At 27.5% G+C, this 144,179-nt stretch overlaps 5 protein-coding genes and 1 non-coding gene across 11 annotated transcripts in view; 4 read left to right on the top strand and 2 right to left on the bottom strand.

The window, feature by feature from the left end:
- LOC132924796 (uncharacterized) overlaps window positions 1–3,315 on the top strand; it is a 6,193-nt gene extending 2,878 nt beyond the window's left edge. The window contains exons 2-3 of the mRNA XM_060989241.1: window positions 1,868–2,062; window positions 2,964–3,315. Of these exons, the coding sequence (XP_060845224.1) occupies window positions 1,868–2,062; window positions 2,964–3,247 (479 nt within the window). The 3' untranslated portion in view covers window positions 3,248–3,315. The remainder of the gene's footprint in view (window positions 1–1,867; window positions 2,063–2,963) is intronic.
- Window positions 3,316–10,736: 7,421 nt separating this feature from the next.
- On the top strand, window positions 10,737–10,808 carry Trnag-ucc (transfer RNA glycine (anticodon UCC)). Its single transcript has one exon. It is a non-coding gene; the product is annotated as a tRNA-Gly (tRNA).
- Window positions 10,809–23,992: 13,184 nt separating this feature from the next.
- Window positions 23,993–111,656, bottom strand: LOC132926534 (two pore potassium channel protein sup-9-like). 2 transcript variants are annotated; one of them, XM_060990892.1, is made up of 7 exons: window positions 111,440–111,656; window positions 108,864–109,016; window positions 106,322–106,477; window positions 105,953–106,094; window positions 102,880–103,081; window positions 55,214–55,332; window positions 23,993–25,990 (listed from the first exon to the last, which is right to left on the bottom strand). In XM_060990892.1, exons 2-7 carry the CDS (start codon window positions 108,988–108,990, stop codon window positions 25,672–25,674), a joined length of 1,065 nt encoding a protein of 354 aa, XP_060846875.1. In that variant the 5' UTR covers window positions 108,991–109,016; window positions 111,440–111,656; the 3' UTR covers window positions 23,993–25,671. The 2 variants fall into 2 exon arrangements, with proteins under 2 accessions (XP_060846875.1, XP_060846876.1); XM_060990893.1 differs by having other exon boundaries at window positions 111,454–111,656.
- On the top strand, window positions 71,293–101,008 carry LOC132926535 (uncharacterized). Of its 2 annotated transcripts, XM_060990894.1 has the most exons (6): window positions 71,293–71,593; window positions 71,690–71,839; window positions 71,953–72,038; window positions 73,086–73,171; window positions 93,589–93,744; window positions 100,358–101,008. In XM_060990894.1, the coding sequence occupies exons 3-6, from the start codon at window positions 71,978–71,980 to the stop codon at window positions 100,436–100,438; spliced, it is 384 nt and encodes a 127-aa protein (XP_060846877.1). In that variant the 5' UTR covers window positions 71,293–71,593; window positions 71,690–71,839; window positions 71,953–71,977; the 3' UTR covers window positions 100,439–101,008. The 2 variants fall into 2 exon arrangements, with proteins under 2 accessions (XP_060846877.1, XP_060846878.1); XM_060990895.1 differs by having other exon boundaries at window positions 71,293–71,839.
- Window positions 111,657–117,855: 6,199 nt separating the features above from the next.
- LOC132924675 (uncharacterized) lies at window positions 117,856–121,067 on the bottom strand. Of its 3 annotated transcripts, none has more exons than XM_060989106.1 (4): window positions 120,848–121,067; window positions 120,529–120,792; window positions 119,535–119,649; window positions 117,856–118,900 (listed from the first exon to the last, which is right to left on the bottom strand). In XM_060989106.1, the coding sequence occupies exons 2-4, from the start codon at window positions 120,746–120,748 to the stop codon at window positions 118,297–118,299; spliced, it is 939 nt and encodes a 312-aa protein (XP_060845089.1). In that variant the 5' UTR covers window positions 120,749–120,792; window positions 120,848–121,067; the 3' UTR covers window positions 117,856–118,296. The 3 variants fall into 3 exon arrangements, with proteins under 3 accessions (XP_060845089.1, XP_060845090.1, XP_060845088.1); XM_060989107.1 differs by having other exon boundaries at window positions 120,529–120,760; XM_060989105.1 differs by having other exon boundaries at window positions 120,529–120,779; window positions 120,848–121,064.
- A 14,506-nt stretch (window positions 121,068–135,573) lies between these two features.
- The window catches only part of LOC132927004 (uncharacterized), a 9,823-nt gene continuing 1,217 nt past the window's right edge, over window positions 135,574–144,179 (top strand). The window contains exons 1-7 of one of the 2 annotated variants that reach the window (XM_060991447.1): window positions 135,574–136,185; window positions 139,703–139,829; window positions 140,606–140,777; window positions 141,310–141,510; window positions 142,225–142,481; window positions 142,773–142,979; window positions 143,336–143,528. In XM_060991447.1, coding sequence (XP_060847430.1) covers window positions 135,853–136,185; window positions 139,703–139,829; window positions 140,606–140,777; window positions 141,310–141,510; window positions 142,225–142,481; window positions 142,773–142,979; window positions 143,336–143,528 — 1,490 coding nt within the window. In that variant the 5' untranslated portion in view covers window positions 135,574–135,852. The remainder of the gene's footprint in view (window positions 136,186–139,702; window positions 139,830–140,605; window positions 140,778–141,309; window positions 141,511–142,224; window positions 142,482–142,772; window positions 142,980–143,335; window positions 143,529–144,179) is intronic. The other variant, XM_060991446.1, reaches the window with a different exon arrangement.

Below are 144,179 nucleotides of genomic sequence, written 5' to 3'. Positions count from 1 at the left end.
CTTGCATTGATTGGAGCTTTGGAGCACTTTATCAATTTTAGCAAATTCTTGACGAGAATAAAATATATTCTTTCATTTTATGAATTTTTCAATTTTGTATATTAAATATAAAAAAAAACATTTAAAATATAAAATATATGCTCCGACCGATGAAAAGTAGATTTTTTTACCAATTCAAATACCTTTACATTTTTAAAATTGAACCACTAGAAGTACCTTAAATTGTTGTTAGTCGCTAAGGTCCTTTTGATAAAAAATTAATAGGGTTTACAGCTAGGGGTCTTAAATTTAATTATCTCATTCTAACATTTAGCGTAAAGCGTATATGGATAATATTTTTGGTTTTCTGATTTAGTTTATAGATGATATCTTTGACATATCAACTTATACGCATTTAATCATCTATTACCTTTATATATATAAAGCTTCAATAGTGTGAACCAAAAACAACGAAAAAGTTTTCTGCCGTTAAATTACATCAACTATTCACTAATATACTAATGTATAATAATAACTAATAATTGGTAAAAAGGGCTAAAACCATTTTTATATGTGTAATTGCCGATTATCTAAAAATAATTCGATTTTTCATTAGCTTCAAACGTGCTCAGTTATGTACTCCTATACCTAGTGCTCGAATTAGAAAAACAATTGAGGACGGACGCTGGTTTTAGTTCAGAAAACACCGCTCCATAGCAGATAAATTGTAAAGTAACCCGTTGTGGACTTCGTTCCCCACACCCCTAACACATATAGTAAGGTACTATATAAAGCTAGTATTTTTCCTCGCTATTAATTAAATGAAATGGAACGCTAAAATCTATGAAAAAATGAAAGCGGACTCCGTCCGCCTGCACCCTCTCCCCATTTCGAGCACTACGGCTAGGCCTACACGAGTATAAACTATAATTGCAAAAACGGTTATTATTATCCCATATAAACATTTATACATAATAATAATAATAAAAAAAAAAATCAAAATTCGTAAAAGATGCGATGAACTATAGATCACGCAGTGCATGCTTCGGTTGGTTGTGAAATCGATAAATTGTTTTTAAATTATCTGCAGTACTGACAGAATTTGTAAATTGATATAGATCCTCTTAGACACTATACAAACACGCATGCGCAAGCATTAGTATCTACATGCACATACAGCATCCGCATCCCCACCCTTACAGTCGATGGACTGTTATAAGAGTGGTGCTGTTCGAACGGTTACCGTCGGTCACTTGTTATGTTCCAGCACCACTCATACTAGCCGTTAGCCATTACTGCAAACATTCCATACTGCGTCAAAAAAGTTAAACGATGTTCACCGCTAAACCGTATAGCATAGGCATAGGGATGACGATATTCATCATTATACTGCTGATCGCTGGTGGCCAAGGAAAAGGTATCGTATATTCGTATTATAATTATTATGATTTATATTTGATTTTAAGATTAAATGAATATTATATATCTATAATATACACAATACTAATAATAACATCGAAATCAATAGGTATATCGTTTCTTTGCTTGCTTTTTTTTTGTTGAGGACATGGGTATTAATTCTATGTTTTGAAGAACACTTTTCGATAGTTTGTCCTTCTATCATTCGCTGACGGTGGTTGACGATTTTTACATAATTTGTACGATAATTGTTTAAACTTTTTATAAATATTAATAACTATACAGTTGTTTTCTGATGTCGGTGTTAATTTTTATCTAAAATATGTGCATTATTTTTCTACTTCAAACAGATGGTTGGTGACAATAAAATTTAAAATTTCTTATACGAGCTTTTATATCATCATTTAAATTTAACCTTAAGAAGCATAGTAGAACTGTATTATTAATTTAGAATTTTTTTTTTCTGAAGATCACAGATGTCGTCGACCAGTTACAAAAAATTGCGATGCTTCAGAGTCGTTTATCGATGGCTGGAAATATACCGGATGGTACTACCACACGGAGATTAGAGCGTGCCGACCTTTGTTTACGCCGAATGGATGGCACACTTGCTCCGAAAACTATGATCTACCAATGGGCAGGGAAATGTGCGAAGACTTATGCGGTAAGTTGCACAACGTTAGAGTTTGAAGGGGTTGTTGGGTTGTTTGTTGGGGTAACCAAGAACCAAAAATCAAAATATTGATAATCTACATATTTATTTACCTTCTTTATTCTGCGATTGTATCAGCGCATAATATATATTATATCAACATTTGAACTTCAAATACATATGAAAAATTACTTTGTCTACGGTAAACATTTTTTTAAATGAAATTTTAAGAATTTATAAAATAAATATTAATTTTTTTATGAAGTTTTAAGCACAAAATAGTCTTAATATTTTCAAGATTTTACAATTTTCATCAAAATTAATAATTTTGAAAAAAAATAAATACGGCGATTATTAAATTTGATATTTGTTTATTAGCATTATACAAATCTTATATGTAACATTGAATTTTTAAACAAATTTATTCATCAAATTACTTATTATATTTTATATAAACTTGTTAAAGATAATAAAAATGTCTATAGGTATTGGTTTAATTTACACCAAAAAACCAAAATCGAGTTTATCAAAAACAGAATTTACGTAAAAATTCCAGTTTTTCGTTAGTATTTTTTTTTCTGTTATTCCTCTTTAATTTTGGATTTTTAATTTTTTGCATCCTGAAGTATCTACAAAATATATCTAATTTCCTAAACCAAATCCACCCTCAAAATTTAAAATCGAATACTTTTTCGAACGCAGAAACATAAAAAAGCGTATGTAAATTCAATACATTCGTCACCTCACTCAGAATCTAAAATTTTAGGGTGAACCCTGGAAAAGTAAAAACGCATTGCTATAGGCGCATTCATTATATTTTCATCGCCTGGCCACGAATTAATTAAAATTAACTACAAGATTTTATACACTAACAATATTAATGTATACGGTATTTATTTTAATTTTTACATAGCTGAACCGTGCATGAGGAGTAACGGTGCGCCGGGCATTTGCATGCACAAAGATATATGCACAATTACTTATAGTCAAAAACCCCCCACATACAGGCCATGCAACAATGAGAAATTAAATTGCTGTATCAAAAAACGTGACAGTGGGATGAAATTCTTATTCGAAATTACGTATGGTAAAAACGAGGTTGTCTATAAGACAATCCTCAAAGATATCCGTGAGTCAGGGTATCGACAAGAAGGATATGGTTACATTTACTCTCTACCGTATCAAGTAAATGATTAAGGTAAACGCTAAAAGTGATACCTTATAGTACTATACATATAAGTAATATGCATTTTTTTAACTTACAATATTCCATTTAAAATTCCATATTATACATTTTAACATACTTGTAATTGATCATTAATATTGTGATTGACTTATTCTCTGAATGTATTTTTTTTGTATAAATTGTTTCTTATATCATAGTAAATTTAATAAAAATATATAATGATATTGTTAGTTATTATTTCATTGCATGAAGAGTCATTAATTTTTTACCTTCTTAGCACAATAATATAATCATTTAAAAATATATTTTGTATAATTAAGACAATCGGTAAGTACCTATATGAGTTCAAGGACATACCTAGATACCTAGACCTGTATTCGAATCAAAAATAAATAATGTTATGAAAATTATTATAAAATTTTAGGTACACATAATATATATTGGTATACTTAGTGGCGTAACTGGGAAAAAATCTAGCGAGGCAATATAATATATTTATTATTATCAAAACCGTCACCCTCCCTCCCGGCTAAAATATATACCTTTATCCCTAAAAAAATTGTCAAAGAGGGGGGGCAAGTGCCCCCTTTTGCCCTCTACAGTTACGCCACTGGGTATACTATAAACATATAATACATTATACTTAAATGTGTACTGTTTAACATAGACTCTAGGATATTATTATGTGAATTTTAATTTCTCATAATTATTTTTATTTTAAATCTTAATATTTTGTGAAACACTACCTAACTAAGGGTTTTTTTTTATTATTTTTATTATAAGTCAATGGCTGAAGGTCTTGAGTTAATTTTTTTATAAAATTATAGAAATTATTTTAATACTAGATGATTATTGTCCAAGCATATATTATTATTGTAGCGAGTTTAGAATCAACATTTAGAATAATCCTGCTTTTGCTATATTATATATTATAATATATTACTTATCTAAATTAATTTTTAATGATTATGTAGTTTGAAACTTAATATTTTTTTAATCTTATCTCTGAAAAACACGCAGGTAAACTTATAGTGGTTTGAAATTATACAATTATGTGTCAATTGTGTTACCAAAAAATTTAAAATATCCTTCATCAATATGTTATAAATTAATGTTAGTTGCGATTACAGATTTAAAATATTAAAGTATTATAATATATATCATTAATAAAATAAATTTATGGATGTCAATTTAATAATTAAATAATGAGCATAGAAGAAGCTAACAAATTTGGATTCAATTTATATCTGTGTTTTTAAAGTTGAAAAAGGTAGAACTTAACGTTTAATAAAGTGCTTCACATTTTAATTGTGAGTTTTATTTGATTTGTGTGTGCGTACCAATGGCGTATTTGAGTGGTTGGGGGTGGGGGTGTAAAGGGGAACATTCGCCCACCCCTATCGCTAGTATTTTTTTCTATATAATACATTAATTAATAATTTATTAAAAAAATTTTCCGTTTGATAAAGATCGTAAATCGTAAAGATATCATACTAAACATAATAAAAATGTTATGCTTATTTTGGTAATCAACTGTAAATTATTTTTAGTTTGTAAATAGAAGAAAAATTAATTTCACCCCCCCCCCCCCTCCCATGGTCGCAACTCAAAATACGCCCTTGATGCGCACCTACATTGTAGTATCTGCGTATACAACACCAACTATATACTTGATACTTTGAATTTAAATATATGACTAAAAACACAATTATATTTATTTATATTTAGTAGGTACCAAACTTTTTAATGGACCATCCAGGGTCTTTAGAAATTGTGACTATTGTAAGATTTTTCTGTTACATAGGCTTTAAACATTAACATAATTTGAGGGGGGCTTGAGGGGCTATACCCCTCCCCAAACAATCGTAGCCCCTAGAAATGGTTTTTATATATCCCCTTCCACCTTTATATATCTCAGAGAGCATACACACAGTACATACATGCAAATTATAATAGTTCAGCCAAATTTAAAACTCAAATTACGCCTATCGCTTTAAAGATATCTACTTCATTAGACCTTTCAATTTTAAGTTCGTCACCTGAAATAAATCATATTAAATTATGTTATTTACATTAATTATCATAATATGACAAATAAATTAGTTTTTACTTTTCTACAATATTTTCTACCTATATTTGTAAAAACATTTATATTACAGAACTTGACTTAATATTATTAAGTATACAGATAATGAGTATATTATACTTAAAATAAAATACCTATAAGTAATAAGTAGTAGATAATTGAGATTATAGAATAAACATATTTCTATTTTTTCCTTTTTAAGTCAGCAAGCGGCGCTTACCTCACTTGGCCACACGTCACTGAATAGCGTATGTCTGTGACCACCCAAACCGATACAATTTATTAAATGTTATTCAAATAATTACATGGATTAAAACAATGAAAATAACAAATGGATAGGTTTGATTCCGGTTTGAAAAACAATTTACTACACATTACTAGTATCGTGATTATGCGTTGGGTGGGGTGGGAAGGGAGTGACATTTTATTTTATAATTTTCGGATTAGTAGAAAATATTTATTTATACATAGGTATTTGTATAGTACATACACGAGTCCATTGGCAAAGTGATCCACTAACTACCGCAATAAAATCGTACCTATATAATATGTATAATAAATAATTCATAAAATGAACTTTATAAATGTATGTATATTATATATTATTCATGTATATGTGTATTGTGTATAATGATATTATTAAGTGCCAACAACAACTAAACAATGATACAATATCAATATCGATTTAGATATTGAAATAAATTGTAATTTTTGTTATATAATTTTGTTATACTTATCCAAAAGACTTATTTATTTCATTATACCTATGTAATGTATATAAATATGGTCAAATGGACCATAATAATGTGTAGGTACTCGCCGCTGCGCACGTTCGGCATACAAAAATACATACAGTTTATAACATTCAATCCGGATTCCGGATGCGTGCTCGATACACTCGCTGTTTGTAAAGAATATTTTCCACCAACATTGTGTGTGATATACTAATACATAATACATTAATGTACTGTATAATATTTGTCGATTGTGTTGTATGCAGACGACGATTTCTCTTTTGAATTTTCGATTTTAAACAGAAAATGACCGCCTGAGTAAGGTACTTGAACGGCCACACGCGTGTTTCGGTGATTTTATCCTGCCTCTTTTGCTCACAATAATAGCTAGATTACTGTGACCGATGAAAACGTTTGGGCACCTACGGTTTTTCAATAACACCACGACTGTATTACGACTAGTCTATATATTGTATGTACATTTATTAATTCAATATGCTGTCGGTCGTAACACAACTGTGCCTGTTCTGGCCGGGACACAAAAGTAAGTAAGTACATACATTTTATTTGTATAACATGGCATCCGGGTGCGTGCTGGGTGGTAGGTACTAGTAAGTAGTTGGTATTTTGTACACTGTTTGCAAAGAATAGGGGTGGCTAACACTGAGTGTATAATATATTATTGTACTATATAAAATATAATACATGTGCTTTTCTCGAAGATCTGCAGAAAGGAAAAAAATGTATACATATATACGTACATTCTCGCCTTTATAATATACACACCGACTGGCCTGTGTTTGTATGTGTATTTATGTATAGGTATTCATATATATAGCACTCAACAGGAAGCGGACAGGGTGTCGCCGAGCAAAATCTTGTGAGTCCTAATAATGTGTGGGTGGTGTGTGTATGTGTGTGATCGGTCGGTCACGACACTGGCTATATTATTGTCGCGTATTGTGTCTCAACAAATGTTATTTTCACGGGGAAACAATTATTACCAGCCGATATTTTATAGAACATTTTGATCTGCTCAATAATTTCTACATAAAAAAAAAAACCCGTAGATCTAATCTTCACCCTACCTCTCTTTCCTCAGAAATTATGTATTTTCAATATTTTTTAATTGTTACATCTTACATATAAAAAAAACTTTTTGATCCAGTAAAACATTGTTTATCGATATTTAAAAAATATTTATAAGAATAAAACAAATCAAACATTTTTAATTTCTCTAAATAAGTAGCTCAAAAACAGTAAAATATGTTAACAATTATATAATCATGAATAAAAAATAATAAAATAAGGATCTGATGAAAATGTCAAGTAGGTTATTCGTTATTGATTAACAAGCATAGGTACTTATCGGTAGATGATAGACCGTTATTTTACGCATAATGAATATCCTATTTCGCCAGTAAAAATTACGTATAAAACGCCGTTAAACGATATAAATAGGGTCATCTTTATATACATAAAATCTTCAAATCCCTACTTCATTTTTGATGTACAATGAAATAATTAAAAATTTTAGTTCTTAAAATATCGATTTTCGTTCAAATGTCTATTAAAAAAAATCGTTTATATTTTATTGATTTTTGTAATGATATTCACATTATTACGCTACACAGCTTCATAATTCAATATTATCAACATAATACTATTAAATATGACATTCTCAATATTTAATAAATATATGAATAGTATTATTAACTAAATTCGTTGATGATTTTTATTAATTGTTGAGAAATGTTATATCGTAACTTACATCTGAAAATTGTATTTTTATTTTATTTAATACTTTCAAAATGATAAGTTCTCGTCTTGATTTCATTATCATTTAATTGTAAACGTTTACCAGGTAAAAAATTATGTTAATCTGTATTTGCACATCATGGAAAATAGGATAACCATCAACAATAGTTGAATAAGATACGCAGACTCAGGTGTACTAAAAAGTAATTTAACCAATATTTTGGATCCCAATTAATCGTAATAAGTAATAACATATAGCCATATAGGCTTTTCGCTTTTATAATTATAATAATAAACGAAGAGGTAAAGAACATCGATACCCTTAGCCCCGTCATTTATATTTAAAGATATACTTAACTACAGCACATCTTATAATTATTAAAAGATAAAGTTTCATAAATAAACAAAATACAATGCTTATTTTTGATTCATTTATTTTTTTTCGATTCGAATATTATGTTTGATAAAACTATTGTATTACATTTTCAAGATAAATTTTATAAAAATTAAACTGACTATCTGACTAAATTACACTATATTACGAGGCATATCCAGAAAGTAAGAGTACTCAATTTTCGTATTCTATGGACAATGAATGGTTGATTTTATAGTAGAATAAAATAAAAATTACCATTAAATTCACACTTGGCGTCGGACGTTCGAGTGAATATTGAAAAAATGGACTAGAATGCACAAAAAAAAAAAAATTTGATTATATTGTGACCAAACTACGATTTCTCTTTGGATCTTAAACAGAATAATGTGTGCTCAGCAAGGTATACCCGTATCCGAATGGCCACACGTGCGTTTCGATTAATATTCCTTGGCTTTTATGCTCACAATAATAAATGACTGTGAACTGTGACCGATGAAAACATTTGGGTACCGACTAACTACGTTCTTTTCGCACGCATTTTACCTTTTTCATAATATACGATTATGTTCGTCTTAACCGGACGTATAGAACATACATTTTGGGTAAGATATATACACGAATTCGTGTAAAAATTATTGCAACGTTGCCAGATTAAGGCCTAAGGAGTGTAACACGATTGCGCCTGACCTATCATTTTTACATGCGAAAAACATAACACGATTGTGCTCGAGCCAATAATAATATAAACATATTTTATCATATTTTTTTGATAAAAAGGTCATGTATAATTAAGTATGTATATATAGTCGAACTTGGTTAACTTGAAATTTGAACTATTAACTTCGACTTCAAGTTAACCAAGTCCGACTGTATTTTAAATAGTGTATTGGAAAATTGTTAGAAAGCATATTATAGACTCAAATGCAATCGTGTTGCGTTTTTCACGTGTAAAAAGGTAAGGCGGTGCAATCATGTTTCACCGAGATTAAGAATAATTTAAGTTTTGACACGTAAATGTTTAATTTAGTTACAACTAATTATAGTATTAGTAAAAATATCATTAAAAAAATACTGCAGTAATTTAATTTAGATCGGGCTAAGAGTTATCATTAACAACTAACGCCCTAAAATGTTAATTAATGTATATAATTTATAGTCAATATAAAAAAAAAATTACAATATGTTAGGTTTATAAAGCTGGCTAAGTCGCTATAAGTTCACTTAAATAATTAATTAATTCGTTAGGTGTTTTTAGTATTCTTATAATTGTTGTATAAACTGAGGTATGAAATTACGATGAAGGATGAGATAATACGACATTAATTATTATCATCGTATTGTTCGTATTATTAAATTTGAATACAATGCATAATCGTGTAATTCGACGTCAGGTGATATAACAATTCACCGTAGGTGGATTGTCCAGCACAGGTGTCGACTTGCATCGGTTAAGGACTGATAGCTAGACGCCCAATTACCATTTTTAATAATTATTTGTTTTTTTATTCATTCAAAAAAGAACCGATAGCATGCGACATAATATATAATAGAAATTCCACATCGTTAAATATAATATAATATTATCATTAATAAATAACGTGTTGCAAAAATGCAACAACGAGAATTTAAGGCTTAAAATAAATAAATTTTTTTCCTCAATTTTTTTCTTCAAAAAAAATAATGATTATTAAAAGAATGTAAGCAAAAAAAAAAGAACGAGAAAATGTATAAGTTTAGATGAACACGACGGTTTCTAACACAGAACGACAACAGGCTTCCTTGTTTCAACACGGGTTGCAGGACTGTTGACACTTATATGGACATTCTATTCAAACGATGAAACGGATTACCGCAAATGACGAAACATAAATATTGGATATGAGGACGAAGTATTATAAGATGTATATATTATATATGTATATATACTACTATTACAATATTTATGTAAAAAAAAAGGGGGCGGGAGATACATACAAATAATTAATTATAAAGAGAAAGAGTGTTCATAAATTATAAAAAAAAAACAAGGTTAGAAATTAAGTGATTGAAATTTTACAATAATATCAACATAAAAAACAAAACAAAATTTGGACATCCAATCTATTAAGCGTTAAAAACCACACTGTTTGAAAAAAAAATTTAAAAATATTCAATTCTAAGTATTTTTTTTTTTTTAATGTGCCTAACGAAAAAATGAAGCTTTTGAAGTTATTCATAAATAACTTCAAAACGAAATTTGAGCGACTTTTTTTTAAAGTACTACTCAAAAAAGAATACAAAACCACACATTTTGAGAAAAAAAAATTCCAAATAATCCCTTGGGAGCCGAACTTGAATTATGCCATTTTTTTTATAAATCCAATGGCACTCCACGTTTTATGTAATATCATTGATTATAAATACTAGTATTTACAATCAATGGTAATACGTATAAACATTTTATATTTTTAATAATTTTGTGGTCTATCGAACACTAGTATAATATAATGTTTACAACATAAAAATTGTACACTTCTAATCACATAGAATAGTACCTGTTTAAACATGCGATGGTGGTGTAATGGTCAGCATAGTTGCCTTCCAAGCAGTTGATCCGGGTTCGATTCCCGGCCATCGCAGCTAATTTTTTGTTATTTTTTTTTATCCATATTAATTTAATACTTGTTGCATTTAATTTTTTTTTTTTTTGTTTACTTTATTTAGGTATTAATCTCTTAATTATGAGTTACTGTTGGTAAATAATTTTTAATGAGATATTTTAAACAAGTGTAATTTTGAAAATTAATAGTGATTTTATTACGTATTAAATCGATGGTAAATAATATTAATAATATACTAAAGCAAAATATATAAAATTGTAAAAAAAACTTATAAACAAGATAATTAAATTTCATTACTTGGAATTATTTTTAGTCTTTAAAAATATTTATAAAATATATTTTAATTTTAAAAATCATACAAATTAAATTACGTTATAAATAAAAAGATAATTAATAATAAATTATGATGATTTATATTTTATAATAATAATAATACAAGAATATTTGAAATTATGTCTAAAAAACCTCATTTTTAGTTAGGTATTACTTACTTTTTGTATTCTTGGTTTCAAAGAATCTGTTACACTTAATTATTTTGGTACAGACGTATATAGTCATTATTTAACTGCAATGTTACTTGCAGTATGTGTTTTAAAAAAATTATATTAATTAATTAGTGACTATTACAATACACAAATGTTACAAATTATAGTAGCAGGTCGACGAAGTAAATACCCTGTTATGGGTATTGGGTGGTCATATGATGGGTAATAATAATCGTAATAGTAATTTTTTGAGAATTAGCAAGTATTTTATTTGTATTATATTATAGATATTATAATTAAACCCGCCAGGGTCGCGTTTATCATTTGCCTATTGAAATTATAATAAGATAGCTAAATATTTAAAAATATTAAGTATTATTATAGTTATTTCAATTACATAATAGATTTTAAAGTAGGTATGTTAAAATATTATTAAAATAATATCTTTGGGTTAAAGTAATAAACGGGCCCGTTTTTTGGGGGGCACGGTTAGGCACATGCCCGAGGCGGTACGTCTCAGGGGCGGCAAAATATTTTAGCGAAATTAATTTTAAAAATGTAATGGAAAAAATACATTAAAAAAAAAAAAGGTAGGTAAGTGACTATTGCTCTGCTGTATAATAGAAATGGAGAGTAGGTCACTATAATGGATAATTAGTAGGGTGTATTATATTATTACCTATATACATATTTAAATTGTAATATATCGTTATTTTACACGATTTCGTAAAAAAAAAAATACATTTCATACACTCATAAAATTTTTTCTATATTGAAGATAGAATTTTTTTTTTACTGTTATTTTAAAGTTATGGAGAACCTTGTATTGGGGTTTTTAACCTTATGTATAAATCACAAAAATGTTATGAATTTTCAACTTACTAAAAAAACTACTTACTTAAAACTACTCTGAAGCACGGTTTGGTATTAAAGTATTATCTTAAATCACTAGATCCGTTTCTCGGTTACCTTTGCTCAATATTAGACTACCTAACTATTTTTTTCATTATTATTAAATATAAAGACTAAATTTATTTTATTTATTATTATTTATAAAGTTTTGCATTACACCTTTTTAATAATTTATTTCAACAGTACCTACAATTAATTTAACATTTAATACCTATACATATGCCTATATACTATTATATTTAGTCCGTGACTTCTGAGCTTCTCTATTATTACCTAAATGTCACACCTCCGCAATAAGAGGTTTTAAATACTTAAAATGATTTTATACTGGTTATTTATATAAATTTGAGAAAACATAAAATTTTAAATAACATATTATTATAATACTTACTATTTAATACAAAAACGGATGTTGTTGGAGATCGTGAGGAAAAACGGTGAAAAATAGCACCCGAAAAGACTTACACGGATATGAAGTCTTCACTATATAAGATATAACTGCAATATAACTGAGTACCTATTGACAACAGACAAACGACAGCTTTAGACTTAATTAAAGAAACTTACTATAGTTATTAAAAGTGATATACAGATATTATATTATATATAAATATTAAATATACATAGTACAGTAGTACTTGCATAAAATACTAAAATAAAGTATGAAAGGTATTGAATACAATATTGAATATAATGTTTATAAGAATTTAAAATACTAACTATTGTCACGTAGCGATCGTCCGCAATCGTGTTTCACTCGTTTCAAAACGGACCACCGAAGAAATTAGTTGATGACCCTTATTTTCAAGTACCTGCTAGTATAGTTACATGCAAGGGGCGTAACACGTTTCAACCTAAAGTGTATCTTTCCCTTTTCCATCAATATCCGTTTCCACCAAATGAGATCGGCCTAACTTAACAACGTTTTTACCAAAACAATTTGTATACTACGCTTATTCTAAAACCTTTAATACAGTAATAAGTTTATTTAGCATACTAATGCCGGGTTAAAAAAATGATATATTATAACTGGTTGTAACGTGAGATGTAGATTAAGCAATAATTATAATAAATAAAGGTATTCTAGCGTGACGCGCCGCGCGCCTAAAGTTACTCCGTTGACGCCGTTATCATGCGCGAAGCCCTACGCGCGACGATAACCGCTGCTAGCAACTGCCGATAAATTATGGACAAAGAAAGCTACTCTCGTTCCTTAGCTCTGGCTAGATGGTCATCAAATACCATCCTCTTTTTTAGACTATAATTGTCTACACCATCGTTATGGAGTAGAGTGCCTAGGATCGTTTCCCCGGCGGATATGCCGAGGAAGGGGCAACAACGACGAGTGACGTGGTGTTTTTTTGGTATTTTTAGTTATATATATATTGTTATATCCGGCCGGTATGTGAGTACTTTTATATTCCTTATATCTTATAAAAAAAAAAATAACATTATATATAATAAATTATGGTTGTAATGTATACCCTCGACGTCTACGAACGCCGGGGCCCCCTCATGAGGTTGTTTTAGATATATAAAATTATATTATACTAACAGTATAGGTCATTAATATTTTATTCCGATAATTTTTTTAATTCCGAGTTTTATGCCGTTTAACTTTCTCGGCACAAAATTAAACTTTATATATCTCCACAAAACGACTTAAATTTTTTCCTCCTATTGTTTCTCATCTTTGTATATAAATCCACAATACTCCGGCTCAATAGGGCCTCGGTTTGTGGTTGGCGACCTTCTTAAATTATAAAGTGTCTGTCATTGGGGCTCCACGAATAGTGAAGTGTCACATGGTACTTTGGCTATTATGTATATTGTATAAAGTATTCATGTATACATATAATGTATATAATATGTAATATATATAATAAAATTATATAAAATATTTTTTTTAAATGTAGAATATACTTTTCGTGAGTTTTTCGGATTGATGTAAAATGTATATATACACATACCTATAATCAATGTACCTACCTATTTTGTATATTGTACGTTTATCGTATTTGATTGTATGTTAAACCATTGCCGTACTTATTACCTTTTATGTTGATTAATCGAGATAATATAATATAACGAGACAATATTTTACGAACAAGTGAAAAAGTTGCACAGTGTAAATTGTGCAATACAACTGTGTGTGTTAAAATAAAATGTGTTATAACTTTTAATATAGGCGTAGTATACAATTGTGTTGGTGGAAACGGATATTGGTGGAAAAGGGAGAGGTCTGCTTTTGGTGGAAACAGGTATCGCCCAGTTTAGAGTACTAATTAGTAAACGAGCAGGTAGGTAGTAGGTACCTACCGTAGTACCTGTTCCAAATTTAAGTCTAAACAATACTATCGAGTACATAGTACCTAGGTACATATTATTATTATCATGCAGACCAATAGACCATAATATCATCAATCATGATATTTTTATTTAATCAGAAAGTTTAAATATAATCAAACCTGTCTAATAGATTCCTTTTCGTAAATATAGTAGTCAGTATACATCTCTAAGATGACGTATTACAACATTATTGATCAACTGATTCAACATTCACTTTCGTTTTTCACCTGTGCGCCAAGTTTATACGCGATCTGGTGGAGGCGCCCGGCAACATATTTTTATCGTATACAGTGGCCCATACAGTAGGTGGCGCGTGGCTTATCGTATCTCCGAAAACCGCTTTCGGTAACGGCTCGGAATGATTTGGAGTTGTCGTTCAAAGTACCAAACTATGATTATTGCTGGTCGGCAAGTATTGAAATCCAAAAAAAAATATCTACATTATTTTTATTATTTTCGGCACAAAATAGTTGGTTTTCAAAAATAACATATTATTTGCGAATTATGTTACGTTTAGTGCAACAACCACTTGCGACAAAATCGATACGCCGTTTAAACGGTTACCAACACCACAATAATTGATGCAATACTAAGCTGAATATATATATATATATATATCCGCCTTGTGCAATACAATAATGACATATCAATTATCATTTATATAATTGTGTTATATTCGTATGACTAAAACGCTCAATTAATATTCACAAACTACGTACAGATAATTTAAATCATAACACGTCAATTGAGCTGCCTGCACAATACCCCTTTGTTTTACCACAATACCACATCCAATTTATTCAATGTCATCTAAAAATTCGAAAGAACATACCGTATTGCTGTGTTTTGGATAATTGTTTTAGTTTTAGTAAATATTTTTTTCTGTTCTTTGACCAACAATACTTAAATAATTATTTGAGATTTAAATAATAAAATACCTACTAAGGTCGTACCCGTTGTCCGCTATAAGGGCGACGCGAAAAATGGTGAATTACCATAGATTTATTTTTTAGATTTTTTTAGTAACCCTCTTATATCTGGTCTAGCAACTCACACGATTCCTGGAAACCCACCACGGTGGCTAAAAAGAAACTGGTGTAAAGATCTACTCAATGATTAATGATTATTATTAATGTTAATGATTAATAATAATAAAAAAAAAAAAAATTATATATAAGATCTATATATAAACAAATAAAATGAAGTGCGATCGCTGGATGGTTTCTTCCCTCACCCTATACATGTGAAATTATTTGTAGCATATATTCTTATTATGCCTACGGCATAGATTGTATATTTCGAATTAAAAAATAAAAAAAAGAAAAGATTTTTTTAGTCCCGCCTACCGATTGTCGGTTATTCGTTGTCAAAACAATAACTATTATTGTTTATTTTTTTTATTATTATAATATTATATATAAATATATATTATATAATAGTTTGAGTTCATGTTTAACATTGTCGGATTGTCTACCTGGAAGGTTTAGTTGCTTTTAAGTCGATTTTCCCCGATAATAAATGACAACTTAATTTAAGCGTTAACACGTCATTTGACTTTAAATTTTTCTCCTAAAATACAACATATGACTCTCACGTCAGAAGGTATGACAATTCGCTGTAGGCGGATTGCCCGGCCAGGTATCGATTTGCACCGGTTGAGGACTGATAGCTATACACTCAATTACCAATTTTCGTATTTATTTATTTATTTTTCAATCAAAAAAAACACCAGGCATGGGTTAGTTCAAACTTGATGATATACCGAACGATAACTTATACTAGACTCACAAACATGGCAATCAACTTTATCATATTTTTCAGTGATCGATTTCTAATAACCATTCTCTATCGAATTTCCTGTGAAACGATTATCATTTTATATTTTATTCTGTATTAATAAACATGATTTGATTATCAGTTTTTGAGAGATCTATTGATATCAGCGATATCTATCAACTGGCCGGCACATTCGACAATCGTAAGATTCACAACTAACAGTAGATGGAATAGCGTATTCTTATCCATAAACAGATCCGGAATTAGAAATAATATATTTCTCAGCAGCGTATAAACACTATTAACCTATATCGATTAGTACCTATACGTCTTCTTACTTCTAATTAACTAACTTGTTTTTTTTTCGTTGGTGTTTTTAGCTAAGATAAATGATCTTGCCTAGGCGTTACTAACTAATTGTATGATAATTCAATTTAAAATTATATTTATAGATTTTGAATAATGAATGCGTAGGTATTTTTGCTTAAGTTAAAAATTCACTTCCTTTCAATCAAGGTAATCAAGGCCTAACCAGATACGTCATTGACGTATTGTGATTTAAATTTTTATATGATAAGATAATAAAAAATATATTCCTTTTGTAAACTTTTTTTCTATAAACATCCATGAAATATTATTTCAATTATCTAACACGATGAGGCTATTGTACTGCGAAGTGCACAGTGTGCCGGATCTATAGTATTTGTCACTTGAGGCATAGAGGCATAAGCGCCTATTCAGTCTTCACCACGAGATAAAACCAACTTTATCATTTCGTGTGAGAGTATGGGTTACATAAATTAACATTGCCAGAGGGGAAACATTCACTCATTCATTAGATTTTGCATTAAGTACAGATTTGATTGGTTAAACATAAAATAGACATTCAAAAGATGTTTATTACATGACGAAGAAACTCATTAACAAATGGATATTATCATAATATTGTCATTTAATCACGACAAACTAATTGTGTAAATGTTATTAATCTTTTTAAAATATTCATAGATTAAATAAATTAATCCATACAATTAGTATATAACTATACTTACACATATTGTCTTAATATTTCATATATAAAAAACTAACAATATATAATTATAGTATGTTGGTATATTATTTTTTATTTTAAACAAATAACGTATTATTTATAAATGAGATTGATAACCATACCATACACGTATTTTAATTAATTTTAACTAAAAAAAAAAAAATATAATAAAAAGTTTTATTATGTCGGCATATTTTATAATTTGTACCGAATTCTATAAATGTAAATAATGTAATAAAATACAATCACAGATAATATTATTAAGTTTAAACTATTTTATTATGTTAACTTATTTTTCTATCTTATTATTAATTATTCCGGGATAAATGATTATGCTCTTAGGTACACAGTGCCTAGTATATTATTTTTAAAACATATACAGCGTAGTCTCTCTTGTTTAACAAGAAGTTTTTTGTTATAGGTAGATGAGCGAGACAAAAAACTGAGAAAACTTGCCCCCCTAATTTTTTTTAAATAAAAAAAAAATATGAATCTAATGTGAACGGGAATATAAAGGTTAAATTTATTATTTATAGCAGCAGAGAAAATGTTTAAGGTGAAAAAAAAATAAAATTCAGTTAAAAGGCATTTTTAGGTTTTAACTAAAATGTATTTTTAAATTTCAGAGAAAAAGTAATGAAGCGATAATTTTTAAATTAATATTAATCCACTATTATTAGATATATTATTAGATAAAGGATGAAGGTTTTACAGATCCACCTAACATACGTTACGTAATCGTGATACAAAAACAAAATGAATTACAAAAACTTAGAATAAAGTATAATGGTTTATTTAAAAGACGGATTTTGCAGTCAATGTTTGCAAAAAAGTAACAATTCAATTTATCATTATTGTCGAAGTAGATCAAATGTAGAATTTTTGTGCTAGAAATGATTACATTTTTTTAATAATTATTTTATTAGGAAGTCAAGGATTTTTGTCCTGCTCTCGTGTACCTATGGCAAAACTCATTATCAATCAAGATGGTGTGCATAATAATAATAATAATAATAATAATAAGAGTGTTGTTAATGAAGGTTACGACCAGGTAACGACACACATACTGTATTTGAGAAAATATGACAATATGCTCCAAATTGTTGCCGATCCTATCAACGCAACATTATAGTAGGTACATAATACAATTTAATAAAAGCTTCTTCAAGAATATTACCTATACATAATTAATAGATACCTACTAAGACTATATTACATTTATGGCGGTAGGTACTGAACACTGGTTTGTTATAACTCCGCCGCGGCGAGTGAAAACTTTATAGCTCCGCCACTAAGGTTTGTTATGTCACCGCCATTCATAATAATTAAAATAAACACACGGATTTAAACATAATAAAGTTAATCATAGATATAATTTTGTGAACCCTAACTCGGGTGCCCATACACAAAATGGTGAGAGAATGTGAGGTTCAGCTAAATGGGGCAACAAAAAACCTAGAGGAACAGATTGACATTTTTTAGACTTGTACATGGCGGAATAATTTATATATTATATGGATAGCGGAGCAATTTATGTGGCGATCAAAAATTCAAAACTAAACAATAGTGATCCGTTTAAAACGATTTTAAAATATGTAGCAGAGTTTTGGGAATCACGGAAAGCATAAACATTTTTAAATTTATTATTAGTGTTATTAGATTCATAAATATCATTAAATAAACTTATTACTTATTATTTCGTATTTTGTATTTATACGATGGCGGGGAGATAACAATCTGGTACTCAATTTATTTATTACTACATAATATAATATTATTTATTCATTATATTGCTCTGAAAATATTTAAGTTTAAATTTTCATAATACTTTGATTAAAATTTCAACATCAAAAAACGCTCTGAAGAGTGATGTATCCCTGTCACCCTCTTGATCAGGCCACTGGCACAGCTGTGTTTAAAAGTAATATGGGTAAGGTCGAGTTTCATTCGGGACAGGAAAAGGTTGTTCGAATTTCACCGGGGTTAAAAGAAGGTTATATCTACATTGTACTTGGAGTAAAAGCAGGTAATGTTCCAATTACATTTGTTCCGATCACATCGAATTTTAAGGTTTAAGTAGAGTGCGGTTCAACCAATGCGCAGTAATACAACGACTGTAATAATTACAAATTAAAATGATAAGTGTCGTTGTCAGCAATGTGATATATAACCGATAATACCCATTGTAAATACCCGGTGAAATACACTAATACCTAGTAATAATTAATAATAATAGATTATAAAATCAGAAGCGCATGCGATCGCTGTTTGTGAGAATTGAGAAACTGAACGGTGACGTATTAATAATGATGGTTCATAACGATATTATTACGGTATTGCGTTTCATTTCACGATTCATGGTCAATTATTACGTTCAGTAACGATATTAAAAATAATAAAACCGGAGTAGTAGCTATGCTGTATAGTAGATACTGAGTGTGACTCGTAAATTACTAAGCTACCGCTGCAGTGGTTACGATGACACCTACCTACTAACAACAAGTCTTTGAAGTCTTTCAGTCTATATTTTTACGGATATTTATATTATTATGAGTAATTTATTTTCTTGATAGTTAAGCAACATTAAGTTGTACTGAATAGGCCAAAAAAAATTACAGTTATGGTATAATAGGTATTATTATATCTAATAGAAGTAATTCATGTAACATTACTAGCTATTAGTTATTTTAATTACTTAAAGGTCAATAACCAGAAACCTAATGCATAACTGAGTAAATAGTTTAAATGCTTAAAATGAATTACAATAATATGTATAGGATGTGGCAGAAAAGTTCCAAAAAAGTATCTTTATTTAATAAAATAATTTAAATCATTTTATTTGCGTTTAGAAACTCAATTTTTCAAATTTTAAACTTGAAATGCTTATAACTAAAAAAAATATGTGTTTTTTATTTGTCTTAATATGATTTACCTGTTTCTGAGAGAAAAATATATGCAACATTGCATGTATAAAATGTTCAAACTTTTTAAAATATAAATTAACACCTACGAGTACATCCTAGTATCCTACATTGAAAAAAAACCTTAAAAAAATTCTTAATTTAAAATGATTATAAATTAGCACAAATTATAGTGAATATTAATATTTTTAAATAATATCAAGTATACAAAATATGAATATAATATTTATATTAATATTTGTTATAAGAATTGTTTGACGAGAATTAAAACAAAACATAAAATAAATCTTGTTAAAAATTAGCTTTTTCAAAATCAACGGTTTTTCATGTTTTTTTGTTTTTATCAATTGTTTTAAAAATTACTAGATATTCTTCACTTTTGGTCGTCAAAGATCAACTAAATCCAATTTTCAACACAAAAAGCTCTAAGTTGAGTGCGGGAGTATTATTATTTTTTTATTACTCCAAAAAACAATGAAATAAAAGAAACAAGGATCATTATAAATCCTAACATACATTCTCGCTACACATAGAATATTAAAAATAAATAAATTCATTACGGATAACAATTATCAAGTTTCCCAGCGCATCATTCCTAATCTGGGTTCGGTTATTTTTTGATCCGTGAATATCATCGACCCGTACTTTTTAATTAGATAATTATTTACAAATAATAAGTACTACACCATATTATTATGATTCATGACTAAAAAGGCCCTTTCCGGGTTCCCCTCGTGCGTCACTTCACAATTATACGTTTCTATTCACAATTATCCAAAACGTGGAGGGATGTCGACAATGTTATAATAATACTCATGTCGTATTTAAACACACGCGCGAGCACACACACGTGTACACGTGCCAGTAAAAACCGTATACAGCGTGATCCACGTCAATCGTAAGCTATTGAAACATACATCACGAAAACGCGTGTGTTGCACCCGTTCAGTGACGTTCATAACACATTTACGCTCGTTCTCTTATTCCCATCTAAAATTGGAATTGTGTTTATAAATATGTCCTATATAACCCCTATTAATCCGTGTATTCAGTAGCATACTAACGGAAGAAGGGGAGGGTTAAAATTCGAAATTTTTCATCAGAGTTGTTTATTTAAAAATTAAACCCCTTCCCATACAAGGTTGAAGTACGCCACTGCATGTATTAATAAAGGACATTTAATTTAAAATTATTGTTTGGTTTTTCATATGAAAATAAGAATTCTGGTGTTTTTTTTTATCAACACAAAAAAAGTTATTGTTAAAGCACTACAACAAAATAATATGGTAATTTCGAAAACTTTTTGCCAATACCTGGGGCATCTGTTATGTCCCTGTCCATTACTCGCTCGATTTTATAACTCTATTACGGTCCTCGATCCGTATTTACGGATTTATGTGATGTATCACGAATGTACACCGTACACGGCCTACATTTATTATTTGCACCGTAGGAGGTATATTAGTATATTGCATTTGTATTTTCGTTGTTTTATTATTTTCGCATTCATACTGATGCCTCCGAATGGGAGGTCGTTGTCCGTTTGATTATTCATAAAAGAAAATCGTCAGAATAATAATTTAATGTTGTTTTTCGAATTAGTTTGTTTTCCTTATACTTAAACGCTTTCGTTGGGCGAGCGGATTTCGTCGTGGCGAGAACAAACAAAGGGTTTCAATAATTATAGGCTTTTGAGTCGAAAAGCGTTCGTGAGAAGTGATAATATTTAACGATCATAACTAATGTGTAAGCGTCAAGTAAGGTATAAATAAGGATAAACGGGTAATAATGAATGCAGGGTACGAACAATATGTCAATATGAGTATATTATAAAGTCCAACGATATATATATATATTCACTGTTTGTACACAATAATAATGGTTGCACGATGATTTCGCGCAATTTCTATAAGAGTGCAACAATATTACAAACACGTGCGGACTTTATAAAAAAAGCGAGATTAAAACAGTAAAAATAAAAACAGATATATATACAAAAAACCAATATAGCAAAATTTATTTTTACCTGTTCTTCTTTGAATAACCTATCATTTTAATTTAAATAAATGTTTAATTTTCACATTATTATTATAATGCATAATGTAATTGATAGATTTTTTTATCGGCGGGAGGTTGCATTTATAAATATTTTCCCTTAAGTCACTAATGTTATAATTATGCATTTTTATACCTACGTCATCGCGGCTGTAACGAAATTATGATGTAATATAATCGATGACCAAAATCAGGATTATTGTAGGTAATATGTGTGCAAATACTTGTGCATTTAAATTTTACATTCATGCGCGTATAACGTATAGTAATGTACAGCTGAAGAATACTCGAGCATGAAATATTTAGCGTATTTTCACCATTCTATAGGTACTTGTATACACATTATACATCAAACAAATCATGCGCGCCGCACTTAGAAATTAAATCGACTTTTGTTTTCCACAAAGGAACCCACGCCAAAGTCACGCGTCTATAAAACATTTCGCATTCACTTCGATTTATACGAATAAAATAACATTTAGTGTTCGCGACTTGTTCGTGGCGTAGGAGAAAAACCAATAATACGTGTATATAATATAAACAAACTTATAGTTTATAAGGTATAACACGATTTTCGCGAACTTTCACCATCTTGCGCAGTTGATGTACCATGGTTGTGATTTGGTGACATTATAAATTACCACGTTAATATTGTTTCTATAAAAAAAAAAAAAATATATCTCAGAACAGAACATTTACCTCAAAATAACAACATACGCATATTAGTTCAGCTTTTATCGTATAGGTACTGTGGAAACCAAGAACGGATGCCAAACATAATAAATGTATTTAATTAATGTATTTTCAGAAACGTTTTGATCAATTTAACGAAGACTATACTATGCTGTATAGGTACACTATACAGTGGTTCACTAATAGAGGCAAGTAGGTACAAAACAATTTATCAGTTTAATAACCTCAGATTGAAATTACGTAATCGAGAGGTTAAAGGTAATAGGTAGGTACTTATATTAACAATAGGTATATTATTTTTTAACACGGGTAATGTTCGTCTTAAAAGGCACATTAACTGTTTTTTGTTACTGGTTATTCTTTAATAATTAATATTTCAAAAAACGTCAATGCCGTTGTCCCGTGAATTATGTTCTCTATCAATTATCAGCGTTTTTATCTTTTAATGATGTTTATTTTTCGTGAAAGTACATATTTTTTACCACTGAAAACGGTCGGTATAACGCTCACCTAACAAGTGATGATGAGATTGAAAATTAGATCTTTTGTATTATATTGTACACGTCGTATATAAAAAACATTATAGTGAATGAACTATGCTGAGTATAAAATTGTAGTGCTTATCTACATATAACTATGATTTAATATTTTATAATCAGGCGAAAGTGGAATATAGTAATACATAGAATTTAGTGAACCGGTGGTGTGTAGTCGTAAAGATAATATTTCATTATCAGTACCTATATACGAGTAAAATAGACGTATGCCGCCGTTAACCAGAACATGAGCCGTTAATAGCTGCAGTTTTATATAATATGTTTACATCGATTTTATCATATCAAGTTATATGTGTATGATTCTTGATATTATACTGTATAGTAGGAAAAGGTTAAAATTTGAAAAAGAGGACCTAATACAGATAATACAGGTTGAAAAAAATATAATAAAAACAATTTGCTATAATAATTAATAATCATATTTTATTAACAACAGAAACATAAAAAAAAAAAAAAATACAAAATCTGCACATAATAATATAATTATATGTTATTTGTTGCGATTTACAATTTATAAACAATAAATAATGAGTTTTCGTTTAACTCATTTATAGTTTATACGTTTTTATGTTCTATTGTTTAATACATTTTCATGAAATGACTATAGGCGGTTAACATTTTAAAACAAAAATGGGAAAAGGTAATACGACTATGTCCAATTGTAAGCCCGGGGATTTAAAACTGTTACAGTTAATACGGTTGTAATTGAAAATAAAAACAATGTTCGTGATTAAAATGGGTTTGCGTATGTCAAGTTATCCGTCGTCGCGATCACACAAATAATAATATTATAACACTCTGCTTTAAAGTCATATACCTAAACGAGATCGAATAATAAAGTTTTCAAATGTATGCAACTATACAACCATATAGGTCCACTACAACAGTGATGGAAACTACAAATATGATATTGAGATGTTTCAACCGTTTGTAATATGAACGTAAATTGTTTTTAAATAATTTTAAGTGTGTGTTATCGGTAAATGACCGTCGTCAGCGCCAATCGCTTGCTGATTACTGTGACATAAATTTCCGTAAACGAAAGTTTTATTACGTCAATTAGTTCAAGGAGGACGTTTATAATAATATGCTAAACTAACGGCGATTATCGTTCGATAGCAGTTTAAGACGAGTTATACACAATTAAAATTAATTAAAATTCTGGTATTCTAGAGATAATGAAAATGTTTGCTTTAAAATAGTGCATAACAAAAAAGTTCAATCGTAAAAATTAATAATTGACATATCCTACATTTTATGATTAAGATAACACGATTAGGCAGGCGAAAAGTAAACGAGGAGCCGTATAACTAAAAATGTAGTCTTAACTGCAGCGATAACTGTGTATCGTACGTATATATTATATATTCGATATAGCGAATCTCGAATGTAAATATTTTCTCTCCAACTTCAGAAATAATAAAAAAAAGGAATTGATTTAAAAAACGTATTTTGATGTGAGACAAGAGCAAAGCGTACTGCTTGAGTTTCCATAGACACGATGTCAACCATAAGACGACGCGTATACTATGGTTATTAATAGAAAACTATGTATATGTTAGGTAAAAACATACAGGGCGATTCAAAAGTCTTCACCTATATAGGTACCATTATTATTGTAAACATATAAGACAGTCGAGTTAATTTTCGTTTAATGTTTTTTTTTTTCGTACCTTCGTTGCCGATAAACGCGCGAGTGTCTTGCAGTGAGCGTTTGTAATGAATAACTATCGTCGGTTAGCCCGCCGAAATGGACTTGTATGAAAAACGATACCGTATTTTGAATACCTACCGCATCGTCGTCGTCGTGGATTTGAAAAAAAAAATATATTAATTTTCGAAATCCGCGGAAGACTTTTGAACGACCCTGTACAATAAAATATGTGTCTACGCTTACATTTCGGACCGAACGTCGTGCCGCAGTGACGAAAAGGCTTTGGGCCTTACGACGTTTCGTGGCGGGTAGTGAGAGGTGGGGGGGGTGAATATATAATTATAATAATAATAATAATAATAATACGTCCTTCTCTATAATATAATATACAATCGTAGGTACACTACGCCGCCGCCGTCGCCGACTTTTTATATGGACACCCTCTTCAAGGACAGCAGTGGCTGATCGGTCGGCGGGCTGCTGTAGACCACGGCGGCGGCGGCCGCGGCGTTGGCGGCCGCCCGTTCCGCCGGCCGTATGTCCCGGTTGTAGTCGTACTGCACCGGTCCCACGCACGTGCACGAGCACACGGACACTTGGTCCACGTCGTCGCCCGCGTCCCGGCCGACCGTGTGCCCGGCCAACAGTTTGCCGTTGACGGACGTCACCGCTTCGCCGTCGACGGTGATGACGTGCTGCGACACGCCCTGGAGCTCGTTGTCCTCGCGCCTCACTTCCTCTGCGTTCCTGTAAAAATAAAAATACCCGGACACGTTTATTATACGCACATGGTAATAATGACGAAGACGGTTTACAATGATCACTGCAGTCGTTGTCTCCGTGTATAGCGTATATTACTATAGGTATATAATAATGTATTATAGTATTCTAACACGAGTTTGACGACGGAAATACGTATAACAATAAAATATCATGACAATATCGCTCTATTGTGTTTTAAAAAAAAGTTTTCTATATTTCATTTTTAGATATTTTAAATTACAGCTGATATTCAATTCTAAAATACGAGGGGAGGGTCCTTTGTGTTACGGAGCCGAAGATCACACGTGTCCCCCCTACCTCCGCCGGTAGACAAGTGAAACGACTATAGGGGTTAAAGCCCTCTATGGCATATATATTTTAATAATAATAATATAAAAATAATATAATATAAGAGTATACAATTTAATTCGATTTTTATATATAACATTTTTGCCACCACAACAATACACAAACTTCGAACGGGAAAAATAGTAATTGAATAAACAACTTTATTCAAGCAACAAGATTATTTATGTGAGATGATCCCTAGGAAAATGATTGATATATGATTGATAAGACGTCACGTGACAAGTTCGAGTCGTGTATTATATTTGCCAAAAAGTATTTTGTATTTTAAGGGGGTAGAATTATGATAAAATTGGTTGGCGAAATTGTCTGGCTGATGATCCAAAACAGGATAAATTTAAATACAAATCAAAAGTTTAAACAAATTAAATGTATTAAATACATTGTATTGTAAATAAAGAGTGAAGCATTAATTCATTAAGATATTTTATTTATTTTTTATACAAAACATTGTTTTATATTTTATTAGAATTTTATATTGAAACACAATTAATGAACGTCCAATGGGGTTCTTAACAATCCTGACGTCTTAGCAGTAAAATTATGCTTTTGGACGATTGCGATTTTATGCGTTCACTACGTTAACTATCGGTTATATATTATTGACTATTATAGTGAAAAAAAACTATAGCGCGTGTAGTATAATATTTATATACACTGGATTGAATATTAAAATATGTTTATCAGCCGGTTGTTCTTCAACATTCCACAGAGACTCGATAGCTATTACTCTTAAGTTTTTCAAACCTTACATCTGGCAGTATCGCGTATCTTGTTGAATTAGTATTGATATACTTAGTATAAAATGTGTGCTATGATAGCTTAAAAATTAAAAATAGCTGATTTATTTTTCAAAGTTTTTGTTTCATTGTCTAATATATTTTTTCCTATTCTGTATTTTGTATCAACCCGGCCAAATTGATTTATTTTTAAATTATCTCGTCCAATCGTACTACACTATATTATTATAACCTTATATAGTTTTATAACCTTTCAAGTTAATGTTGATCTTTATTTTTTCATAATTCAATTATTTTTTCCTTTAAACGTAAAAGAATAAATATATAAAACTGTATAATACCGGATTAAAAAAAATCATTGTTTGGATATAATGGTAATTTGTAGATTATGGATTTAATATTAAATTAATACTGAATTTTGTGAGTTAACTGCGATCTCAGTTCTACATATTTATTAATGCATCAAACTATGGTTGATCGCATAATATGTAGAGCGAGTACATTTTATGTTTACATTTTTTAACCGTACGAATATTTCCACAAATAATATGAGTCATGAATCATATTTTATTACAATGTTTATTTTATTTAACAAAATGTATGTACTTAAAGAGGCTGTCGATCATCACTCTGGAACCGCCTCGATAGAAATAATAATTTTATTAATTTAAATTTTAATAAACATATACAAACAAGATAACTGGTAACCGTGCTTACACCCGCAATACCAATAGAACCAATATCCCACAGATAAAAATAACTATCGAATGTAAATTTAATTTAAAAACTTGCAAAGTGGTATCATTATTTTTTATTTTAATTAAAAAAAATATTTTTTTTGTACTTTTATTTTGAATTAATTGTGTTTTGTTTTAATTATTAAATACACCTTGTCAAATAGTGTTCTACAGACCAATATCACTGACTCAAATATTTTGTTATGGTTGGGTTGCGCACAGGGAGGTGCAAAAGAATTGATTTTTATCAAGTCGCGGAACGTTATTTCGCTTTACAGAGTATTACAAGACAAGTAATAAAGCCAATAAAGGTAGATATATAATGTACACCGTTCACGGTCGTATGCGCGAATTAACCACATTCTCTCGTCACACACATGTGTATAATATGACTATATAATATAGGTATTAATAAACTAATAGATATAGTATAAGAGATAAACTATCTGGTTTTCATTTTTTTCTCATTGACTTTCATAGCATAATGTGTTCAGTTGTAATCGTTGACGGGAAATATATCACTTATAAAGTTATAACTTTAGGATGCTATCATATTGTTATTATAGTTTTATAAGCATCAGAGAACCCGAGTTGCACCTAAAAACTGTTATAATTTATTATTATTAATCACCATTATACTGCCGGTTATAGAACGTCTGAATAGAAAGATAAATATAAAAATAAATTTTTTTCTTTGTCACGCCTGCATAGAAGTTTAATTTTTGATGCGGGTGGAAGTATTTGAAAATTACGTTTTTTTCCATGTGTACAGTAAATAATGCTTTTGAAAACTACTGTTCAAATAATATTAATACACATGAACGTATCGACTACCGATACGTTTTATCTAACATATCAAATCGGGTAGATGGGAGGTGATATAATTCCGTACTAATCAATGGAACAGTTTGGCGAATCTAGATAGGTACCACGAGAACGAAAAAAAAAAACTGTTCGCTATGGATCATATAGTGATGCCGACAGAGAGGCGTGACAAAACAATGATAAGTAGTTATACCACGTGTAGTTTGGGCGCGCGGGTAGGCAATTTCAGTAGATCGCGAATGCAGAAACACCACCCATATCTTTGGCCTATTTATTTTTATTATACGATATCATAAAAATAACGTAGGAATGCGAATGCTAATTAATAATTATATAATATGCTACACATTATACGATGGCAAAACCACGTACGACGAGGTAAACTGTCTGTTAAAACACATTGCGTATCACTATTATAAACCGTTGGCGACAACAATTTACAGGTGTCATTTTCAGAGCGATTTTCCCTCCCTGGCAACTAAATTTCGACCGAAACAAAACTATTGTATATATAATAATATATTATAATTTCGAGTTCACACACGCGAGGGCATATACAATGCCCGTCCGTCAAATAAGCAACGACGTTTGTTTTGTATCGTTTTTCGAAGTAGTATTATAGACATGATCATATATATAATGTATATGAACATATTACAAAGGGATATGGGGATTTTAATTATTCTGGGCGATATCTCAATCGAATCGATTGTAATCGGTGCATGAGAATTATAACGAAATGACAAAGACCGATCTACGATCTACAACGGTACACACATTATGTTATTGCTGTAATGGGAATTCGCCGAGCTGGTGGGCCCTAAAATTGTCAACAATAATAATTATTGTCAATTTGGGAAGGAAATCAAACCGACCGCGAATAATACGTATTATACATATACACAAACAGATATCCTGTGTAATGTGTTTAAAGAATATGCCGAGCGTCGCGTCGTGATCGTCGTAGTCGAGGTTGTCCCAATATAATTGTGATTATTATTTGCTCCATTGCGCAATGGCACATTGATTGACGACGAACCAAAGTATTTGTGACGTCGATTCGATTATAGATTGGTCTCGGTCTGCTCGATAATATATATTATACAAAATTGTTGTGCAGTTATCTGGACACGTGTAGACACGCGTTTAATATAATACAATGAAACGTGCGCAGGGGAGTCCGTAGCACCATTTCTAAGAGGACGCGAAAACTAAAGGTTTAAATTTTAAACCCAGTCTATCCATGAGTGATTGTACATTTACCGATTAAACCTTTTTATTGTATGTAAATACAGGTACGATTTGTTAACTTATAAAAACATGTAAATTCTATATTGATTAAAGTTTTTATCTAAACTGCAATATATATGTAAGCTCTTTCGATATTATTTTATTTTTTATTTTTATGTTAAAATATAATTTGATTATAATTCTGCGTGTTTTTTTAACGTGTTTGAGTTGGGTCCCAAAGTTTGGTTAGGTTTGTAGACTAATCACAGGTAGTACCTATACTATAGTTGAGTCCTTAAATTTTTAGGAACTAAATTAGTTTGGTACTCGAATATTTTAAAATTTGTATGTAACAAGAAATTTTACATAGATGGCACATACAATAAATTCATATTCACATTCCTTATTCAAGGCTATATTTAATTATACTTTGCGTTCAATATTATAAACTATTTTACCAATTTAATCTGGTGATAAGTGGTAAACGTAGTTTTAATATTATTTTAGAAAATTACTTCGGATATACTATATATTATATATATATATATTATGTATTCAATATTCATATATTTGTATGAATAATAGTGTATGATAATTTGTGTTTGATTTTTTTTACAATATAGGTTGAATTTACCTTAATACCGGTGGAGTTTATATATTTATTTACACAGGTCAAAGAAATGTACAATGGAATTTACATGTTATAAATCCTATCCTAAAATTAGCAATACCTGTAAATCTGTGGAACCCACATTCAACTTTAATTTGTTTGTTGTAAAATATAAAGGTATTTATTTTTATAATTATGTTTTAAGAGCACGTCGTACCCAAATGTGTTGTCTCCATATTACTAATGCATAACTTTGCATATTTTACGTGTAAAATAATCATTTATACTATTATAAATATTATTTTGTTCTAAAATAAAATAAAACACGTTAAGTGACTTAATATATATGTTAGTATCTATATTCACTTATTATTATAGATGATATGTACACGCATATACTACAAGGAATTTAATGATTAATGATTATTTAAATAAAATACATATAATTACAACATTTTATATTACATATTCGAAGAAATGTTTATCAAATAATTATCGAAATTTATTTATTATTTTTTGGTGAAGAGGATAAGTTTACTGTTCAAGCATAAAGGGATAAGATTACCCAAGCCTCCAAACCACATTATTTAAACCTATGGGCCATCACAGAGATTATAGTGACTTTGTTTATATTCGTTTCAAACGAATCAAAATTTTTTTCCCAAATAGTTATAATGTATGTGTAACATTATATTGTGATATTATATATACGCAGTACGTAGGTACAGGACATTTATCCTATCAACATAATATCCGAGATATCTTTCTCTCGCCGGTTGTTGATCCATAAATTTGTTTTTGATTCAACATAATTTCATCATTCAACCTAAATATATTAAGTTTATCAATTTTATATTGATTACTCAGAATAATACTTTGTACAGGTACATAATACACACTATTATAACTGGTCAGATATTTAGCCGCAGCTATGTGCGCGTGTATTAATAATGGCACGTGTAAAGCATTGGCGCACGTGTAAACCACTATAACAACAAACGTTACTATGTCGGTCAATGACCCGTCCACATACACATATATGACCGGGGAAAGAGGAGGGGCCGCTTACTTTACACAAAACGCACGATGATATAACTTCCTAGTAGATTTATACAGAGTGATGTGAAATTATACAACAACCCATACGCATAGTTATAACCTGTTCGGTTCATCTTGGCATTCGGAAACCGTTAGGATAAAAAAAAAGAGTAGTTTGAAAACTATATTCTACTAAAAATAAATATCATAGCCCCACGAACTAAAATAGAGAGTAGGATTATGATTTTTTTTTTAGTAAAATTTAGTTTTCGAAACAGTTGATGAGAGCTAAGATTAACTCGAGAGGTTTCATTTTTTTTTAACATAATGAACGCGCGTTTGCAAAAGGTGTAATTATTGTTATAGGAATAAGAATTATTATGATAATGTTTATATCCCAATTTAGCGGTGAATTTGAGGTCATGATAGAATGGAAAAAAAAACTTACATATATATCGAGAGGCAATCATTATTGTCTTGGTTAAAATATTATATTTTCCTTTACTTTGACCTTATACCTATAATTTCTATAACTGAACAACGTTACAATTACTGAATAATAAAATAAAATAAAATAATATAAACAGTCGACTACTGGTACACTATTTACAATCATAATATAATAATATACCTGATAATTAGATGAACATTTACTATCTGTATAATTAGGTATATAGATAACTTGCAGTCAGTTTAGAGATAAACACTCTTGAAAATCTGAACTCTTAAAAAATTCAAACATTAAGCACATATAAAAGTGTACATTTCTTTTATAACTGTAGTAATGTTATCACAGTTTTTTTTTTGTTTTTATGTATCATATATTTTAAATTAAAGTTTATTGTTCTATAAATTATGAAATGTATAAGAAAAAAATATAAAAGTTAAATAAATTAAAATGTACAACTATACAAAATAATAAGGCTACAGATTCATACGTTTCATTAAATTAGTTAATCACTAAGCAGTTGGCAAAAAATAAAATAAAATGCAATAATACTTATTAGTTTATTACCTATATAATGAAATATTATTCTTATTCTATCTAAATTTAATTTAATTTATTACTGTATACATATTTAACGTGATATGCTATAAATATGTAATAAATAGGAATGTATATTATGTTTATTTATTTTTTGATTTTTTGATACTACACTAATATTATAAGTTATACTTATAATTATTTATAAAAATCAATAACGCTATCAAAATATAATCAAATTAGTAGATACTGAACATAGATACGTATATTACAAGGGGAAAAAAAGTGTTATTAATTATTATTGCTTATTTGTCTATATTTTTTTTATATCGACTTCGGAGATTCACTATTAAAAGGACGCCACATCCGCATGTGTTGTATCCGTCTTACAAACGTATAACATAGCAAATTTTCGTTCAGTAAAACCATTCGTGTATGTTTAACTTAAATATTAGAGTGAAATGATCTACAATCAATTTTAAAATATGTTAAAATTATGTAAAATATTAATATTTAAAAATTCTTAAAATTAACTAAAAATTAGTTCTATTAAGTCGATACCGTTTGAAGAATAAGGTTTAAGAATTACACTTTCAAGGTTCTACACACTACTTTACGTACCCATGTGTAAATTTAGATACTAACTAGTTGCATGGTTGCATCCCAAATAAAACAATTTAGCGCAGGTAGGTTACATTTAATTTTTATTTTACAGCTTATTTTTGTCCCAGGATTTTAAGTTATACGCACGTACATCCTGTCACACTGATATAAGGATTTTATGTCATTGTTATCTAAAGCATAGTCAATTAATAAATGCAAATCAAGATAAATAATTGTATTATAAACTATCTTAATATATTCGTGACGTTAATAAAATTAATTGTTTGAAATAATAATAAGATAATAAGATTTTTTTATGAAAAACTGCGTAGGTGCCCAATATTAAATTAAAAAAAAAGTTTTCATAAAATATGTCAACTAAAAATTACAATTATAAAATAATAAAATAACGTAATTTATTTCATATATTTTTTGGTAGGTAATTTAAAAAAAAATGTATTTATTTTTCGTTTACTGTAGTTACTAAGTTTAGATGTCTAAGCCAAAAGAAATTTATAATACATAATTTGAAAGATATAGGTAATATATGCATTTATAACAATAAATGTTCATTATTTATAATTATTTTTTTAGTAGAACAGTTTGTACAAAAAAATGATAAATAAAATATAACTTGTATATATATATAAGCTAGTCAATTTTTTAATTATGTTACTTTTTGGGATGCAACTTATTCACTGAATGGAATATGGGACGAAGTAATATTTTCTGCCCGTAATTCTGTACCAAAAAGAGCAGGTAAAAAATAATAATAAGTATGTCCAAACGTATGGTGTACCTAATTATTGCAAATTGAATAAGATTAATAAATGAAGTATCATATTAAATATACATAATTTGATATTCGAAAATGTAGATAAGTAACATTTTTTGATAAAAATGAGTAATTTTGTATTTTATGAATGATATTAATCCTGTGTTATTTATATAGCCGTAACTTAGTCGCATAGTTTATAGGATTTTTGACACAAAACTGCTGTAGTATACTTGTATACTAAATGTAATTAATAATTATTTTCATTATTAACCACATGTTCTATAATTAAATAATAAATCTATTTGATTCACAATACCGATGATCATCGGTGCGTTGTATTACAACTGTAATACAATACTAAATGCAATTATTTGTGATACATTTAATCATATGACGTACATCTTACATTTATAATGGATTAAACTTTAAAATCAATACTAAGTACAACTGTACAAGTTTTATTTTTAACGTGTTCACAACATGTTTTCTGCAAACGGTAAAACTTGGGGGAATTGACAATATCTTTTACTACGAGTAAATTGAATTCTGAACTTGAGAACAATTTGCATGTACTAACCATTCTACAGACGAAATTTTGAAACACAATTAACTGACGACCTTTTGTAACCCGCTTATTGCATGTAGAACTTAGAATATGTCCCTATAAACAATAATAATTATCTACATTGTACAGAAAATAAAATAATGGATTTACTTTCTTGAAAAAAAATAAATAATCAACTAGAAATATATTGTTTTCTCCGAAATTCATAGCAATGTATTATTTTTTGGACACTCATCATTCCAAGTACGTAATGTTATATAACAAATACTTCAAATATGGAACTTTTATCTTGTATTTTACTATTTTTAGAGCATATTTTAGCATTTTCAGGAAATTTTATTAATTTTTAGTGCACACTATTGTATCAAATTAACATTGTATAAGCTTTCAATATAAATTAAAAATACAAATTTTTATATCAAGAATTATTGTTTTTATATTATTAATTGCTTTAGTAGTTTTTAGATGTTTTTCATCCATACTAAACGTCAATAGTTCTATACAGAGCCGTTCTTAGGTGAAGGGTAGTAGGGCCCAGGCGCTCAGTCTAACGCTATTTGTTTAGATTTGGGGCTTCACGTTCCTAATTTATTCTTAGATAGATAAAAAATGTTTTTTTTTGTAGTCATAGATATTGATGAATATAATAGAGGTCATAATTATTTTTGCCTGGGTCTCGCAAATCTATTAAAGACAAAGATCGTGCTACATATGTATGTAATAATGTATATTTATCATTCTTCAGCAATTATATTGGGTGCTATATTATTACTGTTATTATTTTTACCGGTGTCTTACTGGAACTTAAATAAATAACAACTTACTAATATTGGTCAATTGGAATAGAACTAATTTCTTGTAAATGTCTAAAGGTGGGTTTCCACTGGACCGTCCGCGTGTACGTGCACGTTTATTTTACACGCACGTACGTATATGTACGGTTGTACATACACGCCCTTCTTGAAAAATACTCCGGTAAGCATGCGGTTAATGTTAATATTTTTAAAATTTTGCTACCATCACACCCAAATTAGAACGTTTGGACGGAAATAGTTGAACTAGATCCAACTCCGTGGTATCGTGGTTACACGTGTGGTAAGAACGTATAAGCTCTTTGGTATAGCAAAAGCTTACCATGTATACCAACCAATAACAGAAAAGTATTTTTATGCACGAACACGTATATTATATGTAGTGGAAACCCGCTTTAAGCTTGGTATTTCATTTTTGTGTTATTGTTAGTTTAGTCAAGATAGAGAAATGTTTAAAAGTGATGAAAGCTAAACCGTCATATAATAGCGTACTTATAAAAAAAATGTTTGTTATTTTTTATGCATTATTGTGTTGAAAATGGTATTTTTAGTTATTTTATAAATCTTTTTTGGATAGTTTGTCCTGTTTGTAGGCCATTTAAATCCAGACCTTAGTAATAATAATAATATTTTATTGTACTCGTCTCTTGCGCGTGGCCATACCTCATGTTGTGTATTCCCGTAGAGAAATTGTTGGCCATTCGGCGGTAGTTTTAATAATCTTTTATTATTTTTTCTATATCTTAATTTTCTCTTTCTTTTGAGCAGTTTATTTTCAAAGCCTGTATTATTCATTGTACGCGGATTACCGTTTTGCATATCTAAGCCTCGTGCAAACTTATGCTGCTATACGATGTAATATCCAACTGCCCAAAAACAATAGTACTATCAATTATTATCATTAAATCTTATAATATTATTTTACATAATATTATGTATTAGTCTGGCTCGCGTGCTAATCAGATTTAACCTACGCGTAAAAGGTCGTGTGAAAAATATTCGACCATGTTCATTTTCAGTTATCCGGTGGACAAAACATATTATTAATTATATTATTATTATTAAACAGCTGGAGTCGAATTGAGGACAATAAATATATCTCGAATATATGCAACAACAATGGGGTGGTTATATAGAGGTTTTGCGGCTATTTCTATACATTGTTACGTGTATACGTAGTAACTATATAAAAAAACATTTGAAAGCACTCATCGCGCTCAAAATCAACCCCAAGTTTGAATGTACAAATAAAGACATGTCCACAAATTATTATCATAACATTCATAACTATATCGTGTTTATTATGCACATTAAGTGTATTCCGGGGTGAATAATTTGTGCTTAAACTTAAATCGGTATCCACTCTATCTCGGAACTTTCGACATATTTCAATGCGACTGTTTGATCGAAGTGGCCATTTTATGATTTTGTATAATAAATAAAAATAATCTAAATATTTAAAAAATGTCATTGTGTATAAAAAAAAAATAATTAATGTAATGGCAAAATGTTTCAAGTTAATTAATATTTTTTGAATCGCAATTAAATAACAAAAATTGTTAGAGAAAAAATATTTTTCGTTTAAATATACAACTTTGCAATTATTTCATTGTATAGTATAATCAACATGATATTTTTATGCAAATGTAGTATTGTTATAATTTAAAAATTGTTTATTATAATAACAATTTAAGAAATAAAAATGTAAACAAATAAATGTTAAAGTGAAAAGCAATAACTATAATGTTTTCATTTTTTGTTGTTAATGGTCATGTAAGAATTCATTTAAATTTAATTTCCAATGGGAATAATATTTTTTTGCCATAATATTAATTAAAATTTCATTAAAAAATGTACAAAGCTTTATGCACTCATAACATTAAAAAAGTCCTTAATAAAAATGTATTTAAAAACGATATAGGATATAAAAACACAACATGTACAGTTAACCGCAATCAGTTGGTAATACAAATTAACTATAGATGATTGTTTAAAATTGTATCGAGTACACGCGCGGGAAATTAATATTTTTATATAAAAATAATATTTTTAATTATGTAAAACTAATGCGCTTTAAAACGATTTTAATATGAAATATCATGTCCTGATTCTTATAATTTTTCAAACGACTATATAATATGACAGACACAATTTGTCATACCTATGTTTATTGCAAATAATATGTGTATTCTTGATATAATATATTATTTATAGGTACCTAACAAAAATAATGGAAATCTATTTAAATTTTTTTGAATATTCATTGACCTGGACATTTTACTTATAACTATTGATTCTAATTACATCTACACGGCGCCATCAGATATAATTTGTGAAATCATGTGACAACGTCATTTGCACGAAAAATGCTCTAAAAAACAGTTGACTGATTGATCGCTACGAAAAAAAATAATGTATATAAACGATAAAATCAAAATTATATTACAAAATTTATAATAATATTAAAACATGCTTATTTTAAAATCCTGTCCCGTGCACAATTGCGTAGGTAGATGCATCGAAAATTCGCGAGGGAGTGTTTGAAAAGAAAAATTGTATTTTTTTTTATATTTTAAGAGAGAGAGAGAGAGAAACTTAATTTAATCGAAGGTACGTGATTTCTTATTGGCGAATAAATAATTGTGTTTATTCGTTGTCAAGTTTTGGAAACCGTACCGTTTTGAAGGTTTAAATTAATAATAATGTTTGTCATAGGAACTCAATTTCGATAAAATGTCACTTATAGTGCCTCATTTTAATTGAGCGCCTATAATGGAAATGTCGAATATGCAAATATGACGTATACCGGTATACCGGTATATACCTACAAACAATTTCGCTGCCATCGTCCTGATATAGTGCTCGATTGACGGTGTGACACTTAAACCGACGTTACACACACGCGCGAGCGCGCTACACGAGTTTAGTGCATAATGATCGGTTTATTCGTATGATGTACACACACGCACACAACCACAGATAACATATAATATAATAATATGATATCAAACAATATGCTTGTCGCTATAATATATATATAATGGATTCATTATAAATTATCATCTGCACGGCCGTTAACAGGTTTTCCGTACATAATACGTGTGTTATAAACGAATAATATGATAATATCGCACACGCAGATAATTCGTTGCCTATTATAATAATAATATTGTTGTGTAAAGGTTACCGATCTATATATATCACCACAATTTATTGTAATAATGCGCTTCTACACAATTAGACGCGCGTGAGACTATATTAGACGAGAGTGTAATAATCGTAACGTTAAACACGGGTTGTCGGTACCTAATGTACCATACATAGGTACTCGTTTGGGCGGTAGACGAACCAGTTATACGATGTCGTTATAAACACACACCTACTGCCTATATTTTTTCATAAACAAAGGGTCTTTCATAAACGAAATACAAACTCACACTCACTTGTACTTTCGGAAGTCCTTTTTCTCTCGTATCAACTGCGTTTTGCGCACGCTTGATATTCTCTTTTTATTCTGTCCGAATAGATAGGTATAGCCGGTATAGGTATCGGCGACTACGGATTTGTTCTTTTTATACGAAGTCCTCTTTGCCCATGAATAATACATTATACACATTATACTTACAATAGCACAAGTTGTAATCGCAAAAAGAGGCGATTTTACGCCACGCGACGCGAACCGTTTTGGTGATATATCGCAGTGTTATAAAAAAAAAAATATATATACGAATATATATAGTAGGCATAGTGTGGGGTTCTGATCTTTATGCGATTAAATCAACACTCCCCGCGAACCAATCGAATGTCCAACGCTTTAGTGCACTTCGACAGTCAGATTATGGTACTGTTTATCAGATTACACAAAAATGATTGAGTGGGTTGCGGTATTATTCAAGTGAAAATCGATCGATCGGTCTGCTAAAATCAAAAACTCGATCTTCAGCGATTTGGTGGCATATAATTAATATTCAAACGTGTTATAAGATTATTAGATATAAATATATAATGGATCAAGGTATTCAAACTTTTTCATCCTACTTATCCTCCACATTTTGGTAGCTCTCAAATTATTAAGGAAAAAAAGATAATGATTTTATTTTTGATTATTTATAATAATATATTTAGGGAACTTCTGACGCATAAAAATTATCGTTGTTTGTTTCCCTTGAAACGCGGAAAGTTGTGACAAAACTAAATAACAAAAACAATGCTCCCCCTCCCACCAAAAAACAACAAAAATAGCGATACCTTCAAATCCAGCTTTATTTTTGAATTACCCTATATTTAAGTAAAATTAATATATTTTTTTTTCAAAATGGAAATGTTTTAAATAGAGAAAAAAAAGAAAGTTAATTTAAGTACTTATTTGCCTAAAAAGCTTAATATCTAAGATAAGGGCAATAGAAATTTAAAAAAAAAAGAGATCACTACTTAATAATTAAAAATAACTACTTATATAAAAAATATGAATATTAAATATTAAAGATAACAATCTAACGACTAGTATTTACATACCTTTAGGTACCTATTATATATTTATATTGTTTTTTGGAATTTGTTTACGTAATCGTTGACAATCTATCTATAATTGATAATAAAAATTTATACAATTTGTCGGAAACAAAATAAAATAAATAAATAATAAAAATCAACATTCACAAAAATATCCACTTCTGTAGATCAATCATGATTTAAACCGGGATATTAAACTATTAAAAATGTATCAACTCAACATATTTAGAAATTTACCAATAATGATAGGTAGATTTTGGTATTGTACTTGTATTGTATTGTGTGTATTGTATTAATAATGTAAATTATATTTTGGTCAAACTAGATACGTATTTTTATGAAATAAATAAAAAAAAAACCATATGAATGCATTTAATTCACAGTGTTGTTTATAATATATAATAGGGTTTCTACTACCGTTTTCGATTGTAAATAACAATAATAAAAATACCGAACACTTTATTAGTACACTACCAATTCGTGACCCAATCGGGCTTCGTTAGATAAGTCAATTCTCAAAAGTCGTTAGATATTTAATCAAATAATAACAATATAATATATACACACATTATTCATTGTTAATACAGTTACTTAAACATTTTTTTTTTTTACATTATATATTTCTTTATACTCGTATTATAGTTTATTCACCACTCACGTGACACATGCTACAGTGGATATTATAATAAATAAATAGTATCAAACAAATTTAATGGTGTCGTGTAGTTCTCAACTATTTTACTTTCTACAGTGAACGTTGCGTACAATGATCTCAATGTTATGTTCAGATTTTTGTGCTGACAATTTTCTAAATTATTTTATATTAGCTTTCAACTTTATTTGATTATATTTGATTTAGCAACATTATTGAAATATTACAATTTATATCTTTTGAAAGTTATATTAGTTATTACATTTATTCTAGTACCTACCTATAACTTATAGTTCTGTGCTGCGTTTTTATTTATTTTTCTTACGAAAAAATCGACAAGAATATAATTACTTTGTGAGTTATTCAGAATATTTAGTTGCACTGTAAGTGGCACAAACCATAATTTTATAATTATTACTTTAAAAAAAATGTTAATCTATATTTTTTAGTTTAAAAAAACGGCTTCACTTGTATTGCATCAAGAGTTATAGTTATTTAACGATCATTTTGGATAACCCTTAAGGAAGAAATAATAGTTGTTAATACTAATAAAAATAATAATAGTAAAAATGTTGTAACGATACGATATATACTTAAACTATTGTGTTGTTGGATAGATATAATGATAATATACTCGTTTTGGGCAAACCGGTTGTACAAAAGATTCACTAATCTTGGTCGGGGACTGGGGAGTCTAGTGAAAAAACAGTTTTGGCGGATGCAGCTGGCTGCAGATGTTATTATAATACGAACTCATACACACCAACCGCAGCTGGCTGAAACTGTTAAAATACACGGACCCACACACGCGCGCCGCGCACGCACGCACGCATTAGAAATAATAATTTTAAACACCAGAGGGAAAACGGCGTGACAACCGATCTCCTCTATGACAGCGTTTGACGTGGCGGGAGAAATCAATAAAATCAGTCTGAACGACGATGACTATGACAAGCAGCCTATGCGTGTGCGCGTCACAATATAGACTGACACTAAAAATACAGTGGAAAAAAAAGTTTGTTCGTTTATATAAGTCCTATAGCGGCTATAGCCTATAGGCCTGTATAGTTAGGCATCTAAGATTGTATTCGTGAGAGAGTGTTCGTTATAACAATGTACTGTTATCCAAATCGTACATGTCTGGTCGTGTGTGATCGAGAAACTGCGGCGTTACCAATCAATGCTTAAATGGTAACAGTGAAAACAAAAAAATTTTACTGATTCAAAAAGTAGTTAGAAGAGTAATAATAGTGGTCATACCTTGACCTTACAAAAAAATAGACCATCCCGTATGAAAGAATTTTTCCTAATTACTAATTTCATTAGAAAAAAACGCGTTTATCATTTATAATTTGAAATACATCCTATAGACAAAATTTAAATATAAAAATATTTTTATTTAATTTTGTGAATATTCAAGATTTTATATAAACTAATAAAACAGGTTAAAAAAAGAAAATGAAATTCCAATATTATGACCTAGTTTATGGGAATTCAAAAAATGTTATGTACCACTATCGCGATTAATAATATTCTTCTGTCCATTATTCATTAGCATTTTTAGGTTAACAGGAATGTAGAAGGTGCAGTGAGAGTAGTGTGACACAAAAAATGACGTAAAAACTCCAAGAGCTTTTACTCTTCTATAATAATTCCAGCTCGTCAGAATTTCAAAACCAGATCTTAAATGAAAATAAATTTTACATCAATAAAAGTATAATATATAGTAACCACGGCTAGCTGAATGCAGATGGATCTGAACATTGTATTTTTAAAATTCTAAAACAGTCACATCGCAAACAAATACGGTATTGGTTCTTTTTTTTCTATTTAATATACTTTGTAAAACCATATGCATATGGCGTGTGTTTAAGTGTTTTACTATCTGACCCCCGAAAAGCCATGTTGACGGGACCTTTTGCTGTTCGTTAAACAATACTTACATTGTTTATGCATATATAGAATTTTGTGTATGCATTACCCCTCCCCCTCAGATTTTAGTTACCTTTGTGTTTTTTGATTTTTTCCCGTTCCACAATTTTCAACTGCCAAAAATACATTAATCCTCGACCAGGATGAGGACGATACCGAAACAACAGACCCCCAAGGGACAGGTGGTTTCCCACGTTCGTTTAATATTGCAGCCGAATGTAAGGGTAGTGGTGGGACGAGTTTTTCGAGCCGTTCAGATAAGTGCATAACGCACCTACATTGTTAATCTACAAAAGAGATTTATAGTGATAAATGTTGGCATAATCACCGTCGTCATATACTCACATACACACAATGTATTGTATTTTATAAATACGAATCAGTTTCTAAACGTCCACATATTGAATTCGGTAGATTGGGGTACTAACTGTGTATTGGTTATTTCACTAAACGAATGTCGATGAACATTTTTTTTTGTGAATGTTATAATAAATAAATTAAAAATATAGTAAAAGTACAGTTATTATAAGACGATATAGAAATGTAACATAATATTATAACATAGAATTAAATAACAAGAACTAATTAGATTAGTTTAGAATTAGAAGTACCCCCCTCCTCCTCCCGATCACACATTTTTTTGGCATAATTCCTATAGATACAAAAAAAAGATAATTTTCTGAGCCTTTCGTCAACTTAATCCTCCAACAATGTTTCATCCTTACAATATTCTTATTATCATTAGTATTGGTTTTGTCACAAATTTAAAATTATTTTCGGGACTGTTCAGAAAAAAAGTATTTTCTTAATGAATAACACATATTTTAAGTATTCAAAATACGTATTTTAATGGTTTTTTCATAATTATTATATTCCGATAAAAAAAAAAAAAACAATAAAACCGAATATTTGTATTTGAATACTTTATAAATTATATGGAATATGGCAGTAAGTATGAATAGGACGTCGTACAACATATTATAATACTCGTATTTGAATATATACACGCGATGACGGTCGTAGTATGAGAGTCGATTCCGACAATACAAAAAACCGGCCTGCATTTGAAATACTTATGTATAATAATATATCGTGTATAGTCATATAGACTCGACGACACACGTGTTCGGAACAAAAACCCACAGTCTAAACTCTCAAGGACACCGTATATAGACGTACAATAATATACCGATGAATATAAAATTCATGTTTCGTGGGAGATATAGGATCTACGACCTGTGCACTGTGACGTGCACACCGGATGCGCGTCATAGTTTTTCGGCCGCTGTATAATATAATAACATTTACCAATCTGTATGTAGTATATTATTAACAATCGATTGTTCTGACTTCTGACCTCATATTGTTGATATGCATAAGGTTATTTACACGCGCAGTCACATTAAACGTCATTATATAATATATGTAATATGTATGAGTATCTAACATCATAATATTATAGGAAACCACCTATTTTCGTTCAATCGGTCTTTTCTCGTGGCCACAGCAACACAACCAGGAAGTAAAACTTGAGGGGGGAGGCTAAAATCCACGATTTAATGTAAATTAAGCACTATATTTATACGAAACGAAAAAAAAAACATTTTTTTTCCAGTCCATTAATAATCGGATTTTTTAGTAGGTAGATACAAAGATATTTATAGTTTTTCAACGTGAATAGCAACATCAACTATTATATTTGATTACCCTATAGTTACCTATTGATAAAATGTAATAATATACTTAATCATTCCTTTAATCCATTTTTTAGCGTCTTACAAAATTTTCATAGTTTCCATTGAATTGTACATTTTTGTTTTGTCTTCAAAATACAACATAAAATATAACAATGGTAATTAAAACGCGGATTGGTATGTAAATAGAAAATTTTAGTAATAACGATTTTTTCATTATTTTTATTGAAAATGTATATTTTTTACCACATTAAATAAAATAAAGAATTAAACGTTTTCGTTTTGATATAATATAATTATAATTGCACATTTACAGGCATATTATAGGAAATGTATTGAATATGTTTTAGATCATTAGAGTCTCTTATCGTAATGAATAATATAAGACGAGTAACGATTTTTTATATCACTATATTGGTTTGTACCACAATGTCCGCAACTTAATAAGTAATATTCTGGTGTTTATTATTCTGAATTTTCCTTTTTATATAATTATAAAAACTAAAAATAATTGTGAAATAAAACATTTTTATGTTTAATATTACATGTTTTTAATGACCTAGAAAATAACATAAATATTTACATATTTTAACTTTTTAATTGCATACAAAATACAAATACATGCACCAATGAATAATGATAATTGTGGAAATAATTTTGTATTTTCCAACACCTAATCAGTAACCACTAGTTTTATTAAAATGTATTTCCAAATTTACTCAATATATAGTTAACATTAACACCAGATATACGTATACTAGAATACCTCGTATAGAATCCTTTATAGAAAAATTTTGTATTTAGACATGATTCTTCAAATCTACGAAATATACCCACAAAATATAATAACAGTAGGTGTATAATATGTTATGTTTAGTATTTTGTCATTCGGGAATATAAAATAAATCATTCTGAGAAATATTTTAAAAGGAATATAATTTATTCCATTAATATTATGTCTGATATGAAAGACAGATCCTTATAGACAACTGAAAAATATTTTATAAGTCTATAAAATGCTATAGAAACTGCGCGTTATCGCTAGGCCACTGACCCGTAATCTATCTTATCTCACGGTATTAAAATTAAAATAATAAAATATCATATATTTTTTTTAATTAAAGTAGACTCAAAAAAGTATAGTTTAAATATTATGCATTTAAATGAGACATAATCTCAGACATATATTTTAATATGGTTTCAAATAGATTTTATAAATTTTCATAATTTACGTTATCGTACATTCTGCTATTTTATGACACTTATATTATAGTTTCATCGACATTTTATGACCATTTTCAAATCAATCGTTCATGAACTAATTAGAATCACATTATTTCAATTACCATATACACTATACATTATGTATTATTTTTACTTTTATCATTATAATATAATAAAGCAAAGTATCAATAAAATTATTATATATACCTTTATTCGTAGCTGATTATTATTCATTTAATCATTTATAAAGACCAAATTGTTATTTATCATAAATTTTATACATTTGTACGAAATTGTAAAATTATATGATTACACATTTGACGGCCTACTATTGCATTCCGAATACTAAATTATTTTATTTTAATAAGTAATAAAATATACACGCTAGGCACAAAAAACCAATGTAATATTAATCAATAACAAAAAATATATTTATTTATTAATTATATATTTTAATATATAATAGAATTTTTACAGAAGTACAATGAACAATTTAAATAATCTAAATAATACAATAATCATATCAGTTTTGATTTTTAATAATACGCTAACTTAAAAAAATAACAGTCTTGTGGCAGTTATAAGATATAGAAGATAAAAAAAAAATACTTGGGAAAATAGTAATTATATAATATAATAGCTATTATCCGTTCCCACGTACTACGTATACATACATCAGAAACACATACGTGAAGTTGGAGTCTAAAGGTTCTTATGCAAATATACGTATAGACCCTTTCCCTAATCATCATGCTATACTGGCAAATCGTAAGTAATTCAATCATTAGAACGTCGTGACGAATGGCTTCACAAAAAAGTTTTTACATGTCATCTTTGTACTTTGTAGTCACGTACAATGTTGCGAAAACTTTTATTCCGTAGGTCTTTAAAAAGTTCCCTGCACTATACACAACATCAATTGCATCTGAGTAGTTGGCTAGTAGTTACATAATATATATAATTATATTAGGTTTTATTGTATTACTGTTAGTTGGCACATCAACAACGTCAACAAATACAAAATTGGATAATTTGATTTATATATCGACGTTTACAATTTGTTATTTAATAACAACAATAACATATGTCTTTATTTATATTGTAACTTTGTATATACAATGTTACGTTGTTTGTACACATGCTTGTTCAGTATATACTTAGGGTAATATTAAAAATGATTTACCTCGACCGCGGTCATACATTTTTTCGTCACTTGTCGATAATGTGTATAATACAGTTAACAAGAAAGTTTTTTGTAGTCGATATATTTATAAAACGTTTGAGCAATATTTTTCGTCCAATGACTTATGGGAAGGGAGAGTCTTCAAATAATAGTGGTACAATTATTATTTATGTTCTGGATAAATATTGTTGTTCAAACGTTTTCAAAATAGATGAAAAAACTTCGACAATTTAAAAAAAGTTTTCTTCTATTACTGTCATCCGCGTCAGTATATTATCACTATAAATATTATTATTTATTAGTTTCATTTTTAAGTATCTATATAAACACGCGCAATCAACGTCGAGGTTAGTATAATAACAAGTACGTCGTCTACGCCCTACGGGCATAGTGTGAGGGGCCACAAGGGTACTTATTAATCTCAATCATTCACGAAGAACAAAATCTAATTTTATGCTTTGTCTTATCCAAGTGTCATTTTGATTTTTCACTACACCCTACTTAATAGTAAATCATTTGACTATCGCAAATTTGGCGCCACTATTTCGTTTCAAAGATATTCATTGGGTATATTATCTTAAGGTTTTCTGGTACCTAAATAAAACTTAATTAAAGTGACAAAAAAAACGTCACTTTAATGTTTTAAAACAACTTAAATCAAACTGCGCCCACAATGTAATATATTACTTATATTATGCTATCGGCTGAAAATAAAATATATAATAGATGTGCAAACGTGGAATAGAAAATCAATTGTTCGCATAAGGTACGTCAGTACTGTTTTATTGGCGATTATGGTGGATTAGACCCATGTTGATTCCGACATTTGAGATTATGTAAATCTTACAAATGCAATGTAATATACGAGTAGGTAGGTATGTACCAAAACAATACGACCAATATAAAAAATATAGTCTGGACGATTTTTTTTGAGTGAGTAACAATGTAAAATTGTCCATGTAACATAGTAATGATAATTATTGATTATAAATATAAAGTTCTGTTGACTGTTTACGACATAAGTTTTTAAAATTTACAAAATATTATTTAAAATAAACGTAAAACACCTTAATTTTAGTTTACTGTACTTATGTTATACTATTTAAAAACAAATTAAACAACCATCCCAATTCTCATTCACTACCTTTAATTTAGGGAGGGGCTTTAAGGGGAGAAGATAAGCACTTAAAATTTGATTAAGTCTCCGCCTACAAATAAAAGGGGTTAGACAATAACCGTGTTTAACCTGTATCGAGTATTCTAAAATAATATTTTAGTTTTTAATATTAGGTAATATAATCAGTATCCATCAGAATGTAACTTCACATTAAATTAATTATTTTATTCAACCTTGTGTTATAGTCATATAGACACGATTAAGTTTTTGCATCCATATTTTAATAAGATAATCAGAAAAATATATTTAAAAAAAGCATAACTATTGCTGTGGAGGGTACACATATATATATGTGTGTACTGTGTATAGCGTAAGGCACTCACTTTAGACACTCATTATTGCAAAAAATAATAATGTTTTTGAAAATATTTCTTTTATATTATGTAATTTCAAGCTGTCTTATACTCTTTTGAAAGACAACATACATTTTATTAGATATTCCTAAGCAGAATATTACTTTTGATTATTTCGATCTATAAAAATCAAATTGTTGACTAGTTTACTTGTTTTAAGATTTAAAGATTGGATAAATGGAATAATGGATCGACATTTTACGGGTTTCCATAAATTTTTTCCTGTTCACTGTTTGCACACTTCAGAACTTTAAATACTTAGAACTTTATAATTGGTTATAACTCATAAACTATATCAAAATTCGATTTTTAATAAATAAGGAATGCTGATGTCAAAGAAGATTTGTACTAACATAATATATTTGTTTTTTTTTTTTGACAACTTAGAATTTTCTAAAAAATTATATTTTCAAAAACATTAACAGTTTTTGATATAATGTGTATCAAAAGTTAAATGGATCACCTGATATTATATTTATATGCATATGCTGTATCGTTAATAGATCAATAAGATGGCTCTAAGTAAAAGTCGGTTATCATCTATATGTGTTTATATAGAACTACAATGATGTGCTTCCCACACACGATGTACTACTACATACGTCGTAATAACAAATAATACCTACAACACCTATTACACTATTATTATATTATTAAATATTTCTTGTTTAGTTGTCTGCTGAACGGTCCCGATAAAATGTCTCGTGTTATATATAATATAATATTATGTATATACGAAAATGCACTCTACCGCGATGTTTATAAGCTAGCAACTAGTTGATAGTAATCGATAATAATATATTCAAGACGACGTTTAGTGTTAAAACAATCTTCTCACATCAAAGGGATTTAGTTTTTTTTTTATCTTGAGATCTACAGCTTTTATCATTTACATCAATGGAAATATTATATTGGTTATGACTAAACGAAGCGGAGAGATGGCCATTAAGAAACACATTGTATTTATTATATTATATTTGTATTAATCTGTCTTGGATACGATAACACAAATCACAATTTATCACACCGCTAACCCCTGGAATAAATTAAAAGTATAGTGGTTGATAAGTGAATAACAAATACTACAAAAAGATATTATTTTAAAAGTTTTATATCTCCAATAGGTATGTTAAAACAAAGCTGATGTTTGACATTAAAAAACAAATTTATTATTTATAATAATTATTCATCAGATTTTTAAATACACAAATACACAATTCAACATTAGTGCATACAATAATAAATTTCTTTGATCAGTTCAATACATCCTAAAACTAGTATAACTATATACTTTGCTAGGTGCTAATATTGTTACTTTTTTTTATGTTGATTGTTTGCTAACACATGCTATATTATAATGTGTTAGTAAATTTTAATATTCGTATTTATTGATATTGTCTCATCTTACAATCAATTAAAATTTATGTAAAAATGTAAACCTATTATCAATTTTTATACTACAGTATTTAGTAAATTAACGCTGTTGCGCGGCCGGAGAATATTGTAATCGATAACCACGTACGATTCGGATAGATATTATGTTTCAACGCAAGGCTACAGCGGTGATGGTGGAAAAACTGGTAAGTACCTATTATTATAGGAATATAGAAAATTAGAAGACCGTTTGTCATCATGACGAATTTACTTGTAAAGTGTCATAGAGTAGAACGAAATCAATAATCAAAGATAAAATGTATAAAGTATTATAATTTAATAAAAGAAAATGTAAAATATTATATTATTATCACATCAACATAAAAGTAAAAATTATCGTCATAAAGTCTACATAAACAGTAACTATGACACACGAGTGCCTATATCAGGGGGATATTATGAGGGGCGCTGAGGGGGCTTCAGTCCCCCCCCCCCCGAAATCCAGGAAATATTTATGAGGTCTGCTTATTATGTCTTATCATATGTAAATTGTATAAATTCAATATAATTAAAAATACCCCAGTCCCTCCCAAAAAAAATTCTAAATACGCCCCTGGCCTGTATAGAGTTTATGAACACTGTAGAGTGCAGGCGCACTCCGGTCGCTCCGCGGGTGACGGTTTTGATGCCCTCATTTATTATTAATTATTTGTTATTTAGTATGATACAATAAATTTTACATTGGTAGGTATATATTATATTATTATATAGAAGTAATGTAAAATAAAATAGTATTATAAAATACTGGTAAGTAATATAAATTATAACTTAATTTTAACTGTCTAGTGTCTATATATCGTTATCTTCTTGATAGACATAATTATTTTGTTCGTTATACAAACTAATTAGTTTCCAGATGTATCTACTAAAACACAAATTTAATATTTTAGATAATTTTAGACTTTTAACGAGAAACCTATTAATTTTTAGTCAACAGTTGACGACTGGCGCCGTCACGTCGTTTGGAAATAAGTTTGAATCTAAAAATTAAAATCTAATCACGTATAAGAACAAAAAACCGAAGATAATTTATCAATAGTAGATTTCTTTTAAAATTATTATAAAAATTATACATTTAGTTTGATTTAAAATTAAAGCTGTCTTTCGTTAACAAATATTTTTTATATTTTATTTATCGTTTACACATACATTTTGAAATAATTACCTAATCACATTCGCGTACATTTTAAAAATTAGCCAAAGTACAAATACTAGCTTTAAAAAATCATTCTGAAAAATGAATGTACCTATCTTTTTGGATCAGTTACAGAAAAATTATTGCTTTTAGTATTAAGTTATTCATATTTCTTAAATATAACATTTTTGCAATCAAATAATATTAATATGTGCAATATTCAAGAACACAGTAAAACTTAAACCCGCAATTATTTTATTAAAAATTATTAATTTACAAAAAAGGCTATGCTTATTAGGTATAACTTCCGACGTGAATTTATCGTTTAGATAAAGATGGTAATTATACTACAGTTGCCTGATTACAGGTTAATCACTAACGCATACCAAAGACTTTGAACTTTTAGAACTACCTATATTTTTATTGATAACTGTTACAAGTGGAAAAACATTTATTAATAAAATCCAGTGAAGTTCAAAACCTGTGGCTACCCATAGTAACTCGAAAAGACTGTCGGCTATATTGTTTACGAAACACGTGATGATCGGGTAATAACAAAAATATTTTCCCGGACGTTGTATTGTATTTTTCATATTGCATCCACCATTACGTATGTAAAATGTTATTCAGTGTTCCAGCTATGAATCTTAATATATATAAGGTATATTTTGATTATTATTGAATTTATGTAAAAATCCTCCGCTCTTTTATGTACTATGTAAACTTTTTTATTTACACAATTTTTTTGAGTTAATTAGTCAATTTTAATAAAAAAGAAGCATTGTATTTGGCTTAAAAATTATTTTTTCATCATATTGAAAAGCATTTTGAATAAAAGTATCGGACATAAAGCATAAAAATACAATTTCATTTCTGCAGCAAAATTCTACGGTTGTGTAGAAAAAGATTCTAGAATTCATTAATGATTATTACGTATATTAAAAAATATTTCATAAACTATAATACATATTCGTGCGTCTACACATCTGGACTAGTAGAGCACCTGCATGGCTATATATTATCATTATAGTACAAAGGTGGTAGTGTATACAGCGTACACAGACAATAATTTATTATTATTATGATTAATATAATTTCTTGAAATTAATAATAATTTAGTTTTGAGTTTGTATATAATATATAAACTATAGAGATAAAAAATCCACTGAAAATATATTTTGAGTGTATGAACTTATGAAGAGTAGAGACTTTCGCCAAAGAGGTTTTTAGAAGTCGAATAAATCGATTTTAACTGAATAGGATTTTTCTTTTTCTTATATTTTATGAACGGCTGTCGTCGATTTATTGCTATATGGAACTCAAGTCTTACTATATTATGTTAGTGCGATGTACCATCCATAACACACTGAACACACGATAATGGACAGATGGTTTGACTTTAAATGTATTATATACCGTGTCGCACAATTAATCGGTTCTCAGAATTTTTATGGCCTATTGAATTTGATTTCATCTGGTGCCATGTCGTTAATACAGTGCACGCTATATTTTTTTATTATTGCAGTCGATCTAAATTGCATTCCAAGAAAATAATCATAACTCGAAACTTCTGAATTGCCTGTAATGTCTTAGAAGGGTTTGTCCGAATATTGTTTGCTACGTATAATTTTAATAATCGTCGACATATTTTTTTTTTTTATAAAAATAAAACAATTCAGAGCGTAGACTGTCAGTCGGTAATGTTCTCCTATAGTGATTTATTTTATTTTAGTAGAACGGTAAAGGATTGAACTAATTAATCTTTCAAAAAATTAAACATTATATTGCATACAAGTATACAACTATAATTTATTGTATAACTATATAATATTGGGTATACTCGTTCAATATATGCTATCTACCGTAATCTTATAATAGTTTAATATGATATCTAATAATTAATATTCAAATTTCGGGGGGGGGGGGGCGGACCCCTTGGACTAATTATTATTATGAGTTCGTCAACTATGAGTTATTTATATCGACACATAATTCAAAATGAAGAGATGTTATTAACTCGAACATCAATCCCTATATTATGTACTAGAACTGTGCGATTAGGTTCGTGGTATTAATAGCTTAAAAAGAATCAATGAACCGATTAATGTTTTTTGAATTACCGCGTACGAAATAACTAAAATCGTTATATATGGTTCTTATAAATAATAACTGATTAGATAAAAAAATTAATATTAATTTAATAATAAATACTTTTACGAGGAGTCTCGTATTAAGTTTTAATATTTTATGAATTCGTGTTTAAACGAATTTCTTAAAAACGCAAACACGTGTAAGAAGGACATTTTATGACGGTTTTTAACTATCGCGGGAAGGACTTGCGACGAATCTCTCGTATACGTGAACGCGTTCAATGCGCGAGCGATCGAACCTGAATCGAACGCGGTCCATTATCGTTAACCAGCTGCGGCGGCGTGCACGGCGGACGGGCGCACGACCATAATATTATAATAATATCCAATAACGACAAAAACCCATGCCGGTTCGCGGTGTAACGAACGCGCCAAGGTCGACCCGCGGCCCACTTCACAGGCGGCCGCGAACCTCGGCGTGTGCGGCCACCGACGAGGAGGACGGACAAAAAGATTTCGAGACCCCGCGGGCGGCGGGGAGGGGCGGTGAGACCTTAATAAATATAGCAAACGCACGACACGCACGTCGCATCGGACGTATATATACTACGCGTAATATAATAAAATAATATAAAATATATTTGTCGTCGCGATTAGGGGCGGCGGGCGGCACGTGTTATAATAATGCGCGCGCGTTACGCGTGTGTGTGTGTGTGTGTGGCGGACGTCGCCGGTTCTTAAAATTTCGTCCCGCGCCAGTCGGGCGCCGCGTACCCGGCACCTAACGCGATTGGGCGACGGCCGAGACCCGAAAACGACACAAAAGAAATTCCCGAAGGAGCGACATGTTTTAAAAATACACACATATATATATATATATATGTATTAGTACGTCGTATCGCGTTACCTGCACGACACACGCCGATAACGATAAAATGATATGCGACGTGCGCATTTACAATCACAATAATACATCATAATATGCCGCGTAACGCCCGCCGTACACGTCACGGAGTAGCGTATATATTATATTATACGGTATAGGTACCGACACTACGCCATCGTGTGTCGAAATTATCGTGAAAATGTGTGTGGACACTGTCGATTGGACGCATTACGCGGCGTTTTCGTTTTTTTTTTAAAAAAAAATTAGATAGGTACTTTGTTGTTTTCCGTTACAGTCGAATCTATAGGCAATAATACGCGTGTATATTATGTGCTGTATGCTGCGCGCAGTGCCTGATTTGGGACTTTTGAGGCCACAGACAAAATAATAGATGGGCCTATTATTGTAGATTTTAAATTAAATTAAAGGATCAATTAAAAGAATTAAATCTATAGTACGTGGGCCCTGGACAAATACCCGTAATGACGTGCTTACGTGGCCCCGTGTATGCGACGTCGCACGTCATTCGCCGCCCGTGACAAATCGCGGCGTATCGTTATTGCTTTTCCGTCGCGATATTTTTCACTGGATTTGAAAATGCTTATAAGTCATGAGATACATTTTTTGTGCGTATATACCTTGCTATATGTTATAGAGATAACCTCTCGGGTATATCCCAATTGTTTTGTATTTTTTTATCCATGCCGCGGTTACCTACCACCTATACATAATATTATAATATAATATATATATAGGTATCAGCTTTCTCAGCTATATCGTGGTTTTTCATGACTATGTTTTTCATCTATGATTATTTTCGATTTCAACCGTCTGACTGTACATGAGTCCCTAGGCGCTGTCAAAAAAAAAAATTCGTCATGACGATATATATTTTTTAACCTTTAAAAAAAATGAATGTTGTGTAAGACGTACACGTATATTTACTAAGCACTGAGAAAATACGAAAAACTTTGATTCCAGCTATTCAACATTAAAAATGTCTGTTTTCTTCTAAACGGTTCCAATATAAATTAATTATAACTCTTATTATTAACTCTATTTAAATTAAAAAATGTCCATAATTCTATCGAAGTATAGTTTCTGGTTTCTAAGATAATTATATAAGAATTATTTGGCTCCATTAAGTATTTTCGTAAAGATCCAGTTCCGGTCCTTTATATTTATATATATTTTTTCAGAGAAAATGTCTCTGTAACATTATCTATTCATTTAATAGTGTATAATGAAATAAAATAAACTAATAACAACTGTAATTTTCCCTTGTAAAATTTTAAAAAAAGCGTTGCCGGAGGCAAATACCCTGGAAATTCGTTGTACTAAAAATAATTTAAATAAATATATATTTCTTTTTAAAAATGTAAATCATAAAAAAATAATATTTCACTAATGTCTCTGGTAAAATTGTTTTTAAACACTAACAGTTACCAAATATATCCGTCTTAAGACAGATGAACCAAAAAATAATATAATAATAATGCATTTATTTTGTTTGGCTTGTCCTACATTATTTAAAATTTTATATGTACAAATAAAACCAACAATCAGGCTGAACGCTGAAATGTAAGTAATAATCAATAGAGGCAGGAAATAGTTCTCATTCTAGTAGGTACTTAAATAGGTACTCACATGGTCATGAAACGCAGTACCAACAAGTTGATGCTGGCGGCAACAACGGCGAGTCCAAACAAAATGAACACCAAGCTAAGCGCCACGTACCCGGGCATTGTCATCAAAGCCTGATCGTTCTGAAACAAACATTTTTTGTACGTGTAATCATTATAATATATTAGTATATTATACAATGTAGTATCAATAGTGTCGCATTATATACTCGTATATGAGTACTCGCAGAATAACATCAAAAATAATATCATAATACACAGTTACGCACTCGTATATAGTTATACGTGTAACTACGTATACGTCATCAATTTGAAGTATCAAATCAAATTACTTGTAAAAAATAAGTAATTGAATTTAAAATTGTTATTTGCATAACATCACCTGCGAGTAGATTTATTATTTTTATATCATGATGCGTTACGTTGTGGATTATAATATTGTGCATTCGATCGAGAATCGTGTGTTATGCATTATGCACGTATAGGACTCGCGGGACCCTCGATTCAATCCCCCATAGAATATTGTCTGGAGCATAAAAATAGATAATAATATCATCGATCACCAGTACTATACGCTATTCTACCACGGGAGGAACCCCTTTAACATTTTTTTTCTATTAAAAATGTTCAGCTGTAGATATCCTGTAATATTTATTTTTAATATTTAACAATGCGTTTTTCGTGATGCGGAAAACGCTTATTGCAGCATAAATGATGCTATGCCTACTAATGATACAATTTATAAAACTATCTGCTTCCAATTATAATGTAATAGTTTTCTTATCAAGTTTTATCTTTATTTAAGCGGAAATCTGGTTGAAAGTGTTCGTCCGGATCGACACATTAATTATTTATTTGTTAACAATTATTGATTTTTAAATAACCTTAACGACCAGAGAATAGATAAAACACGTTTAAAAAAAAAAAAAAAAAAAAAGTAGAACAGTAATACATATTCCGATAAAAAAATTCCAAATTCCACTTGTAATCAAACAGTTTCTATTTTTTTTAGGCTTAGCCATTTTATGATTAACAAAAACCCGTTATTCAGATTCTACAATTTAATTTATACTACACAGTATAATAATATAGCAAATATAGACGATTAGGCCGTACCCGATTTTATATATTTTAGTGATCAACATTTATTTTATTTCAACGTTGCCGTTTTTAATGGGAATATTTTGTTTCGTATACGCTATAAGTTACGAAATCGATCTAATGTCGTAATACCTATACCTACGATGATTATTGTTTAGGTCAGCGGTTCCCAACCTTTTTTAGTTGTGCGAACCACCAATTTTATAAAAAAAATCTTTGAGGCTCACTATAATGACTAATATCACACCTATGTATTACATATGTATAATATTATTAGTTATATAATAAAAATAAATACTAAATAAAATACTTTAAATATATACGTCAGTAATGTTAATATTATATGGTCCAGGGCCCAGTTCTACGCTTCTCGCGAGCCACAAGTGGGCTACGGCCCACGGGTTAAGAACCGCTGATTTAGGTATTACGCAATTTTAGTCAATTTGTTAATGTACAATTTCACGGCGTATAATATTTTTCGTTAAATATTTAACGATTTCGTTTCAGTGCTTAGCAATCACGTGTAAATAAATCGATAAAATATTATTATTTCGGCGAGATGATGAATTAATAGTGTAAAAATATATTGCAATTCAATATTACCTATACCACGATCCTCTGAGGGAAACGACGTTATTTCACAGTGCGTGTTATATAATTACAAATAAATTAATTAAATATGTCGTAGGTAATAAAGAAGAATTTTGTGTTACACAATCAATGTGTCTTCGCTCACATGTCACGACACGTATCCGGACGAAAAAATATATTATTGATGCGTCCCAGCCGAATCCGCTGACGGATGGGTGGCACCTAACCAACGCGTAGCTGCGGTACGACTGAAATATAGCCCACGCCCGAAAACCACACGATGACAATGCTGATAATCATATAATAATATGATACATCATCATTCGGTATCCTGCAAATATAGACACGTGCGTCTGTACTACTATTTCGTTCCGCATTATTATTCGGTTATGTTATTATAGACCCCGAAACTACGACCCCAATGGTACAGATAACCATGAATATTATATTATGTATATGATGTATATTATGTATATCATGAAAGTACATTATGTACATGGTATATTATTATCCTATACCGTGTGGACTTTGAAGTATTCATCACGACGACGGGTTTAAGTGATCGGTCACTGGCATTGGATTTCGCTCCGATACACAATAAACAGTAAACGAATATATGTCATCATCATCATCATCTTCGTATTATTACATATCTACCGAGGTATATAATAATATACAGGACGACATGGCATTATAATAATAATACGACGCATCGATAATATTGTATATCGTACACAGACAATGGTCTTCAATTGTCCCGTACAAGATCCAATGACAGAGTAGGGGTGCTGCCCCTTTAAAATCGGTGGGTGGGTTCGTGTTAGTCAGATACTGTAGATCAGTGAGTTTGAGATAATAAACTAATAACTGATGAACATTTATTACAGTTAACTTAGCATTTTTATTATGTTTGTGTTTTGTGCTATTTTTGTAGTCCGGACGAGAACGATTGAGTGCAACGGGTTATGAAAAACAGAAAATTAAAACTAACATTATTGCAATTATTACTCTACTAGCTATGATGAAGTAGACCCATTTACTTGTATATAATATAATTTAATAATAATTTCAGTTGAAAAGACTAAAAAGATAAAACGACTAAATAAAGTATTGATTCGGTCATGAGGTGGTGATGGTAATAAACTAATAAATATAGCCGATAAAGAAAATTTCTTTTCTTGAGAATGATCTTTTATATGTCACTGTGTGAGTGTGAAAGCTTACCGATATCAGTTTAGGTTATTTAACGATATTTATATTATATTATGCGTGTCTCATCTGACCGGTAACCGGTAGGTGGTTCTCATTATATTTCCAAATTGCAAAACGAATGACATTATACTGGCCATCGTCGCGTTAATTTTTATGAAATAAACGGGTAAAAGTATAAAACAATATTGTATGGTACCTACCATACAAATATAACGCAATAATTTATTATTATGCGCATAAATCACATGTTTCGTTTTTGTATAGGATTCAAAGCCAGATTACTATTAGCACACTGCCTAAAGCTTATGAATTATTTAAAACGGTACAGTTATCATTGTATCAAACATGTGGCCCGCATGCTTGACCGGCGAACGCTTTCAGTGTAATTCAAAGTTTTTCTCGAAACTAGAAAAAATATTAAAAATCAAAAGATTAATGAAATTAAAATGTTGAAACGTCAATATTTTCAGCAAAATGAACTCTACAAAATTGTCATCTTCAATTTTTTTGAAAATAATTAAACAAAAAAATATAATTTTTAACTTTTTTACCAAAACATTGAAATAAATTAAAACATGGCATATTTGTAGTTCTTGTCCCTATGAATCTTTTTAAACGGCCAGAATTATGATATCTCCATTATTTCAGGATATATTGCAATGAAAAAATCTTCACGGAACACTGTATTTTCCTAGGAGCAACAAATTGTTTTAATCCGATAGATAATTCTTGCTTGCATATCGTCCGTATTGCTGATAATATTTTTTAGTATAATTGGGAAAATTTAAACTCGCTACTCACTGCCCCGGGCAAAATCATTTTATCAACTTAATACATTACATTATTTTTTTTTTTATATAAACAGAGCTTAATATTTTAAAGTTTTATTTCTTCTTTTCAAACGACAGCTCAATTTTTTTATTTAATATTCCGCAGCCAAATGTAATAAAATATCTGCTGACTGAGCCAATTCATAAATATATAATATTATTGAACCAATAGTTCGACAAATAAGTTTACCTTATAAAAATGAACTCAAAGCTTAAGAGAGAGAGTGAAAAAAATAGTTTTCTGGTATACGAGATGTGGCAAATAATATTTAATGTATGATAACATATGAAGTAGGTGTACATAGAGACTTCTAAGAGAAATAAAAAAGAATTTTTTTCGAAATACCAAAGCTTTTGATTTGTCAAAGTTCTGCAAATAATATTAAAGCATGAAATATTAATATATGAACCAAATAACGTTTAAATCAAAAGTGAACATTATAAACGAATGATTTTCGAAGAACTTATTTTGCCGATGAAAATGTATGGGGACCATTTCAAATTTAACTTAGTCAACAATAAGACTATAAATTATTAATGACTATCTGCTACACGCACCCATATAATATACTTCTGAAATTTTATTATAGTCTGTGAGTTTATATAGGTATTCTATAAATAGTTTATATTAACTTATAAAATAAAATTACATAAAAAAGTATTATTTTCTAATATTTTCAATCGTTTCTACATTAATAAAGTTTCTGTAAGCATCAATATTTAACGATTACAGTCAAAGTCAAATATCTTATTCAATATACCTATATACCTATTATCTTATATTATATTACTATTAGGTATATCATTTGAATGTTAGTCATTGTGATACACTTCTATACTCGCATCAATGGAGTGGATTTAAAATAAAATAAAATACATTGGTTGGGCTTAAAAAGATTTTAAAACGCTTATTCAAAACTTCAACCCTTTCAATATAGGTACACTACGATCTGAGTGTTTATAATTCAATGGTTATATATTTATAATAATATGTATATTATTATAAATGTATTCATTTTATTTAAAATATATAATATGAGCAGAGTAAAATAATGGCTAAAGTATTAGCTATATAGTCGTAGACCGTAGTAAATTAAACTGTGTGTATATTATTTTCGTTTATTATCATATACTTAAATACAATTATTAGGTTACGACTTATTAGCTGTTTTGTATTGGAAACAAATTAAACTGAAGTTTTTGGTTTATTAAAAAAAAATAAAAAAAAGTACTAACAATCTTTTTTAAAAAAATGCAAATATATTTTTAAAATACATATTGATAAAAGATATTATTATTTTAATAAATGGTATATCAGTGTTAGGGATAAAGTTATTTATCCTCCGGTTAATCAAATTAACAATCATACTCAGGGGTGTTCCCATAGGGTATACTACATATACGCCGTATACTCTCAAGATTTTTTTTCAATATTATGGGTAACTGCGTATACCCATAAATCCATAATACATGCGTATTTGATGATATAGTATACTCTCAAAAAAATTCATGGGAACACCACTGATCATACTCTGTAATTGTTGTATTATACTGTGTATCTAGTATCTACATTTATATTTTGAAACGTAAAAACATATGTTTAGAAACTTAATACCAGAGATCTTGAATATATGAAAAAAAAACTGTGGAATAAATGAATAACATATTATAGAACTTAACTATGACACACTCACATAATATTATGTTGTTATCATCTTTTATATCTACATCGCGCTACAATTTACGTTCAAAAGAATCAATTTTGTATTATTAACATTAATATTACAATGACATAATAGATATTAACTTAAAGATAAAAACATTATTCGTGTTTGTTCATTGGTTTTCATTTTTAAGCGACTTATGATTATTTTAAATTGTATTGTTTTAGATACTTATAGCAGATTGATCAAAAACTAAAAACTTGTAAGAAAACACATTGTAAAAACACTACTAAATACAAACGTACTATAGGTATATATTGGATGTTCGTAAGACGGATATAACTGTGTGGATGAGATGTCCGCTTAATGCTTAATTAAAAGATTTTGGGATGGTGTATAATAATTTTAAAGTTAAATTTATGGACCCTACGCAAATTGTATTCAAGACTTGTAAAATTGAGAGATTTGTCGATTATCAAAACATTTTGTTTAAAAAAAGACATAATTTTATCGATTCCGTGTACTATCTATTTACTGTCAAAAGTATAGGTATACCAATCCTCCACACTACTAACTAATTTTTCGAAAAACATTTCACCCATTTTAAAATATAAACAAATTGATAGAACCATGTTTTAGACAACATTAATAGTTTACTGAATTATTATTAAAATAATTAATTTACCATACACGAAGCAAGTATAATATTATAATAAATTAATTGAAAATGTTTAATTTATTACTTTATAAATTTATATGATATTATACAACGAATTTGGTATACAGTTAGTATAAACTATAAACAGTAACCAGCAGCAGAGCCCATATAAAATCAGCGGAATAAGTAAATACCTGTAAAATTGACCTGTTAAAATGTTTAAAATAAGATCTAATTAAAACAGAACAGTATGTAACCATAAAGTGTTACGATAAAAAAAAACCATAATCATTTATCAGAAAAATATTATTTTTTAATTAAATATTATGTAATGTTATCTTATTATAAGTATAAGTATATTATATTCTTTAAAATATTTAAAATTGTATAATTATAAATTATAACCAAAAAAATCTATCGATAGGTTTAATTATATAATCACATATCATATTTTCTTTTGCAAACCACTGAAAATAATTCAGTAATGGGATCTAAATAAGGGCCTTTTAAATAATTGATATTTTAATAATACGTTTCCTTTTTACTTTATGATGGTATCACATTCTTTTAGTTTTTTTTGAAAGGTGTGGTATTTTTGAAAAATATTTAAACTGTAAATGCGTATACATCCTAGGTGGTAACATATCCTCCGAAACATATGGCCATAATGTCATTGTCGAACAAAAAATATATCAGAAACAGTCAGGCACAATAGGGACATCTGCTATAATAGAACTGTGGGTATATATATGCTGTTTTACAAAGTTGTACATGTGCTCGAGATGGCCACAATAGCATCTGTGGAAGGCTGAAAAATAGAAAAAAGCCAATTCTTAGTCGAGGATACAACCCAACGACCAGGAGGGTCACTGAGTTAATCTGCAGCTGTATTTATATAATATAGTTATATGTCCTAAACAGATGTTTGCGACATGCATATTATTACGAAAACAACGGTTAGGTAGACCCTAAAATTGAATTTATAATAACTGCACTAAAGGTATACAATTTTCCGGAAATATTTAAATGTACGAATCTACTGTGAACCGCAACTACCAACATCGTCCACGCGTTAATTATCATCTATACATTAAATGACGTATTTCAGGAGGAGGGGCAGAGGTATGTGGGCTCTGAGAGGCATTTTTTAAATGTTGTTTTTTTTTGTCTAATTTATATTATGGCAGCATGGAGTTAGTGCCGTAAAACTCTGTTCTGTGATATGCTTTAAGTCTCTATGAACACAATTTTTTAATTACAATAAAACACTAAATCGTTATTTTATGTGTATCTGAATATCAATGCTGAATGCTTGTACAAATTTGAAAAGTCTATATAAAGATTATGCATATATATATATATTAAGATTTGAAAACTGCTATATATAAGAATAATTTACTTAGATTTTAATGATAAATTTTCAATCTCATTTAAAATCTTTTACAATTTTAACCACAAATTAGTTTTAAAATTATCTTTATTTGTCTAATGTTTTTAATATTTAAACTTCAAACGTGTACAAATAATGAAGAATGTTATTTAAAAATTTCAATATTCTCAATAAATATAAAAATGTTGATCAAAATTCATATGAATAAAAAACTAAAATATTTTTAAAATCCCGTTGTACATTTTTTAAGTTTAATTCATAATAAAATGCTCTGTTTCTACAATTAAAAAAAAATAAAATACATTGATTGATTAATGATAAATTATTTGTATTCGTTCAAATGCCAAACCATTAACGTTTTAATTAAATTTAAAACAATAAGAAAGTTTATTAAACATTTTTAAGCATAGGTATAAAATAAAAACAATTATTTATTTTTAACGGCAATAAAATAATTTCAGTATTTTTATGATTTTTATTAATTTCACTAAAATGAGGAATATATATTTTCAAAAAATTATTTTTCATTATTATTATATTACAGAAAAAACAAAATATCAAGAAAATATATCGTTAACTTGTCTTACTCTCAAACAAAAGTTTTACTAAATAAAATTTGAAGAATTCCAACAAAATTTACAGTTTCTAATGTAAACAAAAGTATACTTAAAATATATGTCTAATAACCGCTAAAATAAATTTGTCGAAAAATTCAACTCTTCAGTTATTCAGTTTTGAATAAAATAAAAAAAAAAGAAGAAATTGATTTTGCGTAAAAATTTCTATTTTTCCGATAACTTTGAAAATTGAAAATGACTAGAAAATAGAAGTTGTTTAATAATTTTTACCTTTAACCTTCAGAGTATTAATTATATCACATTTGGTATCGTTTTGTAAAAACAATAATTAATAATGTTACATTTTACAGTCGTATCATAACAAAAAATATTACATCATTTTGAATTTCTATTGTCGATCAATTGACTTAGTAATTTAGCTACTATCTAAGTAGTAATTGATAATTATTAATTGGAATTCATACTAATATATAATATTATTACATTACAATAGTTCCAAGAAAAATGCCAATTAAAAATGTAAATCAATTCTTTGAATATTTTATAATGCGATTATTTTATGGATGTTCATAATAATTATCAAACATATAGTTATAGTTATAATGTATTATACCAAACTGTATTTCATTATGACGTAAGTTCTATAAAAATAGATATTATTCTTTTTTTTTTTTAAACGTTTTCTACAAAATATTTCTGTTAATTTATTATCTGTAACAAGCTTTTCAGTTACTTTTATTAAAATAATCAAAAATAAACTACGTTAATGTGAATTTAAATATTTTAAATATCGAAGAATATTCTTTTATTTATGCAAACAATTTATTATTAGTAAAAAATGGAATGAATAACCAATATAATAAGGCAGAAATATAAAAAAAATTAATTATGTTTAAATTAAATTAATAGAACATAATGAATGAAGGTTTTAATTTAATAAAATGTATGCATAAATATTTCAGAATTATTATAGAGAATAAGAATATCTATATTATTAATATGTCAGCATTAAACGACTGGACTTGAAATAACTATCAAAATAAACTATAATACTAAACATAAAGTATTTATAAGTAAAATTATGAAGTCTAAAATATAACATAACATAATATAATATATCACATTATCTGTAAAGAACGATCATGTTTGAAGAAGATATTATGAAAAAATTGAACAATTATGAAATTAAACATTAAGCATAATAAATTAACAAAGCCTAATGATGGAAAGAGAGCACACGGAAATCGGGTGACCTATGGATTAATAATTTTATAAATAATTATACATAATATAATTAATGAACATAATATATCAACAAACAAACACAAATGTGAAATTTAACACAGAACGAACATGCATTTATTAGTACAGTAAAACCTGTGTAATATGGAAACGGTTGGGACCGGATATTTTTTCCATTTTAGACGGGTTTCCATTTAATACAGGTTGTAAAAAAAAAAATCCCGATAGATCTTTATTACATGTATATTATATATATTAATTATTATTGCATTTTACCTACTTTTTATTCTACATTATATACTATACACTATTATATTTATATACTCCAAAATTCATCTAATGTTTTTTGTTTTATTATTTGACTTGCCATTTTCTTTTCTACTAAATTTTTTAAGTTGAGAATTGATTCAAGAAGCTCATTTTCATTATTTTGATCCAATGCGAACATTTCTAATCGTTTTATTTCATAGAGGGCGTTTTTGTATGTTTTAACGAAATAATCTATATAACTGATATAGATTATATTCATTGACTAATAATTTTAAAATACATGACATATTATTTCCATGATATACAGGTGCATAACAAAAAAATCGTTTCCATTTCCACGTTAAACAGGTTCCATCTTATTCAGGGAACGATATATTTAAAAATACATTAGGTTCGCCGGGACCGTAGTATTTTTCCATAAAAGTCAGGTTTCCACGTTATTCAGGTTCCATATTACACAGGTTTTACTGTATTATAAAGAGTTAGGATGTTGTTGAATATTGCATTTTTTTTCTTTGATTCTATACAACGCTATCTTAGCTAAAAATTCATTTTTTTTGTTTTTTAACGTCATTTATCCACATATTTATGTCATTTTTCATATTTTGGGTCATTTTTTTTAGTTTTTGTACAATGTGGGGCATTTTTTTCAAATTTTAGATTTTTATGAAAATTTGTATAATATTCAAAAAAAAATTTAATATTATTGTTGTGGGGTTTTGTTGTGATTAAATGTATCGCACACTGACAAGATTTACTGTTTGAGTGTAATACATTGATAAAACAAGTGCTCTTTCAAACAGTCACACCGATCATATTTGCTTATCGAATATTATTATTATATATTTACAAATTGTATGGAAAAAATGTATATTATTGTTTATTAATATTATTATTCATATTTGAAATAACCTAAACTTATTATTACATCCATATCTCTAATAAAAATTATTATTTATAAATAAATTGTTTTCAATTATTTAATTCGATTTTGTAGATCATTTTTTAAAGTTTTTAGGGCATTTTTGCATTTTTTTTTTAGATCATCAACATTCGAACTTTATTTATTACTTAACAAATAATTCTAATAAACCAATGATAACAAAAAAAATAAATAAATATTTTTTAAACCAAACATTGTAATATATAACACTAACTAATGACTATATTATGAACGAAAATAGTGACGAATGGACATAACAACAATAATATAATATTAGGCTTCAACGAGGAAACGAAAACCCAGGGTTGGTTTAACACCTTCGGAATACCGAAACAGTCAATTCGACATTGCGGAAAATAGGGTGTATTTTTTTTGTCCTCCGTGACACAAATAAATGATTTTAACTTTTTTTCAAATATTTGGATATTTGTCTAATAAGTATTTTATTATTATTTGTTATTATGAATTTGTCCGGGTCAAGAGAACATCATGTACAGGAATTGATATAATATTATTATCTTATACAATATTAATAATATATTAATTTATATATTTTATTATCGTGTTAAATAATAAATGGTTTAAAATATTTTTCATACAGTGTAATATTATGTGTTTTTATGTCACTGTAAGATAAAGAAAAATATAGTTTTACCATAAACAAACAGCACTTAGAGTCTTGGAGGTTTATCTGACCAAACGTGTTTATGTAATCCGATTTATCTTTATATGTCCACGACAATCATATAAGTAGAAATGCAGTTCCAAGAAAAATGTAAGTGAAAAATGGACAGGGGTTGGCCGGAGAGCAAACAATCCCGTCCGATCACATACCTACAAGTGTAGGCAGGTGCAGACTAATGTTATAGTGTGGTGTAGGCTGTTGTGCAAAGAGCTGATTCGATATATCAGATTGTGGAGGGCCGTAGAACGTTTATTTACCACTTATTATTATTAGTTTATCATTTTAAAATATTTGTTTAGGTGCCTAGAATATAGGCACTTATTAATGTATTATACCGGTCGATATAAAATTGGAGAATTTAGTATACTTATTTATTGAATAGTTGGCGTAGTCTTCATTAAAATTAACAATCTTAGGAATCATCCACGTGATTTCAAAAATGTAGTTATTTATTAATATTATTTTATTACGTTGATTTTATGACGTTTAGATCCAATACATATAGGATTACGTTTTAGATAGAGCCGCGAAATACGATCTAGAAACCCAGAGTATTAGAAAACGAGACAGAAAAAATTACGCCTTATTGATTTTATTACTAATTAACCAAAAGTCAGCATGACATTTAAATTTAATGGATAAAAAATTAATCTTCTTCTAGAATTGCGGTAAATATATTGAAAGAGCATACATTTAATAAAAAATATTATACTCTATTTCAGATATAATAAGTCTACAAGACGTGTGTGTACAGCCGTAGACTCATTTTATCGTTAACAAATTAGTAGGATATTATCACGTATTATGGTTGTCAATTTTCAAAATTTTGCGTACTTATTTGTTTGCTCTGCTCGGCCGTTAAATGTGTCATCCAAGATTTTTATTTTGTAATTTAACGGTCTTTGCGAACAGGTAGGTCATTATTAATTTATTCATGCGGCGTTCTGGAGTTTTACCAAAATTTTTATGATCATCAATAGTTATTTAATTAACACGAGTACATGATAATTTCATTGACAAAACCGGTTGCTTGAACATTATATAAACAAGGCATACCATTTCACAATTGATTTCAACTATATATTATACCAGCGGTTTCCAACCTTTTTAGTTGTGCGGACCACCAATTTTGTAAAAAAAATCTTTAAGGCCCATTATAATGATTAATAACTAATATCATACCTATATTATACGTTGTATATAATAAAAATATATATATATTTAGTGTTATTAGGTAAAAATATAATAATATTATTTTAAATATAGGTATACCGTATACGTTAGTAATGTTAATATTATATGGCCCACGACCTATGAGTTGGGAACTGCTGTATTATATGATTTAGTGTTAAATTTGGAACTGATAAAGGCGGTCGTTAATATCGTTATTTCAACGACGTTTCTATTAGTATAGCAGTCGCATCATAAACCGCGTGCTTGACAATGCCATTTGAAATTATGTGAAATTATAAATTTATGCAAGTCATTAGTATTAAAATTAGTTTTAGGGACTAGGATTATATATAACTACCGTAAATAAGAACCATTTTGTACACCGATGTTGCACGGCTGTCCGTCTTTTCTATATCACTTACTATTATGATTTTGGGGGGGGGGGAGAGGTCAAATTATACCTGGAACTAAGGGCGCTATTTAAATATGGAGGTATACAATAAATGTACATTTTAAAAATATAAAACTAAACATTGCACGGCCATTCAGCCGTTCCACATTGTATGCCGTACGGTGGCCCAGTACGTCCACAGTGCCACTTTAGTATGGTAGCAAGACGAGGGTAGAAATGTTTCAGTCATAATAATTTGTGTTCTTGCAGCATAACTAATTATTATCAGAATAATTGAGTTTAATTTGGGATTTAAGTATATTTGTGCCGTTGAAATAATTTACCAGTAAAGTTCACATAAAACAATAAAAGAAAATCATTCTCATTATTAATAACAATTTTATTCCATCGCAAATATATTACATGATATGGGCTAGGCCGAACTCGAAGAAATGATAATGAAAGTGGGTGTATTAACTAAACCAACAGGTCTTAAATCTTTTGGGACAAAAGTCCATTTAGTTTCTAGGGGGCTCGTATCACTCGCTATGAAAATAGATTTTATATTATTGTCATAATATAAATTTCGCTTTATTGATAAATAGATATAAACATAAAACCAAATAAATATAAGCCATAACTGTAAGTAAAATATAGTTGTCAGAAACTGATTTTAAAATATTTTTTCCCGAAAATCAACAATAATTATGCATAAACGAGCACCTACATACCTATTGTACTAATCTGAAACTGTCAAAGTTATAAATATATGGTAAATCTTAAGTAGGTACTAAGAAAGGTATATTGTGGACTACATAAAAAGGGACCGAGATTTGAAGATTTCTGAATAAAATATTTTTATATTGTAATCTACAACAACAATATATCTTTGTCATGGTTATAAAGGAATAAGATATTTCATGGCCCAATTCTAAACTGTTGTTATTATTAAACACCATTTGTGACTGAAAATATGCACCGTCGTGTATGAAATATGTTTTTATATATTTTTATGCCTGCAACTGCTCAATAAGTAATAACATTTAATAATTATGAACCATATTTTTTATCGTTTCGAAAACGCTTTTATTAATATTTTGTGCACGATGGATTTATCAAATAGAAATATATTATATACGGTGTAGCGGTGAGTGGGTGAGTTACGGGTGATGGGGTCGGTACTTAGTTGTGTATACAGTGAGGTGGAGGACTGGAGGCATTGGCCTGCAATAAAAATATATGACCTTATCAACACAAACAACCGAGTTTAGGGTGAGATTCTATAATAATAATAATAATAATAAATAAATAAATTGTTATAAAATAATATATAGAAGGAAAAAACTAACTCTTGAGATTTATAAAGTGAAATAAACTGATTTTCGTGAACTGAATATATATTAATTCATTATTGGTGGGTATGACGTGTATGGTGTATGACGTATATAATCTCAGTATCAAATATAACTTTACAAACTAAAAAGGTGTCAGTGATAACTGGGAATATATGTATAATAATAGTATATGTATTCGCGAGTGTGTGTATTATAACTTGGGTGTGACAATAAAGAACAAAAAACCGTTTTGGGAATATCAAAATACGAAAAATATATTATCATGTTTAGTAAGCGACTGATTAATGCATAATGCAGCTGAAAGCCTGAAATATGCATAATGCATCTATTATGGATTAAAGATAACTGTGATATGCCCTTTTAATGAAAAATTAAAATATTGATTCATATCTAAATTACGTATTGATATTTTATTCATTCCTTACAGTTGGATTATTTTAAGAAAATTATAAATTGTGATATGTAAGTTTATACAGATACTCGTATTTTATATGCACACTTATTATTTTTTTTTTTAAATGATTTAGTTTTTGACATAACTATAAAAGTAATTAATACTGGATAAAATATTAAAATTTACAAAATTATTATTATTGTTATTTTAATAACCAAGCATGTACTCGATTATTTTTATCTATACTCGATTTATTATCCTAAAAATATCAACCAAAAGTTATAGGCAACATAAAATAAATTTTATAAATTCAAGTTAAGTTACAAGTTGCGTTTGAATAATTCAAATATTATAACTTCATTCTGGTAATAATATGGAATCTACACTGCAGAGAATCGTGTACTGATCGTCATCAACTATATTAATGTTAGTACTATGCAATGAATTAAACTTCTTTTTTTCACATTCACAATAAATAAAAACTAAAAAAATGTGAAATCATTAAATTTCTGCTCTACTAAAGTTTACTTGAAATTTAAAATGTATAATTATTAATTTTTATTTTACGTTATACATGAAAACATATTCATTATTTGTATCATTAATGTTTCTCCTCCAAAGATATTGACCTAAAAATACAATACGCTAACTTTCACAACTCGATGAAATTTTTCACCAAGATGAGTGAATCGCAGTAGGGATTTAGCGAGGGACGCTATAGCACTGGATGGTCCATGTTAATTTTTATTTTTGTTCAGTAAAAAATCATATCCGTTTTAATTTTTGTGTCTGATAGATGTTTGAATTAATAATAATTATATAGGTGTATAAGAATAATATGATTTCTTTTAAAATTATTCTAAACATGCCCCCCGAGACATACATTGGAACATTTATGATAGAATTAAGTCTTCAAGAAGTCCAAGGGCTAAAACTCCACCGTGAGTTTCCATCGATTAAAAAGCAAAATACAGTTTTACAGTTCTTCTGAACACTATAACACATTTGTGTATACTTACATAACTTGAGCTATCTACTATTATCTGTTACTTAATAAACAATATAACTGTTATTGAACTTAAAGAAAAACGCTCAATTCTAAAATGTTGCCTAAAATTAAAATATAACTACATAAATAATATACACCGATATATCGCCTACAGTTCTACAAATATGCTCTCTATAATATAATATTATATGAAATACATTTTAATTTTAATTAAAAACAAAAACGAGCACTAAAATATTGTCCACGTTAATCAATGCGAACAATATCTTTCAAGTAATTGTATTTAGGTTTCTATAAGCATTTTAAATGATTTGTTTAGTAATAATAAGTTTATAAAATTGTTAGTGAACAAGAAACTCGAAGTGATATTTTAGGTTGACGATAATATGATGGTTCCCTTACATCTTAAGAGCCCGGTTACGAGCCCCTCCCCTTTAATTCGGCCCATAAGCAATAACGGTGCAACAACTTTAGTGGCGTCGGCGTCCACCGTCTCGTTTTACCCACATCTCTAAAGTTCGTCGTCCGACCCCCAGCCGCGGGGCGCACGCACACTCGCACGCATGTACACGCGCCGGCGCACGCACCTTCTCCGGGAGCGCGACCGTACGCGACTTGATATTGGGATGTTATTATTATTCTCGCTTATCGGTTTCGTCCGTCGTTATCGCTGCTGGTCCGCTATTTCGAAACTGTCCTTTCCGCGGAAACATCACGTAACACGCGACACACACGATTGTTATTATTTTATTATAATTTCGGATGTTATATAATATTCGTGTATTATTATTATTTATTATATATCGTCAGTAGGTACTGACAATAAGGTACTGAAATAGGTATTGTAACAGCCAATTTTTTTGGAGTTATGATTCCGGACATCCGTACTCTCTCAATGGTTCGTATAGTCATTCGCTTTCGAATTTTATTTAAGTCATATCCCGCAATCATATTCTTCCGTAACTGTACAATTCGTGTTTTGGCATTTCTTTAGCATAGTCATTAACCGTCTACGATACCCGTGAAACCGAACGACGACAATGATAGACACCTGTTAGGAAGTGGTTTTGTAGTATACATCTAACCACCTACATAATATCAAATCGATCTCCGTGGTAAACATCCCGCCGAGATCACTCCTTTCGTAAGTATGACCATGTACATTACCTAATATTCATTGTTGATAATTGCGTGATTATTATTATTTTTTTTTATCACTTATATTCGCGAATAATCTTTTTATATTTTCGTTTTCAGCTCCAAGAGCGGCCGAAATATCGAAATGAAGTTGTCCGCAATCATATTGTTTCTACTCGTACTCGATCACATTCAACATCGTTCGGGTAAGTAAATTGTTTTGGTAATGATACAAACGAGTAGTCAACTATCGAGGTTAGGTTAAAAGGGGGGGGGGGGCGATCGAGATAAAAAAAAAATTCCAGAGGTTAGTGTAAGCGACAATTTTATATTCGAGATATCAAAAACTTTGAGACATCAAAGTTTGAGTTATCAAAAGTCGATGGTATAATATGGATTCAATCCAAGTGACAAATTAGAATAAAATAAAGTAATATTAAGTAATATTAGTATTTCCTTGAAAAATTTTGTTCCCTGGCCTGAGTACAGTTCTACCCTAAATTGAAACTACAGATTTCTTACAATAGATTAAAATACAAATTTATAAAAAAAAATGCAATGTATTATTCATTTATAATAAAAATCGGAAACAAATATTTTGCCTGATTCTAAAAATAAAGTCCTCAACAAAATTTTATAGTAATATTTTATATTTTTAATGATTTATTGGAGTATTGTGTAGATACCTGTCATATGAGGTAAAAACAGACTATATTGTGGAGTTTCATAATACTGCACTTTGCAATACGCCAATAGGACATTTCTCATGTTAATCACTGACAACTGTTCGTCATCACTAATTTACTGCTATTAATACAGAATACTATAGTTGTTTTTTTCAAATTACAACTATTAACATTGGTGGTTTCAATAATTAACTCAATATAAAACAGTAAATATATTGTTTTGTATTATTTTTCGTGTTCGCGTGTTTCTTTTACACATACCTATGCTTAAAATGAAATAAAAACTTCCCGTTTTAAAGTTTGTTGGCACAAGAGGACTTTGTGGTAAAAAAGAGACAATCACATTTTAAACAGAATCCTAATGTGCACAGAAGTAGTAGAACTAAGCAATTTTGGTGATTCTATTATTATATATTTATATATTTCTTAACTAAACCCTTACAAGCATCTCGGGTATTGCGACGGTAGTTTTTTAGTGGAATTATCCTTTTAACAACCTCACTATATTAGCTATAGTTCAAGTTATATTCATTGTGTACATTTTAACGTGTTAAATTTTTGTTGTAGTTAAAATACCCTGTCAAAAAAACTGGAATATTCAAGATATCAAAAAGTTCAAAAATAATAATTCACTCACATTTATAGACGATTATGTAAGTCTATAAAAATTATGATATAATTGCTTAATTATTATACGCTATATTATATATATTTATAAATTATTATAGTTATAAGTATTTATAAGTTGTTATCTACACATCAAGTTTTATCATCGTATTGGTAAAAATCACTTGTATGAACTAGGTATCCAAAATCAATAAATTACACGGATAAAACTATATGAGTTTGAAATATGGAAATATGAATTCAAATGTCAAATCGTTTCTGCTTAAATTATTAAGAATTTTCTTGGTAATTAAAATAATTTAATGTTTAAACTATTATCGTTAAACGTCGATGCGATGCACGATTTCACGGATCAATGAAATAAATCTGAAATAAGACGATTTTTTTATTTTATTATTTAACGAAATCTAAATCCTAGCTACCTATTTTAACTTTACTAAAATTCATCATAATACTAATTAATAATTATATTAGATGATTTCGAGTTTATTTTCCCGTAAGTTTTTTTTTAATTTTATTAATAATATTTATTTTTAACTGGCACTATAAAACGTGTCTTCATTTGATTACCGCAACAGGCAATTGTTCAGTTAACACTTTCTTGTATAACCCATCATTGAAAATTACATTCTATCTCCCTTCCTCCTTCATTATTTTCTTTTTTATAGTCGGATATATCTTCCAAAATAATTGTAATCTCATATTTTAGCGTCTTTAATATTTTACTGACTGGATACATAATATTAATGCGCGTAATGATTTACAGTTGTAAATAATATAATATTATATGGTGATATTTTATTTAATGTATGCGTTTAATAAATTAGTACCTAATTATAGGTACCAACCAACGCATGTTATTGTAGTTCAAATTTCAAACCATTATAATACCAAGTATAGAATTTTATTTATTAAAAACAAAATCGTTAATAGTACTTGATTCGAGTAATTGTTTGAATTTTGTGGAAAGATTAAATCACGCGTGTATTTTGTATATAAATTATTGTTTTGTGGAAGATTATCAAGTTTTTCTGAAATCTCAGTTGGATCGAATTATTTAGAGCTGCAGGCCGAAAATCATCTTCTATGTCAGGACAAAAGTTTAGGAATATTATATTATGTAATATACATGTAATAGGTCTTCTGTTCGTGAGAAAACTACCACAAGTATAGCCCTGTCAGTTTCATTATACTTATAATTAGCAAATTCACGAAGACAGGTACCTTCCAAATTTCGGAAACAAGAAACAATATAACTATTTAACATGTTGACGGACTGAATCAATGCATATTAATATTTGACGAGGCATAAAATATAAAAAAAATTATATGTATAAATGTTTAAGTATTCTAAATACCTATATTTATAATATGAAATTTCTATCATATTTATTTTTTAATTCTCAATATTTAGATGATAAGTTTTTGTACGTTTGTCGTGATACAGAATTAAATATAATTTCAATATGACAAATTTTAAAGGTACCTGTCGCATCTGGAGGTGGCCTAGGATGATATAATCCATTTTGTAGAAACCTAAACAAGGTTATCATTAAAAGTTTACCTGTGTAAACTATATAATATAGAGTACGTATATATACGGGTATAAATATATTATGTATAGATGCGTTTACACGTGGTGAATTTAGTTTTTTTTCTTTCATTAACATTTATTCAATAGAATACGAAATGTTAGATACTTTTATGAATTATTTTTTTTTGAATAATCGGTTTACTGAACTGTATTTTATTTTATAACTTTTTTTGGTGCGTATTTTTTTTTTATAAATACAATAGTATAAAACTGATTTTTTATGTGATTAAAGAAATTAATACTTTGTTAAAATAACAAAGTGTATTTTTATTTTATACTAAACTCATTTTTTATTTATACACAAATAACTCGAGTAAAAACTTTTAACATTTTTTTGTCAGTTACTCCACATAATTCTTTCACGCACCCTACCTTCAGACTGTAGTATATAAGCAAAAGAGTCCCACTACCCCTTCTGTCATCTGGTTTTATGTTAAATATTTTGCCCTTTGTCAACATTTGCAATTTAATAAATATAATTTTAAGAAAACGATGTTAGCAAAATTTCGCACAATAATACATTATTATTAAATTACCAAGTGATGTCGTGTTTGATAAAAATCAGGGAATTTCAGGCATTTAATAATATAATTTTTGGTTGATAAGTTACATTATCTAAGAATAAAATTCCGAGACTACTTTGAACTTTAATCGCATTATTTTAATAGAAAAGCTGTTTTAAAAAGTATAAAATAATCCTTTCTAATTTAAACTTAATCAATGGTTTTTTTTCTTAATTACTGTCAAATCAATCGAACGACTAACAGTATTATTAAAATAACTTATTTATGTGATTTTCAGAGATAGTAAAATTTATCCATTGAACTATTCACGTTTAAAAAATAAAAAATAAACATATACTTTCAATAATTCTTTTCAAGACTATTTTATTCTATACAGAATTTTTATTTGGAATTATGCACAATCATAACATTCAAGTTTCATATTACTGTTATTAATATGAGCATGTTTATGTTTTAACTTTTTTAAGGTTTACCTATGCTTTTTTCCACTTGCCATAGATGTTATAATATTTGCTGTGCTGAATTCTCAACAAATGTTATTCCACATAACACAGTCAGTTTTTAAAACATTACTAGACAATAATAGCGATCGTTAAACACTTTAAAATCGTTTCACATCAAATGAAAAAATGTCATGACTTATTTTTCGTAATTGACAAGGGTACACGAATATTTTTAGATCCCAAAAAAATAACGCCAGAATAGATTACAAATTATCATTGATGTCATCGTTATAGTACATGCCCGTGAGTTATTGTTGTTTATTTCGTAAAATAGTGATTACTACCTATTATATATTATATTATAATTGTATATTTTTAGTGGAATATAAATAGTTCAATTTAAAATAAATACAAATAAAAATATAAAAAAAAAAATCATCATCATCATTATCATCTCAAAACGAGACTATAAATCGAGTTAAGTTGATTTTAAATTTAAAATTTAGTAAATATTTAAATTATTTTAAACAAAAATAGTTTTATCACCGTCGTATTAATACTACCAATAAATCTAATTTAATTATTTTTTTTATTCCAATACCAAATAAGTAAATAAGCAGTTATTAAAAAAGGAAGATGAATAGCATAAAACTGCGGTTTAATTTTGTAGTTAAATAAATGAAAATCATAGTTTTTCACCTGCATAATATTATGTGGACAGTTCTAAGTCTGGGAAAACTGAAAATACTTTGACCCGTGAACTCGGGAACCAATTTGGATACACCCTTTGTAACAATTTGGAGACCAATTCAGACGTTTCGGAACCAATTCGGATACACCGACACAAACACACAGTATAAAATCAATTCATTCATCCGCTCTGATTTGAATATAAAATTATAAGACTAAACAAAAATGTATGAAGAAAATAATCAATGAAAAAAATAAAAATCATGAATCATGACATATAAAAACAGCAATGTTATATGATAAACTAGAAAATTTAATTACTAGTTTTATATGGTTATAGTTATTCAATGTCATGCATAAATACATAACAACAACAATAAAAATAATATAATACATATATAATATAAGGTGCATATAAATTTCCATCATGTTCAAAGTCAGTTGTAGATAGTTTTCGCTGCATATATATATATATATATATCAAGTAATTATTGTATTTAGGGTGAGTTGGAAGAGCCAATAACAACTCGAATGTTTTGGTAAATTATAATAAAATCCATTCTTTAAATATTTTCCACTATTTTTTTTAAATATTCAGGCCAGAGATACATTAATATAATAATAACCTTGTCTTATAAATATTTTTATTAATAAAAAATAAAAAATAAATGTTTAAAACTAATTTAAACAGTCTTTATGAAATTTTGCAATAAACCAAGGTAGAACGTTTCTGGTAAATGCCTTTCAATGAAGTTTAATAAACACAATAACTTTCATTAAAGTTCATTTTCGAAAATTTCAACCTAAATGCATAAAGTATTTGTTTTAATGTAAACCCATTTCATCTATAGAGAATGTCTGTCGCTATTTTTTTTTTATTACCGCTCTCGCAACTGGTATTGAAATCAACTATTTTTATTTATCAATAAGTTATAGTTATCATTCAATTTATAATTTGTATATTATGTTTAAATTGTGTGTTATTTTAATCTGAAAAAAATTAAATAGATTATATGCTTTATTTTAATTGAATACTTCGATAAAAAAAACAAACAATTTTTATTGTTTTACTTGTTAATACAATCATACCACATTTGTTTTAAACAAAAATCACATTAATTCAGATTTTCTCAGTAATTGTTATAAATTAGTTTACCAGTTATTTTTTTTTACTAAATAATTTAAATACAAATTAATATTATAATATTATTATTACGATCTTATCGAATGGGATAAGATAAAATACAAAAAGGATATCTTCCATTTATGTTTGTTGAGCTAAATCAATGAAAGTTACCATACTGTAAAATTGTATTTTGAACTGAGTTGTTTGTTAGTTTTTATTAATTAATACATGAGTCAATAAAACTTTTTATTTGGTTCAAATAATTAAAAAAAGTTTTCGATCTTGTGTGTGATAAAATGATATAAATAAACGAATACATATTTCTGATACTTCAACATTAAATTAATAGTTTTAATAAAATACATACAAGTTCTTCAATGTTATAGTGTTATAGTATAACAATACTATCAATTTTATAAATGGTTATATAAATGTATAGGTACAACATGATGAATAATTTTGAGAATTTATAACTAATGTTATGATTAAGTGATGTAAATTTATCAAATAGAGACAATTTTCATAAATAAGACGAAATATATTTTCAAAATTCTAGTATCTAAATCCTCTAATTATACTCAATTAAATAATGTACATCGTAGTTTAAAATATTTACGACAAGAATCTTCGACTCACGAACCATATACGTGACCTAATAATTAACATAATTAAAGCTCTAACCATACAATTATTAAACCGTATACAAGTATATAAATGTAATTCATTGTTGTTAAAAAGATATATATATATATGTGTGTGTGTGTGTGTGTATAAAGTACAGTAAATATACTGTCGAGATCACAAAAAAATGTATTAAACTTACCTATTTAATTAATTGTGTTAAAATACTTATTAATATCAATGTAATTTTAGGTTCTGGGCGCGATGAATTTATTGATTTTACAATTGGTGTGTTATTTTTATTTTGTGTTTCAAAATACTTTTTTTAGTAAAAAAAATGCCTAGATCATAAACTATGATAAGTAGAGTGGTTTATTGTAGAAAATTGGATATGCTTAGTACTTTTGGGATCTAAAACTTAAAAATTCTCAGTACTTTTTAAAATAATTGGAATTAACTAAAAAAAATAAGAATATTAGTTAAAATTGTAATATTGTTATTATTATTATTATTATTATTATTATTATAATTTTTAGGTAACCTTGGTTACTAAAAATTTAGACCATCTTTGCTAAGAATTTTTTTTTATTGATTACAATACTTCATACTTGGATTACCATTTAACACATTCATTACAGTTCCTGCTTAATAACGAGATACACGCTTCAACTTAAATTGAAAGTGCTTACCTATCCCTATTTATTTTTATAACACTAATAGATAGGACCATTCCTAATAATATTGCTCTTTATGAATACTTTATATATATTGAAAATGTTCTTATAAATTTTTAAATAATTTCACTACTACCTAATTATTACATGAAATATGTACATTTTTAGATAGCTAGAAATTGTCAACGTTGCTGTAGACATTTTTAATTAATGTACCACTTAATTTGGTTGTTCGTTTTCTAATCAATAAAAACTTGTATGAAATTTCGAGAGTACTAAATTATAACTCTGACAACTATTTGGTAAAAATACACATTTCTAAAATCAACGTCTCCTTAATTATCGCACAGAATCTTAAAGAAACAATGTAAGATAAACAACTCAAATTCTATTTTAAAAGCACAAGAAAAATCTATTATTTCAGTGAAGATTTTCTACACAAACATTGTTTTTCTGTAGGAAATCGGATACGTAAAACATTAACTAAAATCAACAATTTTAACATTATAGTAAAAGATTTGTATGTATAGTGAACATCCGGGAAATAAGTAAAACAAATTATACTTAATAATAATGTCTCGAATTTAAAGCTATAATATTTCATACACTTGTCAATTCCTGTAAATAAGTTTTGATATGGTAATGAATTAACTAAAAAATCTGTTCAAAGAAAGACATTCAATAATTATATTATGTTTTAAAAATGAAGACAAGTGTGTCAATTGGATGTGATGAATTTTAATTAATTGATATATTACTACATACGAAAAACGATTACGAGTTGGAACCATTTATAATTATCTTTATGTACATTTCATTATTTTGTTTTTAACATACCTATTAAATTAATTAATTATAATACCTATATTTTTAATTTATAATTATTATTATATTTATTCTATATTATGTTATTGTCAATTGTCATTAACTTTTGAGTTTTGAGTCATGTAATATTACTTTACCGTAAAAACGTATGAATAGGTTTATGATATAAATAGGTAATATACTAAAATTAATCTACGTATTTTGAAAAGGTCGTTGCACATTATAAAATTCAAGATATAATAAAAGATTTAAACGAATAATGTTATTGAATTATACAAAAATAATTATTAATTGTTTAGAGTTTATAAGTTTATACAATTATAAATAATTGTTATCACAATTTCGTTAAAATCCTAATTTCAAATGTACCTATATACAAAACAGTTATACTTATATATTTATAACATTTTTTACAGATATCAGGAAACTTATAATATTCAATTTTTTTAATTTTTTGGTTTAATGAATAATTTTTATTGATAAAAATAAAAAATAAAACCGAAAATTTCTTGTGCCTTAAAATAACTCAAAAAGAAAAAAATATATTTTTAAAAATTTACTAGGTATGTACAGAATATGATAATTTAAACAATTGGTGAATACGTATTGTATGGTGGATATTTTAATATTATAAAACCAAATTTCTGATCAATAATCGCATTAGATGTTTTTATGCTCAGAACAGAGTAATTATTTTATGAACCTTTATTAGTTTGGTGTCTGTGTACTGTGTAGGTGTATTTTTTAATCCTATAATTTTTTAGTACTTAGTTTATATAGAACAAATGTGTAATGGAAAAATGTCAATCAATTTCAAATTCTGCTATGAATAGAATCAATTTAAATAATTTAGTTTTAATTTATAGACTTATAGTAACTATACAAAAAAAATACAAATTTAAGTATAACATATAATAATATATAGAGATATACATATAGTGTACTATATATGTATACTGTTGTATATTTATTTATATTTTTAGAGTATTGTATTTTGTTGGGTTTTTAGGTTATTTATATTATGTATACAATTGTTAATAAGTAAATAAATGAAAGTAATACATTTTATTATTGACATTTTAGATTCTGGGCGATGTGATTTTTTCTACCTGTCATCACTTTTTTGGGCAGTAAAAATGCTTCGATTTTTTAATTTGGTGGTAGTTTCTGATAGGAAATTGGATATAGTAAGTCTTTCGAAAGGTTGAAAATAATAAAAAACAAAAAGTTTTACGAATTTCCATTTAGTGTAATTCAATTACAAATAATCATATAAATATATGCAATTTTCATATAATGTTAATGTTAGCATTTATTATATGTTATTAATGTATTTTCTAAATTATTGTGTAGATATGTAAATATATTTTTGGTGTTTAATACATGGTTATTTTAAAAGTATTTTTTTTATAAATATTTATAAACACCTACTTATTAAAAATGATCTGATTTTCAACTTTATAAAAAGCTTCTACTTTAGATGAAAATTTTTTTTAAAAGTCAGTGCATATCAATATATTCATATAAAAAAGTCATATATGTACGGGAATTATTTTATAGTTAAAAATGTATCAAATTTTTTAAATATAACACCTAAGGTTAGATTGAACATTTAATTCAAATATTAATATGAGATACATCAGTTGTCATAGTTGTCTTTACTAAAAAAATATATATATATAATGTATGGCCACATATATTTTTTAAATATTAAATTAGGATAATGAAATTGGATATTCAAACGTTTAATAACGATTTAAGATGCATTGAGGATTATTGTAATATTATTATAAATTTACACTATTTAAACTTATAAAATCTCTCAATAGGTTTTATAAAAGAAACTTAGTTATTTTTAATTTCTGTCGTTTCATTTGCTAGCTATTTATCTATTTAAGTGATTTGTTTCAACGCTCAACATAATCGTTAAAATGGTCTGTGTTGAGAAATATTATAATTTTACAATAAATGTTTAATAGCTTACAACTTTTTAGGACCAAATAGATTTAAATTTTTCACACTGCATGTTAATTGTAAATATTTCAATAGAAATAAAAATGTATTACTATTGCATGTGCTCGTGTTTTGTTCACAAAACTAAATTATATCAAGTAAGATCATACATTTTGCATTAGCAACTCAAAATGAAAATCACTAAATAAAACAATTATTTAAGATTATTTTGTCAAATCATGATTTTAGAATTATAAAAATATATTAGGTATTTTAAATTTAAATTTCATGTACAAAACAAATTCTATTATGTGTAAATTTTCTGAAATAAATTATGTGTGTGTGTGTAAAATATTGAAGTTGATAATTAATCGAAATGTTAAGTTAATTAAATTGTTATTTTTCTTATTACAAGATAACAAGATAACTGAAGTGCAATATAACTACAACAGATATATTGATATTTGTTACTATATAACAATTAATTTATTCAACGTAAATATCATTCTTTGGGTTCTACCATTGAATGTATAGATTTCCTTCTCATATCATTCTGTATAAAGAAATTCTATATCTGTCATCATATTTTCTTATTATACACGTAGCATAAATTGTAATTTTTTTTAATAAAAAATATCGAAATGATGTTTATTTTTTCAACTGAAAAATTGCTTAATGATTTATGATGACCCATCATTGATGGGTATAGGTCAACAGGAACAATAAAATAAATTTTATAGTTACAAAAACTACATTTTTTTAAAACATTTTGTTCCAAAAATAAGCAATAATATATAACTACATACCTACATAAATAAAAGAAACCACGATACCTATATATTTTTTTTAATTTTAAAAATAAAAGTGAAAATGTGCACTTGAATCATTCACATATTTTTATAAAGCAATCCAAAAGCTTTCATCCGTGTAAGCCCTATAATAAACTTGTATGATTTCAAAAATAAAATAACTTTAGGTTGCCATCAATTTTTAAATTACTACCAAATGACCAAATCACAGATTTAACAAGCTTGGAATTTCTCAAACGATGACGTAAAGCATGCATGAATAACACATCAGAGAACTTTTAACAATTTCTTTACTGTATATCATTACGAATTGTGCTATAATATGGTGTCTAAGTAATATGTGGACATGAAAGTTAAGAATTTAACACAAAATATTTAATAAATAAATGTATAGAATTTATAATAAGTCTCATAGTTATTATTACTTGAGATTAATTTAAAAACGTTATACAATATGTTTTATTAGATTTTGTACTATAATTTTGTAATTTTTCCATTTATACCTCATTGATCAAATCGGTCGATTATTTTTTTTTAAGTTTTTTTTATAAAATAAACACGTTTACTTTTAAAATTGAATGAAATTATTCGTTAAAAGTTACACGGATAAAATAATTGAAATAAATTCAAATTTGTACCCATCATACCCGGTGAACTCAAACAATAAATTTTAATCGAACTTATAGAAATACTAATTCATTATAACAACCTTTGTTAATTTGGTAAAACGTTGAAAGAAATATTATTTTATTGTTTATTGTAAAATGTTAGAGGTACACGGTGCCCTATATGTGTACATAGAAATGACTTATATGACTTTACGATTAGTTAATGCTTCAATTATAATATCGATAGTTGTATATTGTTGTACCACTCGGGATTAGACTAAACTAATAGTCTTAAAAAAAACGTAGTAATTACAATGTACTACGTCTCTAATTATATATTATAGGTACCTACTTCATTATTTTGATTACCATGTAAGTAACTAATCATACCTCAGAATACAACAGTTGATCCTTGCAATTGTTTAGCAAATAATTATAATATGGTAGTAATATTATATGGATTTCTATACCATTTTTATTATCTTGATAGTTGATGTTAATCAAAATCACTACAAATATTGACAATTGTATTAATTGCCTTAATAAACTACGGCATATATTGTGTTCATAATAATTTACAACAGTTTATACAATGTATTTTACGTTATTGTGAAATATAATCATGTGATTTGTAAATTGTAATTTGAATTAAATTATTATTGAAAAATTACTCAGTGTATACGAGTCCTAGTCCGCAAATACTAAATATCTATATGTATGAAAGACTTGAAAAATAACTTGTCTGCACTGCGAGGTCATAACACATATTACTCTTAGACTTACGCATTAAAAAGCTCTCAGAAAATTGATTTTCACAATCTTTCACGTGACCGCCTGTATAATTTTAAAAACAACAATACCTATTATACAAGTAATACCTACTTCAGTAACCTGAGCATCTCGATCACATTGAATGTATAGGGGAGGCACTAAGAGGACGTCACACATCCATATATGTATTATTTATAATAATGTATTATTAGGGTACGGTCGCAGTTGAGAAACCAAATTTACAAACAATATAAAAGACAATAATTTTTGTGTCTGAGCATTTATATTTATTTGCTTGTCATTATTATAAAATAAAGTATTTAAGTAAAAAATATAACATTTTAGATTCTGGACAGAGCGATGATTGTATTAATTTTAGAATGATAAGAATGTTATTTTTTGAATATATTTGAACACACTTTTTTTAGTACAAACATTGCTTGGATTTTCAATTTGGAATATAGTTTCTGTTTTCTGGTAGCAGTTTGGATATAGTTGATACTTTGAATTTGAAGGATCAAAAATAAGAAAAACCGTTAATATTTACGCAAATGCAGTTTTTTACAAAATTGATTTTGTTTTTGACGTAACTAACATATGAGTTATCATAGTACTTAAAGTTTTCATTAGATGGTTAAATGTTTTATTTTAACATTTTTAATACAGAATAACATTTTTAAAACATTTTAATGCTTTTTGAGCTATTTTACTATTTATAAACATTTGAGAATATCTATTGATTTTTTTTTCATAAATGTTGATAAAAATATTAATATTAAAGGTTCTTCATAAGTTTATAATATAAACAGTAAACCAGAATTAAAAATAAATGCATAGCTATAATATTTTTTTATAATTATTTAAAGTTAAAATGTTTACGTAATTTTCAAAATTGTGAAAAATTGCAAATTATTTTATAGTTAAAAATTCATAACATTTTTACTATTCGTAGATAAGATTTGAAAATTGAATATAATGTTCCTGAAAAATTTGTATTACTCAAAATTAAAAATTAACTTGAGTCTAGTCTTACAGTAAAATAAATTACGTAAATAAAATTATAAATATGGCATTACATATATACTTAGTAATATAGACTTAAAAATGTCTTCACTCGGAATCATTTTTCGTATGTAATGATTTATCGTTGAATTAAAATTTAATATTTATATGACAGTCTCTTAATCAATGACGAATTATACTCGACACCTATTGTATAGCAAAGCGGTTACTTACTTTCTTTCTTTTTTCATTTTAATGATATCACAAAAACACTATGACACCGTAAAATAAATCGCCTTTCTTACCAAGTATAAATTTGGTTTCAACTACGATTGTAGGTTAAGCGGTTCATTTTTTTTTTTATAGAATCTCGTTATTATAAAGCAAACCCAAAATAGTAAATGTTGTGGTACGTGGTTGTACCGCAATATATTAATAGGTACCCAGGAAATTTGTGATTTTTTTTTTTAATTTTTATAGATTTCGTCTTCCGTGTACGTTTCTTGAATGTGAGATATAGGATAATTTTTTAATTAGTGGATTACTATAAGAATTTGAATTAGTACTTATTAAAATCATAGAGTAATATAATTTTAATTTTTACTATAAATTAATTATATAAATTAACTTATTAATTATGAGTGGGAATTTTAGGTCTTCAAAGATTTTTGTATTCGTGAAATACTAAGAAGAGGATGTTATTTGTTTCACGCGGATAGATTGAAACACCTAAAGCGTTTTAGTATTATAAGGATTTGCAGAATACCATAATTGAATACCGTATGTCCATACTGGTCTTATTATTAATTTATATATATTGGGTTTATTGGATAAAGAAATTTTGTATTTCAAGAGAGGTTTTAGAAGGTAGAGTCTAGAGGACTATTTTATGCTTAAATTATACCATAATATTTTATTTAATTTGCTGTTGAAATTTTGGATCGTATGATTGTTTACCGTTATGAGTGATGAATCAAGAATTATTAATGTAAAAGTTACTTAATTTAAGATTTAAAATTGTAATTATTATTTTTTTTTAAATGTCAGTACAACTCCCTTTATAAGAACCCTTAAAAAGCGCATGTGTAGTGTACTCTTAATACAAACGCTTTCAAATTTATTACTGTATTATAGTTAAAGTTATAATATAGTAATAGATGTGTGTGGCGTTAAGTAACCAAAAAAAAAAAAAAAAACAACTCATAAATCACCTGTTCTATAATTTAATTTTAGTTATAATATGCCTTGTTAACATGCGTTAAATACTGAGCACTAGATAGATACACAGATGATATACTTGTAAGTTATAATTCATAATAATTGCCAAGCTTAGATAATTCGTCTAACCTCGGTGTAGGATGATTGGTGTTTCATTCATTAAATAGATTTGAAATCCGCAATAAATCATCAATAGTTAAGGGACAATAGATCCCTTTGCTGGATAATAATATGTGTATAGGACAAATTAATCATTACAGTTTCATCGTACAAATTATAAATAACTAAACGTTTTGAACATTAATAGGTTTGACGATATAATAATAAATATACGATAGTGTCCGCACGTATTAAAATGTCAAGTCTTAATACCTACTTTTCTCAAACTACGAATTAAATAAAAAATTCTAAAAAGTAAAAAGTAATATCGTAATTGGGTATACATAGAGTATAGATTAATAGAATCCAATATTATTTAAACATACAGTTATTAAAACAAACTTTAGTAAATTGTTGGAATATAGGTATTTGGTTTGTAATAATAATGGTTAGTCTGATATTATATTACCATGGCTCGAAGAATCTAAAATTATGGTAAGTGCCATTTTTCAGAAAATTGTTTTATAAGTCCAGTAGAGTAAATTTAGATAGTTTTTACGATTCTGCCAAATATTTATTTATATTTATTTTTATGTATCCAAAATTAATGTAACTAATTTTCAATACATTTTTTATTTTATGAGCTGGTTATATAAATATATTATATTAAATTGAAATTACAAGTTTTGTAAAAATTAATTAAAATAATCCTTTTGAAAATAAACGTTATCATTATATGCACAGTCACACACGTACCTATAACATGTCCTGATTCATTATTTTTTCCAAAAACGAAAAGGTTAATAAATAGATTTGTTGTGTTTGAGGAATATATACTTTTTGTATGATTTAATAATAAGTAATAAATAACAATACATATTATAGTATGCCAGGGGATTTTATTTCTGAAAAAACTTTTTCTCTTCCAGATTAATTCATTAAAATTTAAAATACAATATTATATTATATTTTATAATTAATTAATCAAAATGGAATAACATTATTATTGTCACATTATATATACTGTTGGAAAACTTTGTGTTATAAAAAAGTTTTATTAACTGTAATATTTAATAATTATGATGTTGTTATTAAGTTTATTATGTTTTTATGTTAATAAAAATATATTGTTATTAATAATTTAATATTCCTAATAAATTATAATATTAAAAATAATATTGTAATAGGAAATTAACATTAATTAAAATTAAAATAATTTATGTTTACAAGTTAAATAAAATTCCATTAATCGTGTCTATTTTTATAAATATTACAGATAAAAAAAATGTTAATAAGTAAAAATTTACGACCAAAGTTAAAGTATTGAATTAACTAATTTGAATAAATTATAATTGAAAAAATATTACACAAGTTATATTGTGTTATTGCTACAAGTTATAGGCTTATAGCTTTTTAAAAGCTGTCCTAATAAATTTTGTATTTGTGACATTGGTCATTTTTAATTTTTGTTTCTTAGCCATTGTATATTATTACTTATTAGTATGGTTTTTCAAAGTTAAGAAATTACCAAATTCAATAATAAATCATTATAGATATAGGCATGGAAAACATTACTGAACCGAAACGGATATCAGTTTCTATTTCCAACGAAGTATTATAATATTTTTATACTATACCATTACCGGAATTGCCTATAATATATACCTTTATATTATATTAGCGGAAATAATGTTAAGTAATTAAGATATCGTAAACACTTACTAAGAAATATAATTAGGGTCTAAGAACTAGATATTTAAAAAAATAATGATAATCCGTAATAATTTACATCATTGACGCAGTGTTTTAAATGCATAATGTATTGACTAAGTATTGTCGGTATTTCTTGATCGCGTGTATAACAAAAATAATGTGTGAGCCAATTATTTAAATTATTATTTTATTTTATACGCAGGCCCATGCTTAAATTCTAAAAATTATTATTGTTGTTTGGATTTATCTTTGCCAGTACTTTTTTGACTGCAACTGCACAAATTTAAATAGCCAGTAGCCAGTAGGTCACTATAATTGTGAATGGATGTGTTAAATTTGAATGCAATGACAGCAGGTTGTATACGAAAAAACGATTCTGAATGGAAATTATTTATCAGTATTGAATATATAATATTATTACCTATATTTAAATTGTAATATAATTTTTTTTTTTGATACAAGTAATTTATTTTTCACAACTACTGGTGAAAGTTTCAAGTTTCTTCGACTTATACTTTTTGAATAACTACAAAATATATTTTAAATCGTTTTAGGATATATCGTTATTTTACGTGATTTCGTAAAAATTTAAATTTCATACGCTTATAAAATATATTGTCTATACTGACGCTGAAGTTTATTTTACAGTTATTTGATGGAAAACTTATGAAGAACCTTGTATTGGGTTTTTTAACCTTAGGTATAAATCACAAAAATTTTGTAAATTTTCAACTACAAAATTTCTTGCAAACTTTTGCGGCTTTGACATATTTCGTAAACATTTGAACTTTAAATGCTTATAGACGAAAATTGTGATTAACGATTTTAGACTTTTTTTTACTACGATAAGTACAACTTATAATAAACATTGTATAATTTTAAAGATTTTTTGGAATGCCTATTTTTTTTTATCAGCATTTCAAAAAAAACTTAGAAAAATTAAAAATTTCAATTGTCTATAAATAGCTTTAAAAAAGTCAATTGAAAATTTAATCGTAAATAAATAAGGCTAATATAAATATTTGATAAAAATTTCAAGTATTTATTACAATGGTTTGTTTTTGAGCTACAGCAAAATAAAAAATCGATTTTGTCGAATACTGGTTATGCATAAAAATTTCCGTTTTTCTGTTACTTTTTAGGGTTTTTCATGACGCTTTTGAAAACCACGGGAAAATGTTTGCTTTTAAGCCCCCTCCCTCAAAGTACCAACTAGATTCACTTTCCTTTTCAAAACAGGGCTGAAGTTAAAAATCAAAGCATTATTACTATTCCAAAACGTGATGTCAAACACAAAAAAAACCTCATTGTAAAATCAATTCATTCATTACTCCATTAAGAATCTAAAATAAAAATATATTATTATATTATTTTTTTTTTCAAATATAAAAATATTTCAGTACATATTTTTATTTAAATTAATAAATAAATATGCACTATAATTAACAATACTGATTTCATACAGTAACATTCATTTTATTATATTTATTTTCAAGAACGTTTACATTCATGATAATGACTAGGAAATACGATATTTTATCATTGTCTGAGAAAGTTAGACATTATTTAAAATAACTAGGATAAATTGTAATTAACTTAGTAAAATATTGATTAATAATTCACTAAAATAACTTATTAATATCAACATTTTTACCTAACATATAAATATTCTATGTATTAGCCAGATCTCGGTAAACTTAATTTAGAGAATTATTAGTACCTATGTTTTTAGTCATATCTGGTTCGGACCATCATTATTCATTACAAACTTAAATGTTTTTAATAAATTCATTTTAGAAGCCATTTAAAACATTTAAAAGTAATTCCAAATTAGGTTAAATAATAAAATATTATTAAAAACACTACGATCAATATTTTTAAATACAAAAGAAAAACTAAAGTCGTTAGAAGAAAAAGTATTTGTTTAAATGTCGATCTAATTTTTACAAATTGATAACTATTCAAACGCTTATCAAAAAAATATAGCATAAGCATTTTTGATAATATTTTTTAACAGTTGTAAGAATAACTTACAAGTAATATATTATCGCTCTAAATATTCAAGCTTTTTTTTGTGGGGGGGGGGGGGAATGTTATCAATTTTAAATCAAAAACTTAAGAGTAAAAAATTTAAAATTTTTATAAATTCAATAATTTTTATAAGTAATATTTTTACAATAAATTTCATTATATCTAAAAAAAAAAAAAATAATTAGTTACTAAAAATTTCAATATTTTTACGGTTCTTTTTTTATGTATTTATTACTAAAATAATAATAATAATGAAATTAATTTTCTCAAAACCAAACATTGCGTAAATATTACTGGGTTTTTTGTTAGTTTTTCCTAAAAAAAATAATAATAAAATGTTCTACTTTCTATTTTTCAAAGTACCAACAACATAAAATTTAAAATTAAATACTAAAAACCACTCTCAAAGTTGATAATTGAAGATTATTTTCTATTCCTAAAAATGCCAAGAGTAAAAAAAAAATCCGAATATATTATTTATTGCTCCATTAAAAAATGTATGTATCACATACATATAATCTATTTAGGTAATCATAGAAAAAGTTTGTATAAATGTACGTAGAAAATAAAGTATTAAATTCATAAATCTGTATCATGTTTCAAAATGTTTTATGTATTACAATCAAACATAGCTAAAAAACCCAATTATATTAACCAAATTTGAAGAATAGGAATACCCAATCAGGTTTTAACATTATAAAGCGGTAGACTCAGTAGAATGAGAGTATTTTTTACTTTTTACAAAGCTAACAAAAGTAATATATGTCACATGGGTACAACTGATTCGGGTGGGCCACTATAACTGATTCAATGAATAATTTAAAAGCTACTATATTATAGTAGGTACTTTCAAAGTACATGTTTTTTATTTGTTTTTCCAAAGGTCTTTTAATACTGAGAGTTGGTTCATATAAATAAATATATTATTTATCTTGTTTTTAACTTGTCATTCGTCAATTGATTTAAAATGGGAAATTATAAAATTGGCATTTATTTATTTCGGAAGTTGTTTAATTAAAAAAACGTGAATTGCTCTGTACCAACTTAAATATTACCAAGAACAAACCATTTATAAAATATTATGTATCACGATTTAATATTTTTTGACAAAGAATGATATACCTTATCATACCTATGATAGAAATTGTCATTTATTTATACGAGTACTTGAAAAACCAGGCAAGTTGGTATTACTCTAAACTACTGTCTCTACTGTGTATTACGTGTCAAGTGGATTTGTCAAATTTAAATTCAATGATATATTATTATGTATGAAAAACGATTGTGTCAGCCTATATTACTAAGTATATATTATAATACGTTTTTTGATAGTTATTAAATCATTTATTTCACTATTATTATTACGGTAAGCTGATTAATTTTTTTCTAAAAACAATGAATTTATTATATTATAAGTATTTAATTATTATAAATTATAATAATGTATATATATATATATATATTCATACTATACCACCTTATGTAAAGCAGTGTGAATATAGTATAATAATGTCTTTACAGTTATAATTATTTATGTAATAGTTTTTAACTCCCCAAGAATAATATTTTTGAATTATAGCAAAATAATTAACATCGTTAAAATATGTTATTTTGTCCTAATTTAAACTTCAAATACCTATAAAAAACAATTGAATATACTAGATTTTTTAGTTCCATTTAAATAAGTTTTGAGAAACATTGTATTCAATGTTAAAACCTTTGCTATAATAATTAAAGGTTTAATACATTTTTTACTACAAAATGCTAGTAGTTTATAAATGTTCGTTATTTTGTGATATTACTTTTAAAATAATGTATTTAACTATTAATATTACGGTAGGTTGATTTAATCTTTGCTAAAAATATTGAATTTATTATATTAATAGAATGTTTTGTTTATTTTTCAATTTTCTATCAGAAATAACCCTTGAAGTTGAAAATTGAAGCATTTTTTCATGTACTTATCACGTATATAGAAAAAGTAAACATAAACACACATCGTTGTAAAATCAATACATTCATCGCTCCACTCAGAGTCTAAAATATACTATTTTATAGGGATTCTATAAACAGTGAATAATTATTATTTCAAAAAGTATTAACTAAGTTTTAAGTTTATTCAAAATTTTCACTTTGAACATTTAAAATATATGCAATTTAAACATTTTATATTTCATCTCACTATACTAACTTTTGAATTTTGATTTTTAATTGTAACTATTGTTTTTTATTCTATGATTTACAATAAATTTCTAAATTTATTTTTTTTTCATTATCAACATTTTAGAAAGTAGTATAAGAAACATAAATTTCAAATATTTATATAATAGTATCTATTTAAATCTTAATTTAATTGAAAATATAGTTCATCATAAGCAAATTTATGTGCATTTTCAAATGAATTTTAATTTTAATTTTATATTTGCTAAACATTATTTATTTTCTACTTTCAAATTTTATACAAGTTGTTAAGTGATATATTATTTGGCATTAAAATATGGGTCTCGTAAAAACTAAGCTTAATAATTTACTTTCTAATCACGGAATTTTAATCAATTTTCCTAAAATGAAATGAGTTTTTATAATTTCTTCTAAATAAAATGAAAATGTTAGTACTTACACGAAATAAAATTTTGAATTCGTTAATGGTATAAAATATGATATTTATGAGAATAATTAACAACATCAAACATTGCAATTCTAAGAAAATAATACATAATAATATTTAGTATAACATCAAAAAACACAAACATGTAAGTGCTTTTCAGTTTCCTTTATGAATTTAAAATATTAAGTCATAATTTTATAACGACAGTGGGCTAGATATATTTTATGATCAACAATTCAGAAGCCTTTTATTAACTCTCCGTGAATACTGACGAGCGATGATATATGAGGGATATCTCTATTGCCTTTTTTGTTATTGTATTATAAAGCGTAATGGTAAAATTATATCATGTGCTTGTTGATTCAGTAATTAATGATCATGTAGTTTTAATATGACATATTTATTAGGTAATTTTTTTTTATGTAATGAACTTAACATAAAAACAAAATGTATTCTTCAGTATTTTAGAATCTGGATTTTAACATTTATATATTATAAAAACGACTTATGAGAATGAAATGCATTCTACACAATGTTGATTTACAAATTATTTATTTCTATAAAACCGATAGTTTTTAGTCGTAAAAATCATTTGCTACATAAATGTATTATCGTAAACACGTTTTATTATGTAAATATATGAGTTACATATGATGATAACAATAAGTATCTAGTTTTACTATATCATTGACATTAATTATTATATCCCCATAACGCAAAAAAACTCAATAAAATAATAATGTTATGTTATCAAAAATTTCTTATGTAGGTTTAACATAAAAATAATGCATTTTCAATGTTAGGTGCAAATACAATTTTAGAACCAAAATTTCAAGTCGAAAAGGGAAATTAAAATTTACTAAGCATTTTAGAGTGTAGGTAAATAATAATCAATTTATATTGAAACCTTTAATCGCGTTTCGTTCACTATTTTCAACATATTTTAATCAATGAGTCACTCATTATGAGTGTAATATAGTATATTATATTATTATTATAAGGCGGTGTATTCTTACAGAAAATGTTTAATATGATGCTAAAAAACGTGCATTATTTATTTTAAAAACAATTCAACTTATTTAATTACTACTTTAATACAGCTTATTATATTTATTATTATACTGTATATTTTAGGGTGCCTGCGGAATACAGCGTCTCGTTATGATCCAATCACAGATTTTTTCAGAAGAAAATTTTTCAATCATGCTTGAATGGATGAACGAAAAACTAAAACGTTATGCTATGAGAAGTTGCAGCTGGGAACAATCTGATCACGAAATCTACAATGATGTAGGTACCAACTATATAGTATGAAACAAACATTACCCCCATAACTACGCTGATTAATCGGTTAACGAAGTAATTTTTGTTCTGCTGCAGATTAACTGCGTAAAAATGGATAAATGGTTTTATAGATACACAAAGCCGGCATTAAAATTATGATATTAAATCAAAAGAATTTTATTGTAATATGTAATTCGTATGTTTGTAAATAATTAAACTAAATGTGTAGGACGTCAAATTTTGATTTGCATTCGAAACACTAGAAAAATAAATAGGTATAATGTTCAGAAATCAATAAAATACATTAATAATAAAAACGCAATTAACTAAAATATCAATAAAATATATTATAATTACATAATTCACCAACTTAATAAAAAATTTGTGTTTTTTTTTATAACTTTAATCCTCCAATTATCGTGTCTTACTTAAACATATACAAGCGACTAAGAGAGTAGGCATTAATTAGTAAGTTGAGTTCAGTGTTAACTGGTTAATTAGTTTACGCGAAAAATACGTTAATTACCAATTAGTAAATATAAAGTTTATTAACTCCTCCGTATCAAATGAAACGCTAATAGAATTTAGTTTTACCGAGATACATGTTTTTAAGTCTATTATAGGTATACTGCATTGTCTATACTCTACTTAATTGTATGCATTGTGAAGACTTAAACAGGCATTAAACGAATATATTAGATTTAGTTCAATCATTTTTTAAATCTTTTTTTATTGTACATATTATATTCAATAATTTTGGAGAAATTTCCACAAATAATAAATAAAATAAAAACACGGACAGTTAATAATATTTTCATTCTGCGTATGGAACGACTGTCTAGAATGTCTATATACATAACTTATTTATTTATTTTTAACAAATAAGTCATTGAATAGTAAAATTATAATAACTTAGAAAAGATTAATGATTGATATAATATAATATAATATTGCCCTATCCAAAAAAACAATAATTCCTAGCTTGGCTGGTCTATTTTATACACCGTTTGAAGGATTTCCGTACGTTAAAATTTTTTATAAGCCAATAAAGTTCCGATACAACACCAATATTAAATGGAAATTAGAATTGTTTGAATTGTTCGTACTGTGTACAAAATAGACTCCAAGTCCCCAACATAGATCAGAAAGTTTTCCAATCTCCTTCACACCACAAAACTCGAATAAAAACAAATATTATAATTATATTGTTGTGCCTAGTGGTTACACAGAGTTTCCATATAATATTATGTCGTTGTATACATGCATTTTTTTTGTTTATGATTAAAAATCAATAAAATGTGATTTCAAGTATATTTAAAAAATACCTACATGTTTCTTTATCTTATGCATATCACAGATGTACCAACAACAAATCCATATTACTATTTTTTTTTTTTTTTTAGTATATCATATATAACTATATTTTCAATGAATTTTGGTAGTACTTACTTTATGAAAATGTTGTGATGAAAACATCAATTATTCGCTACTTTATCTATGACACACTAAAGTTTAGTAATTTAATAATATATAGTTCTAATCGAAATAATTGAAATAAATTTCACTTACTATGAGGATTATTTTTTTTTTCATTTAATACAATAACAGATATTTTTAAATTAATGTTGCAAACATTTTGAAAAAATTTCAAAAATCTCATCAAGCGCAAAAAAATATATTTTAATCATTCTTAGGATAGAATCCTACATAAATAAATTATTTATTCTAATATAATTTTATTTAAAACTATTGATAATTTACTTAAGTTATAAGACGGATGTTAATAATTAAAAAGTGTATCAAAATATATAATTAAGAGTACCGTTAATATTTTCTGAAAAAATTAAAGTACTAGAATCCACAACAAAATAATTAATAAAAATCAATAAAAAAAAATAATAATTATTATTATCATTTATCAACAAGTAAAAAAAAAGTGGGTATCGCTCTGCTGTATAGTTGAGATGGAGAGTAGGTCACTGTTCACTATAATGGATGTGTTAAATTTTAATGCAATGACGGGTATCGTTGTATACGAAAAACGATTCTAAACGGAGATGATTTGTCAGTCAATGATAATTAGTTGGATATATTATATTATTACCTATATTTAAATTTTTAATTTTTCACAGTTACTTGAAGGATAACTTATGGATAACCTAGTATCTGATTTTTAAACCTTAAGTATAAATCACAAAAATTTTATGAATTTTCAACTTCAAAATTCTTTGCAAATTTTCGTGATTTTGATATATTTCGTAAACATTTGAACTTTAAATGCTTATAAACAAAAATTGTGACTAACGATTTTTGATTTTTTTTTACTACGATAAGTACAACTTATAATAAAACTTGTATTAAATTTTAAAGATTTTTTGGATAGCAAAATTTTTTTTATCGGCATTTTAAGAAAAAAAAATTTAAAAAAATTAAAAATTTCAATTGTCTATAAGTAGCTTAAAAAAATTCTAAATATTTTGAAAATTTAATCGTAAATAGATAACGTTTATATAAACATTTGGTGAAAATTTCAAGTATTTACAATGATTCGTTTTTGAGTTACAGCAAAATCAAAAAATCGATTTGGTCAAAAAGTGATTATGCGTAAAAATTCCCGTTTTTTCTGTAATTTTTTCAGGGTATTTCCCGACGCTTTTGAAAACTATTGGAAATTAAAAAAAAAAAAACACATCATTGTTAAATCAATACATTCATCACTCCGTTCAGAATCTAATAGTGGTACAATTGTGGAAAAATATTTCTAATTACTTATAAAAAATACATTTTATAATTTTTATCGATCCGCAATAATTATAAACCAATAAATTAAACTATAACATACGATATAATATCTAAGATGTATCTAACAATAATTGAAAATATTTTAACATACAAGATACCAACTGTAAATAAAATATTTACAACTATTAAAAATTGTTGACAATTATCTCACTTCCTCAAATTATTGAAAAAGATTTTCTAGCTAAAATTCTATAATTTTTCATAATTTGTCTCTAAAAACTTCAAAAAAAAATTCAAAATTACCTCTATAAAGATTAAAGTAACATTTATCTAATATGAAATTCTTAACTACATAGGTTAGGTAAAATGTTACATTTTTAAATATCTTTTTCTATTCAAAAATTGTTTTTTATAAAATTAAAAAATGAATTTACATAGGTATATCTAAATATATTAGACGATATATATTATTATTCATTCAGTTCAAATTATAATGTATTAATAAAACAATTTATAAACATTGGGTGTTTTCAGTTTTTACCTGTTATAAAATGTAATATAATTTTCAAAGTAATTTAAATTTTTTATCTCTATCGTGTTCTTAAAGATATTACACCATATTATTATCTTATTATATGCTTTATACAAAATAGTTATCGTCTTTTAATATATTTTGAATTTATTAGCAACAACTTGAAATTATAATGTGAAATATATTATATTAATAGGTTTTGAGTGTGTCTTATTATCAAGTAGGTCACTAATAAATATTATTTCAAATTTGAGTTTATTGCATAAGAAACATAATACCGATCGTTGACGGTAAGTAGGACTTTATTTTAAGAATATTTAATAATTTATTTATATTAATCTTAAAACAATATACCTAGTATATTTATGTTAAAAACAATGCATATTATATTAAATAATTATTATTTATTTTAGCATAACTCAAAAAAAAAAAATTCAAAATGTCTTAAATGTCTATGAATAACACAGAATAATTTTAAAATTATATAATTTATAAAAGATTCTAATATAAATATTTGATTAAAAAATTTAAAAAAAGTCTAAAAAAAACTAAGTTTGCGTATATTATATTCTTATATTTCCATAATTTATGTTTATTTTTCCGTATTATTTAATAAAATACTTTTTAGCTTTGATCTCCAAAGTACAAATTAAATTTGAATTTCTACCAAAACCACCCTTAATATTGTAAAAAGTACCAAAGTGTCTTCGGATGTAAAAATACCATACATCATCTTAAAAATAATATATATATATCGTTATAATATATATGTCAATGTCATCATCTTTGCTCAAAATGTAATATGTATAAAAATTTTTTATGTTTTTAAATTTTAATAACAGACAATAGTCAAATTTATTTACTCGTGACACTGGAGTTAATAATATTATGATTTATTTTTAGAATCTTATTTCAAACAAAACTATTAAAAGTTCGACTATCTTTTGTGCAAAAACCCCGATTTATTAGGCCGTCACGGTTTATATAATAAACATGCCACGTGTTCTTTCACTGGACACAATATAGTATAATTATTTTGAAAATTTTCCGTATTTATCCAATTTTTAAATTAATGAAGTTGAACGTAAAAATTTTAAGTTTTCCGTTTTCAATAAAATATATTCAAAGTTCTTTTCGCTTGATAAAAATTATAATTTATATAAAAAAAAATTATAAGAAACAAATTATAATACTATAGAAGTTAGTTGAACTTTTTTAATTTTGTAATTCATTATGTGTTAATGTTTAGATTGACAATTATGCAATTAATATTTAATCAGGTATTTAGTTAAAATTTCGTATATAGTACCAAAGTACAGTAAGTTAACCATTAAAAAAATATAAATTACATAAACAAGTGGTTAAACTAAAGAAAGAAGCCACTCGGATTTGATTATTTTTTTTAGTACCTATATTTATTTTTAAATTTGTGATATTATTAATATTATGAATCTAGAATATTACGAAATTGTTTACATTTAAGATATTTCTAGAATTAACAAGAAATATAAGGACTATGAGATTTTGATGAGTGGATTAGTTTTTTCGTAATTTGAAATCAAACGGGGTTAGATTGGTGAATTTTGGATAACCATTTAGTGCGTAATAATTTTTTATTAGGGCGATGTGATTTAGAAGATTAAGTGAATCTGTATGAGCATTAATGATTCCCTGTAATAACGTATGTAATTATTTTCTATACACAATGAAATTTTCAAATTATTTAGATTAACCTGTTCATACCATTTTTTGGTAACTTGGTAAGTGAATCATTAATAGTAAACTGCTCATTACTTATCAAAATACTCATAGATATTATTATAATTATAATACGTAAATTATTTTTCATATCTTATACATTTGGTCTTATAAAATTATAACCGTTTATTATTAATCACTTATCAAACCGCAGGGCCTCCAATCAGTCCAAACTTATTTTATTCAAGGGCCACAAAATATATCAAAAGCTTTTAGCTGGCTAAAAGCATATAAATATATAATTTTTAATTTTATACTTAAAAATATTCTTATAATATACTTAAATATACTTATTAGTTTTAATTTTAATAATAGCTTAAAATTTAATAAGAAAACGACTTCCTCAAATTACATGGACTATAAATATAATTATAAATACATTATTTTATTAATTAAAATAAGCAAAATATTACATAATATTATGCTTTTAAAAACCGTATATATGCAATAAAAAATCGTAAAATACAGAAATGTGCAGTATATGTAAAAAAATTAGAAAATATCCAAAAATATGCAAAATCAAACTTTATATTTCGGATTTATTGACTACAAACAAAACTTGTAGCTTACCTATAGCTATTTTTTGGACTGTTCAGAAGAAACATGCAAATGTATATAAATCCGGTCCCTACTCATAAATTTTATTGATGACAAGTAGGATATCGATGTTTTTCTGCTAATATTTTATCGAATTGAGGTTATATATGTTATTCTTTAACGTTTTTGGAGGGCTGGTTAGAATTTGTTCGTGGGCTGCATCCGGACCAAAGACCGTAGTTTAGAGACCCTTGATGACCAAGCCATCGAGCTTATACAATTAATTTGTTTGAATGTTTATTTTCATGATTAAATGTATATTATTTGTTTATTACTGTGTAATGTAATAATTATTGTGCAATTTAATATTCTAATTTTATGTATAGGTTAATAAAATAAATTTCAAATATTTTCACGATTAATTTTTTAGATCGTTTTCAACTAATTAATTGAGATAGATTTAACAACGATCCAAAATGAATTGTTTCAAAACTATGCGTTTTTAAATTCGAAAAAAATTTTATTCGGGTATCAGAAATAATTTTTCCAAATTTTTAGATTTTAATTTCTTAAGAAACCCTCTTTTTTACTGTAGACAAATTATACATCATGTTAACTAATAATTATTAACCGCTTTATTGGTTGATAAAATTGGATACATTGTACGAGTATTATTTGGTTGTAATTTAGAATATTGTCATGTTAATATTTTATGATTTTAAATCAAAAACAATTTCGAAAACCTGGTTTGTATTTTTATGAGACTGGGATATACATTAAATCTTAAAATTGTATAAATTGTATCACGGTATAACAATATTCTTTGTTTATAATTTATTTAAGACGTACCTAAACAATGGAAATTATAACTTTACAGAATATTACTTATACAAAATTAATTTTTATTCCTAAAATGTTTATTTAGTCCAAAGTATTCCAAACTATTTATTTTACCATTAATCATTTTATATATTATATTTTGTATACAAATATTAAAAATGCAATAAACCTATAAGAAAATATAAATAATTAATGTATATTTTTCTAAAGCATTTCAAGACAAACTCTGAGGTGGATGAAACGATACTAATGTCAAATTTAAAAATTACTATAACAATCTTACAACAATAACAAGAGCGAATTCCCAGCACCAAGTCTTATGCATCATCCTGTCATAATTATTGAAAAATTGTTTTTATGTTTAATCTATTTAATTTATTTTTTAAGTAACGGTATGATTTATAATTTATATACAATATATATTTAAACTAAGTTTAATGTAGTTTAATTTAAGTTAGTGAATATTTTAAAAAGTTTTTTTTTCATAATTTATTCATTGTAAGCAATGCCGGATTTAAGTCTCTGTAATTTTTATTCATAATTGATTAATTTATTTTACACAGTTAGAAAATCTAGAACGCCAACCTGAGGCACCTAAAACAACCTCAGCCACGAGTGTCTGTTTACTGCACCCCTGCAACCCACTAAATCCGGCACTGATTGTAAGTGCATTAAAACAATATAATACTAAAACATAATTTATTATTAATTGTTGAAATTAATCGATTTGTCATAATTAATGTAATGATATAATATATATTTCAAATATTTACCGTGTCCTAATAAAGATAATATTAAACACAATATTATATAGTTTTAGTATCTGTGGAACTATAAATAATCTATACCAATTATTTTCATTTTAAATTGTATAAGCCTTATAATATTATGTTCTTAATCGTTAATAATAAATAAATTCCTTATTCATCATTATAAGTTTTGTTATTTATTTTGTGTTTTTCTAATAACACAATGGTCGTAGTACGATAATTCACAAATAGATATGTAGGTATAAGTGGCATTTCCATAAGATCAAATATTATGATTATATATAATATAATAATTATATATATATATTGGCTTATTAAGATCAAAATTATATTTAATATTACAAAATTTGTATTAGATACAATATATTACAATTATATTAATTTCAGTTGGTACGAAAAAAAATAGCATAAAATATTGTGAATTCTGAAATAATATTATTAAAATGTTAACATTGTACACTTAACTTAAAAATTAATTTAAGTCTCCGTTGATCGGCTCAGAATTAGTTTTCTATACTTAAAATTAAAAATTCAAACATTTTAAATGAATAATTATTTTAAAATGTTACTTAATAACAACTTTTAACAATACATTTTTATCACACAACAATTTAAATTGTACCAACCTGAAACTCAATCAATGAAAACTGTAGTATGTAGTTAATATGTCCAATAAACTGCGTAGGTATATGTTAATTTATTAAACAATAAAATATGATAAAAACAATTTTTTTACAGCATATTTAATACGCCTGTTATATATTAACTTTTCAATTAAAATATATATCCATATAAATTCTTCTTAATATAAAAATTACAAATATTACAAATCAAAACAATTGTGTTAATACATACGTACATATAGCGATAATACAACATTTAATAGCTATAAGTTATAACCATTGAATTTAATTCTAATTGTAATCCCCGAAAATAATAACGGTGAATTTTTATTATTCTATTATATTTTCCAAATTGTGTTAAATCAAGATTCAATTAACAAACTTGATAACATATATTAGGTGCGTGTAATATATTTATGGAGAACACATTATTATTATACATTACCTAATATAAACTATAATAGTGTATGTAAATAAATAAAATGTTAGTGATTGTTAATTTTTATTGACAAATATTGTTCTTGTACACTACATCCAGGGAAGATAAAATTGGTACTGGTCCAATATAATATATACTAAGTAAAATACAAACTGTTTGCCGCATGTTTATTTGGTCACTGTGATGTACAAAAATCATATAAAGGTTAAAGACATTGTTCCCATTCGACAACCGAGGATAATTGACTCACGATTTATTATTATTATTATTTAATTTAAAATATTTAATAACAACGCTTCGAATTATAAATTCAATTCGATAAAGATTATACTTTTAAAAAAAATATTTATAAAACGTAATAAATTCAAATATTTTAATGCAAACTAATCATTAACCAGCTATTTATATGGTTGGTGACGATCTATTTCAAAATATAAATTTTTATATTATTATTATTAAATATTAAAAAAAAAAACTACAACTCAGAACATGTTATTCGAACAAGTATCGGAAATATTACTGTCTAAATTAAAGTTGCAGTTTCACAATAAATATATAATGTCTCGTAAAAAAAAAATTGGTTTACTTATAAAACTATTAACAATATATGAAAAGACCAATTGACCAAAAAGAGTTTATTATCAATGTGTTGTTATTCATTTTTCTGACATTGTTCAAAAGAAAATTATATTGTTTATTACTAAATATATATTATATTCTTCAATGAAACATTTATTAATTATTATGCCACATCGACATTATACTTTAACATTTTTTCAGGAGTATAATAATATATAGGTGTTAGGATATTACAGTTTGAAAGCAGATAAATGTCAGATGATAAGAGGCGTATAGGACCAGTATCGAAAATGTATTACGTGAAAAACATTTAATAAGTACCTGTAATGCGACGTAATCTCCGAAACCGATGGTGGTGAGTGTAACGAAACAATAATAAAAACTATCAAAATAGCTCCATCCTTCATATTTTGAAAAAACAGCCGCACCAGTAGTGATGATAACCGACGACAGCAGTCCGGTAGCGAACATTAAATTCATTTCCGTGGCTTCTTCCTTTTTACATTTTAAATACTGTTTGGCCCTGCAGATGAATAATTAAAATGTCTTTATGTATTTTCTGATAACACTGTTGGATATTGAATTATTGATGTGAAAACATAATAACAGAATTTCTGTTCACTGTTGCTTCTTTAACGAAGCTGAAATTACCAAAACTTTTGAAGCACGGTAAAGTAAAGTTTTAACCACCGAGTAAAATTCTCAAACATAAAAAATTATTATGCAAATTGACAGTTTCCCCAAAACTCTGACTCATCATAAACTATACTTGACTAAAAATGCAGTCTTGTAAAACGTACTAAAAGGGGCGTAGGCCCCCCCCCCCGACATTTTTAGGAAGAATTAGTTTCTATGAGACATACATTTTTGGTTATCCAAATGGTTAATTTAAAAGTGACCTCTCCCCACCACTAAATACCAAAAAAAAAAAATCAGGTCTAAGTACTCCACTTTCTACTAGTGTAATTAATTATTTGAAAAAAATTAAGATACATAATATGTATGCATTTTTAATATTAACAATTAACATCCAAGTATTATTTTTACTTTCATTCATATTTAAAAAAATAAAAAATATATATAATGCATATACCCATTATTCTGACAATATTCAAAATAAAATAAATCAAACTTGGGACAATAACACATAGCTGAGCATATTTTAAATATTAAATTTTTATCAACAAATTAACGAAACTTTTTTTAATATTTTTATTAATCACACAAAAGTCACAGTAAAACTGCCAAAAACTTTACTGTTAAATTTAAAAATTATATTAATATTTTATTTACTGGTTTTTGTTTACTAGATCAGAATTTGAAAGAAAAACTGTGGAAATCCAGGCTTTCTAAAACGTAATTATTTTTGACACTTCTTTGAAATTGAAAGGACACTTGAAACTTTATTAAAATAAATATTTTTAATTTAAACAATTTAAATGGTCTTATAATTATTTTAATATTTTAATGTTGTTTCATATTTTTAACATATTAACGATATACAAAATGTTGACCAAAAAATAAAAATATATTTGTAGGTCACATACTATACCATTACCTAATTAACCACTTGTACAATCTAAACATTAATGAAAGAATCTAATTTTAATAACATTCAGTTTAAACAATATGGTATGCTGTTTTCATAATTATATATTTTTATGGTAGTTTAATTATTCTTTATATATTTACTATGTATTGTAAGAATGATATCTTTAATATTATTTTTTTTTATTAGTCTAAATAAATTGAAAATTGCATTTATAATGATAATTCAAGTAATAGTGAAATTTTCAAGTTTCAACAATTAATATATTTGAATAAAATAAAATAACAAGAAATATTTGATGGTAAATCTAAAACATTAATAGATATATTTTTGAATATCCGATGTCAAAATTTGAACTTCAATTGCTTATAAAATATATACATGTAGTTTTACACTTAATTTATTTTTTTAATTTTAGTAGGAATAACTTATTAAAAGTCTTATCTTATATTAAATTTAGAAACTATAGGTCTTAACAAAAATACATTTTTAACAATAAAATGATTTTTTCGATTTTTATAAATTTTAAGCGCTTGTAAAAAAAAAATGTAGCTATATATTTTCAATATTTATAGTTTGTGGTATGAAAAACTTATAAAAAACTTAGTATTTCATTTTCAAATATTTTTTTCAAACAAACATTTTAAACCAATATATGCATAGCTCTGCTCAGTATCTAAAAAATATGAATATAATGTTCTCTTATAAATTATTTCTGTAACCTGTGCAACTATTATGGTTATACTACTTACACTTAGTTTTATTTCACAAATTAAAATAGTAATCATTTTTATTTTAATTCATTGTACATAAATGAAATTTTACATTTTTGGCCAATCGAATTTCAAAATGCACACTAAAAAGTAGAAATTATTTGAAATTTTCAAATATTTTTGTATTTTTTTAAAATTAATATATATAGTAAAACAAATTTTCTAGTAATAAAGCTTGAAAATTAAGTATATTTTTTAAACGTTTTGTTTAGAATAAATTTATAAAAAAAGTTTATTGAAGGTCATATACATTTTTTATGTTGGATTATAATTCAAATTATAACGACATTGGTTATTCAAACAGAAAACTCGTATAATAACGGTTTTTATTATTTTGCACTAACTAAAAAATAGAAACATTCCAATTTCACTTAAATTATCACTTTCAATACACAACTTTTAAATTGTCAATAAGTGTCGAAAATTTTAAACAATATCTCGTGAATTTTACATTAACTAATTTAAAAATAATAAAAATACTAAATAAGCACAGTTTTTTTAATAAGTGTTTGGTATTCACATTTTGGAAAAATTTGTAAAAATCACAAAAATTTCTAAATTATTTTATATTTAATATTGAATTTAATTTTTATGCCAAGGACTTGAAATTTGGAAATCTGGATTCTTATTTCATATAAATAAAATAAAATAAATTCATAATTTCTATTTAACAAGTGCGCTTTGTTTTTGGCAAAAATTGGTTTTAACCTCCTTTATTACAAATACTAATAGAAAAATGAATTATTATAATATCAATCTAAATGTATTGAAAAATATCTTTAAAATTATAGGATGATACATCATACTCTATAAATGAAATGCCATACATAAATGTAAAAATAAAATCGTATTACCTTGAAATAATTATTATTATCGTTAATTATACGTTATATGTTATTTGAACATGTGGATGTAATTTACTAATTTATCAGTTTAGTTTATAATTTAATTTTTACTGAAATATTTAATTTTTTAAACTTCTGAACTCTTTAATCATTTGGCATAAAAATTATAATTTAAGTATATTATATAGATATTGAAGTTAAAAAAAAAAATTAAAACGATTTTTCACCTCCTAATAACTACGGACGCAAATTTATTTAAACGTTCACCAATACTCTGGAACATAATAAGTCCTAATGGTATGCCCACCATAGCGTATGCCATACAAAATGCTTTTCCACCAATTGTCACTGGTGTCGAATGCCCATAACCTGTAAACAAAAAATAACACATTTAGAATCCACTATTTTTTATGGAATTTTTTTTTTTTTTTTTTTTTTTTTTTTTTTTTTTTTTTTTTTTTTTTTATTTAGAATTCACTATTTTTTTATGGAATTTTTTGTTTAATCATGTAATGAATCACAAACTCACAAATTGTACTACAAGAAAACATAACTATTATTTGTTTTTACAACATTTTAATCATAAAGCCGTATACCAATCATAGCCAAAACGACTGTGGAGAAATAGAATGCGCCCGCAAATTTCCACTGTGGTCCAGCTTTGTGAGGCTTATTTTCGATGATAGCAACCTCCATCATCCTGTAATCATCTTCGCTTATGCTGTATTTTCTTACCAAAGCTTGCTTTAGTTCTACAACCATCGTAAAAAAAATATATAAATAATATATTATGTAATATGTATAGTATACATATTATACAATATACAAAATGTTTATTAATTAAAACTGTCAACAAACGTAGACATAGGATATTATATTATTATAAATTGTATGTTACCATTTTATTATTGTACCTATTTATTTATATATTTTGAAGATTGACTTTGAATAATCTCTGTTTGATTAAAAGCATAATCAAAAATAAAAACTCTAGCCAATTAAATTACAAAAACATAAATATTAATAAGCAGTCCACGAGTAAATAAATAATTCGACATTAATTTATAGCAATAAGTAATATACCTGGCTGTTAGTAATATTCGAATTTGGAATACAGCTGTTTTAAAAAAGAAAAGGAAGTGAACCTAGCTATAATAAATAATAATATTATTCAAATATATTCGAATTATGATTAAGATTACTGAATATACGTATGACATACCTACGTTCATTTGAGAACCGATTATAATACCACACGTGTATTTACAAACTTAAACAGGTTTATTATATTACCACCTTTTAAACTTGGTCTACAAATATATTATTGCAAAAAAAGTTATTACGTACCTATTAAATATTTAATGAGAAAATAAATATCTTAAATTTAATTTAAAATTTGAAGAAAAGTTATAATATAATATGATCATTGTTTATTAATATTATTAATATTAAAGAAGATAAAAAAATTTTTCGTATTTATTTGCATACTTACATGGTATTCACATAATTACAGAGTGCCTACTCAATTTCCTATATATCTTATTGTCTGTACTTAAAAGTTCAAAAGATATTATTCTACAGAAGTCATTATTGTACTAAGTAAATAATAAATAATAATTTACAAGGACATAGTGGTAAGAAGTTTCAAGTTCCTGTGATTAATATGTTTTAAATTGCAACAAAACGATTAATGTCATCAGTTTGACCCATCCATGTTCTTTTTATTTAGTTTAGTTTATGTTTTAATTATTACCTGTTGGCGTAGTAAAAATAATGCAATCTTTAACTTTGATGGTATTTGGTACTTTGGGGATCAAAAGTATACTTATTAAAATCAAAATAATCGTGAAAACAAGAAAAACCAGGGAACATGCTTTTCTAATCTGCATGCTGTATGTAGTGAATGTCGATTGCAACCATCACAGACTTGAAACATTTAACTATTTCGTAAATTATTATTTTTTAATTTTTATACACAATGCAATTTTCAAAATAATATGATTCATATTAAGCTATTCACAGTATTTTACGGTATGTGACATGTGCATATATTATGGTACTTATAAGTTATAGTAACAATAAAATATGATATATTGATGTATAATATTATACTTAGGGCCGGATCTAGCATATTTATTACCCGGTGCAAAATATACAATTAGCGTCAAAATTAAACTGTTCATATATCCACTTATTATTTGGTAATTTAACGTCCTCCGACCAAAGACTTCCGGGAAAAGTGCGAGTGCTCCGCTTCACCCCCCCCCCCCTAGATCTGGCTCTGATTATACGGTATGATAAATGATAATTAATAATATAATACTATATGCGATATTATTGGCTTAATGTAGATCTATATTGCACATATCATACTACGTATAGAAAAATAAATTACTAAATAATAATAATGCATACATGATTTATAAAATATTGTTAATAATAAAAGCTGTCAAACTGTATCAGCTTAAAACGGTTTTTGTATGTAATTATGTGTCATTGAATTCAAATTTAATTTAATTTTAAATTTGTAACTCAATGATGTAAATACTCTTAACTTCTACTATATACATATGTACTGTACTACTGTATATATATCTATATCTATATATATATATATATATGTGTATATACCCATAACATATACAGCAGAGTTACTTTTCGGGTTTTTTATGTTCGACTTTTTTATTTGAACTTAATATTAAACTCTGCAGGTATGTTTTAAATAACTTCATAAAACCAAATGGAAAAATCTGTTCAATCGACGAGACCACTTCTTTCTATTTAGAAATATATAATTATAATGCATTATAAGTTTATAACACAACGCTTTCACACAACATTTTAATTAGCTTATTAAAGATATAGGCTAAAAGACACTACCCCAAAATCCAACCAAATAACTCCAACAAAAATAGTATGATATGTTAATTTAATATAAGTCACTAGGATTTTCTAATGTGAGACTTTTTTTAATGTTATCATCTTCATTGTCACTTCCTATTATAATTACTTACCTACTGTAGAAAATATTGTATTTATTGTAATTTTCCATAATATAAATATATTAAAAGAAAAAACTCAATATTATGTTTTAGCGTTCAATAAATGTATACACGTACATAAACAACTAATTTTTACCTAAAAGGTGATTCCATCTTTTTCTCTCAGTTTCCGATTCCAATGCATCGAACACAGCAGCTCCCACTAGCAAATATGTAAACGTGCAAACTACTAGAGACAGTGTGCGCACATTCTGTCGCTTCATATTTCTTGTTTATTCGATACGTGTTACTGAAATAAACAAAATCTAATTAAACTGCGATATATTAATATGTGCTATTGTATGTTTTGTAATATGACCATGTACATTAACATTTTAGTTTAATAAAATATGTTGAGGTCGAATGAATATTCGTGTTTGTTATAAGTATTGTCTTTTTATTTTAATTAAACATTTAATAAAAAAAAATGTTAATTATAATAATTAAAAAAATTACGTATGTGGATGAAACAAAATATTGCAAAAACGCTATGTGCTGTATTATTGAAATTATTCACAACATGGAATATGGATTATATTCGTCAAGCTATTTGCGTGGTGTTTGTTTTACTAAATTTCAACACATCGCTTACTAATGCACATAATTACTAAAATAATGACATAAATTTATATTATTATACTGGCGTTTGTCTACAATGAATTCTTCATATACTATCGTGGTTATCTGTTTTTATATAAAAATATTTTAAAGTGTTATACAATAATAATATAATATGAAAGAAAACGTTTGTCCGAGGAATAGACGTTCTGTGTTGTAAAACATTATATTGCTTTTTACTGTTAAACGTTATAAAAATTCGTTTACATAAATGGTCCACGTTATCACGTGTATTAGAATAATATTTAATCTGAAGTAAGTTAAGGCTGTAGACGATTGCGGCTACAACGATAGCGATATTTAAGACAAAAATGATTATTTTACGATTAGGCGTGCGGTTTATGTACGCGTCCGAATATGCCTCTACAGTCTACATATTATTATTATTATTATCATAATATAATCCGTTATCGCAACTATTGTATACATATAAAAAAAATAAATGATGTGTTTTGCCGTAACTCCGCGTAAGATATTGTGAGATCGCGGTATTTCGAATATTCTATATTATACGAACCGATAGATTTCACAACGCATGGTATTATATTTACATATTATAATACAGATTATTGTACTAGAGCAAGAATGAATACATATAAGCTGATCATCATTATTTAAACCATTCGTACCGTGCCACCATGCATATTATACTACGTATTCGTTTAACATCGTCGATTCTAAATAATTCCAAAATTGCGTTACCTACGAGAAGTATAATGAACTTTTTGACTTTTTTGTCTGGGTGACGCTACACGAAATTATTTATGCGCATTATCGATATACATTTACGATTATCCCGATAACAATCGATCAAACGTGAAACAGAAGAAAGGAAAATATAAAAGCACTCTTATACGTACGTATAACTCTATAGACAATAAATAAGTGTAACCAATTATTGAAGTGCAAGAAAATATTTGACAACCGTATATATAAAAAATAGTCGTTTATAGAAATTAATGGAACAAAACATAAAGTTTGGTTTATAAAATAAATATGTTTACAATTTGACAGCAACAAAAATTATTATACACACTGTTATTCACGAAGTAGAGGTGCGACTCCTTAAGTTCAAAATGCAAATGAGCTCCCCCCCCCCCCCTTTCACCCAATAAATAATAATAACAATAATCGAAAACAGTTTTGTACTTTCAATGCGATGATCAATCTATGTCAGATATAAGATATTATTGTAACTAAAAATTTATGTGTAAAATAGACAGGTACCGAGTGTGTTTCGAACATTTTAAACTTTAATATAACTATATAAGTACATAACAACTAATCGAAAACTGATAGTTAGGTACTTTATAAATTGGCAATCTCAGATTTTCCGAAACACGGAAACAATAACTTTAATATTGTTTACCCTAAGTGATATAATGTAACGATATCTATTATAATACCTTTAGTAAAAAAAATCGTAACACGTCATAGATATAGTGCGTATATAGGTAGGGAAAACATTAACGAGTAAATGTGTTATATTTTCGACCGTAGTCACTAAATCGGACACGAAAAACAATAATATAACATTATTCCGACAATTAGATTAAATCCGACGGCCGGAATAATAAAAAAAAAAACGGGAAATTGCATTACCTGCGCCCCTTGTAATTATACAGTGCGAATGTGCAATCAACAATGTTCGGTGAATGATTAAATAGAATATTATTTGATTAGACTTGTTACGTGTATGACATTTGCCTGTAATGATATATTATTATTTTTGTACACTCGATCGCCGTCATATCATAATATTATTATTGCGTATTGTTGATAATACCAGATTCGCGGGGCATCATACGACTCGGACGGATTTGCGGAATTCGAACGATCCGCAGTCGCTTACGCCATGACACTAAATATGTTTAATATTATTATTATCTGAGTGCGTTTCGGAAGCAGTTTCACAAGCTCGCGCGATCGATTGTCGTCCCGTCCTGCTACACAATAGGTACCCATAATAGCTGTGCATCACATAATTTTAAAATACGCTATTATGATACGTTTAAACCCGCTCTAAGCTTTACTATATTACAATATCATACGTACCAATGTATACTCACATCCGGCGCGATCTCAAAGCCGACGTCCTTATCGTTTTTCTCGTTTTCTTCGGCGGCGCAACGCTTTTCCGCATAATATTATTGCGACGATATCATCATATAATATTCGTCGTGTGTCCGTCGGCCGTGGTGTGCCGGTCACCGCCACCATCGACGTCGCCGCCGCCGTGCGAGAGCGCCGCCGCCGGACCGTTTATCGCGCCCGCCCCGGGTAGGACGGAGAAAATAATCGATTTTCCCGCGCGAAGCTGCGGCGCGCAGTGTCGCCGGCCCTGCGGCGCGAGATATATACCGCGAATGTCCCGCCATTTTGGGTTGCGATGATAATAATAATAATAGTACGTCATTATTGTCGTGTTGTTCCCACCATGCGTGCTGCGGCCATCGTCGTCGTGACGTCGTATTGTTAAAAATATCGTTACACAATATTGTAATAGATCATCACACAGTCGCAGTCATACGCGATTCCGCGTGGATCCGATCAAAATTCGAATTGTACACACACTATAGCCATATAACAATATCATAATGTTGTGACGAGTTTATTACCTAACTCGTGGATTCCAAATGGCGAAAACCACAAACCGATGTGGCGTTATATTATTATATACATATAGGCGCCTACTTGTTGAACGACGTTCATAGGACGTAGTCAAGTGGTGTCTGTATATATGCACATTGGACAAATATTATGATAATAACAGAATGCCGCCAATATATTATAGTAGGTATGCCAACGACCTCGCTGCAGCTAAAATAAACAGTGCGCAGCGACCAAATAAAACTCGACAAACAAACAATAATTATTTTGTAAAAAGAAATTTGTACTAGCATTTGTTTTTGATGTTGACGATAATAGTTACGATCGCTAAAATTAAATTATACTCGAGAATGTGAACTTAATGTGCGCTAAACAACGAGTTGTACTGTCAAGTATGTATATACACTTGGGTAAGACGTGCTTCTAGAAATATGTATTGAAAGACCTAACATTTTATAAGAGTATCTATTTTATAGAGGTTTATAAGATATACAAGACTTATTGGTAGACGTGCATAATTTGTACCCATTTACTATAACGCAATAACATATAGCAACAATTATACAGAAGAATCAATTTTTATTAATATTAAAGTAAATTGACCTACAACGAATAAATTTAAAGATAAGAATATTATCCAATATATCATGGTTTTTAAGATATTTTAATTTTGAACTTTTGAAGCAATGATTATGAATATTTTAAAATGATTTATTATTAAAATATTATAATATCAACCAAAAAAAGCCAAAGTTATAGGTTTTGGATAATACCATAATATTTTAATATTTTATTCGTAAATTTGGTAATATGCCAATCTACTAAAAATTACAGAATAAAATGGATTAGGTATTTTCAAAGTTCAATATTCAATATTATGCATTAATATACCAGAGTAAATGTGACCGAGTAAATATATTTGACGTTATATTAACGTCATTGTGTCCTTTATTATTATTATTTAGTTGTACTATTAGATACAGGGCGGTTTATTTAATAATCAAAAATTAGTATTTTTATTGTAAATTTTATTCATCAATAAACGTTATTATTTACAAAAACAGTCTAAAAAAAATTGTTTTTTATAAATCTATAAATTATTCATTTATTACACATTTTATTTTTTATACGATAAAGCGATCAAATGGTAGTCAAAGATGTTCTAGTGTATTAAACTACTTATGTTGCTACATAGAATAAATCGTATACGTGGTTTTTTATGATTCGAAAATATTCTTAAGAGATCAGTTTCAAAACAATAAATAATATTATGAATGCTTACCGTATAAGTATGATTCGTTGAATTCGTTTAAGATTGAACAATAGGTACATCCACAATGCTATTATTGAGTGTTCATCTATTTTTTTTTTTAAAGATTCCATTATTTCTATGATATGTATCAGTATTTTCCATCGTGGTCACTGAAGTATATGATAATATAGGTACATTTTACTTAGCCATGATAATCAAAATATCCCTATTCAGTTTCAATAATAATATCAGAAATTTCATTATTGTACACAAACAACTCATAATGTTAATGTATATATAAATTATAAATTATGATAAATAATAATATGCTGTAAACTTGTAATGAATATGTTACCAGAAATGTTGACAATTCCTAAAATCGGAAGGAAATGATATCATCGCCTAGTATATGTTATCATTTCCTAACGATAGTAGGCAAAGATGCCAGATTTTTTAAATTTAATCTGACTTATTTAAATATTACTTTTATCAAACATAATTATTAATTAATCTACTATCACCTTAATAAATAATCAATAAATAAACAAGAATTTTTTTAACATTTTAATTTACGTAATTTAAGCTTTTTAAAATTTTTTTATGATTTGCAACGTACGTATAGTTACTCATTTTTATTTTCACATGGCAAACTTCCATGACATTTAGAATTACAAATTCTAGATGCCGATCTGCAAGCACACCTGTTCGTCTTGCATTTTGTCTTACATTGACATCGGGTATATCCTTGTGCCCCTGAAATACTATTTACAGTAGCTGCCTCCCGAAGTGATAATGGTTTTTCTGTTTGACCTGCCGATTTTAAAACAGTTCTTAGATCCAATAAATTTGCTTTGCAAGGATTTATTTCTGATCTTGTGTACATATGTTTTAGAAATTCACTTTCAGTGCCTACAATTTAAAAAAAATAATAATACATTTTTATAACGCATGAGTTTGAATACGAAGATGATTAAAACGTTAATAAGAATACTAGTGTACTTCTTACATAGCTTGTATAAATCGTCCTTACTTCTGTTACAACCGCTAATACATTTCTTGGTGATCCACGAGCACGATCTACATCTGGAATATTCAGACGTACTGTAGTTCCAACACACATTTGTATCGAAACAATATTTATTAATTTTTACAGTAAAATATACATTTTTAATATCATTTTATAAAAAAAATAAATTAATAAATGTCATTTTATGCATTTTTTTATATATATATTTTTAGATCATCAAATTTCGGGCCCTAATGATAACATTGCCTAATAAACTACGGAAATGATGACAATTCCTAGGCGGTGATAACATTGCCTTCCGCTTTTAGGAATTGTCAACATTTACTAGGAATTGTCGTCATTTCCTAAATTTTCAACATTTCCGGTAACAAAATATATACCACTTAAGAATAAACATAAATGTCTTATTATCGTGTTTAACACGTATTATATATTATTCAGTACATAGATATATTCGTACACCGAATTGGATTAAAATGTTTTCACACGTAAGCACGCCATGCAATTTTTTTCGAGTCTAACTTATTTATTGATATGTATAGTAAGAATATATAATGTAATACTTGCATATATATATATTCATTTAATTAAGCAGTATTATTACTAGAAATCAAAACCAAATTTACTAACCTCATTAGTGCATCCAAATATCCAATATATTTATACAACGACTAGAATTAGAGATACTGGAAGGAATTATACATTTTACATAATCATAGCTTCCTCGCTTGATACGTATAAGGAGATTTTCATGAAATATAAACATTATTGTAATTGCTTGAGAATTGAAAGTTAAGAAATTTCAATTTAAAACAAGTAATAATCATTCAATAAAATATTCGTTGTATGTTATCAGTAATTTAAATATGTCGGATATATTATTATGATTTTTATTTAATTAATGTCAAAAAACATTTAGATATCTCAGTATTAAGTAGATAATTTGAGTAAAAAGTCGAGAGAAATATTATTTTTAAAATAACCTAATTATAATATTTACAAATGTAATGTTTACAATCTAAAAAGTTTTCCTATAATCTATAGTTTGATAGTGTTGGAGTTGGACAACTACTTAACAATTATATATATCCTTGTTATAACTTATACGTTTAGATAATTAAAATAGGAAAACATTAAAATAAAATAAACCTATACCTATAATATGTAATGATGTAGGTCATTAAATAAAAAAGACAAATATAAAAAGATTATCCATTAATAAAATAATAACATATAATACATAAACCAACCTACTTTAAAATTTTATTTGTTATATATTCGTATAGTATGGCGAATACAATATTGTAAAACAGAACTGAGTTATTGATATTTTCTTTTTTTTATTATATTTTTAACAAACTGAAAACAAAATTAAATGATTTTTTGAAGAAAAAACAAATTAAGCTAGTTTTATATCAATTATTGATAAAAATATAAATAATTACGACAATAATTAATGTACGATATAACATTTCGCCGAAGATAAATTGACGGCATAATTTGCTGGTGAATATTGACATATTTAAATTTATATTTTTGTAATTATATTAATTCTTAAACTATATCATAAGATGTGTATAAATTATAATGGAAACTTTTTTAGTAATCTATAAAATAATATTATAATTTGTAAAATAAATAAAAAGTAATAAAAATAATTAGGTATCTATTATACAAATACTACTCCCCTCGACTCGCTTCGAGATAGTTTAAATTATCTATATAATACATATATATTATTATTAGTACTTTTTTAATTTTGAAGCTTAACCTAATTTTTATCAACATTATTACGGAAACTAATGAATTAATGCTGTCATGACAATTTATTGTAGAATGGTGTGAATATAAAAGTTCATAAAAGACCTAACTGTAAATAGCTTAAAGCTTGTATAAATATTTCAGAAATATTATTAGTATATACTCATATATATTATAAACAACAATATTTAAAAACTAAATGGACTACTTACTTTGCAAGTTGCCTTGTAATAACACAGTTAGCGAATAATAAATAATAATAAATTATAAATTATAAGTCTCAAATCTCTACAATTAATATATTTTAAATAACTAAAATTGATTTAGGAAAAAATATGATTCTTCATTTGTTTAAACATCAAATTACATAATAATTTGTAAAACATACTTACGAGATACCTTTTATTACATTTTCAAGCTTTTTACCTACAAACAGAAATCTCGTCAGTACAATTTTTTTTATTTTTTTTCTCAATACAATATTAAGTACACAAAAAAGTTGATCGCTTGACTGTAAAGTAGGTATCAATAGTGTACTTTGTCATTTAGTAGGATACTGTAATAAATCATTGCATACGATAAATGATTCTGAGTAGAAAATGTCCGTCAACCTATACATATATTACATAGCATATTATATTTATTGCTATAATTATCGTAATTGTTTTATAAAATACAGTAGGCATTGATGGTATAAATAGGCAATAGCTTAAAATTAATCTAAATAATATTTTTTAAATGTAATTGTTCAATGAATAAAATAAAATACAATGATGTACATACCTAAAGTATTAAGTCCCCAAAAATATTTTTGAATATTGTAATAAAATAACTATAGGTACTTTGTTTAAATATCCAATTTCGTCAAAAATGGAATATCAAATGTCTATAAATTACCCGTAATTTTATATTTGTAGGATTTTTAGGCTTATATGTAAAGTATTTATAAGAAAACTTGTTTAGAAATATTATCAAGCCTTAATTAGCTATAAAAATTGAATATTTAATATACTTCAACTACAAATTAATTTACAAATTTTTGTGGTTTTGTTAAATGTTAACTTTAAATGCTCATAAGAATTTTATTGGAGATTTACGCTCAACTTACTTTAATTTCATACGCACATAAAGAACTTTTGAGAACCTATGTATTGCATTTTCAAATTATTGGCCGATTATTTAATTTTCTGTTGACATGCATCGAATATAATTTTTGAAAAATCAAAAATTTGTTATTTCTTCAATTAGCTCAAAAAGTATCAATATATTAAGTCCGTGTATTTATTATAGTATTATACGTATTTATATTAAAATATTATATATAACAATATATTACTAGATCCTACATTAATAAAATGATATATGCATACTGCTGTATAATAGAGCAGGTACTCATACTTTAAACATATTACACGAAATAACGCACTGTGCAAAGTGAATGTCAGCATGGACAGCACGTACCTATTTAAATGGCAAGCATTGTATTATACCCAATTAAATAAATAACAGCATGTAAATTATATTTATTACAGAACGTGGTCGTGTTCATTACAATAATGCTTGCTAACCTTTAGGTTAGGTTTACACTCGATGGAAAATAAAAGAACGTTTCCTCGTCTACATTCTCCATTGCTACTGCGTATTTACTTCTATATACTATCGGTAGGTACGTACAGTAGCAATCTATCTGTGTGTGTCATGCTAGAGTTCAATGTGTGACACAATAAACATCTGGTGTCGAAAAGAAAAATTACCACTTTCCGCAAATCAATTATCAATATTAATTTTGCCCTTATACCTAATAAAAACTAAATATAAAAATACATTTTATAATGGTATATTTACCAAAATATTGTATACACATCATAGATTGAGTTATAGATTAAAAAATTCAAGATTTAGTTTTATGTATGAATTAACACATTCCCGACCACAGCATATTTTGAAAAGTCGTTAAAAAATAACCACAACATAAAACATGCAGGTATTATACACATTATTTTCTTTATGGGCTAACTTTAAACAAAAAATGTACGATATTTAGCTAACCCTCGGTTTAATCTTTAGAATTAAGTCAATGCGCTTTATAAACAGGGTAACATTATTATATAACTACGTAGGGTTTAAATTTATAATCTACCAATTTCCGGAAAAATTCTCGGTCGGGTCGAACTGTCGCGTGAATCGAAAATAATAATAACGGAAAAATTCAGCAATGAAAAACAAAACATAAATCTCGCGGATTGGACGTCCACGACGCGATTACTGTTGCATGAACACCGTGAGCTTGACGACGATCGAGTCGCCGGCCGCGTATCGCCTGTACGTCAGCACGTCGTGTCGGAACTCCATGGAGGCGCAGACGGCTTCGGCGGCGACGGGCTGTCTATGGCCGCGGTTCTGCGACGGGTTCTGATGTGGCGGCGGCGTCGGCGGCTCGGCGGCGGTGCACCGGACGTCGTCCCAGATCCGGGACACGATGTCCTCCGGGCCGACGTCCGTCTGATCGAGCACGCTGAGCCGGAGCCGGTGCGCGAACGGCCACCTGAGCTGCGCGTCGTACTCACCGGCGACCGGCTCGGCGGCCACGCGGACGGTGCGGGCTGTCAAGTCCGAATGGACGGACAGCGAAATCCGGTAGCTGCGGGGTGACACGTAAAACGGCGGGCTGCGGGCCAGGCCGTCCGCGCCGAACGACAGCCGCCAGAACGCGTCCACGCGCCAATAGTACACGAACGCGGTGGTCAGGCCCCGTGGACGGCCACTACCGGCTACGGAGCCGTCCTCGACGGTAGACACTGTACCGTTGTACGTACCGATCTCCCGAAGTCTGTCGGTGTCCACCGCGGCACCGGCACTGGTTTTGCTGGAAATATCATGTCGTATGGAATATTAATATTATCGACGTGCCGCGGATCGATATTATAAACGCGTATATGCATTCAGGAGTGGATCCAGGGTGTATAATTTGGTGATAGGAGAGCCATCAAATATCAATATGGATTATCAGAGTTATTAGATATTAGAATTGATTGACATCAAAATAATGATAATGTTTTTCATATCGAATTAACTGCAACGTGTAATTTTTATCGAATACTCTGCTATAGTAACTTGACTTAAATTACTGAAATGTTGATATAAAAATATAGTGTTATAGCTGTACTCCTGTGTCCTGTCTGTCATCATGCGTATGCGTATTAGTGTATAACTAATGAATATATTTTTTAATTTATAAATTTATTACATATTATACCTAAAACATAAAAAATAAAATTTCAATTTTTCTGGTGTTTTAGGTATTTTCCGTAATATTATATGGTATAGAAGTATAATATGACGTTAAAGTAACAACGCACATATCATAAAAAAGCGCTTTACAAATGTGCAAACTACGATAACAAACACTGATATTGTATAGTGGGTTATGATAAATATGAGAAATACGAGTTTGATTGTATCTTATTTATATCGATTTTTAATACTTTTAATGTAGGTACCTTATGATTTGTCCACTCAACAAAATGCGTTCCATATGAAATAATCGTTGTTTTATGTTTTCCGCATCTGCTGTTAATAACGATTCGATGCGGTGCAGTCTCGCGTTCGTCTCGTCTGAAATTAAAATTGCAATAATAATACATCGATATTAAACTTTACTCGATAGTTACTAATGTTATTATAATCTAAAACGTACACGTTTTTTAGTATATTAAATAAATCTATGCAAAGGATGACAACAAATAAAAATGAACATAAAGTATATTAGGTATAATCCAACTATTAAGTTACTTTATTATATAGATTGTTAAAAAATGTAATATTGTGTTTTATATCATTAAAAACAAATGATTATTAATATATTAATAAAATAAACATTTTTCACATAATCTGCATCCTTCGTGTTAAAGTATAATATTATATAAGGTAGTGCACGAAACTTACTATTTAAAAAAAAAAATTAATGACATATTATATGTTTGTTGTTGAATGCCGAAAGAGAATGTTTAAAGACACTTTCGACTAGTTGAGAAAATCTTGTTTTATTATTTTTTTTGTATAAAATACAGATTGGCCTCGACGCACGAATAATAATATCGGTACTTTTTTATTCATTATCGTCAAACATAGCTCGACAGTTAGATTACTACAGTAATTACTATTTTAATTATACGTGCTTGGCTGATACAACTATAATATAATGATACCTATTAAGTTTTTTTTCGCTACGTTTTAACCCTGCATCAGTGTTATAGTCAATGTTATTTATCGGATAAGATAAAATAATATTGATCTTAAGTCTTGACTTTCCCACGGAAAGTAACTACATTTTAAATATAATAGAAAATAATATATGATATTATAATTATGATGAATAATAATTATCATATAAATTATAATAATAAATAATATCGTCCTTTGGACGATGCGATATCGACTACCTATGTTTATTATGGATAAAAATTATAGAGATTTATGTTTGATATATTATACTTATGTTGCAAATGCCGTGACAAAACCGCGAAAACTTTCCCTCGGCGGTTGCCACAATACGGTCGGTGATGACTTTGCACGACGTGTACTGTACGTCGATGGCGCCGTCCGACGTGAAGTTTTCTGGAAGTCCGTTCAAAAATGAGACATTCTGTTGAGCTACGACCGTAGTCTTCAATAATAAGCCGATGGTAAATCCTACGACGGCGGCAGTGATCATCGCCACAATCTTCTTAAATCATACGAACGTGCTATATAAACGTACTATGTATTATATTATAAATATTATAAATTATTATATAGATTATAGGTAACCTACTTATATATTAATATATAGTTGTTGCGACGTGACGTTACGGCCGTGTACTGCGTCAGTTTTGGTAATAACCGTTGACGGCATATAATAGCAGTACTCGTGAATTGTGTCGGTTCTGGACTTAACAAGAAACTAAAAATCTCACCCAAAAAAAATCTATTTCTACTTCGTTACGAATTCGGTGCACAAGTGCATATTATACCACATGTATAAGCGATCTATAACGCGGCCCTATGGTCGTTCCTAATTTATTACTATGTTCAGATAATAATGAAGCTATATATATACATACACGTATGGACAGTATGGTATAATACTAGCTCATATATAGACCTGTGTAGACGATTTTATTTTATACGCACCACGTCCATCAATGTGGTAAAAATAATTCACAATACGCGTTATACACTTGTGAGCTGCCCTGTAATAACATACATCTCAGAGACGGTAGGTACCTATAACATAACAATCATAATAGTGTGCTGCAGGAAACGTAGCACATAGAATAAAGAGAGAAAAAACTTTTACGATATTGTAATTCTTCCGCACATACATAATACATACATATATATATATATATATATATATATAGAACTACGATATTTTAAAATATTAACGAACAGTATTTTGTGTGTACTATATATAGACCTCACAGAATCGCATGGAAATAATATCTTGTGTGTCCCGTGTATCTCGTAACTCGTAAAAATTAAAATCTTTTTTTAAAAATGCTTGTTTTACGTGATATACTGCGTCCAGACCCAACAGGTGTCATTCATTATAGTGTGTTCTCATAATCGTGTATATATATATATATATATATATATGGCTACGACGTTGTAATGTGTTTCCATCAGAGAACTTGATTAGTGCGTTAAAAAACTATAAAGGAAGACTGTCACTTTATTTTAACAGATCTATTATATTTTATTCTAGTTTTATTTATTTATAATTGATTAAAGTTGCTCAATTGTCAATATTGTTTAATAAATAATTATAATAGTATATAACTCTGAAAGATAAAGTCCTATAAACACGTCCAATAATTATAATTGGGCAAGATCACAATCATAAAATCGTATAATATATACATATCGTTTATATTTTGTTATAATGTGTCGTAATTAGATGTTTTAATACATCTATAAAATAGATAGTGCCGTAGAGCCGTAAAATGTGAGTAGTTAAGTATAAGTTTTTACAGATAAACGTACCTTCACAAAACTGTGTAGGTCGTGTTGAAGGATTTATTATGAAAACTATTGCAATTTTCAACAAAAAACACCATGGGCAGAATATATAATAAACGACTATAATATTGTATAACTTATTATTTTATAAAGAACTACCAACTTATATGGCTAAATACACGTACATATTTTTCTAACCAAATTCTACTATTGATCAGATTTGTGGCAAAAATATTATATTGATTTAATTTTGTACACTACAGTTTTACACTTTTTTACTTATATAATTTTTTAAAAATATTTGAGAACCCACGTTCGATTTGGGCTGTTTTCGATGGGTAGAAAAAGAGTCGATGTATAATATAAAGAATATAAATTAAAAATACTGTTTAATAGTATGGTCAAAAACTCAAGACTAATGCTCTTACTCGGTGATTGACACTCCCTTCGTAAAATAAACAAAAATCTAAAAACATTTAACCAGTAACAATTGGTTTTCCATTCCCGTGCACATGTCGCATTAGATGAACTCCTCTTCAGATTGTCACCCCATAGAAATGTACATGCTCCTTCTCCGCACTTTTTCCCTGTGATGTTAATCTATAAAGACAGTGCTGAATTGCCTTATTAGTATGCCATTACGATATACTTTACTCAATATGTTATGTTCTTATGACATGAATCTTAGTTATTATACAGTGCAGGTACCCCGCCTACAACAACTTTAAAAAGTACCTACCCAACTTAAAAATTGAACTTAACTTAATATTTTAAACTGATTAAAAGTGTAGAAATTGAACAGAATTTTATAAATTCACCTAGTGTAGGATTACTAAAATACAATATAAATAATATAATATTATTTAATTTATACTGATAACGTTATTATGACGCAAACCGTGAATGATCAAACCAATTTCCTATTAAACACGATAAAACGCGCCCACGAATAAAAATAATATTATTAATGATGTTATGATATTATAATGATACATATAATATGTAAAGTAATATATTAATAATTCAATCATTTTATCTCAAAATATGATTAGATATATTATTTGGAAAAAATAACATTAATAAATATAATTTAGGGGCTTTGGTTGTTTAAAAATAAGGTTTATCAATCTTTGAACAATTTTAAAAGATTAAATTTAATAAAAAAAAAAAATATTAACATTCATAATTTATAATATAATGGCTATGTATCCATGATATGTGTGTCATGTATATATATATTATATATATATTAAGTACAATTTCCGGACACTGTGATATTATCTGCTTAATTAATTTGTATTTATCAAACAAATGCCAAAAAACAAAACAACATAATATGATTTAATAACCATATTATAAATAATATTATACACAGCATTTTAGGTTCACGTTATCGATGAACTCATTAAGCGATCGACCTACGAATCTTTGGCAATACTGCGGTCTGCAATTATAATATATACTTGAAATAAAATGTTGCTAGTTAAACTCTTAATCGAACATTCGCGTTGGATATCATAACATAATATTATAATATATTCATATTAGGTATGAGTAACGATTAATGTATAATGATTACAATATTGATGATTACGTGAAGTCAATTCGATATTGGCACAATTAAGAACCTTTGAATATCAACATAATAATAATATTATTGTTACGCGTGCAACGACCCAATCTCAATAATAATACAATATAATATTGAACGCGGGTTACGATGAGCAATTAGCCAACACCCGTTTTTTGCGATAAATCGATCGATCGAATTCGCGTGCATTACATGAATTATGAATATATTAATAATATGGGTACATAGATAATACTTAAAATATGGAAAATAAAATACCTAGCCAAATCGATTTAAATATTTTAAATATTCCATTACTGTTGTTTGTTTATTTATTTATTGAATTTTATCGGCTAAACGGAAAATGTAAATAATAATATTATTGTACAACACAATACACAACGATTGATGATGACCTTCCGCACGTGTGTACAGTGTCATATATATATTATTATTATATCTACATCGCGTGTTGTATTAGTCGTCGTATTTTTAATTTCCTGCAGCAGGAGCGTAGTAAAAGCATAATTTTAGTTTCAAAGAAACTAGCTGACTGTAGGAGTGGCGCATGAGTGACGTGCAGGACGTGGGGTCGCGGTGAGCAAGGCGGAGGTGACTCGATTTAGCTGACTGCAGCTGTAGTGCTAGTGCACAAACCGAACAAATATATCACTATTATACTCGTACACACAAAACATCATTTTCTTAAACATATACTATAACGGAAAACGGTCTGTTTTCAATGAGAATTCGATAACTATTCGTTAGTGATGAATGATAATAATACGTATATTATGAGTACAGCGTATATAGTTATAATTTTATTATTCACATTTGCACCACAACACAACGTTCCACACAACGATATAGACCACTATATCGGATTCTATAATAATATTATAATATTATAATATAATATTTTAGTGATTCGCACACACCCATATAAAAATCTAAAATGTCATATGTATTCAAATATAAATCTCAAAACGCATAAGTATTGAAAATTTAAAAAGCAAAAATTTCATCGAAACTAGTCTGCAATAAATCTGTTTTTATAATCCATTAATTCATAATCCTTTTCTTTTCTGTTTCCTTAAATTATATAATATTAATATATAACAATAATATAATAATAATATAATATTTATAATTTTCTAAGGTATCAAGTTTCTATTTACATTTTACTGTAGCTAGTTTATGTTTTCACGATATATTTTATTGTATTTAATATTATAATAAATTATAATTGTTAATAAATAATGGCACACCAGTATTTCGATGTATTTTTTCGTATAAATTTGCATAACTATTGCATTATGAATTTATGCATAATATGTATGACAATATTTTTTTCTCGTAGATACTAAATATTGAATTAAATTAGAGAATATTATATAATAATTATTTATTATTGACAGAATTCAAATTTAGGTAAAATCCTTAAACTATATTTTAAGTTTCAACCTAAATTATTTTTTTTTTAAGTATTCCTTCTATCAAGGTAATTATAATAAGCCATCAAATAGCTAAAAAAATTAAAATATCGTATAGTTTTTTTGAAAAATCGAAATAATTAAAAATGTTGAATGTTTAACAAGCTACGGTGCGCATGAAGACATAAATTAATTAACTTTCTGTGAATTTCAAAATACCATAGTCTTAAAATATAAAAGTTATTACAATTTACAATAAATATGTGATACGATAAATTCATTATAGTTTATGGGCGATATTTACGTAAAAAAAATTATTATTACATACATTTAATATTTGTACGAAAAAGTATAAAATTATTATGTGAGGACGAGTGTAGCTGATTATGCAGTAACATTTATACGTATGTAACATGACATAAGTTGTTGGATATACTAAATCGAAGACGAATGCAATGGATTTTAAGCAAACAATATGTTTATAACCCATATTTCCATTTGTGTCAATTTTACTTGGGGTAAGTACATTTTAATATTAATTTTCTGTTTGAATAAATATATCGACATTAAGAGGTGCCTTAATCATGTATTTGTATTTTAATTTGTTTTCGCTTCCGATGCAAGGTGTTAATGCACGCGTCCAATTTCTAACCATAGGGACATAAAGTAAAAAATAGTAAACAGAGATTAAAGCATACATAATAATTCATATGTTTGAGCGTTTCAAAATCTAAACACGTGTGTACCGCTACATGTATATATGCATCAGGTTTATAACCGAACACTGTACGTGTACCGGTATTTACTTTTTGTATAAACAACCAGATTACACATATAAATAGGTATTATATTATACTAATATTAATATTTATAAACCGCTCTGTGGGATTCGGCTGGAGTTTTGAGGGGGGGGGGGGGGGAAACAAGTTTGGTTTTTGAAAATATTATATACTCGACAGTATTATATAGCGTGTAAGTATAATATTATCTCTGGAAAGAAATTATTTTCTATACCGCAATGTATATTATAACATAATATATATATATATTACAGTTCGAGTGTGTGACTTCAAATGGGGGCTAATCGCTAATCGAAACAGATTTTACATCAGTGATCAGAAATTATTATTATAGTAATATTATAATGTTATATATCTCGTGGATTAGTCGGCCTAACGTTTCGGAACGACAACCAGTTTAGCTGATGCGAATGACTTTACATCAATAATGTACGGTTTGGTGTTTGGCATACATATATTAAACAAATATTTAGACTTATAGTGGTGGCAGGGTAATTTTTTAGCGTCACATTTCGTGCGTGGCCACGAGTACTGGGGTGTCTACAGAAGTATCGCGTACTGCAATATTATAAGTGCGCAATTATTAAATTTGTTAGTTATTCGTACACAAAAATACAAACGACCGACACCGTAATAAAGTATCGAAAGACCACACGAGTGTTGCAGCTGCAGGTGCAGTAGGTGCACGTTTTAATATATATATATTATAGGTCCTCGGCGGCGCAACGAGTACCGCAGCATAATAAAATATAATAGGCATAACTATAATAATTATTCATGCTTGTTTCGACATTTTATAACGGCGCAAGTACATTCAATTATTATTAGTATTATTATTATTATTTTACCAACGCGTATGAAATAGTGCTGTTTGCCGAGTGTAATAAAAACACGACGCGCTCGTCGTTATATGTTTACATCACTCGGAACAATAAGTATATATAGTGGTAACAATAGAACGTTTTTAACTGCAGCCAATCGGTACTTATAAACATATAATACATATAATATTATCGTATATATATATATATAAACACGCATATGCCTACACATTTGCGCATCTTCCAGGTAGTCGCCGATGACGACGACAGTATATATACTTATTATAATATAATATACCGTTCACCCTTCACACGTGTACGGTGTACCAATACATAAATATATAGTATAAGGGTTGGTACCGTTCTTAGAACTCGCCCTCGACGCGATCGCCGAAACGCTCGTCCTGCGGCATGCGTATAATATAACGACCCCCGGCTTAGGTATTATAGGTCTCATGATTTTTATCGTGATAATACGACGTACCCATCGTTATACGACGACTCCGACCCGCGCTTCCCCTCCGCATTACTTGTTAGGCTAAATATACGTACACGCATTACGTTTTGGTACCATCTACACAGACACATTATGTATATAATATGTAATATTTATATTATATTGTACATAAGGTATATATTATTTTATATGCACTTGTGTCGGCAAGGCGATAAATTTTAACGATCTCGAAATCCATTTCGTATATACACGCTCATCAGAGTCCTTATGTTGTACCAAATAGGTCGATAATTTATTAGCATTAAGGGTATTTGAAGGTAATTTTCCGAGTATCTGGCCATCTGGGTACCTATATAGTTTAAGAGGTAAAATATAAGAGGTTCAAAATATACCCGTTACGTGTACCTATATGACGACATATTTATATATATATATTATAATCGTATTACGCCGGTCATCGGGAGATATTTGTTTGAGCATTAAGATTTCATCACTTTGAATAGACGTAAGACATCGATTGTAGTCATCTAGAGCCTCGACAATCCAGATCCGCGATAGTCCGAAGCCCAATAACCCCCCAACAACCCGGGAATGTGGGAACGCGGTAATTAGAATGGCTGCATATAATAGGTAATATAGGTATTTTTTTCGGATTCCCAAATCTATTTTATCATTTTATTAGTATGTACATTGTATATGTATATATGTAGTAAAAATAGTTAGGTTAATTTTTTTAATTAAGTAAATAAATGTGGTGTAAAAAAAATCCTTAGTCGTTCGAGTATAAAGGTACTAGTGGTACTACTCTTAAATTTATACAGTATTCAATATACAGATGCACTCAATCTTAATTCGTTTGATCTATATAGGTTCTACTCAATATACCCGGGCAAGAATAAGATAGCGACTATTTGTGTCCATTTTTGCTACAAGCCTACAAAGTAGAGTTTACTGTAAATAGATTAATGCGGAAACTGCTACACTCCAAACTAAAATGCTCGAATTACCAAAAAAGGTAATGTTTAAATTACAATGGTACTTAAAAAAGGCTATGTTCAAATAATTGAACTCGTTCAGACTATTTTACAATATCTATTTATAAAAATGTTTACATATTATTCATTTTAGCTAAAAATTGTGCGTGTGTGCGTTGATAAATTAAGTATTATAATGACGTTATTACACGACGTGACTTATATAGAAACAAACATAAATACATATTTTTTTATTATTATTTTGATATTGTGTATAACTATACAATATTTAAATTGTAGCTATTTATGAATACATTTTGAAAAAATCTAACATTTTATTATTATTTATTTTAACTTTTAACTTTTAACTATATGTAATTATTATAATAGAAACAATTAACTTTAGATATTAAAAATACAAATGATTTTTTTCGACCGTTATTTTTTATCAAATAAGTTTTTTTATAATTTAATGAGTGTAATATGTATATTAACTTAAACTAAGTGAAATTTTAACATAAACTTTTATGAACTCCAGGGTCATTCGATACAAATAAGTACAATTTGAACTTATCTGTATGAATACTACTTATAAAATAATTAATAATACAAAGTATATTTGGACATAATCAAGGGAGAATCTAGGGTTTTGGAGGAGGGCCAACATTTTTCATATTAATTTTGTAAACATAATATTTAGGATTTGGTGTTAGGCCTTCGAACAAAATAATATGCACATTTTAATAACATGAACAATTTTAAAGAATAATTCAATTAAAAAAAAAAAGTTCGAAACAATATAATATTTTAAAATAAAGAAAATTAACTTGAATTATATTAAATTAATGTATTTATTATTTATATTATTATTGTAGGTAAAACTGTTAACCCCTAGGTTGTTATTTGGAAAAGAGATCTATTGCATGTTCTGGTATTAATTTCTTTAGGAATCCATAATATATTTAAGCGATTTTCTCCCATTGTACTCTTTAAGTGTATTTGTATACGATTTAACGTAGAAAGTGGTCATCGAAAGCCTTTGTCCATCCTAAATATTAACAACTCTTTAAAATATATTCCAACATTATGATGTTTTTATTTAATTTAAAATGTTATTATTTATATAACGTATTTGTATAGATAACACATTTGAAAAATTAGTATCTTCACATTTTCCTTTCAAAGAAACATTAAAATGACCACAAAAATGAAAAAGCAATAGTTTTAATAATAGGAATAAAATTATTTTCTTTCTTTCTATTTGTAAGATTGTATAACTGCTGTTTTATGATATTCCCTTTCCAAATACTTTTTAAAACCGTGTAGAGCATATTTAGATTTAATCATCATAGGTATGTCTTTTAATATTCCAAGTTTTATCCACCTACTAAGTCCTAATTTAGGTCCAAAAAGTACATAAATAGTATATAATATAGTAAAAATTATTGAGCACTAATACTAAATATAAAATACAGATAAGATTACAACCAAGTATCAACATCATCGTAATAATTGGTTTGAACGCAATTTGAATGACGATTTATAATAATTATTATTAACTCATATTATTACAACTTAGATATAATTAAACTTTCAATGGTTCACAAAACTCGCCCCCCCCTGGAATTTGCCACTGGACATAATGTATAAGTGTTGAACTAAGTGTAAATAATATAACTATTATATAAAACAAATGACTTAGTACGATTATATTTTTTACACGTACACATTCCGCCTTTATTATCTTACGAGTCCTCTTCCGTTTCGTCGTCGTAAGGTTAGATACAACATGAGCCCGTAAATCAAGAAGACGTGTATCCGTGTGTACAATAATAATATAAAGATATGTATTGTGTACAATATAATATAGTCATCCACCACCATGCGTACGATAATACGTTTTTTCGGCTCTCCCTGCGGCGGAAAAATAAGATATACGTATTACAGCAAGTGACATCGTCGGAATATCAATACATAGCAGGGTGTTTATCGTACAGAAAGCGCAATCAAATAGAAACGAAACGAAGACTAACCGTTACTAAATTCCAAAGAAGAAAACAATAACACGATGATATTACTATTTATTATGCTCTAATGGCGATGATAAATTATCATAATATTATATATTTATATATAATAGGTAAGGTATAGGATGCTCGCAAGGAGGAACAATAAAAAGAGATTTAAAATATGTATTATTATTGCAGTATATTTAATATTTTTAATACCAAGTAGAATACCTTTTCCTTACTTTTATCTTTATTTTATCATTGTTAAAAACTAAAAATAAAATAAGTAGATACGAGTTAAAAAAAACTTTTGAGTGTTAAATATTCTCAGCATAAATATACAGTTATACCATATTTTTTTTTTATTATTTTTTGTCATGTGTTTAAAGGCGTTAAATCTGAATACTTTAAAATATGAACTTACTCTTTTTTACAATAATAATATTTTTTTATTTATACATTTATTTATATATGTGTACTTTTTTTATGTCCATGTATTTTAAACTAAATATGATGAAACAATCAGATTTTTACCATTGTATACTTACTTAGTAAAATCTTCGGAGAATTATTTTTTACTTGTACATAGTATACACAATAAATAATTAAAATAAAATCCCGTAAACAAAAAACTTAGTTATTGTATACTTGTCTACGTATAATATTAAACTTCATCTTCAATAAGACGGACGATTTGAATTATAATGATAAATTATTATAGGTAACATGTTCTCAACTTTTGGACAGTTTGGACGTGCATAATAAGTAATAAATATTGTTAGCGATAATTTTATTAATTATTGTGTCCTTCGAAAGTACTACAGTTATGTAATAAAAATAATGTAATTAAAAATAAGTTAGTCTAACCCAATCAATAATATTATATTAAGTTTAAATCACCAAGTTTTAGGATTTGTTTTTGATAAATTGTTAGACTAAGCTGTTAAGCTAATATCTACTATAATTCTAACTATATATACACGATCTAGAAAGGCTGACGCGTATTTGAAAACAGTATCGATCGACTGACGACTCTTATAATATTTTGGTCAACAATTTCAATTGCTAAAATTTACTTAAACTTAGTGTATACAGTGTGTAAACGTTTATTTATTTCTTATTAGATTAGAAGTTATATTTCGATGGCTATAGGTATATGGTTTATGTCAGGTAACACTGCAAATACACTGAGATTTATAATATAATATGCTTTCGTCTGATTAGATGATTTATTATATACCTACCATACACCTACACCAGCCATAAATTAACCGTTATCAGTCTCTACGTATACATAGCTTTTACATAGACGATAGACACATAGTACATTCACTTAGGTTTTTTTTATTTCACAAGATTTAATTTATATTAAATTAAATCGAGCATGTTTTATACAAGGCAATTTGTTTAAGTATATATCCATTATTCCTAAAAGTTTCAACTTTAAAAAAATATATATAATTTAATATTTTAATAACATTATTGCAAAACAAAGTTATATATAGTTTTATCATAATTATGTTTGAGTGTTTTATTTTTTTGGTTTATAACAATTTTTTTTTTTTACTTCGATACAAATAAATCGAATTTTAAACAAGTACTAATAGTAGTTATATAGTGATAACTTACACGTATTTAACTGAAAAATAATTTCAAAAATGATAAAACTTTTTGAAATAATAAGTGTGATGTGTTGAGTCTACATTGTAGATACTTAATTAATTCACTTGTATGTATTTATATTATGTATTTATGTTATACTTATTATAGCTGTGTACAATAACGAGCGTAATACTATTAAAATACTTTTTAAAAGCATTTATAATATAAATATTCAAAAATTTTGAAAAATAAACTTTGATTCATTAAAATACGTTGAAATATCCGTAGAATACTACAGATAACAAAATAATAAGCATCATACAAAATTACAATATAGTTTTTAAGGTTTAAAATGTTAAAATTCGTAGATAAAGTACTCAGAATTATGTGAAAAATACTTTCGAAAAAAGTGTTATAAAAGTATTTCGAATATCTACTACACAAAAACTGAAGTATATCTCACTCATCTGCTTCAAGGGATAAAATTAATTTAATTCATTACAAAATTAAATAATAACTAAAATGCTGCAATGAATTAATTTGATATAAAAAATATCTATACTGTATACAGCTACCGGTAAGTTGTTTTTCTATTAACATCAATGACTACGTGCATATTTGATAGGTATACTTATCTGAAAAAACGTTAGTTTGCCAATTATATTAATTAAAATATAATAATTTGAAATTTAAATAGGACTGATGAGGGCAGAGGAAAAAATGTTTTTATCATTGTTTTCTTGTACTATATTATAATATACAGCTAATCTAATCATTCAACGGTTAACACTAATTAACCATTTGTTTGATAATATATAACTATATAAGGTCACCGATTTTGACCTTTCTCATAACTTTCTATTAGAATATTATTCTTACAGGACATGGAATTAATTAACTGATATACATTTGGTATCAGCTGTAGAATATTAAAGCAGCAAATTTGAAATCAAAAGTTTTCGTCTCCATTCATCATTGTAATAAATAATAAATCAACTTAAGTAGTACGTTTAATTCAACAATAATATAAAGTCAAATTCACAATATTGTTGACATTATAATAACACAATTTTTTTATAGTACCAATTATTATTAACTGCTAAACATATTCGTAGTTTACGAATGATTTTATAATAATATTATTTAAATTATTTAATAGATACGATAGATACATTATATTATTTTTTAAATCGGAATCCGGAAAAAAAGCAAACGTTTGTACTCAATACATTATACAATATATTATGTTTTATTGAATACAAAATGCTTAATAATTATCAGTAGGGCTGGGATTTAATGTAATAAAAAACCAAAAATATGTACATATATATATATATATATATATATATATACGAAGTGTTCCACGGAGTTCTGACAAATGAAATAACTTTTATTCTAATTAATATTTAAAAAAAAATTCTTTTAAATATAATTCATAGACACTTGCGTTACATTTTTTTATTTTTTATTTTTTAATACTGAAAATAATAAAATAAAAAAGTGACAAAAAATTTCCAAAATATTCGAAAATAGCCAATTTATGAATCTAATTAAAAAAAAAATTTAAATGGTAAAAATATTTATTTAAGTCCAATGGCTGATTTTTTACAATTTTTTTAAATATCAATATTCTTGTTATGTAAATTACGATCTATAGTTTATGTAAATTGTAGAACAATAAAAAAATAGTTTTAACATGCACCTATTCAAAAATGTTTATATAAAATATTTTTAAAACAAATTATATTTTTTGAAATTATAATGTTACTAACATAAACTAGATCGTAAGTTACCTAACGATAATATTGCTATTTAAAAAAATTATAAAAAATCAGCCACTGGATTTAAATAAATGTTTTTATAATCTAATTTTTTTTTTAAATCAGATTTACAAACTGGCTATTTTGAATATTTTTGAAATTTTTTTAATCAATTTTTAAGTTGTTTATTTTCGGTATTAAAAATAAAAATAAAAAATGTATACTAAAAATGTAGCGCAAGTGTCTATGACTTATATTTAAAAGAAATTTTATAAAAATATTAATTAGAACAAAAGTTATTTCATTATTTCATTTGACAGATCATCTTCATGTAACACCTGTATATAATTAAAATTGCCAAAATATGTAGTATAAAATAAAAAATATGTAATAAGAAAAATGTAAAATTATAACGTATAAAAGATTAAATTCTCAATAATTTAATAATATACAATTAATTGTTTTTAATTTCTAATCAATTCAATTTAAAAAGTATAAAATATAAAGATATTTTCACAACCACACGAACGCAAGTATACTAACATTTGAAAATTTTTAAATATATTTTGTCTAATAATTGTTGAATATAAAGTATAATCCAAGATCATATTAATGTATAGTTATTAGCTATCGAACAGAAACAAAATAAGATAAACTATATAATCAATTTATATACTTATTTTCTATGTGCATTATTCACTTACAATTTTTACGAGTACTATTATCGAAGTATAAATGTAGAATACTACTAAACCACAGAAATTGTCAAAATTTACGAAATATGTAAAAAAAAAAGCAGAAATTTTACAAATAATCTTAAAATATGTATTTATGATATTGAAATATGTAAAAATATGTAAAATAAAATATGTTAATGATAATTTATCAGCATTATTATTATTTATTACCTACTGATATTTATTCTTCTTACGATTATAAATATTTTTTTTAAATTCAATTCTATAATAAAAAAATTATATTATAGATATTATTATTTTAATATAATATAAAAATAAAACATACGGGTAAAACTCCGAAAAAAGAAATACATTCGCAAAATACTTTAAGGTGATCCTATTTGTACGGAGATATGCGTGCGGTCGCGAATCAATCAGGACGGGGTAATAACCATCGACATTTATTTTTTTTGACGGACGTCTGATGCAGGCATGTCAAACTCAAAGTATCAGGTGGGCCAAAAACATTGAATAATTTATACTACGCGGGCAGCACATAAAAATTTAACGAAAAAAAATAAAATACACAATTTCCAATTTTGTTCTATGCGTTTACAAACACATCGAGTACAGCTAAATATATTAAAAAAGCTTCAAAAAAATTCTCTAATAATCTGAGATAGTTTATTGTGACACGGCATTAATACTTTACTATAATTTTTTTTGTCCATTAATATCGGTAGACACGGGACACAAAAATATGAGCCGAAAGCCGCGTGTTTGACAAGGTAATAACTAATAATAATATTACGCCGTCGCGACCAGCTCTGTTTTCGCCGTATACGATATATTATGGCGGCGGCGGCGGCGGCGCGATCGCACGGCCGCCCGGAGGAACGCGCGTGGGCCGCCGCCGTCAGATTAAATGTCCGCCGCACTATGCCGCTTGAGTCGCGATGACCGTCGTCGGCCGTTTTCATGTCGGCGGCGGCGGCGGCGGCAGAGGAAATGGGCGGCCGCCGACATCGGCGTGTCGACGTCGCGTACCCGCGGAGAGTGTACAAGAGAGCGCGAGACGGCTGCCGTGGCGGCGATCGGCGAGAACGAGTGAGATGCGTGTGCGTTGTCGATGGACGGGGGGCGGAGGGGAGGTAGGGCGAACGAGAAGAAGTGAGCGCGAGCGACGAAAAACACGTGCGAGTGGAAAATCAAAAATGCGTTCGGTCGAGGCGACATCAACCGATGATGCGCGTACCTCCGTCGATGCTCCCATACAACAACGCTATAATCGTATAATAATAATAATAATGTATAGTATCAGAAGCAGCGCCGCAGCGGCCGCCGCAGCGGCCGCCGCAGCGGCCGCCGCCGCGTACTCAAAACGTGCGTCGAAGTTCACTATACAATAATAACAATAATAATAATATAATCGTGTTCCTTGTCGGGCATTCACACCCGTCGCTGCCGCCGCCGCCGCCGCCGCCGCAGAAGCAATAGTGCGCGATCGGACCAATGAGAACGATCGGCGTCGTATCCCCGCCATCACATCAGGTTTCCCGCGGCCGGGACCCCTTCGGCGGCGTTATTTAAGCGACAAACGCGCGGGCCAGCACAGTCATTCGGCCGACGAGACTGCGACTGCGCGCAAGTGTTCCGTGGTGGTCGATGGAAACGCAACCGCGGTCGAACTGTTTCGTCGCTGGCGGAGATCGACCATGATCTACGCGGACGCGGTGGAACGCGGCGACGGCCATCAGCCGTCGGCGGCGGACGAGCCGAGGCCTTTTCAGATACGCGGGCACCTGGTGCACGGGATACCGCAGGTCGGCGATTCCAACTACGACCCGGCGTGTCCCACGTGCAACCCGTGTTCGATCAACGACCTGGGTACTCAGACAACGATCGTGGTGACGACGACTTCGACGCCGACGGTCATGACCACCGCGACTTCGGTACCGGAGGACCCTATACCGGCGACCGCCGACTACAGCGACAGCCCGCAACTCGAAAACAGCGTATTACAGGACGTGCAGCAAAACGGAAACGGGGTAAATTTACTATTGTATTGCACTCATTACATTCGTTAACCTTTACCTATACTTGCGTCTTACTATATATTGTATAATTGCTCGCTAGTCGGGGAACGGATGAATTCCATGCCGTTTCGAATCGTATACTCATCGTGTCTCGTTTCAAAGCGATTTACGAATACGAAGATTTTTTTACTCTCACGTGTTTCGACCTTTCCGCGTTTTAAGCATTTGCTTTACGATCATGTCTGCATGTTTGCATCTTTTATTGGAAATTTTAAGTGTTTTATAGACATTTTTGAAGAATTCAAAAATCAATCGCTGCCTGCAAGAAAGAACAAAAAAATTAATATTGTTTAAATTTTGGCTTCATATTTTTCAGTATTCGATTAATATTGAACTCAATAAATTAATATAGCCGATATAGGTATTTACAGATTTTCTGGATATATTATCATGTTCCACAGTCGTCAATCACAATAGCTTTAATGATATTTTACTAGACATACTAACATACCTATAAGAAAATATTATTATTATTATTATTATTATATTATTATTATTTATTTATTAACATTTTTTTTTACATGATAATTTTTATGTTCATATTTGGTTGGGTTTTAGTGCATTATTCCGTTCTTTGCGGACTTATAGTTATACTTATATATATTACACCACGTCGTGCATTTGTCGTCCAATGCCATATTTTATGAACACGGAAGAAACGAGTTATTTACACGTATTGTTTAGTCCTGTTCACATTATATTTTAAATGCATCTATGAGTCTATAACTATAACATGATGTTAATTGTCATTATCGTCTATTTTTTTTAATTATTTTAATTGGTTTATTATTATTGGTATTTAATTATTAGGAATTATAGCTATTACTAATGTTATTATGTTTATTATTTTACCATTATTTTATTTAATAGCGAGTCAAATGTTTTCTTCGTTTTAATTCGTTCAATTTCTTGATTTGCAATATTTAACTATATATTCACATGGCACCACCGACTTTTTTCAAATATATATAATATACAATTTTTAAAATAACTATGAAATTATTATTCAAATTAGTTTTTCAAATATTTTCTTAAATCATCATCGATTTAGGTTTTATACAAGACATACAACCAACAATTTGGATAAAGTACATTCTAAGTTAAAGTAAAATAAATAGAACATTTAAATATACATAAATAAATATTTGTTTAATGTTAAAATGTTATTTTTTTATCTAAACTAAAAATTCAATCAACTAAAATTTTAGATTGCAAATACTGTGATAAAATTTTCAATTTTTTTTTTTTATAAATATTAATACAATAATAAACTCAGTCAAAAAGTTTGAAAACAATAATAAGTTGAACTTATTAGCTATTAGTGATTTAAAAATATAAATGAACAATGTTTTATTTATAACAATTTGAAGTTTATATATTGACAAAATTCGTCGAATAAATGTATAAATGTATATAAAGGTTTTAAAATAGTTAAGGTCTAAAACTTAAAGAAAAATTTAATGCGAGGTTCCTAATTATAGTAGTTTTTGTATAACTTTAAAATTTCAATTTATTAATTAATGTGTTTGTAAATAAAAAAAAAGCTTAAATACTTTATATAAAGTTCCTCGTAAAAGTTTTTCATATCCCAATTAAAAAATACCGAAAATTTCACAATTTGATAAAAATACACAGATATATTTTGTATAATTAATAGTATGGAATTTCGTAAAGAAGGACATGTTTCTTTATTTTTAACTGGACATTTTTATCAAAATTTCAAAATTGTAGTAAAAAATTATATCAACAGCAGTCAACTTTATTTTTTTTTTAACAGAAACAACTAGGTTTATTTTTTAATGAATCCTGGTATAGCTAAAAATGAATATTGTTGAATTATTAATTTTTGTTCATTAGTTATTTTATAAATTTATACTATTGTAAGAAAAGGGAATGAAATGAAAAAATTTAAAGTAATCAACTAATTGTAATTATACAATAATAGTAGGTACTTATTTTTTAATTTTAAGCTAAAATTAAAATAATGAATTATGTTTACCAACTATTTTGTATTAATTTATCGCAAAATTTAAAACATTTTTTGTTATGTTATTATTAGATTAGCGATTAAAATGTATAAAATATATTAAATTGCATTAAAAATAGAATAAAATTTAACTTTTGAAAATTGAATTGATTCCAATAAAAAACAAATTATGCATTTAATAAACTCTAAAGGACTATATAGGTAGTAAAAAACTAACAAACTAAAATTGATAATTTTGACATTTTCAAAAAAAAACTACCAGAAATTCATCAAAAATATAGTTGTTACCATTTATAAAATAAAGTTGACACAAAATAATGTGCTTAAAATGTTTGAAATTTTGATTTAAAAAAATTTTATAATCGTTTAAGATCATACGTATGACGTATAAGATACTGCAGTTATCTGCATAATACAATAATATTTTATTACATTTTTTTTACTTTAATATATTATGAGATAGAATACGATTTATAATCTTTTAACTTGTTTTATGCTTTTGTTATCGTCATACGCTAAAAAAATATTAATCCTTATGTTTTTAATATTCAATTATTGAGTAAATTATCATTTTCTATACACAAAATATTATTTTAAAAATATTTAAACTGATTTAAGTTATTCATAGACATTTAAATATAATACAGAGTTTGTCTTAAGTTTCACTTATAGCGGTGCAAAAATATTTAAAAAGCTTTATTTTTTTATAAGCGTTTGAAGTTTAATTATTGATCAAATTTGTTACAATTACGAATTACGATTTCATTATATATATATATTGACTTCCCAGTTAAATTTATAATAAATTTAAAAAAAATACAATAATTATGATAATTAATGTATCCCTAATAATAGACATTGTTCATGCCTTAATTAAAACATTAAGTTATTCATTATTCATATGTGTATGCTTTATCATTTTTTTTTTGCATCATTAGCTCTTCATTAACTAAAAAATACTTAGACATAAGTAACTAGATATAATAACTTAACTTATAAATTATGTATTCTCATATAATATGATTAGATTAATAGTTATAAACTATGTAATATATATATATTGTAATATGTCATTATATGTCATTAATCATTAATATATATTATATATATATATATATATATATATATCTTACACAAGTTGATATAATACATTGGTTATTGCTAATACCTGTGTATAAATTTTTAATTTTTTCAATTGTTAACCATTTGAAAATAGAATAATAATTTAAACTAATATTAGGATTTTAAAACATTACATACATATATTTATACGCATATACATAATATATTATTGAATATAAATTAAACGGCTCGATGTAATATTAAAATTGGCCTGCCTAAAAGCTCGTACACCCGGAAAAACCTATAATGACGCTGCGTTCATGTTCATTGACGCCTCTAATCAACATTCTTACCCACGTATTTGTGCACAAAATTAATTACATTACAGTATAGAAATTCCTAATTTTATAAATTTTACAGGGAATGATAACATACAATGATGACTACTCTGCTAGTGGATTTAGGACCGGAATTGCGGTCGTATTCATAGCGGGTGAGATGGCCGGAATCGGAATGCTCGCCGCTCCATGGGCAGTGGTTAACCTAGGTAAGTCTCTAATGATAAAATATTTACAATGTACCTATCACATTATGTGTACAGATAAAATTATTTAGAACAATAGTTTGAAAGTACATTAAGCTTTATTTAAGCTTTACTAAAAAAAAATACACTATTACTTCGTTAAGCCTATAAATAGTTTTCCGGTAAGTACCTAAAGCTTGATCATATGTTTTATGGTATAATATAATATTATTATGTCCTTGTATTTCATTATATTGTGTTTTGATCTTGCCATATTATTTAAGATATATTTATAAAATATGTCAGTACATTTCGAAACTTTTATACACTAATATATGTAATATATATTTTTTTCTTTTTTATGCAATCGTTAAATATAATTATATTAACTAATTTTTATCCATCAATAGGACAGAAAGGTGAGAAGGTGACTATTGAAAACCCTATAATGTGACATATATTTATACTGTGTAAGGTACACTAGTTCTCCAATTAACGACACACCGATCCTATTATAAAAAATAATTTATAGTTAATTAATAGTTGTAATTCAATTACAATACTATTTCTAATACAAATTAATTTATAGTTACTGACAATATATCATATTAATATTCTAAAATATAAAAGATAAAGAATATTCTATTTACAAATGATGTAGGTAGGTAATTGATACTCATGTAGAAATAGTTCACACGCTAAGTACTTACCCTCACTCAACTCACGTTCAACCTATTAGTACCCATTTATAGTACGCATCTGTTATATGGATTGTTATAATTTGCGATCACTGTTCTCAGGATGGATGGGATTCATTTTGTTGGTTACATTTGGAATTGCAACGGCTTACAGCGCTTCTTGTCTGGGGACCTGTTGGCTGATACTTGAGGAGAGATACGCCCAATACCGAGTTTATCCTTTACCTGACCCGTATCCTACAATTGCGTTGCATGCAGTCGGAAGACGAACTAGGTATTAATTTATAATATATATTACCTATTCACAATCTACAATAATTGTAATAATATATTATATTCATTGCCTTGTCAACTGTAGTGTACATGAGTGATGACTTTCGTGTATACAATAAAATTAAAATTAATGGGAAAAAGTAGGTAATTGCTCTGCTGTATAGTAAGTGTTGATTGTACCTCGCCATTGAGGAGTAAGTCGATGTAATTTGTAAAACGTACGTATGCACATACGTAAAACGATTCTGAGCGAAACCGGCCTGCCGACCTATAGCTACATATATTACTAAATATATTTTTTATATATATTGCTATTTTTGTCATTATTATATTTAAATATTTAATATTAATTTACCATTAGGATTGTATAAAATTGAATGCACGAAAGTCGTTGCCCATGTTGCAGTCTTGCAGAGTCGTTTATATAATTCTGCGGCGTTATCTGAACTCTAATAAATAAAATGACAGTATTATTGCCATAAATATTCTTAAAAACTTAAAGACACATATACGTGTATTATTTAACTTATTAGTGTGATTTTTAGTTATTTTACGAAAGCATGTGTACACATAACACTGTTCGGCTCCGCAACTGTATATTTAATGCTAATCGCCCAATCTGCACAGAAGTTATTTTCTGGCACACATCCGGAAGTTGGCTTTTCGACGTGGCTATTTGTATTTTCAGTAGCCCTCAGTTCACTTATGTTTTTGGAATCACCAAAGGATTATTGGTATGTACCTACATTTTTTTATAATAGTGAAATAAAACAATAATAATACAGCGAAACTTCCAAATTATACGAAGTGTCGTGGACAAAAAAAAATTATTATTACAGAGAAATATATTAAATAGTTTAATACAAGTATTTGATTCTAATATGGTAATGACTTATGAGTCTAAAACTATTTCGTTTAATAGATAATTCATTAGATGGAAGTTCGTAGTATGAAAGTTTCGCTGCATTACGATTTTATGTTAATATTAATCAAAACATGTACATTTTAGCAATTAAGTAAATCACAACTCTACATTACATACTATAACTATATGATATATTTTTAATTTATTACATAACACAATGACCAAGTTAAACAATCAACAGTCGCTGTGTGACTTTGATAGTAATTAAAAATAAATTATCAATTTTTTTAATTAGTTATATTAGTATTATTATCCATATTAACTCTAAAGTTATAGAGTTAAATCTATTATTTTTTACTATATTAACTTAAAATTTAACGTTATCGTATTTGACATTATAACTCAATTATATTTTTGTCATTAACTTGTCCAGTCCATCTTTAATTGAGGACTTACAGGTGATATTAGTCACATATAGTTATAATTATAAAGGGCTGTTATATATTATATTAACTGTATGATGAATATTAAAATACAAATAAATTAAGATTGTTAATCATACGATTTTTTTTGTCCCCAACAGTATAGTGGCCGTTGGTGCTTTGCTCACGACGATGACGTCCTGTTACTTCGTCTTAATGCAAATTTTGTTGGATGAACGAATGAAAGAAGGTTCAGCGACTGAACCGCACATAACTGCATGTTCAGCAAACCAATTTTTCTTGTCCTTTGGATCAATCTTATTCTCTTATGGTGGAGCGGCATCATTCCCGGTGATACGAACACACACTATGTTTAAACGAAACGAGTTTTCGCGGAGCGTAGTAACTTCATTTATCAGTGAGTAATCGTGCTAAAAGTTATTAAACGTTATCGTATTTTTTGTTGGACAAATGGGTGTCATCAGTTAAGTTACGGGTACTTGCGAGTGGTTTCGGGTAGCTCGTAAACGGGTGAACATTTGTTGGGATAGCTCTGACAATGTTACTTATTGGTTATCACTACTACTATACATATTATACGATTTTCTGTTATTGAGACTACCACAGGTATTTAAAACTGGGCGAACTGATTAATCAATCAATCTTGTGTATGTATGATTATTTATTTATTATTTTATCTTTGTTCCAGTTTTGGCCATTCTTTTCGGGTCGATCGTTGTTGGAGGATATGTCGTGTACGGTCATACGATTAATCCAAACATCCTCATGTCCCTCGGTGACTCGTGGCTGTCGTACGCGGCGATTATTTTGATGGCAGGGCATTTAATTTTGGGATTTGTCATTATCGTGAAACCAGTATCTGAACAAGTGGAATCGTTCTTCAATACACCGCACTGTAAGCACTATATTATAGCAATTAAATTATAATGTATTAATTGTAATAATGTAATGATTTTTAAATAATATAATACATAGATTATTTTTAACTATTTTTTAAAAAAAGTCATAGGAAAACCGAAATTTTTTTATAAAATACATATTTAATTAATAATTATACATTATATAAAAATTTAAGTTTACCTTAAAGTTCAAAGTTACTCTTAATATCGTATCAACTAATATATTTATTTTATCGACAATTTTTTTTCGCGAGATGACAGTTATTCATTTTTATTTATGTTTAAATTAACCTGTACCTATACTAACACCAATTGGTAATTAACACACATACAATATTAATTTTATTTTCAGCGTTCGGTTTCTCACGATTCGTAGTCCGCATAGGCTTATTACTTGCCATGATAGCTCTTGGTGAGAGCATGCCAAATTTCACCAATTTAGTGGCTCTGATGGGATGTTCGACCGTTATACTCGCTACGTTTGTACTACCGTCGATATTCTACTTGAGGCTGTGTTCCATGCGAAGCACCACATGGCCCGACAGGTATAATATTTACGATATTTTAATGAATACTGCAATCATTCTGTAACCTCTTATATTGTAAAAAAATATTATTATTTTATCATCTATTGCAGTTTTTAAACGATTGTAAGCTTAACATTATGTATCAACATAAATACCCATGTAAAGAAGTACCTACTTAAGACAATTATTGTTTTAAATTAATTTGGAGTTTGTTTAAAAAAAAACTGCTGGGAAAGTCATTGTGTTTTATAGTAGGTTTTGAGTACACTTCGTCTTTGAGTAAAACAATATAATTTTTTTATTAAATTTTAATACAAACCTAAATAATTGCACCAAAAAAATAAATCTGTGCGAGACAGTCTGTCAGCTTATAATGCTTATATTAATTAGTATACTGGTATATTATAATACATTTATATTGATATTGTAGTAATTTAGTTTATTTTTACTAAAAATAATATGTTAAGTTGAATTAATTTCAACCGAAAATATTATTATTAATATTTAATTATTTAAATGGTATTGATGTAAATACTTATTGTTGTGTACTTTTAAATCAAATTTGGTCGACAATGCTCTGCTGAATGGTGATTTATGTTTTCAGCATTTAAAATGTAAATGCTATGTATCAATAAATCATCTATCAAAATATGCGTTTGTTTCATATCT

The sequence above is a fragment of the Rhopalosiphum padi genome, chromosome 3 (assembly GCF_020882245.1).
Source record: "Rhopalosiphum padi isolate XX-2018 chromosome 3, ASM2088224v1, whole genome shotgun sequence".
Classification (NCBI taxonomy): Eukaryota; Metazoa; Arthropoda; class Insecta; order Hemiptera; family Aphididae; genus Rhopalosiphum; species Rhopalosiphum padi.
The sequence above is the reverse complement of the archived record's forward strand: the minus strand, read 5'-3'. Positions and strand labels throughout refer to the sequence as shown.

What these genes read in the sequence shown, in the direction of transcription:
- LOC132926535 (XM_060990894.1), top strand. Translation starts at nt 71,978, where the DNA reads ATGAAGTTGTCCGCAATCATATTGTTTCTACTCGTACTCGATCACATT. An exon ending in TCACATTCAACATCGTTCGG is followed by an intron (nt 72,039 to 73,085) that starts GTAAGTAAATTG and finishes TTTTTGTTGTAG; the next exon opens with TTAAAATACCCTGTCAAAAA. An exon ending in ATCACGAAATCTACAATGAT is followed by an intron (nt 93,745 to 100,357) that starts GTAGGTACCAAC and finishes ATTTTTCTAAAG; the next exon opens with CATTTCAAGACAAACTCTGA.
- LOC132924675 (XM_060989106.1), bottom strand. Translation starts at nt 120,748, where the DNA reads ATGATCACTGCCGCCGTCGTAGGATTTACCATCGGCTTATTATTGAAG. An exon ending in TCACGGCATTTGCAACATAA is followed by an intron (nt 119,650 to 120,528) that starts GTATAATATATC and finishes TTTTAATTTCAG; the next exon opens with ACGAGACGAACGCGAGACTG. An exon ending in TTGAGTGGACAAATCATAAG is followed by an intron (nt 118,901 to 119,534) that starts GTACCTACATTA and finishes TGATATTTCCAG; the next exon opens with CAAAACCAGTGCCGGTGCCG.
- LOC132926534 (XM_060990892.1), bottom strand. Translation starts at nt 108,990, where the DNA reads ATGAAGCGACAGAATGTGCGCACACTGTCTCTAGTAGTTTGCACGTTT. An exon ending in GCGTCCGTAGTTATTAGGAG is followed by an intron (nt 103,082 to 105,952) that starts GTGAAAAATCGT and finishes ATTCATCTGCAG; the next exon opens with GGCCAAACAGTATTTAAAAT. An exon ending in GAGATTACGTCGCATTACAG is followed by an intron (nt 55,333 to 102,879) that starts GTACTTATTAAA and finishes TGTTTGTTTCAG; the next exon opens with AACGATCAGGCTTTGATGAC.